A 142,273-nucleotide genomic window follows, 5' to 3' on the forward strand; every position below is an offset into this window, starting at 1 on the left:
TTGTGCATTTTCCGGGCTGTATGGCCATGTTCCAGAAGCATTCTCTCCTGGCGTTTCACCCTCATCTATGGCAGGCATTCTCAGAGGTGAGGTATATTGGAAAGCTAAGCAAGGGATGTTTATATATCTGTGGAAGGTCCAGGGTGGGAGAAAGAACTCCCACTCTGGACCTTTCTTTGGCTGGAAGACCTTTATGGATCAGTGTTTGAACACAACAGATTTGTAAGACAAAATCAAAGATAGGTAATACAATACTTTTATTAGGACCAATACATTGGCACAGTGTTAGTGCAAAAGTGTCAGTGGTGTCCCTTTACATTAAAACTTAGTTTTGTTGCTGTTGGATAGAAAAATGTACAGAATTTTATGCACAAATTTTACTACAGCTTCCTTTCACGTTATGATCATTGGATCTTGAAACAAGATAAACTATGAGGCAAGCTAAGCTCTCATTTTCTTGGTCAGCTATCGCAGAATTAAGAACATAAATATATGAGACATAATGGAGCAGTCAAAAAGCCAACATTCTGTTTGTGCAATTGATTCTACTAATACTGACTCTTTTCTCCTACTTCCCTGACTTCATTTTTCCTTCCCCTCTCTCATTTTCCAACACAAAACCTACCTTGGCAATAGTATATACTTGATTCCTCTTTCAGTATCTCATCCTCTCCCCCCCCCTTTTCTGATATTCACAGCATTGATAAATTGCACACAAAACAAAACAAAAAAGGTCCAAATGTGCAATTTTAAATCTAATATGAAAATGCCCCACTTCGATTATCATCCATTCCTTGGTGCAAATTGTGGCGTTTTCCCTATTTGGAGGAAATGTTTTACAGACTTTGTCCAGAATTCAGGTAACCCACCCCATATTCCCTTGCTGGTTTTCCAAAGAATTCTGAGAAGTGTTCAAGGTGCATTCTCAATTCACATAGATACTTGCTAGGCATCTTGAGCTTTCACATACCCACCACTGAGCAGAGAAAATGGTCTGGAATCTTCCCAACACACCTATGCAGCTTTTCATGGGGTAACACAAAGATTTGCAATTGTCTAACATTACTATGGTACTTCTTATTTGTCCCCCCCCCCCCCTCCAAAAAAAGCAACAATTGAAATCAACCATCTTAATCCTTTTCGGCTAGTTCTTCCTTTTTGCTGCAGTACTTTTCCAAGGAATCTAGTGAGCGCAGCTGCCCCATCCGACACCTGATGGAATGGTCCAGGTTGACTGTGTACCTGAGGAATTGCTCTCCTTCTTCCACTGTGAAAGGAAAGTCATGTGAAAGGAACTTCTCAAAGAGTTCTGGGTCACCGTCCAAAGCCAGGAGTTTCCCAATGTCCTTGTGCTTGGAGAAGAATTCCTTGCAATTCTCTGTGAAGACATTCCACATAGGTTCCTTGCTGTAGTCAAGTTCGTGTTTGCACTGCAGCTTATCCTGCAGGCATTGCAGAATCCAACTCAGGCGGCAGGGCCACTGGTTGGCCAAGACCACCCAACCAGCTACTGAACGAGGACAGATGTTGTGCCGTAGGAGATGTTGTTGGGTCATCAGCCTGAGGGTGATAGGGATGGTGTTGACAATCCTTCTCATCTGGACAATACTGTTTGGGATATATTTGTAAAGGCAGTCATACTCATTGTGGAGGCAGTGGAAAGCTTCATGAATATACTGCACAGCCTGAGCATCAATCTGATGCTGGTCTACCTCTGTGGACACTTCCATATCTGTCAAGGCTGCCATTTCTTTTCCTTTGGTCTTTCGGACCCCCTGCTCCAGATTCCTTGTGATGATCCTGTACATCAGATCTTCCCGAGTCTGGAAGGCCTCATGCAGGAACCGCATTTTGCACCGTGTGCTGATCTCTGGGATGGAGAAAGGCAGTGTCACGGTGCGGTTGAGGTAGAGGTAGCCGTTGTCAGCCATTCCCTTCATCGTACCGGCTTCCTCTAAGCATGAGACAATGACGCAAGGGTCCACCACCAGAAGGAAGATGAAGGGGGCATTGGTGTCTGAAAGGAGCGTGTTGATGACATTCAGGACCCCGACCACCCTTTCCGGGTAGCACATGTCCAAACTGGTGATCTCAAAGACGATCCTCAGCCGCCGCCGTTCAAAGATCTCCATGTAATACACAAAGTGAGTTAGAACTTCAATCTCTTTCTTCACCGCACTCATAAATCCCAAATGGCTCGTGAATTTTCCATCACTGGTCATGCTCTCAATTTTCTTCTTTTGGCTCACAAGAAGGTGCTTGATCACAGGAGCCAAGGCCACTATGGCACCTGAGCCAGAAACGGCAGTGAGGATGCTGCCAAAGATCTTCAAGTAGCTGCCATCTCTGATCCCGGGCACAAGGAACGCGGTGGCAGTCAGGGCCGCACCTGCTAGCAAGATGACACCGAGTCCGCCAGCGCCATAGCAGACCTTCTTTTTGACCCGCCACTCATCTTGACTGAACCCAGAGGCATATCGTGGTGCTTTCCCCACCACTTGATAAAAGCTGAGAGGCAGAGGACCGAAATGGTGGCGGATATGGTCGCACAAGGTGGTAACTAGGCCAGCCCACAGCTTGTCGCTGCCTGCATACTGCCAGGCACTGAATCTTACAAAGATGAATTCGATGTTCTTTCTCCTCAGGTGGACCTCTGTGATGACTGGTTCATAGAAGACCAAGTACCAGAGGAGGGTGAAGTAGTTCCAGCCTTCTGGCTGTCTAGGCCTCTGGTGAGTCTTCCTGAACTCGTTTTCTTCTCTCCGCATGGATTCTTTATGCATACATCCTGCAAAAAGAGAAAAAAGAAGCAACATCAGATGCAAATATGCCAACTTGTCACTGCTCACAAAAGGGAGGATTATGTATGGAAGGAATTTGAAAATATGCTTTAAAATGTGTTGAGAAGTCCCAACAAGAAGACTGGTATGAAGTGAATCTTCACAGTTCAGAACTTATGCCATGCAAAATTTGCACACTGTTATTTTGCATGGAAAACAGCATATTTGGTGCAGAAAATAGTCGTTTTTGAGCAGAAAACAGAGCTGCCCTTTGCATTGAAAGCATTTGGGGGGGGGGGGGGTTGCACAAAAATCATATCCCAACACTGCGAGTGCTTTGCAGCAAGAAGAAAAATACCAGAATGACATTTTGATTCCTTCAAAAACAAAAGTAGTAAAGGATTAACAATATGGAAATAGGATCCTTTGCCTCCGGTCTTCAAGTACAGAGTATTTTGCTCATCACCATTTTCTATTTTGTGTTTGATGATTGTATTCGTGTTTCTCTATTGGAAGGCAATGTACAGTTTGCAAAAATAGTTAACTTTTGAGATAACAAAATGACCAGCAAAAGAAATGGCAGAGAAAAGATCCATTAGATCCTACAAGGTGGATCCTGGTATGAACTGAGAAGCTATACTTTTTATGCACAGCATATGATGGACTTTCTATTGCTGCATCATCATCATCATCATTATTTCCTTTGTTTATATTTAATCTCTTCCCCAGGCCAGAACTCAAGGCAAGTTGCAAAAATTAGAACTGGTGGAGATTTTAAAAAATAGGTAAGTAAAACATATAAACCGTCAGTGGAAGTTCACCACAGAGTCGTGCCAAAGGATCTAGAAATTCCTAGAGAAGTTTTCTTTCAGGTTAAAAAATAGCAGTTTTTATTTGAGTTCTCCCCTTTCTCTGGGTTCTAACCCAATCTTTTTGCTCCAAACTGACCTGCAATCTGATCAAGTAGTGAATGAGCACGGGCTCCACACGGCGAATAGAAGCCCACTGTGACCGGGGTGGAAGTATGGCATAATGTCTTGGAAAGACTGCAGCAGTAAATGTCATCTTCTGTCAAGATATCTGAGGAAAGGAAAACACATTCCATAAACCAAAGCCCAATTTAGTTGCAACCGGAGAAATATTTAATTCAGTGACCTGTTAAAAGTGTCTTCCTAATATGTTGAAATGTAACTCTCATTGTATAGAGGAAAGACAATTACAGTTGTCTAATCAAATGTAAAGCTTTCATTCAAAATATGGTCCGCAGTCTCACAGTTACTACACTGTTGCAATGAGAGCAACTGGTCTCGTGAAACCCTCTTATATTGCTGAGGCAATATGGATGCTGGGAGGGGAGAGGCTGACTACCCACAAAAGGTGCAACAACAAGCCTCCTGACTGCAGCTTCTCTTCCTCATCCCTTGCCCAATGCGGAGACGTTCCATGTGGCACCTGAAAGCAGGGGTGCCTTGGTGTCTTCGTTTTTAGGACTATTCCTGGGGTTATTTGGGGTACTGAATCGGAAAATTGCATTGGATAGACCACATCAGCTTGAGATTATTAAATATGGTTTTCTGTGGGTGAGCAGATGGTGACTACTGGATGACATATGTTCTGTATCAGAAACTAGAGCTGATGTGGTCTATCCAATGCAATTTTCTGAATCGGCACCGACTGACAGCGGTGACGACGTGGGGTGAGACCCTGGTTGCTGTGCAGAGTGGGTTCCAAAATTCATCATTCCAGTCTCACCTCCTTCTCCAGGCTGTCTTCCCAAGTGGAGAATCAGCACTGGTCAACAAACACTCCAGCAGGCGAAGAGTCAGTTGTTTAACTGTTGTTTAACTTTATTTACATAACTATTTACAGTTGCAGTTATTTACAATAAATCCCGGACACATGGCTGTGTCTCCTCGGCTACAGAGCATAGCAATCATAGTCCATCTCCAGAGAATGCTCAAGCCGAACACACACTAACAGACAATACTCCCCTGCATTCCACAGACTAAGAAGGAAGTCCCGGTCAAACAAAACTTGACCCCATTGGTCCTGTGACACATCAATCAAAGCAGGTTCTTATTAACTCCATAACTACTGAAATGCCTTGCCGAAACTAACACAGAAGGCATTTCTAACAACCTATATTGATTTCAACATTTCACACAATTCACAATACCCTGACACCCCAAATAACCAAACCGAATCTAAAGTTGACCAAAACCTGATGCGTAACCCTTTTGGTACTAATGTTGGAGAGTAGTCCCTGGTCAAGTGGTCCCTGGTCAAAGCGGTGGTCAAAAACGGTTGGGAACCACTGCTTTAGAGATACAAAACTACCAAAACTATACAACTCCATAATAGCCACTATTATTAAACTACAGCTAAGCAACTATGAAAAATAACAAAACACACAGAAGCAAACTATAGTTGCAGGATTCCATAACATGTCGCCATGGCAGTTATATCAGAATCATAATGGTATGGTAAAAAGGGGCTCACAGTTCTCAATGAGCTTTGTGAGAGCTGACACTTCTGGAGGAAATAACTGGGCCATGGATTGTAGTTATGAGATGGGAGTGGATATAAACATGCTCTTCATATTTCACATATGACAACTAGGACATGTGGCCAAGCAACATCTGAGTGTGATCAACATGGCAAAAGTTATTCCTAAGGAGAAACAAAATAGGAGAAGATGCAACAGTTTGCTTTTGCTTGAGCCTACTGGGAATCTTACTTATTTTGCCTGAATCTTACTTGGACATTTTGAATTCAGTTTATAGCCATTGAAGTAAAGTAGAAGAAAAAGGTGAAAGGGGGAAAGTGAAACTGGGAAACTTTAAAAGCAGCTGGAAAAGTGGGATGACAGAGGATTAATGGGAATGCTTCTGCCAACTGGGTCAGAGGGTATTCATAGAACAGCAGACAATACTATCAGTCACTCTGTTTATATATTCAAGGGCTGAGGTGAGCTTCAAAGGGAGGGGGAAAGTCCCGGTCTCTGTTTTTCCTTGCAGTAAAACAGCATGAAGAATAACATGATAATTAGGCCGAGAAAAAGATGGGTGGAGTTGAACATTCATCCGAAGCAAACAATGAAAGAATGACTGAGCGTAGGATGTGGGCAGGTGACTTCCAGTTCAAAATCCTGTGGCAATACAGGTTGAGCATCCCTTATCCGGAAATCCTAAACCCTCCCCATGAGTGGCTGACATAGGGACAGCTTTGTTTTCTGATGGTTCAAGGTACACAAACTTCAAGTTTCAAAATTATATTTTAAATAATGGTGTATAAAATTACCTTCTGATTACATGTTTTGATTTAGGTCTCGTCTCCAAGATATCCCCTTCCATACACATATACAAATATCGGTATTCCAAAAAAGTCCTAAATCCAAAACACTTCTGGTCCTAAGCATTTTGCATAAGGGATACTCAACCTGTATGTATTGCAGCTGAGTATAGTGGTAAGAAAGGGCCCCCAGTGGCGCCGCGTGTTAAGGTGCTGAGCTGCTGAACTTGTGGACCAAAAGGTTGCAGATTCGAATCCAGAGAGCGGGCTGAGCACCCGCTGTTAGCCCCAGCTTCTGTCAGCCTAGCAGTTCGAAAACATGCAAATGTGAGTAGATCAACAGGTACTACCCCAGCGGGAAGGTAAAGGCGCTCAATAGAGTCATGCCGGCCCCATGACCTTGGAGGTGTCTACGGATGACGCCAGCTCTTGGGCTTAGAAATGGAGATGAGCACCAACCACCAGTGGACAATGTCAGGGAAAAACCTTTGCCTTTACCTATAGTGGTAAGAATGGACTTCGAATATGCAGAGTCGCATTCTCTTAATGCCATTTGTGTCATTTGTTATCTTAACATATAGTGGTCAGATCATCTGATCTTTCTTAACACAAACCGTTTGTTGAGAGGCCTTTCTCGGCTAATAGCTGAAATATAGGGCAAGATTCTTGTGCTTGCAGATAATAGTTTCTTAGCATTATTGATCAAAAGGCATTGTAGATCTCGTCTATGTGTTGGTTTTCGAAGGTTTTCATGGCCGGAATCACTGGATTGCTGTGAGTTTTTCGGGCTGTATGGCCATATTCCAGAAGCATTCTCTCCTGACATTTCACCCACATCTATGTCAGGAATCCTCTTGAGGTTTATATATCTGTGGAATGTTCAGGGTGGGAGAAAGAACTCTTGTCTGTTTGAGGCAAGTGTGAATGTTGCAACTGGCTACCTTGATTAGCGTTAAATTGCCTTTCAGCTTCAAAGCCTGGCTGCTTCCTGCCTGGGACAATCCTTTGCTGGGAGGTGTTAGCTGGCCTTGATTGTTTCCTGTCTGGAATTCCTGTGTTTTCTGAGTGTTGTTTTTTATTTTCTGTTCTGATTTTAGAGGTTTTTTTTAATACTGATAGCCAGATTTTGTTCATTTTCATGGTTTTCTCCTTTCTGGGCCAGAAATCAGGGCCAGCTAACACCTCCCAACAAAGGATTCTACCAGGGAGGAAGCAGCCAGGCTTTGATGCTGAAAGGCCATTCAATGCTAATCAAGCTGGTCAATTGCAACATTCACACTTGCCTTCAATAGACAAGAGTTCTTTCTCCCACCCTTGTCATTCCATAGATATATAAACCCCACGTGCCTAGTTTCCAACAGGTCTCACAACCTCTGAGGATGCCTGCCTAGATGTGGGTGAAACATCAGGAGAGAATGCTTCTGGAACATAGCCATACAGCCTGGATAATGCACAACAACCCAAAATAACTCCTGTCTTTCAATATCTTTAGAATATTCTGTGACACTGAGTGATCATGATGATGATAATTTCCCTGTTAGATCAAATAATATTTTGGCCAACGTACGAGAAATTGTTTAAAATCCCAAGTAATGAGGTAGTATAAAAGTCATACCCAAGTTCTCCAAAATAAATTCATTTTTTATGACAACACAGTCAGCTAATCAGATCGAGTAATTAATCCTTAAGTTTCTTTCTTAAGTAATATAAACAGTGACATCAGTAATCAAAACAACAATTTAGTCTGTAACTTGATAACAATTACTACGATGTAACTGTTTCCACTGTGATACAGCGAAAATAAATAGTCTTAAGGAACCTGAGAGATGAAACATATTAATGAGGACATGGACTTTAATTATAAGTAGACAGTAGCAAAGGAGATGAAAAAGGCAAAAGCTGTAACACAAAGAACAGATTATTATAGGGTGCTAAGACTTTCAAATGAATAAAGGAGCTATATATTATTTAAACAAGGGTTGGAAGAAGGCAATTAGGTTCCCACTTACAGGCGCTGTTTATGAGATGTAATAAAATTATTATACCTTACAGTTAATGCTCATCACTTTTTATAATGTATGCTTTATTCTTTCTACAGAACTGAAGAAAGTATTTAGGTCACATCCCTTTTTCTTAATCCAGTGAAAACAAGCTCTGATGATTTCCCCATTCATGAGATAGAGAAAATAATATGGAAAACCATTCTTACTTAATGTGTTGTTGAAGTCTTTCATGGCCGGAATCACTGGGTTGCTGTGTGTTTTCCGGGCTGTCTGGCCATGTTTCAGAAGCATTCTCTTCTGACATTTTGCCCACATCTTTGGCAGAGGTTGTGAGGTCTGTTGGAAACTAGGCAAGTGGGGTTTATATATTTATGGAATAATGTCCAGGGTGGGAGAAAGAACTCTTGTCTGTTTGAGGAAAATGTGAATGTTGCAATTGGCCACCATCATTAGCATTGAATGGCCTTACAGCTTCAAAGCCTAGCTGCTTCCTGCCTGGGGAAATCATTTTGTTAACAAACTCTAGAATCAGGACAGCAAATAAGAAACAACACTCAGATAACAAGGGAAATCCAGACAGGAAACAATCAGGGCCAGCTAACACCTCCCAACAAAGGATTCCCCCAGGCAAGAAGCAGCCAGGCTTTGAAGCTGCAAGGCTATTCAAATGTAATAAAGGCGGCCAACTGTAATATTCTCCCACCTTGGACATTATTTTACAGATATATAAACCCCATTTGCCTAGTTTCCAACAGACCACACAACCTCTGCGGATGCCTGTCATAGATGTGGGCAAAACATCAGGAAAAAATGCTTCTGGAACATGGCTAATACAGACTGGAAAACTCACAGTAACCCAGCGATTCCAGACACGAAAGCCTTCAACAACACATTTCATTTTCTTTCTTTCATTTTCCCTTATTCTTTCTTTCTTTCCTGAATATTTAGTATGTTTTGTATTACACAAATTCCAAAAATCAATAAAATTCCTACAGTATCACCCTCTGATCCATGCATTCAATATCCCTGCTTTCATTGACAAATAATTTCCCACCACCCAAAATGTTTGTGGCCCTCTTTGGACTTTCTAGTGCAGTGGTATCCCAACCCATGGATTGCGAAGGGAATGGACATTTTAAGAAGGGAAAACAAAAAAACGTGTCTTGCACTGGATCTGCAGAACTATTCTGACTCAATTCTGATGTGATATGTATAGGTCGTATCCAAATGTCACCATACTTGGCATTTCGGGTTTTACAGCCCTTTGTTTCTGTGAGAGCAGATTTTAAACGCTTCTTCAACTGAAAACCAAAACAAGAAATAATTAAATGTTGAGCTTGACATGAGGTTGGCATTATCGAGAACACAACAACAAAAGCCTTTCTTTTCTCTCTTTTGACCAAATAGCTCTGAAAACGAGTTGCAAACCCATCATAATACAGCTCTAGAGGAGGGCTGAATAGCCACTCTCCCCATTGCACTGCTGTATTTGATGATCTTTCTCATATTTATAATAGCACAAGCTAGTACAAGTCAAGATATCAACTAGCAGGAAATTGGGATTATAGTCTTTTAACTATAGTATGGATGTTGCTCCCTCCTCTGTTTGGCTGGACTTCCCTCCCCTGTGTCTCATGAGCACTCCGATTCCCCCTTTCAGACTCCCTTCCACTAATTGTATTGCATTTTGATATAATCCTGTATATGGTTTTGGCTAAGATTCTTGGTTTAATTGTCTCGATGTCCTGGCAATGCCCTTATTTTAAGGTGTTAAGATTTTAAGGTTTTGAGTTTTCGGGGTTTTGAATTTTTGAAGTTTTATAAAGTTTTATATTTTTTTAAAGTTTTAAAATTTTTAAAAGTTTTTTAGTTTTAAGTTTTAAATTTCCTGACGCTGAGACCTGATATGTTTGTGTGGGACTGTGTCCCTCTTCTTATGAGCTGGTCATTGTCTGTAATAAAGTGAACTTCAACTTGAATCTTACCGTACTGCCACAGATTTACTCCTCCCAGCCTCTTCAATTCTAACCTCTTTAAAAATCCTCTTCCATTATTGCGCTATTGTGTGATTTCGCTGTCTCACAAGAAGACACCATTTCATGTTTTTGGACCCCCGCATTTGCGGAGTTGTGACCTTGGATTTGTGCGGCCAATCTTACCGTTTCTGTTGTGGCATTCCTCGTGTGCGATGTGGTCAAACTCTCTTGAGCATATGCGCCGGGCATCATGGTTTTCCTCGCTGTGATGTAACCGCGTGATCTCCTCATCGGTAGGACTCATCAGCACTGGCGCCAGGCCACCTTCGACCAGAGTTCCCAAGCAGGTGGGACCCTACAAGAGGAGAAAACAAGTAAACAGGGACAGTATTCTCCATTGCTGGTGAAATTTGACAGCTCAACTTCCCGTGACACTGTCCCGGTGTCCTCCACCAAATTTGTATTTCATAGACATCTCAGTATGGCTGTAATTCTCTCCTTCCACCCCACCTCAAACTTCATTTCATGCTGTCAGAGAGTCAAACAAAACAGGTACCTTTTCCCCCGAGTGGTGAAGAAACAGAAGTGACAACCAAACTTCCTCAGCTGAGCCAAGGTAAAAATGAAAACATCCCAAACCTGAGAGGTGTGGCAAATTCAAACGAGTTTGAAATCTGGGTCTGCATACCAACGTGAGTAATATGCAGGACAAATATTTCAACCACTTGAGAAAGATAATGACTCGATGGCGTATCGAATGGGTGTTGGCCTGGATCTTAAAGAGCCGGGAATGCTACAAAGGCAGACTGATTCAGAGAAGCTGAAAGTGTTTCTGCACCTTGAGTATGAGCTAAATTACATTGTCTGATTGATACTCTGCAGTCCCAAGAAGCTTTACAATTGTCCCAGTTTCTCTCTCTTCCTGCCACTCGAATCCGTTGTCCTCAGCATATATCAGTAACTGCAAACAGAGTTCAAAGAGCCAATGCAATTTGGAACTCAGCAAAAGGAGAAGAGGAGAATCTTGCCCTTCTCAGTCAGCTCAAGCAAAAATAAGCAGCTGTAGCCACTTTGGCTTTGTGAACTGTTCATCATTCATTACTGGACCATGTGCTGAGGTACATGTACAGGGTAGAATGAATGCAGTTTGACACCACTTGAACTGCCATGGCTGACTGCTATGGATTCTTAGGATTTGAAGTTTGTGAGGCACTCACACTCTTTGACAGAGAAGGCTAAAGACCTTGCAAAACGTCCATGATTCTGTAGCATTGAGCCATGGCAATTCAAGTGATGTCAAACTGCATTCATTCTACACTGTAGATCAGTGGTTCCCAACCTTTTTTTGACCAGGGACCACCACTTTGACCAGGGACCACTCTCCAACATTAGTACCAAAAGAGTTACGAATCAGTTTTTAGTCAACTTTAGATTTGATTTGATTATCTGGGATGCTGATTCAGAAAATTGCATTGGAGAGACCACGTCAGTTCTAGTTTCTGATACAGAACATATGGCATCCAGTACTCGCCATCTGCTTGTTCACAGAAAACCATATTTAATTATCTAGAACTGTTGTGGTTTCTCCAATGCAATTTTCCGAATCAGCACCTCAAATAACCCCAGGAACAGCCCTAAAAATGCTTCCAGGCATCACATGGAATGGCTCTGCTCAGGGGGAGGGAGGGAAGAGGAGGAGAAGCAGCAGGCAGGAGGCTTGTCACACCTTTCATGGGTCTCTCCCCTCCTGATATCCCTGTTGCCTCAGCACTATAAGAAGGTTTTGCGAGACTAGTCGCTCTTGTTGCAATGATGTATTAATGTTGAGGCCACAGACCATATTTTAGTTTTCGGGGACCACTGGTAGTCCATGAACCACTGATTGGAACCACTGCTATAGATGCACCCCTGGTTTTCACTTGTGAAATATAGAAGGAGTTAAAGATTATATATTGCTTCTCTAGTCTTCTAAGACCTGTGATTCACATTTTAAATAGGCCGTAAGTCCTTCTTGTACCATTAAATGCTTAACGTATGTTTTTCCATGCAATTGATGAATTTCCACATTAATTTATATTCATTTTTAGTAGCACTTCCAGGGGTCAAAATTGTTCCCCAATTTTGCCTAGCTCTGAAATTGTAATTCTTTTTGCAATATACTAAAGCTCTGTTTCCCAACTTTTGGTCCTCTAGATATCCTTGACTTCAGGTCCAATGATTTTTAATTATTGGCTGCACTTCTAGATTTTCTGTGAGTTGGCGTTCAATGCAAGGTTTCTTGCCTTTTGGAGGACCAAAAGGCAAGAAACCACAGCACTTTAACTTTCAAGCGGAAATACCTGTGTAATGCAACTGAAATATTAGGAATATTAAAAAAAAAACATAATTGGAGTATGAAGGAGGCAAATAGCATTTTAATGAAGACAATTTACTATGGTATAGCTTTGCATAGTGGAAATTCCTTGGGGAAGTTTGAGGTAAAATGTTCCAGGCAGGAACTTGGGAGAAGTCAAGGCCTGAATTTGCATTCCTGTAATAACTTATCCAAATCCGCCCAGACGTTAACTGAAAAGCCCAAGGAACAAAGAGGAACTCTGGTACATTCTGAGAAACTGCAACAAAACTATGTCAATGTTATTTTAATAGAAAAACCAGAGCAAAAATGATTTGGAAAAGGAGAGATTTACATATATATAATTAGATGTCTTGGAGATGGGACTGAAGTCTAAACCCATTTGTGTTTCATATACAACTAATACACATAGCCTGAAGGTCATTTTATATTTGTAATGATTTTGTGTCTGAAAAAAAATCTTTGTGGATATTAAACCATCAGAAAGCAAAGATGTCACACTCTCAGCCACCAGATGTTTTGGACTTCAACTTCTAGAAGTCTCAGTTGACCAAGTCAGTTATAAGGCTTTGTTGGAGTTGTCGTCTAAACATCTGGAACACATGACATTCCTAATCTGTTCTCTAGACCAGTGATTTCCAAACTCTAGTCTTTTAAGTTTTGTGGACTTAAAGTCCCAGAAGATTCAGCTGCCTTGGACAATGATCAGGGATTCTGGGAGCTGAAGTCCAAAACACCAGGGAGACATTGCTTTAGAAAATAGCATTTTGATATATAAACCCCACTAGCCTAGTTTCCAACAGACTCCACAACCTCTGAGGATGCCTGCCATAGATATGGGTGAAACATCAGGAGAGAATGCTTCTGGAATATGGCCATACAGCCCAGAAAGCTCACAGCAACCCAGCATTTTGTTTGTTCATGTTGTCTCGAATAGCAACAACCAGTGAAGTACAAACTCCAGCATGAAGATGAACTTACAGTAAGATTCAAAAACAAGTCAGAAACCATGGAATGCTTGAGTGAGAAGACATGATATACCTGAATTTCAGGGAAGGATAGGATAGTATACTGCATATAGTGTGGCAATGTGAGCCCAGGCCTTGCCTACTAATGGCCAACTCTGCAACCTTCTGGAGTTCTGGTCTTCCCCTTTCCCCAGGCTCTTCTTCCTAGGGTTGGCTTCCTTTCCAGGCCTTCGAGTCTTATGGAGTTTTGCGGAGATCTGTTTATTCACAAAGGCACATAGTTCTTTTGAGAAAGACAATGGGGCAGCATATGGAAACAAGCAACGGCTACATTAAAAAACGGTGTCCCTCCATGGCCTTTTTCATGGTAGCCCTCCAAAAGGATGCTGAGATATCACCTTTGCTACCATTCTGGGTGCGCCTGTGCAGTAAAATTCATATAGTTTGACACCACTTTTGCTGCCACAGGTTAATGCTATGGAATAATGGGAATTGTAGTTTGGTGAGCAGCACCAACACTCTTTGGGAAAGAGAGAAGGCAAAAACTCTTATAAAACTACAACTTCCAGGATTCGATAGCACTGAGCCATGGTAGTTCAAGAGTGTCAAACTGCATTAATTTGATATATCTTGGGTTTGATTTATGATTACTGTTTCCTTCTTGTTTCCATCAGTAGTTTCCAACTTGGGAAGGACACATGTTGCTTTGAGTTGATGTATTCAGTTCTTCCCAATCACCAAAGCCCCGAAAGATAAAAGAACTTACCACAAGTCACATAAGTAGCCTTTTGGAACAAGCTGAGCCAACACTTCCTTGTGACACAATTCCTTCTGCATCCCACTCTGGCATCAAATGGTTTGCAAATCATCGCCCAACCTGGTATCTCTGTCCCAAATATTACATTTCCAGTTCTGGGAGGGACCCAACATGCTTTATTTCTCTTAGGATCGCTCCTTTTGCTGTAGCAGGAGGCAGTTGGGGACTATCACTCTCATTGCTGGCTGTGGGATTGTGCAAGTCATATTCCACAGAAAGAACGTTTCCAAACTGTTGCATGCCTGTAATTTGTTGTGGTTCGTTTCCTCCCATAGTGATCTCATTTTAATAGCGATAACGCATACTACCTTTGTTCTATTCTTTAAAATCCCAACAGGACATGCAAAGAACTTTGGTAAGTGGAAAGTTCAGAAAGTTGCTATGAATAAATACAAGCTTTCTCTGTAATTCTAATCTCTCATCTCATCTACTCTCACGATCTCTCTTCCCAGTCTGTGGTCCAACCAGCTCTGTACAGTCGGACCTCCACATTTGTGGGTTTAGCTGTTGTGGATTTGATTATTCATTGATTTGATTAATGTTAATATTTGATTCATATTAATTAAGAATGTCTAGTTCTTTGGTGTGGCTTTATGGCCATAGAATCACACAAGAAGATCTAGAACAGTGGTTCCCAACCTTTTTTTTGACCTGGAACCACTTGACCAGGAACCACTTTGACCAGGGACCACTCTCCAAAATTAATACCAAAAGGGTTACAAATCAGTTTTTGGTCAACTTTAGATTCTGTTTGGTTATTTGGGGTGCTGATTCAAAAAACTGGATTGGATAGACCACATCAGCTCTTGTTTCTGATACAGAACATATGCCATCCATCTGCTCACTCATGGAAAACCATATTTAATAATCTAGAGCTGATGTGGTCTATCCAAAGCAATTTTCTGAATCAGCACCCCAAATAACCCCAGGCACAGGCCTAAAAAGGAAGACACCAAGGCGCCCCGCTTCCAGGCATCACATGGAACAGCTCCGCTCAGGGGGAGGGAGGAGGAGAAGCAGTAGTCAGGAGCCTTGTTGTTGTGCCTTTTGTGGGTAGTCAGCCTCTCCCTTCCCGATATCCCTGTTGCCTCAGCACTATAAGAGGGTTTCGCGAGACCAGTCGCTCTCTTTGCAATGGTGTAGTAACGGCTAGGTCGCAGGCCATATTTTAATTCTTGGGGACCAGTGGTGGTGGTCCACGGACCACAGGTTGGGAACCACTGACCTAGAGAATCTTAGCATTTGTAGATCTTCCAGTATGATTTTGTGATCATCTTCTACCGAAGTTGAACTGGAAGATCTAGAGACTTAGAGTGTTCTTTCAGTTGAAAAAGTTCATATTTCCAAATTCCACAGGGGTTGTGAGCCCTTCCTATTTACAGCTGTATAGCTATGAGAGGTAGACACAACTCCTAGCATTGCCCCCTTAGATAAGAATTCTGTCTTCCCATGATAATGTTTCTAGCATTACAGTCACTTAGAATTTTAGTTGAGCATCTCAAGATGCAGTTTAGGCACACAAAGTAAAGGGACAGGCAAAGTGATAAAAGAAATATTAACACACAGTAAAAAGAAGAGTTCCAAGTGTGAACGATTTTCTATTTCTGACTCTGCAATGCTAGAAACAAGGAGGCTACAGAAAAATCGAATGGGAAATAGAATTCCTAATTGATGGGGCAATGTTCTCATTTAGCCCTTGAAATGACTATATCCCTATGAAGAGACCAATGTGGTGGGAGCATAACCCACCATCATTCCACGAGTTCTTTATTCAGTTGTGCCTGTCCTCTCCAGTTTTATGGCAATTGAAAGAATAGCTTATCACAATGAACATCCCATACAAGGTGTCATTTTGCCACCTGGCGAAGAAGGAGGTCAATCCAAAATGAGAAGATAATATGGAAAGCCATGTACAAAGCCGTCACTTTAACTGTCATGGCAATTGGATTCTGGGATTTGCAGTTTAGGGAGTCTTTGGAATTCTCAGGCGGCGAGTTCTACTGCCCCAGCAAACTACAAATCTCAGGATTCTGTAGGATGTAGCCAAGGAAAGTAAAGTGGGATCCTGTCACTACAAATCTGTAGTGTGAACAGGCCCCTGGCCAGAGCTTGCCAAGACAAGATGGCCAATCAACTAGCTTGCCCAAGACATTTTGGTGCTCAACCTAAGAGTCAAAGACAGTGTGCTAACATCTGCCTGTCGATCTGCCCACCCATCTATCTATCCATTTATTTATCATCAGCCTATCTGTTGGTCTGTCTGTCCATCCATCCATTTATCTGCCTGTGAATAATAAGCACAATAACTGTACAATGATATGCTCTTGAATGGTACTCCGAAGACAGCTACCAAATAGTAACATGCATCCTGTACTAAACCTATGCTTTGGAAAAAGCCACCTGCAGTTCTTCAGAGAGATAACTTGGAAAAAGTTACTTTTTTTGGAAATACAACTCCCCTAATACGTCAGCCGTTGTGACCACTGGCCATTTCTGGATCTTATTTCTGCAACTTTTTTGGACATGTCACAGAATCCTGTAGCCAATGTGGTCACTGGTCATTTGGAATAAGGGTTTTTGTGAGTTCTAGAACCAAAAACTCCTTAGTTTCCAACTTGGGAAGGACACATGTTGCTTTGAGTTGATGTATTCAGTTCTTCCCAATCACCAAAGCCCCGAAAGATAAAAGAACTTACCACAAGTCACATAAGTAGCCTTTTGGAACAAGCTGAGCCAACACTTCCTTGTGACACAATTCCTTCTGCATCCCACTCTGGCATCAAATGGTTTGCAAATCATCGCCCAACCTGGTATCTCTGTCCCAAATATTACATTTCCAGTTCTGGGAGGGACCCAACATGCTTTATTTCTCTTAGGATCGCTCCTTTTGCTGTAGCAGGAGGCAGTTGGGGAACATTCCTGCTTCAGGGCCTCCACCCCTCTTCTATCACTGCTGAGCATTACATGAGCTCCCCTGACCTGTTTTCTTAGACCGGGTTGTGAAAGAGAAGGGGAACGTGGAGGCGGACATTACAGGCACCTCTTTTTTGCAAGTCAGAAAACACGAGGTGCATTTGAATGCCATGATGTCAGAAAGCCAGGCTTTGCTAAACACTGCAGGAGGTGAAGCTATTAGGGTAAAGAATGAACTTTTTATATTGACATATTACATTAATACAACATCTCAGTGGGTTGCTGTGAGTTTCCCAGACTATATGGCCATGTTCCCAAAGCATTCTCTCCTGATTTTTTTTTCGTGTCAGGAGCAACCGGAGTTGCTTGTGGAGAGAGAGAATTGCCTGTCTGCAAAGACGTTGCCCAGGGGATGCCCAGATGTTTTGATGTTTTTACCATCCTTGTGGGAGGCTTCTCTCATGTCCCCGCATGGAGCTGGAGCTGATAAAGGGAGCTCATCCGCGCTCCCCCTGGGTGGGATTCGAACCTGGCAGCCTTCAGGTCAGCAACCCAACCTTCAAGTCACAAAGCTTTTATCCCCTAGGCCATCAGAGGCTCCCCTAAGTTCTCTCCTGATGTTTTGCCCACATCTATGGCAGGCATCCTCAAAGGTTGTGAGGTCTGTTGGAAACTAGACAAGTGGGGTTTGTATGTGTGGAGACTTGTATACACTTCTTCACAGTATGTATATCTGTGGAATGTGCAGGGTGGCAGAAAGAACTCTTGTGTATTTGAGGCAGGTGTGAATGTTACAATTGGCCACCTTGATTAGCATTGAATGGCCTTGCAGCTTTAAAGCCTGGCTCCTTCCTATCAGGGGGAATCCTTTGTTGGGAGGTGTTAGCAGGACCATAGCCAGGAGAAAAAAAATCGGGGTGGGGGTTTGAAACTTTTTATTAGCAAATCATGAAGAGTAGTTCCATAACGCAAAATAATTTAGAAATCAGGCTCTATCGATAAACTTCAGTGGACATTCATAAGGATTTGGTTAACCATTTAAAATTCATAAGTAAATTAGTTTAAGAAAAACCCTGAAAATTTCAGGGGGGGGGTTTGAACCCCTACCCCCCCCCCCTCTGGCTACAGCCCTGGGCGTTAGCTGGCCCTGATTGTTTCCTGTCTGTAATTCCTGTTTTCTGTGTGTTCGTTGTTTACTGTCGTGATTTTAGAGTTTAGTAGCCAGATTTTGTTCATTTTCATGATTTCCTCCTTTCTGTTGAAACTGTCCACATGCTTGTGGATTTCTGTGGCTTCTCTGTGTAGCCTGACATGGTGGTTGTTAGAGTGGTCCAACAGCTTTAGTCACCATGGATTTTAGGGAGAGCTCAGGCTTAATTTGTTCTAAGGCCTATTTGTTGGTCTTTTTAGCAATCTACTGATCTGCAGAACTCTTCTCCAGCACCATAAAATGAATTCATTTCCTTTCTATTTGCTTTTTTCACTGACCAGCTTTCACAACCATATAGGGATGGGAAATACAATGGCACGGACAACTGTAGTGTTAAATGATATATCTTCTTTACATATCGAGAGCTTGTCTGGTTCCTTCATTGGTGTCTTCCCCAGCCCTTGATTGCAGTCATCATTCTAATTAATGGCTGAGTCAAGGAATGGGAAATCTGAACGTCTTAATCACCTACTTTAAAGTTATGTAACCCATTTATTATCATTATTTTTGTTGTCTTAACGTTCCACTGCAAACCTGCGTTTGCACTTCCTTCAATGACTTTCTTCAGTAATTGTCCCACATCTTTGTTATCTTTTGCTAGTAGTATATGGTATCATCTGCATATCCTTAATTCTTGATAATTTGGCCAAGGAAGCAACACCAGGAGTCTGATCAAAATGGCATAAGATATGAATAAAGGAGACCATACAAGCCAGGAGATGCTGTAGAAGTTTGCCTTTGCCTGAACCTACTGAACGGTAAGATTTTTCTCATTCTTCTATGGGACCGCAGTGGTGCAATGGGTTAAACTCTTGTGCTGTTGAACTGCAGACCCAAAGGTTGGCAGTTCGAATCCACAGAGTGGGGTGAGCTCCCACTGTCAGCCCTAGATCCTGCCAACCTAGCAGTTCGAAAACATGCAAATGTGAGTAGATAAATAGGTCTTCAATGGGAAAAGGCAAAAAGATGTTCCAAGTAGTCTTGCTAGCCACACAACCAGGAGGTGTGTATGGACAACCCAGGCTCCTCAGCTTGGAAAAAGAGAAGAGCACCTCCCTCAGAGCCAGAGATGACCACCACCTCCACAGCCAGAAATGAAAGGAGAAGCCTTTGCCTTTGTCTGTATATTTGTGTCTCATTGTATGTCGTTGTAACTAGGCATTGACTGTGCCTGTTTATATCCACTCTGAGTCCCCTCGGGGAGAAAGGGAGAATATGAATAAGGTGTTATTACTATTATATTATTGAGTTAATAGAGTACAACGTAATTTTGCAATTTGAACTCAATTAGCAGCAACTGAAGTAAGCTGAGGATAAAGATAGAAAGTGGAAGGAGGTGAGAGAAGCTGGGACATTTGCAAAACAGTTGAAAAAGTGGGATGGCAGAGGATGAATTAGTTTCCCTGCCAAATCAGGACAATTGGATGGTTTATGTAGTGCTGACCCATCAAAAGAGATTCGTATATATAAAGCAGTTTTGTACACATGTTGCTGCTTTGGCTGCGAATATGAATTCACACCCATATATAGATGTTTACTCAAGCCTGTTTGTAGTTAGTTTGATCTCCCTTCTGATCCAAAGTTGGAGATGTTTATCCCCACCTGGGGCCACCACTTTTCCTCTGTGAATACATTATGGATTACAGCTAGGCTCTGATTATTATTTGTAATGCCTAGAGAGAAGCATTGTAATGCCTGCAAGTATGTAATTTGCACTGAATAAAATTAACATAGATTTGACTTTTTGATGCAGACGTTTTGAACTTGGAAATGTTGTTCTTTCTAAATATTGCCCCCAGAATCATGTTGACTGTAGAATATGAGAGTTGCAGTAAAAACAGTCATATCTCCAAGCTCTGCGCTTAGGTACAAATACATCATACATATATAGATACAGGTGACACAGCCAGTGGTGCTGAACCATGAAAATTTTAGTTTTACATAGAATTATAGAATCATAAAATAATAGATTTGGAAGAGACCTCATGGACCATCTAGTCCAACCCCCTGCCAAGAAGCAGGAAATCACATTCAAAGCACCCCCAGCAGATGGCCATCCAGCCTCTGCTTAAAAGCTTCCAAAGAAGGAGCCTCCAGGGGAAATAAACTCTGAAAGAGAGGATAGGGTGGACCCCAAAAAGCAATAGTTATAGAGCAGTGGTTCCCAACTTTTTTTTTTACCAGGGACCACTTTCCAACATTAGAACCAAAAGGGTTACGAATCTGCCCAGGTTAAATATTCAGAAATGTGAAATACTCCAAAATCCTTAATTGTCTATATGTGTAGCTGGGATAGAAACATGTTTGCTTTCTCACAGTTCTCACTGCACACATGTTGTCCCACACGCAAAATAATTAATTTTTGTATAAATTTGCCTTTAGGAAATGTGTATAATGTCTCTCTGAAACATAAATGAGTTTTCTGGTTAGAGTCAATCCCATTTCCAAGACATCCCATTATGCATGTATAAGCAAACATTTAAGAATTGAGGAAGTGTGTAGGGAGATATGAGGTTGCCTTTCTTCTTCAGGAAATACTTTGGTTACTCTTAGCAGCCTAGTCATATTCTCAGGGTGAATTTCTATGGAAATTATACAACCAGTCTAGCGTTGTGGTTAGAGCAGTCATTCATGGTGTCACCCGAATTGACCTCTTCCCATACCAGACTGGATTATAATATTGTAGCTAAAAGGTAAAAAAATATGCTGGTGGTTCAATAAGTAAGGTGTCCATGGACGACAAGCTTCTCGGTGTGGAAGAATAGAACAATAGCACCTCCCCATGGCCAAGTCGAGCACAGCATCCAGATGCTGGAAATGAACAAAGATGGAAGCCTTGCCTCTGTTTATGTACTGTCTGTCTTGTCAATTGTATAATGGCATTGAAGATTTGCCATATATGTACCTGTAATCCACTCTGAGTCCCCTCAGAAAGATAGAGCAGAATACAAATAATAATAATAATAATAATAATAATAATAATAATAATAATAATAATGGAAAGTTCCTTGACAAAATTGAAGGAAAAGCTGATAAGGAGAAGACCTGCTCTGGCTCACGAATGGGACCCTGAAGAAGGAGACAGAGGGTCTGATCCTTGCAGCCGAGGAGCAAGACATCAGAACAAAGGCAATTAAGACCAAGATCGAAAAATCAGCCGATGACCCAAAATGCAGACTCTGCAAGGAAACCGACGAAACCATTGATCATATACTCAGCTGCTGTAAGAAAATTGCACAGACAGACTACAAACAGAGGCACAACTATGTGGCCCAAATGATTCATTGGAACTTATGCCTCAAGTACCACCTGCCAGCAGCAAAGAACTGGTGGGATCACAAACCTGCAAAAGTATTGGAAAATGAGCACGTAAAGATACTGTGGGACTTCCGAATCCAGACTGAGAAAGTTCTGGAACACAACACACCAGACATCACAGTTGTGGAAAAGAAAAAGGTTTGCATCATTGATGTTGCCATCCCAGGTGACAGTCGCATTGACAAAAAACAACAGGAAAAACTCAGCCGCTATCAGGACCTCAAGATTGAACTTCAAAGACTCTGGCAGAAACCAGTGCAGGTGGTCCCGGTTGTGATCGGCATATTGGGTGCTGTGCCAAAAGATCTCAGCCGGCATTTGGAAACAATAGACATTGACAAAATTACGATCTGTCAACTGCAAAAGGCCACCCTACTGGGATCTGCACGCATCATCCGAAAATACATCACACAGTCCTAGAGACTTGGGAAGTGTTTGACTTGCGATTTTGTGAAACGAAATCCAGCATGTCTATCTTGTTTGCTGTGTCATACAATAAAATAATAATAATAATAATAATAATAATAATAATAATAATAATAATAATAATTTATTTTGAATCAGCACATCAAATATACCCAGAAACAGTGATAACATTTGAGGCACCATAATGTGTGTTGGCCAGTATGAGTTGTCCGACGCTGCCCATCGCTAACCCAAGCTATCCAGAATAAAGCCTAGAAGAAGAGACACATTCCTACCTTGGTGCATTCCTCCAGTTCCGCCGTTCCTTCCATCTCCTCCATCTGATACATGTTGGCCTCTTTGGATGGTCTTATCCTTGCTGCTGCTGTCCACCTCCTGCCTTCATGGATGCTCCTCTTTCCTCAACTTTGCTTCTTCTTCTCCTTCTTCTTTCCTTCTCCTTTGCCTCACTGGCACACGTGCCACATTGAGCTGTCTTCTTTCTTTTAATCTCGCACACACCTCCTGTTATTTCCTTGAGGTTGTGAGGGGTGGCCAGAATGCTGTGACTAACAGCCTAAGCTCTGTGAAAAGTGGAACCTTCTTCAATCAGAATAATTATTACCTGGTGCTGGAGTCAAGTAGAAGTTCAAGCAATTCAACGGATAGAATTAAGCTCTTGGAGAAGGGAAATAAATGCTGTTTCTTCTTTAATCTGTGAGCCTAATAAAAAAGGAAACCCAATAGCGATAAATATTTTTTTTGGGTGTAGGGATGCTTCTTTGTTTCTTTTCAAAGCCCAGGAGAAGATGTCAGAGATGTTGAATGAGATCATGAGCAACCCACTGGAAGTTATGGACAGGTAGTCATCGGCATTATTAGCGGCCATGCTCAAATCCCTTTAGCCTTAATTTACCATGCAGAAAAATATGTGACGGAGAATTCCCAATCCTCTGATTTCCTCCCAGGGGAAAATTTGGTTGCATTTTTGCATGCAAAGCTGTTGTGACAGTCCCAAGAACTAACGATGGCCATGATGATAATGAAAAGAGGAGGCAGAGGAGACAATTGTGGTTCTAGTGATGATAGATGTTCTGGGAACAATTCCAAGCAGCATGATAAAACAACGTAAGACCACAATAGCACAGTTATAAACAGCACCACTTGTTAGAGCACACCACAATATCTGTTGCATATTCCTTATCTGAAATGCTTGGAACCAGAAGTGTTTGGTATTTTGGGAAATACCTATATTTGCATAGGTAAAGGTAAAGGTTTTCCCCTGACATTACGTCTAGTCGTGTCCAACTTTGGGGGTTGGTGGTCAACTCCATTTCCAGGACAAAGAGCCAGCATTGTCCGTAGACACCTCCAAGTTCATGTGGCCGGCATGACTGCATGGAGCGGTACCTATTGATCTACTCACATTTACATTTTTCAAACTGCTAGGTTAGCAGAAGCTGGGGCTAACAGTGGGAGCTCACCCACTCCCTAGATGTGAACCGCTGACCTTTTGGTCAGCAAGTTCAGCAGCTCAGTAGTTTAATCTGCTGCGCCACTGAGGGCTCCACCCATGATATTAAACTGATCACTTAATGTGCTTTAGTTCTGTACATTAATGGGTGGAAAGCTTTCCCCCTGAACTGTGAGTAAGATTCTTAGTATATGCTCTCCTGCTTTGTAAACACAAAATGCATTGATGGACCATGTTCTGTTTAAAAACAGCCATGATGCAAGTTTTGTACTCATCTCCCCTTCCACTTTCTCACTGCCATTTGCTAAAAGCAGTAACATCACCTCTTGGCTTCAGTCAACTCCACAAACTGCTTGTTCAACTGCTGGCTTAACAGGAATCTTTAAAAGGAGGGAAGTTGTAAATGTGACTCACGAGATTACAAAAAGGAACATGCCCTGATGTAGGAGGCGGATGTGGTAGAATGTTTTCCAGCACGCTCCATATGCAGTCTCATTGTGTACCTGCTGCCTTGTTTTAAAGGTGGGGAAGCCTCACCTGCAGTGCTACGATGACTAGGCAGTAAATAGGTTTGTTTACTCAGATGTGACTTTTGTGGGTGCCAGTGAAACAAAGGCTCCATCTACACCGTTATATAATGCAGTTGAAATGCATTGAACTGGATTATATGAGTTCTCGCTGCCAGACAGTGCAGTTAAACCAGGCATGGGCAAACTTAAGCCCTCCAGGTGTTTTGGACTCCAACTCCCACAATTCCTAACAGCCTCAGGCCATTTCCTTTTACCCCTCAGCCGCTTAAACGGCTGATCTAGGAAAGGACAGTTGGAAAATGAACTTTGTGCATTTTCCAGTTCTTCCTTTTTGAGATTTAAGCTTTCTCCTATAGAAAACATACATTATAATCTCTTCTTTCATATAGGTTTTGCATGCATCGTATTCAACAGCATCCCTCCAACTGTTGTGATTTGGCAGGTAATTTGGTAATACTCCCCCATCCCACTTTTCAGCTCCTCTCAGAATGTCTCAGCTTCTTTCTCTTCCTCCCACTTTTCCCCTTTTGTCCTCTGCTGACTTCAATTGCTGCAAACTGAATTCAAGGTGCAAAGTAGTTTGCACACAAGCTGGAACTGCACTGCCATATAAAATCCAGATCATTTGCTTTGAACTTGATTATATGGCTGTGCAGACTCCTATAATCTAGTTCAAATCAGATAATATAGATTATCCTGTGTAGATCCAGCCTCTGTTAATAGGAGTGAGAGAAGAAGAATAGCAGTCACCTGCAGGTTCTGCTCGACCTCACAGCAGCCTTTGATAGTTATTTATTTATTTATTTATTTATTTCTCACATTTGTATCCCGCCCTTCTCACCCAAAGGGACTCAGGACGACTTACAACAGTGGCAACAATTAGATGCCCATACAAACCAATATAAAACAGCACATAAAACAGTTAAAACTATTAAAATACATTATGGATTAAAAATATACATTTCAAACATAAAATCAGATCAGTTCTTCCTCATGCTTTGTCCATAGTTCAGTCCGTGTCATCTTCATTGATTAAAAGCCTGGGCACACAGCCATGTTTTTAGGGCTTTCCTGAAGCCCAACAGGGTTGGAATTTGACACATCTCTCTTGGGAGGGTGTTTCACAGCCAGGGAGCCACCACCGAGAAGGCCCTGTCCCTCGTTCCCACCAGCCACGCCTCCGAGGCAGGTGGGACCGAGAGCAGGGCCTCTCCAGATGATTTCAGGGATCTTGCCGACTCATAGGAGGAGATACGTTCGGACAAGTAGATTGGGCCAGAACCGTTTAGGGCTTTATAGGTCAAACCCAGCACTTTGAATTGGGCTCGGTAGCATATCGGCAGCCAGTGGAGCTGGCTTAACAAGGGGGTGGTACGCTCCCTGTAAGTCGCCCCAGTTATTAATCTGGCTGTACTAATTGGAGCTTCCGGGCCATCTTCAAAGGCAACCCCACGTGAAGGGCGTTGCAGTAGTCCAAATGGGATGTAACCAGAGCATGGACCGCCGTGGCCAAGTCAGACCTCCCAAGGAACTGGCACAGCTGGCGCACAAGTCTTAGTTGTGCAAAGGCTCCCCTGGCCACCGCTGAGACCTGGGGTTCCAGGCTCAGCGATGAGTCTAGGATCACCCCCAGACTGTGCACCTGTGTCTTCAAGGGGAGTGCGACCCCGTCCAACACAGGCTGTAACCCTATTCCCTGTTCATCCTTACGACTGACCAGGAGGACCTCTGTCTTGTCTGGATTCAGTTTCAATTTATTGGCCCTCATCCAGTCCGACGCAGCGGCCAGACACCGGTTCAGGACCTGGACAGCCTCCTTAGTGACAGGTGGGAAGGAGTGACAGAGCTGGACATCATCTGCGTACAGATGACACCTCACCCCGAAACTCCGGATGATCTCTCCCAACGGCTTCATGTAGATGTTGAACAACATGGGGGAGAGTACTGATCCCTGTGGGACCCCACAAGACAATGGTTGTGGGGCCGAGCAGGTGTCCCCCAATGACACCATCTGGGAACGACCCTCCAGGAAGGACGGGAACCACTGCAAAACAGTGCCTCTGAGACCCATCCCAGCAAGGAGTCCCAGAAGGTCAATGGTATCGAAGGCCGCTGAGAGGTCCAGCAGAACCAGCAGGGACACACTCCCCCTGTCCAGTTCCCGGTGTAGATCATCGACTAAGGTGACCAAGGCTATCTCAATACCATGCCCCGGCCTGAAGCCAGACTGTGCCAGATCCAGAAAGTCAGTGTCATCCAAGAATGCCTGGAGTTGTGCGGCCACCACATGTTCCATGACCTTGCCCAAGTAGGGGAGATTGGAAATCGGCCGAAAGTTCTCCAATTGAGTGGGGTCCAGTGATGGCTTCTTCAACAACGGTTTGATCACAGGCAGTTTGAGGCTCGCTGGAAATATGCCTTCCCGAAGGGAGGCATTCACCACCACCTTCACCCACTTGGCCAATCCCCCTCTGTCTTCCTTTATCAGCCAGGATGGGCAGGGGTCTAGGATGCATGTGGTAGCCCTCACCTCTCCAAGCACCTTGTCCACATCCTCGAGTTGAACAGATTGAAAAGAATCCATCAAAATGGGACAAGCAGGTGCTCGTGTTACAAAGAACCGAGCAAATGCTTCACAGCAGGCTGCCGAGTTGTTAGGGATCCCGTCCACAGGGGCGGGATATAACAAACCACTGGGGCGGGATATAATATTGCAAACGCAATATTAGCTGCAAAGAAAACATTCTTTGCAGCATCTATTGCCGCGGCATAAGCCCTGAGATAGGAGCTCAGCTGTGTTCGGTTTGACCCGTTTGGCTCTGAACGCCACACGTCCTCTAGTCCCCTCTTCTTTCACTTCATTGCTGCCAGCTCCTCAGTGGGATCAAACCTAGATGCACTCTCATAGAAACTACCCCATGCTGGCAGCAAGGATGCTGAGGTGTTTCTCAATATTACTGGATAGTCATTATGAAATTAATCTCTTCCCAAATCTGTTTTATTTTCCTAATGCTATTAGGAAGAATGCCATTATGTGCCATTACTGTGCCCATAATCTCTCTTTGTCACCTTCTTCCTCCCACTTCCATACTCTTCCCACCCATTTCGTAGACAACAGGAGCTGGCAAAGGCCCTGTGGCATAGTTGCAAAAGAAGCTTGCGTTCCCACATGACATTGGGAATGAAGCGTGTGCATCCAAAGGGAAACAAAGAATAAGCCACCACCTTGCTCTGGCACGCTTGGCCATTAATGCTTCCAAAAATTAATGATGCCATTGTGAGGTTAATGAGGGCATAGAGTGCCAAACACCTCACATCTGAGTTCATTTGCAACCGTTTGCCAGACTAAACATGACAAGGGGAGCCATGTTTCCTTTAGAAATGATGGCACCAAGCTGTATTTCAGAGGACGGACTGGCAAAGCCACTTCTGAGTATTCCTTGCCTAAGAAAACCCTATGAAAACCCTGTGAAATCCATGAGGTTGCCATAAGTCCATAGGTGATTTGAAGGCACAGAAACACATAAGAACTGACCTTGGTCCCTTTCCCCCAAATGAGGATAGCAGATTGAAGCAAGGCAAACCTATCTATGGAGAAGGATCCAGAGCTTGCCACTAGAACAAGTTCACTGGAAGTAGTGATTCCCAAATTCTAGAGCTCCAGATGTTTTGGACTTCAACTCCCATGAGCCTCAGCTGCCTTGGCCAATGATCAAGGATTCTGGGAGATGGAGTCCCAAACACCAGGAAGATCAGAGTTTGTTGCTTGCTTCAAATGTGAAATGCTAGAAGATATGCCAACACTGCTGTTTTTATGTGGAACCTGGGATGCAAGCCTGACTGTACCATTAAGCCAAGTGAACAACAACAACAACAACACAATAATAATAATAATAATAATAATAATAATAATAATAATAATAATAATAATAATATAGTAATAATATGTATTACACTCTTTCCCCTGCATCTTGAGGAAACAACATCATTATAACGAGATGAAACACTATTAAAACACACAGAGTTAAAATACAAGTTAAAACTCAGATTAAAGTGAAGTGGCTGCCTCCAGCAACACATTCTGGGTCTTCTGAAAGTGCAACAAATTATGTATTTAATTTTGCTACTGTTGCAATTTTACTGACAATGCTTTTTATGAGATATTTTCCCAGTTTACCCAAAATAAATGATTTTTAAAAATTAGGGAGCTTGGCGTGGAAGTATTTCTGTGTTTCTGTATGTGTGTATTAACTAAAAACTACCATCAAGTCAAATTCAATTTAAACTATGCCCATTGATCAGAAACCTCCAAGGCCATATAAAATCCAGCTGCAACTGTCTTTCAGGCTGCTTAGGTCAACAGCGAGCTAGACTATTAATGGTCGGGAGCTCAATCCGACCCAGGCTTCGATCTCATGACCTCTCGGTCAGTAGCGATTTATTTCAGCTGGCTACTAACCAGCTGCGCCACAGCCCAAATGACCTGTAGCAAACTGCTATCTTCAGCAAGCATTGTCCTATGGCTATTGGCTACCATAATTTCTAGCCATCTGGCTGGAAATGATGGTAACTGCCAGCCAACGCATCTGAAGAGTGTGAGACAGAAATTGAACTTTTGTCCCCCCCCCCCCCCCCCAAAACACCATTATGCAGAAATTGTTGAGTTATGCAAAGAATGCTCAGGCTTTTTCTCTCCTCTTCCCTGGCCCAAATAGTGACCAGTGCATGATTGATAGCTGCTTCCCCCCTGAAATGCCCATATTTAGAGAACAGGGTGGTATGCTCAAGCAACGCCATGCCCTCCTGACCAGCATTGGCTTGGAGGGTCATGCGATGACGATGCTAGCTGGTAGAGATAAGATGAACTATAAAGCCATTGTTCTACTGTTGAACATTGTTCCTCCTGCAATAGATAGTAGAAGGCACATCACGCATGTGGTAGTGTCTCAGAGACCCTCGAGTCATGACCCCGTAGCCATTATGGATCAGACCGAAGAAGATATGGGGTTTGTGCCGACTCAGCAAGATTCAGCTCCCTTCCAGATGTCCCCTGTTGACAGTTTTAGTCCACAGTTAATTACAAAGGCCCTTGAGTCAGAGCCTGGTTCTCCAGAGAGCGCTCCTTTTGATCGAAAATTGTTTTGGGAAACTTCTCACTCGGAGAAGGAGAATAGGAGAAAAAGCGCTAGATTAGCGGAGAAAGCAAGCGCTAATTAAGCCAGTTCCCATGAGAGTTTCCCGGGAGGCTTGCATCTGGCAAGTTGTTGACCAGTGTCCAGGCACCTGGTTTGAGGGGAGATTGAAGTCCCATAAAAGTTCTGTGCGCAGGTGGACCTTTGTGGTATCAATGTGTCAGTTGAGGAATTCACATCGACTCTAGTTTCTGCAGCGCGCTACTCTCGAGTAGACCGGGCGTTGCATCTCATCTCCCTGCCAAGTCTGGGCAGCGATTCAGCTCTACCACGACTAACCTTGCCTTGCCTTGTTATCCTAGCCTCGGACCTGAAACCTGGAACTCTTTGACAGACCTTGCTATAATCCCCACTCAAACAGCCTAAAAGTTTGAGTGTGTTTTGGTTATCGGATTTAAAACTTTGAACTCTAATATTGGACATCTACTTTCACATTACTGGACTATATTTGACCTTTTCCGAAAGGACTATTGCTGGACTATATACTCTGCTTATTTTTGTTTGACTCCTTTATTTCTTTAATAAAGATATTAGATTGTTTATTGGCCTCCGTGTCTGGTTCCCAGTGCTCACGCTGCCCTGAGGCGTCACACATGTGTGATTTTTCTGTAGTCCTTGTTTTCTCTAAGCTTTCTGTACTCTTTTTCTCTTCTTGTTCAAGAAGCAGCTGTGGCTATTTGCCTGCTTTTTGAGCCTGCCAAGCCGATTGCCCTAAACCTAGTGGTAACAATGGCACCCAGAATGGGGAAGCTGGATTAGAGCATGGTGGAAGTGCAGCGAGTCCATGAATGCCCACTCAGAAGTGACTATATGTGTGGGATATTTGATGCAGGTGAGTCAAGCTATAAGTTTCTTATCACATGCATCAGTTTATGTAATGAGAGTCATGCCTGCTGCCCATAAATCCTCACAATGAGGAAGTACCAGTGTTTGCCTTGTTGGCGCTCGGCATATAAATACCCTCATTCTAGTCCATGTTATATTATATGTGGCATTTAATGCTGCCATTGTGTAAGACCATTCTGGGTCCCCATGGGGGAGAAGAGCGATTTATAAATTAAATAAATAAATAAATTGTCCACAGGGAAAATTCAGAATTTGTATGTTGTGGCAATCTCTTTATTGGGCTAAAGCCAAAACATAGGAAATGCTATGTGGCATTTTAAAAGCTTCACAGCTGTATTTACTAAAACAGCACACCATAGTAAATCTCTCCGTTGTTTATACCTTTGGAATGTAACTTCCTCTCCAGTTATCCACGCTACTTGAATTCCAATAATGCTTTGCCTTCCGTTTGAATTCCTGAACTACTAGAGTTGTGTGGATTCTAAATTAAAGAGATCCGTCATTGCATCCCAATAAGTTAATGGACCTGATGGGATGAGGACCAAAACAGAGAATTCCTGGATTGTTCATGATTGCTGAACCTATGACCTTCCAGGTATTCTTGACTAGATCAACAGCATGCAGATGGGGTTGGTGGGAGATATAGTCCATCAGCAACTGTAAGGTCATAGGTTTCCACCTCTCCTCCCAAATTAGAATTCTTACACCAATATACACAGACTGATGTAGCATGTACACAGATAACCTAGAATGCATCAACACTGTATAATTAATGCAGCTTGATACCCCTTTGACTGCCATGGCTCAATGCTATGTGTGTATGTGTATGTATGATGTCTATCTACGGTATCTATCTATCTATCTATCTATCTATCTATCTATCTATCTATCTATCTATCTATCTATCATGCTATATGTTTATTATTATTATTATTATTATTATTATTATTATTTAATAATAATAATAATAATAATAATAATAATAAGTATATGAAAAATCAGCTGATAACCCAAAATGAAGACTCTGCAAGGAAGCTGACGAAACCATTGATCACATTCTCAGCTGTTGTAAGAAAATCACACAGACAGACTATGAACAGAGGCACAACTATGTGGCCCAAATGATTCATTGGAACTTATGCCTCAAGTACCACCTCCCAGCAGCAAAGAACTGGTGGGATCACAAACCTGCAGAAGTATTGGAAAATGAACACGCAAAGATACTGTGGGACTTCCGAATCCAGACTGACAAAGTTCTGGAACACAACACACCAGACATCACAGTTGTGGGAAAAAAAGGTTTGGATCATTGATGTTGCCATCCCAGGGGACAGTTGCATTGACGAAAAACAACAGGAAAAACTCAGCTGCTATCAGGACCTCAAGATTGAACTTCAAAGACTCACATAGTTGTGCCAGTGCAGGTGGTCCCGGTGGTGATGGGCACACTGGGTGCCTTGCCAAAAGATCTCAGCCGGCATTTGAAAACAATAGACATTGACAAAATCACGATCTGCCAACTGCAAAAGGCCACCCTACTGGGATCTGTACGTATCATCCGAAAATACATCACGCAGTCCTAGACACTTGGGAAGTGTTCGACTTGTGATTTTGTGATACGAAATCCAGCATATCTATCTTGTTTGCTGTGTCATAAAATGAAATAATAATAATAATATATTTTATTTGTATTCCGTTCTATCTACCTGAGAAGTCTCAAGGTGGAATCCAGCATACACAAACACAAAGGCAAATGTTCAATGCCTAGCACAATGAAACACAGATAAAGGTAAAGGCTTCTTCTTCCGGCTCTGAGGGGTGGTGCTTATCTCCATTCCCAAGCAGAAGAGCCGGCATTGTCCGTAGCTCCATCCTAGGTCATGTGGTCGGCATGACTGCATTGAGCACTGTTTACCTTCCCACCGAGGCGGTACCTATTGATCCTACTCACATTTGCATGTTTTCAAACTGCTAGGTTGGCAGAAGCTGGGGCTAACAGCAGGAGCTCACCCCATCCCACAGATTCGAACCACCAACCTTCAGGTCAGCAAGGTCACAATTAATAGAGTTGTTTCTTCTGAAGGGAAACCAGCTCTCCCCTCTTCATTGCAGCTCTTACATTTTATACTCGGAACATTGTAAAGATTGTGGAATTTTAGTTCCTCTTGTGTTTTTCATCTTTCTCGGCATTTCTCAGAAGACATTAGGGGTAAAACATTGGCCTCCTGGTCTGCTATAGTTGCCACTTAGTTTAACAGAACAGGCAGAAATTCAACAGGTGAGCCTTCTCTTCGATTTCTCTCTCTCTATTTTTATGTTGGCAAAGAGATAGGCTGTGACAGAAGAATAAGCAGCAACTCTTTTTCTGGCAACAGCAGCAGCTGTACTACTGATAACCTTCAGCATAACAACCTTAACAGCATAGTACTCATTTGGATGTGTCGTTTGCTTAAGGTGAGACCAAAGAGCAGCCTCTTTTATGCTACATGTCAAGGAAATGAAACTTAAATCCCTGGACCAATCTGCTTCTGGAAGCCTGTACTTACTTTCACTCTCAGAGCATACACGAACAGGAGGCTCAGGAACTTGGATCTGGCAAGGACAAAGATGGCTCTACAGCAACCGATTTGGAACCCGGTGAGTGTGCAGAGGGGGAAAAAAAGAAAAGAAAACCTTTTATGGCGGTGTTGGACAGACTGTACGTTTAAACTCAAAGAAATGATATTTGTACGGATTGGCCTGGCATAGCGGTCTGAGTATTTGGCAGGATTCCAGGAGATCAGGGTTCAGATCAGTGCTCAGACATGGAAGCCTATTGGGCAGCCTCTCTCGGGCTTATAGGAAAGTATTGGAAAACTCTACTGAACAGCTTGCGAAAAGGGTTCCTGTAAGTCAGGGTTGACTTGAAGGCACATGAGAACAATGACAAGATTATAATATTGCTCAATGCTGTTGAATCCTTGGAGGTGTAGTTCGGTGAGGCACCCGCACTCTGGCAAAGAAGCCTTAGGGCCGTGTGAAACTCCAATTTCCACAGTGCTATCAGTGCTGTGGCTGTTAAAGTGGTGTCAATCTTCACTAATTCTACAGTATTGATGCACCCTCAGTATTGGGAAGTGAGAGGAAGAGATAAAATCCTGCCTTTCCCATTTATTTATTTATCTATCGTATCAGAAGCAAATTGAGAATACAGTTATAATGTATAGAAAAACAAAGTTAAAAACATGGCATGATACTAAATTTCCTTTGACCAGAAGCTGGCCACTTGGAGTGACTCTGGCATCGCTGTGAGAAGGTCCTCCATTGTGCACATGGCAGGGCTCAGACTGCATTGTGAGTCAGTGGTCTGTGGTTTGCTGTTCTCGGCACTCGCATGGCGTGGACTCCACTTTGCAGCCCCATTTCTTAAGGTTGGCTTTGCATCTCGTGGTGCCAGAGTGCAGTCTGTTCAGTGTCTTCCAAGTTACCCAATCTTCTGGGCGGGGGGGGGGGGGGGGGGTTCTCATGTGTTATCAGCCACTGATTGAAGTTCTGGGTTTTAACCTGTCACTTTTGGACTCTTGCATGCTGAGATGTTCCTGCGAGTGTCTCTGTAGATACTAGGAAGCTATTTCTTGATTTGACTTGCAGCATGCAACCTTTCTCATTAGAATCAGGCAAGAGCAAGCTGTTGAAGCCTCTCCCAGCTTATCTGTTCTTCCTCATTCATAGTTTTTTCTATCTTGACCAACCTTCATTTTGCTTAGTCCTATGTGCCCTGCTTGAAATCTGTGGGATATGTGTGCAAGACACATTTTGCCTTTTCTAGTGGGTCATAAGGATGGCACTTATTGTGTCCCCCATTGCGTACAGTTGTTTCTTTCTTTCCTGGAAAGTCTTCAGGGAGCAGCACATGGTTTGGCATTGCTCCAGCATGGAGAGTAGAGATTTGCTGGAAAGATCATGCAAACATTTACCAGAAAGCACACAACAAAAGGCAGCAGAGAGCTTTTCTTTTAAAGATGTACACACAGTTGGAAAAGCTTGTCTCCTTTATTTATCAGGCTGTTTACTCAAAAGTACAGGTTTTCTAAAAGCAAGGCAAACATGGATATCCTAATGACTGCCTTTCAGTTATGATTACATAAGGGCTGATAGTTTCTCTGTGTTTACTCATTGTGTCTTCACCTTCCTAATCTAGTCTGCCAAATTTCAAATGCTGGTGGTCAGAGACAGAAAGACTTGCTGCTAAATTCAGCACCTTCTTACAGTTAGCTAACGTATGTTTGATGTCCGAGTACTGGCTCGAGCAGGTTGACCATGTCTTCTGTTTCTTCACAGACCCTTCCTTTTACTGGCCCCATTTTGGGGGGTTTGAGCGAAGGGAAGATGGTTATCATCCAAGGCCAGGTCCGGTATCCTGTGAAAAGGTTTGTCCATTTTCCACCTAATGATATCTTTCTTTCATCACTATGACGTGACCCTTCCAGATTCCAAGGACTGTATCAACCTGTTCAGTGACAAATTGTACATCACTGATTATTATTTTCCCATGAAAGCCTGCCTATTCCCCTTACTGTATATTAGCTTCCCATAGCAGTCTATTTCAGTTCTACAATATCTTCCCGTAGCAGTCTGCCTATTGTAAGTTACTGCATATTACCTTAGTTACTTTATAATATCTCCCAATAGCCTATTGTACATTACTGTATAGTATCTTGTCATGTATACTATACAGTAAGATATTATTGTATAATATCTTGCCATAGTATATTGTATATGCTGTATATTGCCCCAGTTCCTTATAATATCTTCCAATAGCCTATTGTACATTACTGTATAATATCTTGCCATAGTAGTCTGCCTATTGTAAATTGCTGTATATTGCCCAAGTTACTTTATAATATCTCCCAATAGCCTATTGTAGATTATTGTATAATATCTTGCCATCGTAGTCTGCCTATTGTAAGTTGCTGTATATTGCCCCAGTTACTTTATATCTTCCAATAGCCTATTGTACATAACTGTATAATATATTACTTTAGTAGACTACCTATTGTACGTTACTGTATAATATCTTGTCATAGTTGTATGCCTATTGCAAGTTGCAGTATATTGCCCCAGTTACTTTAGTATAATACTAGTATCTCCCCAAGCACTTTCCTTCCATAACAGTCTGCTTATTGTACTTTACTGTATATGATTTAGTCATAGTCGCTTGCTTCTTGCACCTCCTTTATAATATCACCCCACTGCAGTCTGCCTATGTTATATTACTGTACAATATCTTTCCTCCAGATTTTGGGTACTGTAATTCCTATCAGTCCTAGACAATATAGCTGATGCCATGGAATGCTGGATGTTGTAGACAAAACCACACAATTATCGCTCTTGTTTTATCGTACTTTTCACATTCCACAGCTAGAGTGATATGATTCTACTTTTAGTTGCTGTGGCAACACCCTGTGGCACTTGGTTTAGTTTAGGAAGGGGCAATCCTATGTTCTGAGCCAGAGAGTTCTAGTGTCTCACTAAACTACAGGACTCTATAAGCTTGCTGCAATACAATTTAAATGGAATTATAATGCGGTAATGGCATAGTGTGAATGGAACCTATGTATTTTCATGGCTCCTGTTCTCCTCAGATCTCCTTGCTCCTCTGCACTTGATCTCCCTCTTTATTATTCTCTTTCTCTTTTCAACAAATCTTCACCAATACATTCCAATCAGATGGGGTTACCTACTGTCCATTATCTTCCTCAAATATCACCTCATAGTGAATCTAGCATGTCAGTCTCAAGCATCACCCTGCATTTTAGTTTTGTAGTGAATCTGGTGTGCCAGAACGGCGACATTGCCTTTCACTTCAACCCACGGTTCTCTGAAGGCCACGTGGTCGTGTGTAACACGCAGCAAAATGGGCGCTGGGGACCTGAGCAGCGGGTCTGCAACATCCCCTTCCAGCCTGGAGTCTATTTTGAGATTATTCTCAACGTCAAGAGCCACTGCTATCAGGTGAGATCTTGTCCTTTCAGCTGAAATTCTGTTATATTCAAATGTAGAGGCTGTAATGATATTTGGCAATGTTGTCAAAAAATTGACCCCACTCCCAAAAGATAAAACTCAGTACAAGTTTCAAAACCAAAATATGAATTTTATTATGTACTAGCTTGGGTACCTGGCGTTGCTCGGGTTATTTGGAAAAGTCAGATTTTTAATTGTACAAAATGTATAAGGTGTGGGAAAACTACAACTCACATCATGCCAGGTTAACCCCGAGAAACTCCATCAGTACTTAAAGTGTGTTATGTTGGGCAAGTTTGCTCTGGATGCATCATGGGTGCAGTTCACTGTGCTCTCTGGCTATAGGGTAAACTACAACTCCCACTATGGTGAGTCAGTCTCATCAAACCCCTCCAGTAAGTTGAGTTAGTCATGGGGGTTCTGTGTGCCAAATTTGGTCTAGGCCCATCATCGGTGGAAGTCACAGTTCCTCTGGTTGTGGGTGAACTCCAACTCCCAGAAAGGAGTTGGTTACTCATCTAGTAATCAAATTTCGGCATCTCAGGTATGTGTGCTTAGTTTGGTCCAGATAAATTGGTGTTTGGGTTCACCGTGCTCTCTGGATGTAGGTGAACTACAGCTCCCCAAATTAAGGTGAATTTTCCTCAAAGACCTCCAGTATTTTTTTGCTGGTCATGGGGTTCTGTGTGCCAAGTTTGGTTCAATGTCATCTTTGGTTGAGTTCAGAGTGCTCATTTATTGCAGGCAAACTATAAATCCCAGTACCTACAACTCCAAAATGCCCAGGCCAATTTCATTCAAACCACACCAGTATTCAAATTTGAGCATGTTGGGTATGCATGCCAAGTTTGGTCTAGATCCATCATTGTTTGGGTGCTCTGGATGTAGGTGAACTACAACTCCTATAAATCCCTCCAAAGACCTCCAGTATTTTTGTTAGTCATGGGGGTTCTGTGTGCCAAGTTAGTTCCAGGTCCATCATTGGTGGAGTTCAGAGTGCTCTTAGATTGCAGGTGAACTATACGTCCCAGTACCTACAACTCCTATAAATCATAGTGAATTCTCCCCAAATGTTGCACCCCAAGGCAGCATGAGCACTCGAAAACCGACAAGAGCCAATATAACACACTATCTTTATTAAAGCAATTATATATCCAGGAAATTAGGTATAGAGTCTGAGTAAGGAATAGTTCTTTTTAGAAAGTCAATGATGGTTCCAAATGGGTAAAGGGAAAGGTCCGATATTATAATCCACAATGAGAACTCGATAGCTCTCCAAAGAAATCAAAGTCCATGAGTTAGGGAAACAAGGCTGGCAGGAAACAGAGTTCAATCCACTGGAAATACTTCGTAGCACTCAAGGCAGCAAGGTTGTCAAAGCTGAGGCAAACTTGAAATAGGAACAAGGAATAACAACTGAAGTAAAGTCAAGGTCTACTCGAGAGACAGCCTGACGAACTGGAATACTTGGCTTGGAAACAGGAGCTGGAGATGGAGAAACCTCTCTCCAAGAAAGCAACGTTGACACCGCAAGAAAATCTACTGAGCAAAACACTTTTAACAGATTCCAGACTGTTCAGAATTTAGGGAGTAAAAACTCCCAAAACTTTCCCATGATAACACTAACCATTATCCCATCTATTTGCCAGTCTCTGGCTCCGGCGAACCCCTTGTTTTGTACTTCTGTCCCTGGTTACAAAATCTCTATGATTAAAAACCCCATTCCCAGGCTTCTCAGCAACATCTGGCTCTATCTGCGAGGGAGGAATTGAAGAATCTTCCCCAATTAGTAAGTCTCCAGAGCCAATATCTTCGGGCACCTGCAGCTGCAAAGGCCCCTCTGTGGAGGGTGAAATGTCAGCATAATCCTCAGCATTATCTGTGTCAAAGTGCAAGTCCTGAAACACTGCAGGCCTTGGTGCCCTGGCTGGCTGGGATCTAACACCAAACCTCTCTAGTATATTTAGTTGCGGATCAATTCCTTTGTTTGCTGTGTGCCATAGAAAAGAATAGGAAAGAGTTAAGGGAGAGGCAGTGGGCGACATTATGCAAATTTCACACCAATGGAAAGAGTCAGAAACACTGGGATGTCTGTGGTAGAGGAAACATAGAAAATCTAGATGAAATTGTCCCTGTATGAAAGCCTTCACTTAGGTGGTGGACAGTATGATGTTTGTGGTGGACATTGGCCAAGCTCTTGGACATGTTCATGGCGCTCACTATAACCTGCAATGCCATTGGAAAGAGGGCCATTGCTGTCTCCTGAGTAGTGGGAGCTCTAGCTATTTGTGGAAGTGGGCGCTTGTCCATGTAAGTGGACACTTCAGCCACACACATACATTCATATTTTCACTTTAATTGTATGCATAGATTTGTTTACATTATATCAAATTTCGTAATGTGGAAGCACCACCATCTCTATGATCCACAATACACTTCATTTTCAACAGTCCAGCCAGAAATTACACATTTTGGAAGGGATTCGTTAAACGTGACAGTTGTTTGTTTTTTAAAGAGGTGGCTGGCCACTTTTAGATTAAGAGAACAGTGATTCTGAAGTCTTTATTTTAGTCTCAGCTGAATGAACTATTCAAGGGGCTGAATCCGATCCTCCAAAATAGATTCAACACCTTGGATAGCACCTCCGAGTTTTGAACTCAAACCACATTGATACTGGAGCTATGGTTGAGTTGGGAGGTATGCTAGCAAAGAAGAATTAGTTAGAGATTGAATTAGTTAATGGTGTGATGGAAGCTAAGTTCCATTTAATGTTGGCATGTAGAGATATGTCACATAGATAATAGCAGGGAATTTGGGGTATCTATGTTGATTTTGAGCCCCGCATGGTGCAGTGGGTAAATCCGCTGAGCTGCTGAATGTGCTGACCGAAAGGTTGGTGGTTTGAATGCGGGGAGCAGAGTGAGCTCCCACTATTAGCCCCAGCTTCTGCCAACGTAGCAGTTTGAAAACAAGCAAATGTGAGTAGATCAATAGGTACCGCTTCTGTGGGAAGGTAATGGCGCTCCATGCAGTCATGCCAGCCACATGACCTTGGAGGTGTCTATGGACAATGCCAGCTCTTCAGCTTAGAAATGGAGATGAGCACCAACCCCCACAGCTGGACACAACTAGACTTAATGTCAGGGGAAAGCCTTTACCTTTACCTATGTTGATTTTGCGATGATAGGATTGCCTCCAACTTAGTACAAGTTAAGTATTCTTTACTCAGAAATCCAAAATACTGCAAAAACTCTCTATCTGGGCAGCTGTCCAATACCTCTCTTTCTTATGGTTCATTATACACCAAATTTGTGTCATGCAATGCATTATTTAAAACTGAACCATAGCATTGAACCATGAGATTTAAAATGATATCTGCATTCATTCTACAGTTTAGATCAGGCATGGGCAAACTTTGGCCCTCCAGGTGTTTTGGACTTCATGAAGTAGAATGACGGGAGTTGTAGTCCAGCAACATCTGGAGAACTTCAGATTTTCCATCCTGTTCATGAGTCTTTTTTTCTTGAAAGCTGCCACCTGGTGGTTGGAATCCAAGCCAACAAAGCTTACACACTCTCTTCTGGCCTTTCTTAACCACCTTCACCCCCTCCTTCTCCAGGTATCTGTTAATGGCAGCCACTTCCTGGAATACAGTCACCGCCTCCCATTCCACCTGGTCCAGAAATTGTTTGTCAATGGGGATATCACTGTGAACTGCATCAACTTTGCTGGTAGTGTAAGTTGCATGACTTCCACTTCTTGTACTTCTCTTACCTGGTGGCGCAATGGCTTAAACTCTTGTGCCGGCCAAAAGGTCGGCGGTTCGAATACAGGGAGTGGGTGAGCTCCCATCTGTCAGCTCCAGCTTCCCATGCGGGGACATGAGAGAAGCCTCCCACAGGATGGTAAAACATCCAGGCATCCCCTAGGCAATGTCCAGAGAAGGCGAAAAGAACTTGTAAAACTGCACCTCTTAGCCATGGCTGTTAAAGTGATGTCAAGCTGTATTAATTCTACAGTTTAGATCAGGCATTGGCTAACCTCGGCATTCCAGGTGTTTTGGACTTCAACTCTCACAATTCCAATCAGTTGATTCTAAAACACCTGGAGGGCCAAAGTTTGCCCATGCCTGGTTTAGATGCACCCCTGGCTGATGGGACCTGAAGACTAATACTGGCTGTTTGAAAAAGAACTATCTGTAGGGCTGCATCTGTTGGGAGTTGGTCATCTGATTTGGAGGCATCTGTCCTTCATATCCCATTTAGAAAGATATTTATCCTGACCCTTTTTGCCAGAGTCAGGGCCCGAAAAAGCTCCTATGAGAAAAATGGACAGCTATCCCATTGGCATCACTCACCTAAATCTGAATCCAACCCTAGGATTGTCCTTCTCTTTCAGGCTCCACCGCCTTATGCTCCTCCAGCTTACAATGTTGTCACAGCCACCAATGTAAGTAGAAAGCTTCCATTTCTTTATGATGTCTCCTTTTGCTTTATAATGCCTCTTTTATTTGCAAAACCAGCCAGTGTTGAAGCTGATTGTGGTTATTTGCTAAGAGTTGTCCAAAGTAGCATGTGCCCAGAGCTTTAGCATATTCATCTTCACAACACTCTGTAAAGCGGTTTCCCCCCCAAATTCTGGTCTTCCAGGTGTTTTGATCTTTAGCTCCCAGAATCCCTGATCATTGGCTGAGGCTCCTGAGCAACTTTGCTGCTTTTTAAAATGAAACTGTTCCAATCTGTATTGATATTTCATAAAAGATGCATTAGCTTTTGTTTTGCATATGGTGTTGTAGTACAGCCTGAGGCTGATAGGTTCACTGATAGAGAAACTTGTGAGATTTCCTGTGAGATTTCCTGGGGCACAAAGTAAGGAAGATTCAATTCAGAGAAATGATGGTTCTCTCTGGGAAGAGCCTGACTCAGAAAATGCAGGGCTTCAAGGTCAGTTAGAGAAACTAGGAACTGCAACAGATGCAGAAGGCTCCTAGGGAAAAACACATGGAGTTACGGAGGTCAACAAAAGTCTCCGTTTACAGATTAGAGTAGAAAATAGACAGCTCGGGCCAGAGCGCTTACATGGGAAAGTTGAGATTTCATGGAAAAAGAAATGACTTCATGGGTGTCTATTAACTGGCAAGTTGTTTACCTAAAGGTTAGTTCAGGCAACATAGCATTCAAGGGAAAAGCTAGGCCTGAGTTCCCTTGTTCTTGTTTCAAGTCCAGCCATCGTTTTGGGATTCAGGTATCCTGGAAGTTTTCTATGTTCTTGTTTTTATATTCTTGCTCAAGTTTTACCAAGTATACCTTTGCTTGTGAAATTATTCTGTGCTTGTGACTTTCTGGCTATTTCTTGGGTTTGCATGAGACATTGGGATTACTACCTTACTATCATCTATTGATAACCCTTTTTTAGATTATACAACTTCTTTCCTTATTCCTGTTTTTCATATGTTTTTATGTGTCTTTACACTAAACTGTTTGCTCATACTTTGGTGCTGTGGTCATAGAGGTTTCCAGGCCTGGGATGCAACATATGGGTCATGTTCCATTGAGATCCATTGTCATATAAACTGATACCAAACCTGTTATATCTCATCCTCCTAGAAAATGCGGTGATGACCACCAACTTTGGCCACTTTATGAGGATAGGAGAACATTCACAAATAATGAGGCCATTTATATTACTATATATTGATATGGAAGGCCATATCAAACAGTGTTTGTGTTGTGACTGCGCCTTCGGGGATTATGGTTGATGGGGATGGAATTCGAAGAGGAAGAAAAAACCCTCGTGATGAGGGTTCACTGGAGGAGTTGCGCAGGAAGCGACTTAGAGAGCTATATGGGGGATCTTCTGAGGAAGATTCAGATGGGGAGATGGATGCTGAGGAACAGGTGGTGGCTGGGGAAGCGGGCACTGAATGGGCACAGCCACCGGAGATGTCTGGGGATTTGGGGTCTATGGATACTTCTGAGCCTGGGGTTTCTGCAGGAGCTGATCCCAATTGGGATGCTTGGAGAAGGGAGGATGGTTCTTTAAGTGTTCATGGGGCTAAGTGTGGGCAGGATGATTGGGACTCCGACGAATTGCTAGGTACTCCAGATCCACGAGCTCTAGCTGTGTGGAGCTCAGACTCTGAGTAGATTTGGGACACCTGGTGTTTGGGTGTGAGTGTTTGGTCACCCAGGAGGAAGGGGAATAAAATGGGAATGTTTGGCCACTGCACTTTGCGTGTGGCAAGGTGTTGCTGAGGTGCCATTGGGATCTCTGTGTTTCCATGAAGACTGGACTTGGACTATGATTTGAATCTGCTGTTATCACCTAGCTTGGCTCTCGCTGTGTCTTATCGTGGACCTGTTTTGGATGACTGCACCCTCTTCAGACCTTGGATCGGAATTTGACCTAGCTACTGCCTTCGCCCTGTGATTGATGACTACTATCGGCTTTTGACTCCTGGCTTGCTCTTTGGACACCGCTGTTATCTCCTGACCTGACCTTGGAATCCCGGACGACGTCTTTTCACCATCCTTTTGGAGCCTTCGGCTTTATCCACATTGTGGAAGCAGTCTACTGCATTCTTAGTTTGTTTGTTTGTTTCCTGACCAATTTGGTGTTTTCTTTTGGGAACTGTTCCTTTGAAAACTACAGAGCCGGCTGGCAGGGCTTGGACTCAGAAAGTGCAGTTTGCACTAAGTTTGTTTAGCTTTGTTTTTACCTGCTTGTGCTGCTGAATTATATTTTTGTTTGAACTGCTCTTGAAGCACTGATAGTGAAGTGTTTCAAGGTTTTTTTCTGTGTTAACATTACTTTTTGGCTTATCTGCTGAATAAACTCTATTTTTGTTCGCTAATTGGCGTCTGACTCTTGACAGTTTGTCTGCTAGGGAACATGAACCTTCATGTCCTCCTAACAGATTTCTGCTTGTGGATGTCATTGTGGTTCCCAGTTTCCCACCTAATTGTCATTATAGGAAAATAATTCTGGCCAAGACAGTCCTTTGGTTGGATCTAACATGGGTCTTCTTCTCTCCTATAGCTGTCCAGTAGGATCCTTTTTTTTTAATTTAAGAAATGCATAACTGAGTTTTTTCCACTCCAGAAACATTCCAAGACTGTCAAGAATAAAAACATTTAAATGTGATTCTACTGTTGCAATGCCCAGTATCCTCTGGATGATCAATCTATCTGCCATTGCAGGTCGGTGGTATGTTTGCCCAGCCACACTTTGTACAAACATCAATTTCAGTAAGTATTTATTTCGTTTGGTGGAAATTTTACAGCATTTGCAAGATACTGGGTCTAAAGGAGAGAAAACCTATATAGTTCACAAGCTGCCTGCATTTTACAAATAGTTATCTTGATCTGTCTTCCAATTCAAGATTAAGTGGGAAGTTCACAGCTCAGTTGAAATTTATAGAGAAGTAGCAGAGTTAGTTCTGTGACGGAGCCGCCGGTGGCGCAGTGGGTTAAACCCTTGTGCCGGCAGGACTGATAACTTGAAGGTTGGGTTGCTGACCTGAAGGTTTCTGGTTTGAATCCAACCTGGGGAGAGCGCAGATGAGCTCCCTCTATCAGCTGCAGCTCCATGTGGGGACATGAGAGAAGCCTCCCACAAGGATGGTAAAAACATCAAAACATGCGGGCGTCCCCTGGGCAATGTCCTTGCAGATGGCCAATTCTCTCACTCCAGAAGTGACTTGCAGTTTCTCAAGTCACTCCTGACACACACACACACACAAAACTTCTGTGAAGTATTAAAAGGAAGAAAAGATAGGAGAGATTATTTTCGTTAAATGACTTATTTGCCTACTGCTTCTCCGTGACAAGCAAATTTATTCTATGTTATTCATGAATGACCAGCAATTAAAAAACAAACAAAACAAGAACAACTTGTAGTGCTTTGCATATTAAATTATTGCTTCTCTTTTCCTTCTTTGCAGAGGAAGCAGAAGAGCAAGAATGCCCAGGTTTGTGGGTTAATATCTTGGGAAGTCATAATAATATAACAGATAAAATAGGGCCTTAGAACTTTAGTACCTAGATTGTCTTTGTTGCCTTTCAGTTCTGTGATCTCCTCTTTGCTTTTCCCATCTCTTCTCAGGGCTTCAGTGGAGTGACTTTGGCCAATCCTGTGAGTATCTTTACTACCCAGTTTTTATGTTTCTTAGTCCTCAACCACTGAAAATGTAGAAACATTGGGCAGCCTTTTTAAAGTATCTATACTGTACAGTTAATGGTTTAACACTACTTTAACTGCAACGCCTTCATGCTATGGAATTGAGATTTGCAGTTTAGTGAGGCACTAAGCACTCTTTGGCAGAGAAGACTTGTAAAACTGAACTCTATAGGTCCATAGTGCTGAGCTATGGCAGTTAAAGTGCAGTCAAACTGCATTATTTCTGCAATGCAGAGGTACCTGTTGTAAATTGGTGACCTGTAGAAGATTCATGACAGTCAGTCTTTAGGGTCTTGAATATGTCCTGCAAAAAGGGTTCTCAGGTTGGATTTACACTGCTATATAATCCAGTTTCTGAATCGACTTTACCAGCTTTGAATTGAATTATATGATTCTACACTACCAAGTAATCCAAAGCAGATAATCTGGATTCAGAAACTGGATTATATGGCAGTGTAGATGGGGCCTCAGTCTTTGGCTCTCCAGGCATCTTAGGCTTCAACCCTAGAATCCTTTTCCATTGACCATAATGAAGATTATAATTTCAGGATTGGGAAAATTGCTGCCGTGATCAATGAGTTTGGTTATGAGGAATCCATTTGTAACACCCATTCCTGATGCAGTTGACTTTGGCCAAGCTTGGAGACAACGTGGACCCCATCCCTATCGCTACACTCTTCACTTCCCAGTTTGTTTTGGAAGTTGACAACTTCTGTGCTATTCTCAGTGCTTCCAGGCTGGAAGTTGGTTTAGCTGAAAAGACTGGCTCTTTCTCTCCAAGAAGTCATGAGTTACTATTTAGGTCTGGCTCCATGGACAATCACATGTCCAGAATCATCTGCCTCGCTTTTCTGAATGACAAGGCAATCAAAAGACCTGCATCAACATGCATATTTTCCAATTCCTAGAACAAATTCAGCTTCTAGAGATCTGTATTTTAATTGTGCAGTATTTATTGTTATTATTAATAATAATACTATTAAGTTCTTCTCTACCTCACTTGGTACTTTTGTTTGTCTACATCTCTTATTTCTATCTCCAGACTGTCCCATTCTGTGCAGCTATCCCAGGAAACTTCACTGAGTTCCGGAAGATTGCAATTGTGGGGAACGTGCCATTTTTAGCCAACAGGTGCCTTTGTAAAGACAAGATATACCATTATTTTACACTATTACTACAAAATTTAAGCCAGTTAGGAAATGTCTTGTCATTCACATGTCTGTAGGTTTGGGTGGGAAGCTTTGACAGATCCAGTAAATGATTTTCTGCCAGTGGATCATAGAATAATGGAATTGTAAGAGACCTCATGGGCCATCAAGTCTACCCCTGCCAAGAAGCAGGAAAATCACAATCAAAGCACTCCCAACAGATGGCCATCCAGCTTTTGCTTAGAAGCCTCCAAAGAAGGAGCCAGATCAAAAAATGATCAACTGTGCTATTTCATAGACAGATGAGATAGTTTCCTTTCTATCCCTCCAGATTCCCTTTCTTTTCCTCCAGATTCCATGTGAACCTGAAAAACAGCATGACCGGCAACATTGCTCTGCACATCAATCCCCGGTTCAAAGAGAGAGTCCTTGTCCGGAATTCCTTCATCAATGGTGCATGGGGTTCGGAGGAACGGCACGGTCATGCCATGCCTTTCACACCTAGCCAAGCCTTCCATGTAAGACTTTTCAAAGGAGTGTGAAAATCAAGGCATTGGTTAGGAAACATTTACCAACATTATGCAACTTAGGTTGTGCTATTGCCCATATACAAAAATGACAACATAAAATTATGCATTTTCTCCCCTCACTAGATGGAGATCACCAACCTGAAGAATAACTACAGGGTGATTGTGAACGGGCAAGTGGTATTTGATTATACCCATCGAATTCCTTCAAGACAGGTGGACCAACTTGAAATAGCTGGAGATGTGACCCTTTCTTGTGTACAGTACTGATTAGTCTCTTTTCCATGCACACTACTTCGGTGCACACCTAGTGTTGAAGTAAACAGCAAAGCCATGCATTTGGAGTGGTGTTTTCTCCATCTATCATTAAAAAAAAATCTACTATACACTTTTTGCCTGTCAATCTAAAACCAATATGCCTATTATAGCTTTCTAAATAGAGTAAGGCAGAAATCATTTCCAGCAAACTGAAGTACCCTTATAGAATAACTGTGGGTGATCGGGAAACCAGAATTGCTGTATTTGTTTCAATCTGATTTAAATCCTATAGTGTAAGGCTTACCAAGTGTGGCATAAAGGTGACAAGAGGAAAGTCTTGATCATACAAACTTGTAATTATTATTTTCTTAAACAGCATTTGTTTGTCCCTTCTTTCCTCTTGTGTAGTTTTACTTTCCTTTTTTTTTTTTTTACTTTTTTTTCGTGTCAAGAGCAACTTGAGTTGCTTCTGGAGTGAGAGAATTGGCCGTCTGCAAGGATGTTGCCCAGGGGATGCCTGGATGTTTTGATGTTTTTACCATCCTTGTGGGAGGCTTCTCTCATGTCCCCGCATGGAGCTGGAGCTGATAGAGGGAGCTCATCCGCACTCTCCCCGGGTGGGATTCGAACCTGGCAGCTTTCAGGTCAGCAACCCAACCTTCAAGTCATGAGGCTTTAGTCCACTATGCCATCGGGGGCTCCTATTTTACAATTATGCTCTACTATCCACCCTCTCCAGATAATAATGTATATTCCAATAAAATAAACATGGAATTGTCATTAGAACTACACTCTTCAGTGATGCTGTATATTTTCAGTCTCAATGTATCCTATAATCTGTCATAAAATAAAGAAAATGTTTACATAAAGCAATACTCTTAATGCAAAGTACTGCACACCTTTCTTCCCTTAAAATTCAGAAGATACAGCCCTCCATGTTCAGATGATTCTGTATTAAGATAGATACAATACAATTCAGTTCTCTTCCATCCACATTTAATCATAACTACAGTAGAGTCTCACTTATCCAAGCTAAACGGGCCAGCAGAAGCTTGGATAAGCGAATATCTTGGATAATAAGGAGGGATTAAGGAAAAGCCTATTAAACATCAAATTAGGTTATGATTTTACAAATGAAGCACCAAAACATCATGTTATACAACAAATTTGACAGAAAAGGTAGTTCAATACACAGTACTGTTATGTTGTAATTACTGTATTTATGAATTTAGCACCAAAATATCATGATATATTGAAAACATTGACTACAAAAATGGCTTGGATAATCCAGAGGCTTGGATAAGCGAAGCTTGGATAAGTGAGGCTCTACTGTATATGTTTGGTCACTTTCAAGAGATGACTGCAATTTTTCTTTCTCTGGATAATGAATTAACAACAGGTTTTGCAGATTAGAGTTTCCTGTCTATTCGTGGCTAATGTCTGTTACCCAAATGCTTCAGTCACCTATATCCATGTAAACTGTATAGGTAAAGGTTTTCCCCTGACATTAAGTCTAGTCGTGTCTGACTCTGGAGGATGGAGCTCATCTCCCTTTCTAAACCAAAGAACTGGCATTGTCCACAGACACCTCCAAGGTCATGTAGGTGGCATGACTGCATGGAGTGCTGTTACTTTCCCGCTGGAGCGGTATCCGCATTTGCATGTTTTCGAACTGCTAGGTTGACAGAAGCTGGGGCTAACAGTGGGAGCTCACCTCACTCCCCGGATTCAAACCACCGACCTTTCGGTCAGCAGGTTCAGCAGCTCAGCGGTTTAACCCACTGCACCACAGAGGGCTGTATACAAAGTAATAAACATCAGTTCAGAAAATGAAACATTTTTTGAAGTGTGATAGTATATATACAGGATCATTTTATTTTGTTTTGTTACTAGAGGAGTCATTGTCATTGCATATGCTGTGATTTAAACACCAGGCAACAGTTTTGCTTTGTGACAGTTTGTGTTTCTTTGTGACAGTTTTGCTTTAAGCTGCACCTTAGAGCCAAGGTGTCATCTTAACATTGCTTCACTTCTTAGACAATCTGAAACCAGATTAGGTTTGTGCTGGAGGCAGCTGTATTTGGATATCTGGCAGCAGGTTGCAGCTGGTGATGATGTCTACCTTGTCAGCCACAGCTTTCAGGTCCTCCAGGACAAGCCGGATGTTGTGTGAGGCATTGATGATGCCGTTTTGTGAGTTACTGAGCTGCCCCGTAATGGCTCCGATCTCCTTGATGGCCGTCTGGTACACCTGCTTGACAGTGCTATTGACGTCGTAGTACAAACGAGCATTACTCTCAATCAGCTTCTGCTGCAGGAGGGTGCTGTAGCGGCCCCGGTGTCGGGAGCGAAGAGCAGGCTTCTCTTCAACGGCAGTGGGAGAGGTCGCATCCTCATTCCTGTAAACCACCAGCGGTGGCAAGTCTGGGCTGATCAAGTGTGCCTCCCTTTTGGACTGGTCAGAACTTCCATCTTCCTCATCTGTTTCAGAGGCTTCCCCAGCAACCTTCACTCCAGAAAGGCTGGGCAACGAACCCTGGGGCACAGAAGACAGGTACACTTCTTCATCTGAATCCGTCTCCGATGCTTCTCCTTGAATTACAGTTTTGTATTTTGAAGTGGTCATTTTTGCACTGACTTCTACAGAAAGAAAATAAAAAAAACTATGCTTGAGAATTTGACAGGGAAGAAGAGATAACCAAGATTACGCTAAATAAGAAACATTTCCATTCTGTAGAAAGAGATTAAAAATTGGAGGGGTGTGTGTGTGTGTGTGTGTGTGTGTGTGTGTGTGTATATATATATATATATATATATATATAGGGTTATGGATGGGAATAGAAACATATTAAAAGCTACTCTGGTTAGGCGACAGATGCAGATATGGCAGTGTCTTCCTATCCTAAAAAAGGTAAAGGGTTAGAGTCCAGCCATGTCTGACTGAGGGTTGGTGCTCATCTCCATTTTTAAGCCGAAGAGCCGGCATTGTCCGTAGACACCTCCAAGGTCATATGGCTGGCATGACTGCATGGAGCACCGTTACCTTCCCGCCAGAGCGGTACCTATTGATCTACTCACATTTGCATGTTTTCGAACTGCTAGGTTGGCAGGAGCTTGAGCTAACAGCGGGCGCTCATAGAATCATAGAATAGTAGAGTTGGAAGAGACCTCATGGGCCATCTTGTCCAACCCCCTGCCAAGAAGCAGCTCCCGGGATTTGAACCTGGGACCTTTCGACCTGCAAGTTCAGCAGCTCAGCGCTTTAACGTACTTCGCCACTGGGGCTCCTGTCCTACATCTTCTATATATAAAAGTTAATGCATGTCTGTTTGTTCATGTTTGTTTGTACCACAAATGCTGCTGCTGGGTGAAGTGGCCCTCTGATGTCACTTGATTGGCTGTTCCTAGGTGAAGTGGCCCTATTTGATGTCATTGGAAAATAAAGGTGACGTATATGAAAGGATGGAATCATAGAATCCTAGAGTTGGAAGAGACCTCATGGGCCATCCAGTCCAACCCCCTGCCAAGAAGCAGGAAACCGCATTCAAAGCACCCCCGACAGATGGCCATCCAGCCTCTGCTTAAAAGCCTCCAAAGGAGCCTCCACCACACTCCGGAGCAGAACTCCACTGCCGAACAGCCCTCACAGTGAGGAAGTTCTTCCTGATGTTCAGGTGGAATCTCCTTTCCTGTAGTTTGAAGCCGTTGTTCCGCGTTCTAGTCTGCAGGGCAGCAGAAAACAAGCTCCCTCCCTCCTCCCTATGACTTCCCCTCACATATTTATACATGACTATCATGTCTCCTCTTAGCCTTCTCTTCTGCAGGCTAAACATGCCCAGTTCTTTAAGCTGCTCCTCATAGGGCTTGTTCTCCAGACCCTTGATCATTTTAGTTGCCCTCCTCTGAACGCTTTCCAGCTTGTCAACATCTCCCTTCAACTGCGGTGCCCAAAATTGGACACAGTATTCCAGGTGTGGTCTGACCAAGGCAGAATAGAGGGGGAGCAGGACTTCACTGGATCTAGACCAATGACCTTTTGCACTTGGTGTGTCAAAATTCACCAAAAAACCTAGCATGACTTGGGTGGTGTGTCATTTCGAGAAAAAACCATAATTTTGCAATATGTATAGTTTAAATAACAAAAATATATAATTGTAATATATAACTGTATTCAATAAATCAAAAACTATTTACTACCATTATTTCCATGTACAACAATCTATGGTACCTCTTGCAGTTTCCATGCTGATGTCTCTCTATTCTAGTTTCACTGTAGTCATGAATAATGAATAATATAATAATAATATAATAGTAATAATATGATAATATACTACAATAATAGAATAATAATAGAACATATATGTGTTTGTGTGTGTAATGTGCATAATTCCCATGGAGTAAACAACAAAACCACTGGACCAAATCACATCAAATTTGGCCACAAAAGACATAGTCATCCAATCAATCTGCATGCGGCAGCGTGTCAGCAAAAATGGCTAGGCGTGTCAGTGCTGACACGCTTGTCATAGGTTGGCCATCACTGATCTAGACGCTATGCCCCTATTTATGCAGGCCAAAAAGGAAGGAAAGAGCCACAAAGAGAGCCAAGGAGGCAGCCAGGCTCTGATGCTGCAAGGCTAGTCAATGCTAATTAAGGTGGCCAATTGCAACATTCACACTTGCCTCCAACAGACAAGAGTTTTTTCTCCCACCCTGGACATTATTCCACAGATATATAAACCCCACTTGCCTAGTTTCCAACAGACCTCACAACCTCTGAGGATGCCTGCCATAGATGTGGGTGAAACGTCAGGAGAGAATGCTTCTGGAACATGATAATACAGCCCGGAAAACTCACAGCAACCTAGTGATACAATGATAATAACAACAATACTGCAATAAGAGTCATCTGCAAATTATGAGCAACCAACTCACCAGTATTTAGCGTAACACTGGCCAGGAAGCAATACTTCCGCCTTTTCTGGTCATGTGACTAACAAATGCTCATGCGGTGAACGACGCATGCTCCATTTGAACGACCTTTGTGTTTCAATAGCGCTTGCGTGTTAAGAACAGAGCTTTGGCTGTGGCTGCGGTGACGCATGCGTGGTGCGGGCAGAGCTATGCCTGTGAAGACTGGATTTACGTAGGATTGTACTAACATCCACTTAGTGTAATATAGCTGTCGTCTGCCACCTAGTGTTCAGAACATGCATTTGCACTACAGTTGGCCACCCACATTCATTGATTCTGCATCCACATATCCAACCATCCATGACTTGGAAATTCATGCATCTTTTTGGTAGATCTTCAGTATTGATGGAATGGTTATTCCTTGTGCCCCTGACTGTTATTTGTGAAACTAAGGTTGGATCTACACTTATGCATTAAACTGTAATATATGTTCAGTATAGACCCATATAATGCAGTTCAGTGCAGTTTTATTTATTTATTTATTTATTTCAATTATTTATACCCCGCCCTTCTCACCCGAGGGGACTCAGGGCGGCTTACAAGTGGCAATTGATGCCGTTACACTGATATAAAATAAACTAAAATGATTAAAACAGTTAAAACAATCATAAAATAGTCATAAAATAGTCATAAAATACAATATACAAAGTTTAAAACAATGCAAAGTGCTTATGCCATTCATCCACCAGACGTTATACAAGAGCCGTAATTCAGACCGAGTCGAAGCCAACACATGCTTATTCTTCAAATGCCTGCGTACATAGCCAGGTCTTCAGTTTTTTTCTGAACCCCAAAAGGGATGGGGCCTGCCGAATGTCACTGGGGAGGGAGTTCCACAGCCGGGGAGCCACCACCGAGAAGGCCCTGTTAATCAGTTAATCTGCATTTTGTGGTCCTAATCTACACTGAGCATACACAATGCAGCTTCAAACTGCATTATATGACAGTGTAGCTCAACCACAGTTCAACGTCTACAGTGCCCAAATAATGCAGATCAAACTGCATTATTTGGTAGTGCAGAGCCACCCAAAGTTGTTTGCACTTAACTTGCAGGGAGGAGGAGAGATCTTTCCTGGGAAGCTCCATAAAGCAAAGCCCTCTTAGTTGGAGATCCACGAGGGTTGGATATAATATGAGGTCTGGGAATATCTCTTGCTTCCTTTTAAGAAGTGATTAGAGCAAGGGTTCTCAAACGTTTTTAGCCACGGAGCTCTTTTTGAAGCAAAAGTATCTTGCGAAGCCTCAAGAAATGTTCCCAAGATCCGTGTCCCTCCTGGCTGGTGAAGAGGTGCCTGGAAGGTCTACTCGATCCATTGAGTAATATCATCAATGGCTCTCTTGAACAGGAGGTCTTCCCGGACAACCTAAAAGAGGCAAGGGTTCGTCCCTTGCTAAAGAAGCCTAGCTTGGATCCCATGACCCTTGCCAACTATCGTCCTGTCTCCAACCTCCCATTCTTGGGTAAGATGATAGAGCGGGCTGTGCTGGGACAATTGCAACAATTTCTGGATGATACAGCTGGCCTGGACCCTTTCCAGTCAGGCTTCCGCCCTGGCCATGGGACGGAGACAGTCCTGGTTGCCATCACAGATGAACTTCGTCGCCAGTCTGATAGCGGCGGATCAGCACTACTGGTACTTCTCGACCTTACTGCAGCGTTTGACACCGTTGATTACGATCTAATGATTCACCGTCTCGCCATGTCTGGAGTTCGCGGTCAGGCCCTCAATTGGTTCAACTCATTTCTGCGAAACCGGAGCCAATGCGTGGAGTATATGGATCAAGTCTCCGACAGATCTCCCCTGCTATGTGGGGTACCCCAAGGTGCAATTCTCTCCCCTCTTTTCTCCAACATCTACGTTAGACCCCTTGCTAGTTTGGTTCGGAGTTTCGGCCTAGACTGCTATCAATATGCGGACGACACCCAACTCCTTCTGCGCTTGGAGCCTGGAGCAACATCAATACCAGACAATTTCACCTTATGTCTGGAGGCTCTGTCGAACTGGCTACGTGCTAGTAGACTGAAGGTGAACCCGGCGAAGACTGAGATTCTCTGGCATGGCCGCTCGACTGGTCTGACCCATTTGCTACCCACCTTCGATGGTGCTGCCCTATCTCCTTCGCCTACCATTAAGAGCCTGTGCTGCAGCATCTGCATTGGCTTCCAACTGATTACCGTGGTCTATATAAGATGCTAGTTCTGACCTTTAAAATTCTTTACGGCCAGGGCCCATCGTACCTTAGGGACCGTCTCTCCTTCTCCCATCATTGGAGGTCGCAATGACCATCCCAACGCGACTTACTTTATATACCGGGTCCTAGAGAAGTGCACTTGGAGAGGACCAGACGCAGAGCTTTTTCTATTTCTGCCCCTGCCTTATGGAATGCCTTGCCGCCCTATATGAGAGCCATGCGTGAGTTAGGGCCTTTTACCCTAGCACTCAAGACCTGGCTCTTTACTAGAGCTTTTAATCTATGTTAATTTTATCAATATTTGTATGTATGTATTTTTATCCTTTACAATTTTATCTTGTAAATCGCCTAGAGCATCGTGGATGGAGGGCGATTAATAAGTAATTAAATGATGATGATGATGATGATGATGATATATAATGGGAATTGCAACCCAGGAGCACTTCTGGTACTGAGGTTGGGAAAAGCTTAAAGGGACGTAATGTTTTAGAATCCATATGCTTTGTATCTAAATTCAGACCCCTCTCTTCTGACTAAACAGAACAAACTACAACTTTCCAGATGCTACTGTATCACAACTCACATTAGCTCAAGTAATGATGTCTAATGAGTAGGAGTACAGGTGTTGTAGTCCAGTATCTAGAGAGCCACATAAAATGAGACAAAAGGCCGGATTTGGCCTACGGATCTTGAGCTTGTTGCATGTGCTCTGGAGATAGTAGAAATATAGATTGAAAGGGGGCTGAACTATAGTTTGAAAAAAACATGAACCAATTTTTACTATATATATCTTATTTGTAGTGCAAAAACCCCATGAAAGAACAATACAATATTTAAAATATATAACAATTTCAAAGAACATAAACTTACCAGTATTTCAGTGAGAAGGTGGGCCTGCTTTGATTGATGAGATAGTTGGGTTAATTGAGATTGTTGTTGTGTGCTTTCAAAAATAAAGAGCTCTTTAAATCTTTAAATATGTTGAAACTTGGAACCTTCTTCCCATGACAACCATCACTATGATCCCTTGTTGAGTTTGCTCCGGAAGGAGTGTCCAGAAAGGTAGGTTGCCTTTGTACAGGTGAGTCCTACTTGGGCGTCACAGCTGATATTTATGTCTCGTCTTAAAACACTATTTATATTGCAGTTTATTTTTATTTTTTTTATTTACAGTATTTATATTCCGCCCTTCTCACCCCAAGGGGACTCAAGGCAGATCACACTGCACAGGGACATTCAATGCCATAACATAGAACAGAGACAGAAACAAACACAGGCTGGCCTCGAACTCATGACCTTTTGGTCAGAGTGATTCGTTGCAGCTGGCTGTTAACTAGCCTGCGCCACAGCCGGGCCAGTTGAAAAGTAAGCTCCCAGGGCTGTTATAGAAAACAAGATTCAACACAAATTAAGGATAAACCTTGTTAAACTCTCCTCCCTGAAGGTATCTAATCCCCCTTTTTTAAAACTAATGGCCATGACTACTTATTTTGGCAATGAATACTACTAGGTAATTCTGCCCTGGGTAAAGAAAGGCAATCTCAAAACCTCCTGCCAATCAGTTTTCTTGGACAATTGATCCAGAAATGTTTGCGAAACAAGGGTGATGAAAACACCTCTGCCTTATTTGGCCTCACCTTTCGAGTGGAAACTTTCCAAGGCTCATGAGTCAACATTTTTGCTCTTGCAATCTGGCTCCATCCCATTCTGTCAAGCTGCCAGGCAACCGGTTATAATCTAATTTGTTTTAGCCTATCCTCCGACATTTCAGAAATGGAAACTGGGACGATCCATATGTGGATCAATATAGGTAATATTATTAATGTGGAAAAACATACTAGTAGCTACCGTGTTTCCCCAAAAATAAGACAGTGTCTTATATTAATTTTAGCTCCCAAAGATGTGCTAGGTCTTATTTTCAGGGGATGTCTTATTTTTCTATGAAGAAGAATTCACATTTATTGTTGAACAAAAATGAACATTTATTATCACAAACCAACATAACCAGACAAACTGTGAATCCTATCAAGAATTTCTTGTTACTACCATTATTTCCATGTACAACTGGTATGTACATTTACCAATTCTGCATGCTCTGGTGTTCTGTTTGGCAGGTGCTGGGCATGCTTCCAAACAAAAATTTTGCTAGGGCTTACTTTTGGGGGAGGCCTTATATTTAGCAATTCAGCAAAACTTCTACTAGGTCTTATTTTTTGGGGATGTCTTATTTTCGGGGAAACAGGGTAGGAGAGGTTGCTTTTGCCTGAGCCTGTTGGGAAAGGGAAGATAGCAATTGCTCCTCTTCTGCTGAGTTAAGGGAGTGCAAATTCTTTTTGACATTTGAACTCAGTTTGCTGCAATTGAAGTGAGCTGGGGACAAAGAGGAAGAGTGAGAGGAGGAGAGAGAAAAAGAGCTGGAACAACAAATAATGTCCTTCGCAAATCGGGAAAGTTAGAGGGTGCGTTTTTGTCTTGTTTGACCAGACATGGAAGGATGTTGTCGAGACCGCGATTTAGCAGGGATCTGCCCTGTGAGGGAGATCCGACCGCTCCTTCTATGAGAGAACGAACCTTGGCGAGCCGTTAGGGAAGGAGAAAATAACCCGGAATATAAATTTACCTGAGACCGAAAGGAAAAGCTCTGCCAAGTTGAAAGAAAAACTGCCAAAGTGTTTATTAAAGCGATTCAGCTGAAAAGGACATCATGCAGTGATAGATCGACATGCAAGATGTAACGATACATTGAAAATAAAGCCATTTTATACATTTCTAAGTTTGAAGTCTGCTTGAATCTCCCGCCCTGTCCCTCTGCCCAATCTGGCTTCTGATAGGTCGAGGGCGCCGCACTAGGCGGGAGCTTGGTTCTCTGCCCCGTGCCTCGGCCAATGAGGAACAACCTTCGCCTCTGCCAGGGCCAATCAGGTTGGGGAAGGCGAGAGTCAGCTAGACAATGGGTTCTGGTGAATGAATCATTTGGAGTTATCTTATGCAAAGTGATTACCCGAGGCTAGCGCCTTCCAAGATAATCTTAAGATTATTGCTGTTTTTGAATAGGGTCATTTGGGATGTCCGGGGTCCTTTACGCACGTACACAGTTCATGAACACCTTAAGGTGTGGCGGAGATGTCAGTTAATATTGACACTATGGGATTATGGTGGCAGGACCAGCGGGAAGTCTTCCTTTGGCTCCCCAGGGGTCCAGGATGGGATTGTGATCAACATTACCATATGAGACTTTATCACCCCGGACTGCTCCGATCTAGGGGGGTCAATCTCTGGCTATGGGCCATGCAGATGCAACATAGATTAAATCTTTATGGTGACAGTTTACCTTCTTATATGTGTGAAGCCCAGAATCTAGGGTGAGGGAAGGCAGGAATTTCCGGGGTTAGCTAGAGTTCAGACTATGCCTTCATTAATTAAAACATACTAGGGAATATAGAGAATCATATCTTATCAATTTCCACCCAAAATTACCAAAAAAGGTACTAAATATTAACATTTATAGCTTATTTTCTATTCCTGCGCTATTAGCGCAAAACGGGAGGCTATTTAGGCAAGGAACGCAGTTTGACAATCAGCTGATGATCAGAGAAAGAATAGTCAAAAATGATCTCTGTTGGTTGTATTTTAAAGATTAGGCGATTTTAGTTATAAATATGAATTGGGGTGATTCTTGGTGCAAAATTGAGTGAGTTATGAATGGAAATGCATGCTGGGGGTGGGCGATTCAGCAATTCAGCCATATCGCGGTTTTTCTGAGAACAGGGAGGAAATTCAGATTCCCTCCGGTTTAAAAAACCCAGGTTTTTCTGTAATATAATATATATATAAGGGAAATATATGAGTTTGGGGGTCTTCCAGGGAACCCACAGACCAAGTTACATCTGGCTAAACAGTTAATAAAGAATTGATTCCAATATTTCATAAACATATAAGCATACAATTCATGAAAAGTCCATAAGCAGCTCAGGTTGATTTCTGTCCTTGGGAGTGAGGAATCCTGTCCATTCATAAAAATGAATGAATGAACCGAAGAAGTCCGTCCAGGAGTCCTTGCCATTATGGGGATCGCAGCTGGTCCTTGAAGAAACTACATTTCTCTCCCAGGTAATGGCAGCCCCCTACCAGTAGCCCTGGGAGAAACTTGTGTCCCCGAAAAGGCATCCTGCCAGCCGCAGGAGCCGAGAAGCGGCGCGGGGCTGCAAAGAGCAATTGGAACCGGCTTTTTTGACAGTCAGCTGTTTAGAAGTTTTAGAAAGGACCAATCCAGGCGCTGTTGGTTGTCCCGGGACCAGGAGTCTTTAAAAGTGTTAAATATAAAAGATAGGCACGCTTGGAATATTTTTGAGAAAGTTATGGGTCAAATTGTTCCGTCCCCTATGTTACTCAATGGCAGGGAGAGCGTGGAAGGCTTCCCGCCAGGGTTGGAACGGCGGCTGGGTTAGTGGAAGAAAGGAGAGAAGTTTTCCATGCAGGAGTCAGAGAAAGGGATACAAAGTAACCACTGGAGAGAGTTTCAAGATAAAAGGAGATACTTTTATTGGGGGATTAGTTACAATGTTAGGGTTTGGGGGGGGGGGGAAGTGATAAAAGAAATCAATAATAATTCGTTGTGGTCCGCGCACTGTCCCGCTCCGTTGGTGATCCGGATTTGTGGAACTCCCCGCAGCAGGTCAGATGAATTTAAAAGCGGGGTCTCTGCTATCAAGGAGACTATCAATTAAGGCAGCCAGAGGGGAGCGAAGAAGCTGTGAGTTTTCCAGGCTGTATGGCTATGTTTCAGAAGCATTCTCTCCTGAATTTTCACCCACATCTATGGTAAGCACCACAGAGGTTGTGAGGTCTAGGCCAGTGGAGTTTATATATCTGTCAAATGTCCAGGGTGGGAAAAACCTCTTGTCTGTTTGAGGCAAGTGTGAATATTGCAGTTCGCCACTTTGATTAGCATTGAATGGCCTTTCAGCTTCAAAGCCTGGCTGCTTCATGCCTGGGGAAATCATTTGTTGGGAGGTGTTAGCTGGCCCTGATTGTTTCATGCTTGGAATTCCCCTGTTTTCTGAGCTAACACCTAACAAAGGATTCCCCCAGGCAGGAAGCAGCCAGGCTTATAGAATCATAGAATAGTAGAGTTGGAAGAGACCTCATGGGCCCTTTGGGGAGATGGGGCGGGGTATAAAAATAAGATGATGATGATGATGATGATGATTAGCTATCCTTCATAATATTACATAAGGAGGAGGGGATTCATATTTATTCTGGAATCCAGGAGTCATTTGTCTTTAAACAAAGTGTGGAAATCTGTTTCCTAAGTGATGTTGGTTGATTCTTCCCCAAGTGTATTGGAAATTGCAATTTATGTCAATAAGTGATATTTGCTTTGGCAGGATGAGCAAACAGAGAAACGGTTACTTTAAAGCCTGTGGTTGTAATGGCAAATAAAGTGCAGAACAAGAGAGTCAAAACTAGCCAGCTTATGTAAGCGGAGAAAAAAATCCCCCTGATTTCCACATTTCGCAATTCAAGGAGGAAGAACAACATGCCCAGCCGTTTGTTTTTCTGAATTCCTCCAGCAGGAACTGGGCTTCTTCTTGGATCCGTTCCGCAAGAGGTCTTTTCCCCATCCCGAAATTCCTCAAGGTGCGGCTTCCAACATTCCCCATTAGCGAATGCAATCCCTGAAAAGGCAACACCCCAAACTCATAGTTAAGGGGGAGGAAGAAGAAGAAAAGGCAGAAGAACAAGGCCATAATCTTACAAATTCCATCCTTCCAGACTGGTCCATGGAAAATACTTTAGGGTGCTTTAGGGTCACCATAAGTCACACAACAACCACACCAACAGCAAACCATTATGCCTAAATCCTATTGTCAGTCCTAACTAGAAGGGAGCCATTAAATTAATTGGATTTACTTATGTATCAACACGTTGTTCAACAGTAGAGTCAATGGATTACCTTGAGTTGGGGCAAACCAATAGGATTCCAGTTGTGCCATTGCACATGCTTGCATGGCATATACCTATTTTTCAGTACCTTCCATTAACCATTTTATTGACTGGGGTTGCAAAGACAGCCCTTATACAATATAACAAGACCCCTGTAACTACGGGGGATACATTCCCAAACTTATCCATGGTTCTCTGAACTCTGGATATGACCAAACACCAATAAATTAATGTCCAGTCCCAGCCATGCCATGAAGTTGTGCTAGAGAATGCAGAGACTCCTAAAGATGAAACCTCTCCAGAAATTTGCTTGGTCCTCCAGTGTGACTTTACAGTAACTTCTGGGGGAAGCATGCGAGATCCTACTAGACCATAGAATCGTAGAGTTGGAAGAGACCTCACGGGCCATCCAGTCTAACCCCTTGCAAGAAGCAGAAAAATCTCATTCAGAGCACCCCTGGCAGGTGGCCATCCAGCCTCTGCTTAAAAGCCTCCAAAGAAGGAGCCTCCACCACAGTCCGAGACAGAGAGTTCCACTGCCGAACAGTCCTCACAGTGAGGAAGTTCTTCCTGATGTTCATCTCCTTTCCTGTAGTTTGAAGCCATTGTTCCGCAAACAAGCTTGCTCCCTCCTCCCTATGACTTCCCCTCACATATTTGTACATGGCTATCATGTCTCCTCTCAGACTTCTCTTCTGCAGGCTAAACATGCCCAGTTCTTTAAGCCGCTCCTCATAGGGGTTGTTCTCCAGACTCTTGATCATTTTAGTTGTCCTCCTCTGGACGCTTTCCAGCTTGTCAACATCTCCCTTCAATTGCGGTGCCCAGAATTGGACGCAGTATTCCAGGTGTGGTCTGACCAAGGCAGAATAGAGGGGGAACATGACTTTCCTGGATCTAGATGCTATACCCCTATTGATGCAGGCCAGAATCCCATTGGCTTTCTTAGCAGCCGCATCACATTGTAGGCTCATGTTTAACTTGTTGTCCACAAGGATTCCAAGGTCTTTTTCACACATACTGCTGTCGAGCCAGGCATCATCCCCCATTCTGTATCTTTGATTTCCATTTTTTCTGCCAAAGTGAAGTATCTTGCATTTGTCCCTGTTGAAATTCATTTTGTTAGTTTCGGCCCATCTCTCTAGTCTGTTAAGATCGTTTTGAATTCTGCTCCTGTCTTCTGGAGTGTTAGTTATCCCTCCCAGTTTGGTGTTGATGAAGGTGTATTGGGAAAATATAATACTTGTATTGGAAATCATATATTGAATGTAATCATGTTAAAGAAATAGATATAGAGAAATGTAATCACCAGCAGATGTGTGCTAGCCTTAGGAATACTCTGTTCAGCAAAATAACTGTATAACCATAGCAAGACCAAAGTTCACTGAGACATCTGTTAAGTGTCAACAAGAACAGATAAAGCTCCATGCTAATGGACAAAAGACAAATTAAGGCTTTTTGGGATGTCAAGACCTGGCGCCATGAGGGGAGTGCTAATAGGTCACTAACAGCTGAGACAATTGGAATTCTCCTTAATTAATGAGCACCCCAAATGGATGAGATGAGAATTCCAATGCTAATAGGTCTTTGACAGCTGAGATAAGGGGATTCTCCTTAATTAATTAATGGATAAGGCGAAGATTCCAAAGATAACGCCCTAATGGAGGGGTAGAGGTCTTGAAAGTAGTTTATATTTTAGAAAAATGCCAAAATAAGCTTTTTAGTTAAGTGCCCAGTAAGACTTTTTTGACATTAATTGGTGATTGATAATACCAGTGTGACGCAGAAGATGGAGGAAAAAGGGTATATAAGAACTTGTGATCCTCAGTTATGGTACCTTCGCTTTTCTGATTACAGGAGAAGGTCTTTTTCTTTATTGCTGTATTCTCACTGGCCATTGAGAATAAAGATGTCATTTTTTCTACAGCCACCAGGAACTCTCTTTGTCTCATTGCCTCAAACCTTTGTCTGCCATTTCAGTGTCATCTGCAAACTTGATGATCGTGCCTTCTAACCCTTCATCTAAGTCGTTAATAAAGATGTTGAACAGAACCGGGCCCAGGACAGAGTCCTGGCATGTTTTCGAACTGCTAGGTTGGCAGAAGTTGGAGCTAACAGCGGCCGCTCACACCACTCCCGGGGTTTGAACCTGGGACCTTTCGGCCTGCAAGTGCTTTAACACAGTGCTTTAGCTCAGTGCTTTAACACACTTCGCCACCGGGGCTCCTTTTAAACTCTGACAACAGGGCAATTTTGGATTCTTTGGAACTCACCTAATCCATGAACGAAATCATCCACGGTGGCCAGAAGCCCTCCCCCATGAACACCTCAGCATGGTCCACCAGAGCTTCTTTGATGGCCTTGTAGCCATAGAGGACCACCATGTGCCGTGGGCCCAAATGGATTGTGATGACAGGCCCATATTGGTCTCTCAGCTTTAAAAGAAAACAGCCACAAAGTGAAGATCCTCTTCTGAGCTAGCGCCTTGCTACAAGGTTACCATGCACTACTGCTCCATCTGGCCAATACTATCTGCTTGATGGTCTGTTGCTCTCCAAACTTTTAAGACAGGGAATGGGGAAGGCATGGTTTTCCAGATATTGGATAGGCCTATAACCATTTCACAAGCTAGCATGGTGTTGTGGGTTTGAACACTTGATAGTGACTCTAGAAGGTTCAGTTTTTCACTTGGCCATGGGAACCAACTGAGTGACCTTGGGTGAGTCTAACATTCTCAGCCCCAGAAAAACTCATAGTAGTGTTGCTTTAGGGTCACCATGTCAGAAACCATATGAAGGCACACAACGACCACACCAATAGCAAACCATTACGCCTAAATCCTATTGTTAGTCCTAACTAGAAGGGAGCCATTACATTAATTGGATTTACCTATGTATCAACACATTGTTCAACAGCAGAGTCAATGGATCACCTCAAGTTGGGGTTCCAGTTGTGCCACTGCACATCCTTACATGGCATATACCTGTCCTTCAGTACCTTCCATGGACCATTTTGTTGACTGGGGTTGCAAAGACAGCTCTTATGCATTTGCTTTTGCACCATGAAACCATAAATTATCCTTCTGGCACAATGATCATTAGTGTCCCAATGTAGCATTCAGCAAATGGATGGCATAGTACAATAATCTCAGTTTGGTTCAAAAAGCAATGTCACACTTAACCCGACATCCTGTTATTGACACATGTAGATGAAAGTGGCACTGAGCAGTGGAGTGTGAAATCGTCTTATTCAACGGATGGAGGTATATGCGGAATTTACTATTGCACACATGGTAGCACTTTGCCTCAATGCATTTTCTCCATACATTGCACTATAGATTGTAAATCACACATATTGCCCATTGATCCACATATGTTGGTATTCAGAATTCCCCCAGCAGATATTTACATTTTGCCCACTTCAGAGCACCAAGAGTCATCTTTGTCCTCTCACACCAAGATTTATATCTATTTGCCCCAGAAAGAGCTATGTTCAACTTGCTAACTTGGCATGACTGCAAATTCTCAGAGAGGCAACTTGAGACTTTTGTGAATTGCTGCACCTTCTTGGGAACAGCTGCGCCCAGGTAATTCAATATGTGTTTTGTGGCACGCATTCCATGGGCATGTGATCATCATCTTCTGGTAGTCGGAGAAGGTTGTTTCATCTGATTTGAAAAAAATGCACATTTTGTTTTGGTTTGAATTATTTTCAACTTATTGTAACTTAGCCTTTCCTTCCCCCATATTTTAAATATTTGATGGTGCAAAAGATACAAATGAATGATGAGAAATGCTGAAAAGCAGTGAAATGTAAATGGGGAAGAGTTAAGAACCACCTCACTGCTTAAAAATATATGCTGCAAACAGTAAAAACTTACAAATGAATTCATGGCTGACTTAAATGTGGCAATCAAAATGGTGGAAAAATTGACACCGGATATTAGTCTAGCGATGGGCAATGTGTGATCCTCACATTGTTATTGTGCTTGACCTCCATTTGTCCATCACTGCATCAGATAAATAAAAGTTCGTGGCTAGATAGAGTATTAAGAAAGAGCAGAGATTTTGGAAAGATACTGTATACATATTTAAATAAACCAAATATTTAAATAGAAGCAGTTGCTTAAATAGACTATAGGGGTTAGTGCAGGCATGGGCAAACTTGGGCCCTCCAGGTGTTTTGGACTTCAACTCCCACAATTCCTAACAGCTGGTAGGAATTGTAGGCTGTTAGGAATTTTGGGAGTTTAGTCCAAAACACCGAAAGGGCCAAAGTTTGCTCATGCCTGGGTTAGTGGTTTGAGGGTTGAACTACGATTCTTGGCCATGAAAACTGATGGTGTGACCCTTAGGTGACACTCAGTCACACTCAGGATGGAGTGACCCTTGAGTGACAGTCACAGAGGAAGGCAATGGAAAATTCTGAATAAACCTACAATGAAAATCCTATGATAGGGTTGTCTTAGAATCACTGAACATTAAAAATGATTAGAAGGCAAATGACAATAAATATTCTACTTTAACATTTTATTTAGAAGTACAGTAGACCTACATACCTTGGGACCAGTATCCATAGTTTCATTTCCACCCACTTCAACCAGCAATCTCTGTAACATTCAAAAGCAGGATCCTTGTCTCAACTCCTCCTCATTCTGGAGATCATTAATAAGAAGGAGTTTAGAAACATCTCCTTGCCTCAATTGCCAGGAGAACAGACCGCTGTCGCAGTGGCTGCAGGATTGGGGAACCTTTACAACCTGAGCAAAAGCGGCACAAGCATGAGTACATAGGTTTTGGGAATATGAATCTGTAACTGTAGGTCAGGGGTCCCCAAACTTTTTAAACAGGGGGCCAGTTCACGATCCTTCGGACAGTTGGAGGGCCGGACTATAGTTGGCCACCGAGCAATAATAATAATAACAACAACAACAATAAAAAGAGGGTTGGAAGAGACCCTTTGGGCCATTGAGTCCAATCCCCTTCTGCCTTTGTGCACTGAAAGCACAAGCAAAGCACGCCTGACAGATGGCCACCCAGCCTCAATGTTAATAATAACAACAACAACAACAATAATAATACAGGATTTTGGAACACAATACTCCTGACCTCACAATCGTGTTAAAAAACAAAGTATGGATTGTCGATGTTGCAACCCCATGTGACGGCAGGATTGAAGAGAAACAACTGGAAAAGCTGGCACGATATGAGGATTTAAAGATCGAATTACAAAGACTCTGGTACAAGCCAGTCAAGGTGGTCCCAGCGGTGATCGGCACACTGGGTGCAGTGGCTAAAGACCTTGGCCTGCACTTAAACACAATCGGCGCTGACAAAATTACCATCTGCCAGCTGCAGAAGGCCACCTTACTAGGACCTGCACGCATTATTCGCCGATACATCACACAGTCCTAGACACTTGGGAAGTGTCCGGCATGTGAACCAGTACAACAACCAGCAGAGTGTCTGCTGTGGACTCATCTTGTTGTGTTTCAAATAATAATAATAAGGGTTGTAAGAGAAGAAGAGACCCCTTGGGTCATTTAGCCCAACCCCCTTCTGCCCTTGTGCCATGGGGGCCGGATAAATGGCTTTGATGGGCCACATCTGGCCCCCGGGCCTTAGTTTGGGGACCCCTGCTCTAGGTTATGAGTCCATAAATGTAATTCTAAACGCCAGGCAGAATTGCGAAATGCAATTCTGACCCATATCTTCACCCATTCCTCATAGGAATTTGGAAGGTTCTACAAGACAGCAGCTAATTGGAATGGATTATTCCCTGGTGAACAGCTGCCAGTCAAGGCAATAAATAGTCCAACCTTGCCAGAGGTAGGTTCCCATGGGGGGGGGGGGGGGGAGAGAGAGAGAGAGAGAGAAATGAAAGAACCCTCTTACCTTTTTGAATGAATTCAATATCTCATTGGCTTTCAGGTCTAACAGGTTGCCCAGAACACGGAGGGGAGTGGGGCCTGGCTGTAGGTATCTTCTTTGGGCTATTTGGCTCCATGCTGACAGGAGGATTAAGGTGGAACAAAAAACCACCAACAAGAGCGAAATCACTTCTCCCACGTCCACTGTGTCAAAGAGGGCTGAGGTGAGCTCGGCTCTGGATTTTAAGAAGAAAAAGAGCTACAACCACCCTGGCAAGGCCCTGGTGTAATAAAAACATAAAGCAAAACAAAAGGGATGGGTGTGTCACACCCTTTCTAGCAAACTTATCTCCCTGGCAAGATAAAGGTGCACATGGGCAGGTGCCCTTAGCTGCCAGTGCCCAGATAGTAAACTTGCTGTGCCGTGTGAGATTGACATTCTGTGCAGCAATGTAAATGTCTCTGGAGAAGAAGAGGATGGGTCAAATGCAGGGCATCTGAAGGACTATGTTCTCCCATTTGACTTTTCCCAGCATTGGAGATCTACATGGGAAGCGTCTCACCGTCCCAACAATGTCATTGACACATCTAGTGGGAACAGAGGAGGGGAGCTTTTTGGGGCTATACTCAAACCCTGAAATTCTTTTGCTAGAGAGGCAAGAGTGCCATGTCCTTCAGTATCATTCTGTAAGCAGATGAAGACTTCTGGTTTTTTTGGAAGGTTAGGGGGACCTGATTGATTATGTGGGGAAGGATGTTTCTGTTGTTTACATCTGTTGTTTTGATTCTTAATAGTCTTAACTTGAAGTGATGTGAAATAATTGCTGGGATTTCTGGTCTTAGTTATGAATGCATAGCCTAGAAATACCCATTCATAACTATTTTATATATTTACATACTGTATATACTTGAAGATAAGCCAAGTTTTCTGCCCTTTTTTGAGCTGAAAAACTTCCCTCAGCTTGCAATATATGATACATTTCTCTCTCCTCGTTCCCTCTCTGATCAGCGTGTTTTCTTTTCCAAAGCCTCCCTCACTCTTAATGTTTTGAAAAGGGAAAGGAGAGAGAAACCCTTGATTGTCAGGAAGAAGAAGAAAAATATCTAGAGATTTTCATGTACCTGTATATCTGTATCTATATACATTATTTTTATATACAAATTTTCCCCTCACATGTTTGCAAGTCTCTGCAAATCCTATATAGATATAATTATCTTTATATAGAGATGTCTAGATAGATAGATATGAATATAGATATATAGGGCTTGCAAATTTTACAGGGGGAAAATGCACATACAAATATATATAGACATGTCGAGATAGATATGAATATAGATATATAGGGCTTGCCAATATTCCAGGGTAAATGCACACACACACACACACACACACAGATGTCTAGATAGCTACAAACATAGATATATAGGGTTTGCAAATATTGCAGGAGAGAAATGCACATAGAATCATAGAATAGTAGAGTTGGAAGAGACTTCATGGGCCATCCAGTCCAAGCCCCCGCTAAGCAGCAGGAAATCACATTCAAAGCACCCCCGACAGATGGCCATCCAGCCTCTGCTTAAAAGCCTCCAAAGAAGGAGCCTCCACCACAGCCCGGGGGAGAGAGTTCCACTGTCAAACAGCTCTCACAGTGAGGAAGTTCTTCCTCACGTTCAGGTGGAATCTCCTTTCCTGTAGTTTGAAACCATTGTTCCGTGTCCTAGTCTGCAGGGCAGCAGAAAACAAGCTTGCTCCCTCCTCCCTATGACTTCCCTTCACGTATTTGTACATGGCTATCATGTCTCCTCTTAGCCTTCTCTTCTGCAGGCTAAACATGCCCAGCTCTTTAAGCAGCTCCTCATACGGCTTGTTCTCCAGACCCTTAATCATTTTAGTTTCCCTCCTCTGGACGCTTTCCAGCTTGTCAACATCTCCCTTCAACTGTGGTGCCCAAAATTGGACACAGTCTTCCAGGTGTGGTCTGACCAAGGCAGAGTAGAGGGGGAGCAGGACTTCCCTGGATCTAGATGCTATTCCCCTATTGATGCAGGCCAGAATCCCGTTGGCTTTCTTTAGCTGCTGCATCACATTGTATATAGAGAGACAGGGCCGGCCCCACTATTGAGGCACCTGACGCTGCCGCCTCGGGCGCAGGCCCGGGGGGGCGCCGTCAGGCTGGGCGGGAGGCGGGGCACCGCCCTGACGGTGCCCCGCCTCCCGCCCAGTGCGCCCTGGCCCGTCTGGCCTTTTCTAGCTGGCCAGACTGCAGCGGAGGTCCCTGCAGGCCGCAATCGCAGCCTGCAGGGACCTCCGCTGCAGTCTGGCCAGCTAGAAAAGGCCAGACGGGCGAGCGGGAGTAGCGTGGGAGGCGGGGCCAACTCTGGCCCCGCCCCCCCGCCCAGCGTGCCCTGGCCCCGCCTCCCACGCTGCGTGGGAGGCGGGGCCAGGGCACGCTGGGCGGGGGGCGGGGCCAACTCTGGCCCTGCCCCCTCACTAATCGCCCTGGCCCCGCCTCCCACGCAGCGTGGGAGGCGGGGCCAGGGCACGCTGGGCGGGGCCAGGGCGCGGGAGGCGGGGCCGGTGGCGGGGGCGCTTTTCAGCACCCCCGCTTCCCATTAAAAAATATCTCCGGCCGGCCCTGTATAGAGAGGATTTACCAATGTTTCAGGGGGAAATACATATGTGAAATCAGTATATATAATTATGAATCTAGCTCTGCATTGTTTATATAGGCATTGAATGTTTGCCTGTTACTATGTTGGAAGCCGGTTTGAGTCCCCATGGGGATATTATTATTATTATTATTATTATTATTATTATTATTATATTGTTGATACCATATTATTTTTGTTGAACCCCCTTTTCTACTTACAGAGCCAGTTTAATGTTTTTTTCTTTGAAGTAAGGTAAATATTCAAAAACATTTAACCTCCTGCTACCTCATTTAATGTAATTTTACCCTGTTTCCCCTAAAATAAGACATCCCCAGAAAATAAGACCTAGTAGACGTTTTGCTGAATTGCTAAATATAAGGCCTCCCCTGAAAGTAAGACCTAGCAAAGTTTTTGGTTGGAAGCATGCCCACTGAACAGAACACCAGAACATGCAGGATCTGTAAATGTACGTACCATAGAGTGTTGTACATGAAAATAATGGTAGTAACAAGAAATTCTTGATAGGATTCACAGTTTGTCTGGTTATGCTGATTTGTGATGACAACTACTGTACAGTATATAATAAATGTTCATTTTTATGTTCAACAATAAATGTGAATTCCCTGAAAATAAGACCTAGAGCATCTTTGGGAGCAAAAATTAATATAAGACACTGTCTTATTTTCGGGGAAACACGGTATCTTTATTTTGAAATTTACCAGTAGCTGCACCATTTCCCACCCTAGGCTTATACTCGAGTTTTCCCAGTTTTTGTGGTAAAATTAGGTGCCTTGGCTTATATTTGGGTTGGCTTATACTCAAGTATATGCCATAATAGGAATTATAAAAGCTTACATTGCAGAATTGGGACTGACATTTCTATCACTAGCCCTTGCAAACAATCTCTAGTGCGAGGAGGAATTACGAAATGGTTTTTGCTTTTGATTGCTGTGTCTCAACTGATAGAAAAGCAGACCTCAATTGCTCACAGCACCTTCTGCCTGGTAACTAAGGACTAAGTCTGGGTAAGCTAGAGGACACTACTCAGCTATAAAACTATGTTGATTGTGTGATTAAAACTTTATCACACCAGCTTGAGATCTCATAAAACAATTACATTGTTTAAGCAATTAGATACATCCTGGATTCAAAATGAACATTTTCACACATTTGCTGCCATCATGCAATCTTTGTTGATTCTAGAACACATGATTCTGCACAGCCAAGTTGGTGCCTCCTTCCTTTCATCTGCAGTGGTGATGAACATTATTCGGGAATAAAAAAGGGATGGGAGGAAGATCACGTAGTAATTCCAAAACTGCTGTGGAAGAAAAATATTGCACCAGAAATAGTGCTGCAATGATAATGACATTGGAGACATTAACAGATTTCTACTGTTAATGAAATGACATGATCCAAGAATGAGTTGGATGCAATGCGACTAAGAGTAAGACACAATGTTATGTGGTAATCGCCAATGGTCTGGTGTGATGGTCTGGTTTGGCGCTTTAAGGAGTCTGTGTTGCAACATACACTATTAATTGTTCATTTTAACAGCCTCGTGTGATAATGTCCTGAATTAAGTAGGATTTCCACTTTCATCTGTATCCCTTTTACCAGTGTTAGTCTAAATGTGTTGGCCTGAAAGGGAAGGCTGCAGGATCTGCCAATTTAAGTCAAATTCCCTTGTACTTTGGAAATTCACAAATGTTCTTCTTGATGTGAGCAATTCTGTATACACAGCAAGGCTGTTTGCGGAGAGATCTCCAGCCGCCAAGAAATTTCTTACTTTGCCCCCTGCACATCAAGCTTTCTTTCTCCAATTTGCCCACAAAACCTCTGCAGAAAACTACTGGGCTGGCATCTTCTTCAGTATTTATGGAATCATAAGCTAGATTTATAGCCTTAATTTTGCTCTTCACATTTATGATTGTTGCACCATTGCCACAATCACAAATGCTCCCTAAAACTCATCTTAAAAAGCCAGACAATCACACCAACTGAAGGAGTTCTGCAATGTTCGCAGATGGAGCATTAAAGGTATTTGACCTTAAATACCAATTTTTATTTATTGTGTCAGAAGCAAATTGAGAATACAGTTATATAAAAAACCTACTATACCTACTAGGATTGACAAACACGAAACTAGACATAAATGAGGAAAAGATATTAAACTACTTAATCAAAGGAGCCAGAATTGTATTTGCTAGGGTATGGAGATCAAACCAGATACCAACCACCGCCCAATGGTTATCAAAGATATGGGATATAAAGAATATGGACAAACTGACGTTTTTGATGAGAAAGCACCAAGGCACACCAATGAAAGAAACGGATTGGTCACATTTTGAGGAATACACAAGATTAAGAATGACCCAAGAGGGGAAGGTGACCTAAGAAAGAGGAAACCCCAAAAAAAAGATAATAAAACCGCAAAAAGAATATCCAAAGAAGAGAGGACTTCCCTCCTCTGAGAAAATCAAAGATCTCCCACAACAAACAACTAACTACAGGGATTATCAAGAGACGATACTTCACCACAAAATCAATCATTTCACTAATCCTCCCATAGGCACATCCATCCCCATCTCTCCTGCATGATATCCTTCTCCCCCACCCAAAGCTACCCTATTTTTACCTCTACTATTCCCTTACAACAAATTGATTTTCATCGATCACTATCATGCACCAAAAGATATTAATAAAAATTATTAAATAATAATAATATATAAAAAACCACAAACAAAATTAAAAACTTGGCATTATGCTAAATTTCCTTTGACCAGAAGCTGGCCACTTCAAATGCCTCTGGTGTTGCTGTAAGAAGGTCCTCCATTGTGCCTCAGACTGCATTGTAGTAAGTGGTCTGTGGTTTGCTCTCCTCCATACTCATAGATTGTGGACTCCACTTTGTTAAGATTGGCTCTGCATCTCGTGGTGCCAGAGCACAGTCTGTTCAGCTCCTTCCAAGTTACCCAGTCTTCTGTATGCCCAGGAGGGAATTTCTCATCTGGTCTCAGCCACTGATTGAGGTTCTGGGTTTTTATCTGCCACATTTGGATTCCCACTTGCTGAAGTGTTCCTGTGAGTATCTCTGTAGATCTTAGAAAACTGTTTCTTGATTTAAGTCATTGGCATGCTGTCTGATATCCAAACAGATGATGGGCCGGAGATGTCACTGCCTTGGTCCTTTCATTACTGGCTGCTACTTCCTGGCGGATATCAGGTGTTGCAATGCTGGCTAAATAGTATAATTTTTCCAGTGGTGTTGGGAGTGGACATCCTGTGATAATGTGGCATGTCTCATTAAGAGCCACATCCACTGTTTTAACATGGTGAGATGTATTCCACACTGGGCATGCGTATTCAGCAGCAGTGTAGCAAAGTGCAAGGGCAGATGTCTTCACTATGTCTGGCTGTGATCCCCAGGTTGTGTCAGTCAGCTGCTGTATGATATTATTTCTAGCACCCACTTTTTACTTGATAGTCAAGCAGTGCTTCTTGTAAGTCAGAGCATGGTCCAGAGTGACTCCCAGGTATTTTGGTGTGCTGCAATGCTCCAGTGGGACATTTCATAGGAGATTATTTCCTAACAAATGTAGTAAGTAAATTACCTGTTTTACATTTCTTCTTCCTGCCTTGCCATGCTTTGCCAATATTGCAGTTGCAGAAGGAAGATCTTGAAATCTAGCCACTTTTTTTGTGCTTGGTTTTTGCTTGGGGCTGGTGCCAGCTTGATAACTGATATAATCATCAAAATGAGAACTGGCTTGAGAACATAAAACCAGAGCCAGGTTTCTCTTTCATAGCCAGAAAAAAAAACAAAGAAAAGAAAGGTGGCAATGCAAACAAACCAACTCTGTTTTTTGGCATACTAAGTGAGGCTCTTTTGTTGACAGAGTTCAGCTGTGGAGTAACAGCAACCAATAGGCAATACTTTCTCCTAGGCAGCTTGCTTTCTGCTCTCAGTTTGAAGTAATTCAGATGTCACTTGATAGCATACTTCATAACTGATTTACCTAACAAGGGCTTATGCAATACAGCTACTGATTATGAAAGGAATAAAGATGAGTGGAAAAAGGAAAATGGCCAAGCCAAAGATCACAAAGTGACAGCCAAACTTTGAACTAATAAACGTCAAGGCAGCAGGGTTAATTTGGGAATTGGGAATTCCAGAAAGGAAATAATCAGGGCCAGCTAACACCTCCCAAGAAACCATTCTTCCAGAAAGGAAACTCAGAAGGGAGAGAAGCAGTGTGTACTACCAAAGTCATTACTATTATTATTATTATTATTATTATTATTATTATTATTATTATTATTATTGTGTTCCTGTGAACCGTAAAATTGAACACAATCTGGCTCCAAGTATTCAAAAACACTAAAATCAGAATATATAAAAATTACTGTGGTATAATAAAACAGAACAATACAATCTCTAAAATCAGAACACTAAATAAAGAACAACAGTGAAAACGGCAATTCCAGACAGGAAACAGAGCCAGCTAACACCCCCCAACAAAGTATTCCCATCACCAAAGTCTGGCAAATCCTCTGTTTCCTGAGGGCCACCCCCCCCTTTTTTTTTGGGAATATGCGCTCAAGCACTGCATATGGGTGCTTCTTCATCTACACAGACAGTACAGGCACATAAAATATCACAAAAAACAACACTCTGAAAACACGGGAATTCCAGACAGGAAACAATCAGGGCCAGCATAATACCTCCCAACAAAAAAATTCCCTCAGGGAGGAAACAGCCAGGCTTTAAAGCTGCAAGGCCATCACATGCTAATCATTTTGGCTAATTGCAGCATTTATACTTGCCTCCAACAGAAAAAAAAGAACAATCAGAAATATTGTATATTCACAAGCTTTTGGAAGTAATATCCCCTGATGGCGCAGTGTGTTAAACAGCTGAGCTGATGAACTTGTGAACCGAAAGGTCACAGGTTTGAATTGGGGCAGTGGAGTGAGCCCCCACTGTTAGCCCCAGCTTCTGCCAACCCAGAAGTTCAAAAACGTTATAGAACCATGGAATCATAGAGTTCGAGGAGACCACAAGAGCTATGCATCAGTCCAACTCTTTGCCATACAAGGATAATTACATTAGATTCAATTTCCAGAGACTGAGATTTAACATGTTTGCTCTGTATAGTTATGTAACACAGAAGGCGGTGCCCAACAGATCCGAATAAAAGGCTACAGAGCACCAGCCAGGTGCCCGTACTCTGACAAAAGAAAACTTTCACCATGGAATGGTCTGGGGCAGTCACTGCCCTCCTTGTTGTCTATGTTTCATGTCTTCTGCTCATATCAGCAAAGAGGAAACTTTCTCAGAAGGGGAGACTTCCTCCAGGACCTACTCCCCTGCCCCTGATTGGGAATTTCCTACAAATCAAGTCAACCAAAACCTTACAATCTCTTCTCAAGGTATGGACACTTATGGACCTTTGGTGGGTTTGACACAACTATAATTGTCATAGTTCAGTGCTATGGAATCACAGCAGTTGTAGTTGTATGAGGTCTTTCGCCTCCCTTGCTGAGAGCTGGTGTCTCACTAAACTACAAATACCAGAGTCCAATAGCATTGAGCCATGGTAGTTAAAGTGATATCAAACTGCATTAAATCTATACAGTAGATGTATCGTTTATGATTTCCTATCTGGAATTCCCTGTGAAGTTCATTGCAGTCTAAGGTGAAGGCAGCAACACATGAAGGATGTAAATATTTGACTATTTTGACTTCACCTGTGAGGTTAAGCGATTTTGTACCATTTTCTCTTCATTGAGGAAGAAAGAAACTAGATGAAATTCTTACCAGTACAGTAGAGTCTCACTTATCCAACATAAACGGGCCGGCAGAATGTTGGATAAGCGAATATGTTTGATAATAAGGAGGGATTAAGGAAAAGCCTATTAAACATCAAATTCAGTTATGATTTTACAAATTAAGCACCAAAACATCATGTTAGACAACAAATTTGACAGAAAAAGTAGTTCAATATGCAGTAATGCTATGTAGTAATTGCTGTATTTACAAATTTACCACCAAAATATCACGATATATTGAAAACATTGACTACAAAAATGCGTTGGATAATACAGAACATTGGATAAGTGAATGTTGGATAAATGGGACTCTACTGTATTTATGGATTCTGTAATGTTTTGGGACTATTGTGTGCAGAAACGTGTGTGAATTTTAAAAATTCAAATATTTGAGGTTTGCACCAAATTTTCAACAATTTTGTAAGAAATGCCTAGATAGAATTTCCATCTTTGGGGAAAAATGTGAACAATATACACTGTGTTCAGAAACCTATGCAGATTTTTTGGAGTATGTTGCAAAAAGCACTTATTTTGCACACAAAACTGTGGGTTTTGAAACAGGATTATTTTTGGGAAGGAAGGCAAAGTATTTTCCATACAAAAATTAGAATTTTCATCCAAAAAAAAACCAACATTGTTTCCAGATGTCAAAGTGGAGAGGGCTGTACAGATTTGCTTTTATTGTGAAAATACTGGCTAATTTTGCATTCAAACTTGTCTGTGTATTTGTAAACAATTTTTTAAGATAAAAAATGTGACATAAACTTTTACAAACAGTATGACATTTACTAGGGTCATGCTGCTTCTTGCACCAGAGCTTGATAGTGGGAAGACATTGGATGCTCACCAGCACCACAGAAGTCCTTGACATAAAAGCTGCTTGGCTTTTAAGGTGGGTTTGGTGAGCATTTGTGGCCACGACAATCAGGGCTGTAGCCAGAAAAAAAATATTCGGGGGCAGTTTGAAACTTTATTTTAGCGAATTATGAAGAGTAGTTCCATAACACAAAATAATTTAGAAATCAGGCTTTTTTGCTTTTTATTATTCTGTTAAAACTAAGAAAGATTATTTTATTAAAAAAAGAAAAAGAAATCAGGCTCCATGGATAAATTTCAGTGGACACTCAAGTCAGATAAACTTCAATGGACACTCATGGGGATTTGGTTAACCAATTAAAACTCATCAATAAACCAGGGTGTTTTTTTTAAATGGGGGGGTTGAACCCCCCAATCCCCTCTCTCCTTGGCTACAATCCTGATAATGATATCATGATCATGGTGTAGTGGAAATAATTACGAGGTAATAAATTGAGATTTCAACATTATAACTGCCTGAGAAAATACCTGGAACCCCTTTTAATCTCTCTAGCCCATTTGGGTTTTGTATGCAGATTTCTTGAACTTGTGCACAGATAAGGTTCATTTCCAAGCCAATACCTTGGGTAAGCCATTTTAGAAATGACTGAGAAGACTGAAAATTATCAAAACCTTCTAAAGATGGGCTATACTCCACGAAAGTTTAAGTCACATTAAACACGTTTGTCTTTAAGGTGACGCAAGAATGTTGTTTTTGTTGCATCAGATTATCATAGCTACCCCATAGGAAAATTTCCTTTTCTAGAGAAGCTAACATTTGATGCACCAAAATGTGTATTGGCCAGTGTATTATTTGGGCTGCTTTCTCACTGAAATAAGAGAAGCTTTGGACATGTATGAATTTGGATGAGGAAATTGATGTGTGAAAATTGGAGAAGCAACTCACTCCCAATGCTCCACCATTAAGCCTCTGGGCCCATCCAGACTGGCCCTTTATCCCAGGATCTGATCCCAGGTTTTCTGCTTTAAACTGGATTGTATGAATCTGCACTACCAGATAATCTGGGATAAACAGAAAACCTGGGATCAGATCCTGGGAAGGGCCCTCAGTATCCTGTGAAATGTGCTCCTTGACCCTAAATCCATCTACTTCAAAATGTCTGCCTGAACAAGAAGATTGTGCCAGATATGAGAGGTTTATTTCTCCCACAGCTGCGTGATGAATATGGCTCTGTTTTCACTGTCTATTTTGGAACACGTCCAATTCTGGTCTTATGTGGGCATCAAGCTGTGAAGGAGGCCCTGATAGACAAGGCAGAAGAGTTCAGTGGAAGGTCTACTCTACCTACGCTCGAGCGGAACTTCCAGGGACATGGTGAGGCATCCCAATGGTCTTTGAAATCAAGTTTCCCATTCTTTCTTCTGCTTGTCCCATGATTTCTTTTCTGGGTCTCTCAGGTGTGGTCTTTGCCAATGGAGAACGGTGGAAGCAAATGCGCCGGTTCTCCCTCACTGTCTTGAGAAATTTTGGAATGGGGAAAAAATCAATTGAAGAGAGAATCAAAGAGGAAGCCCAGTTCCTGCTGGAGGAATTTCGGAAGATGAAGGGTAAGTGAGGTGCCAAAGATAGGTTTAACTCATTCTGATCTGTGAAAATACTACATTCTCTAATGCCAAGGAGGATTACAGCTCCTTCTGCCCAAAATTTAGAGGACACAATGTGCATTGGTTCCTCCTCTAAGCACCCTTGACAACTACTGTGGACTGATGGTTCATTCATTCTCTTTAGTTTTCCCTAAGAGATTCGTACTTACTCCCAGGTTGGAGTAAGCTCCCGACCGTTTAGTAGTCTAGCTTGCTGTTGACTTATGCAGCCGAAAGACAGTTGCATCTGTCAAGTAGAAATTTAGATAGCGCTTATGTGGGAAGACTAATTTAACTAATTTACAATGCCATAAAATCTCCAGCAGCCTGTGGAAGAATGAGAAAGTACTCCATCAAGGACTCAGTGTCACAAGTGGACAATGAAGCGGTAGCTCCCCCTGTGGCCAGAATCGAGCATACCCTCATGAAGCCAGAAGATGGAATGTTAAATTGCCTCTGTGTGTGTCGATATATGTCGTATGTCTAATGGCACTGAATGTTTGCCATGTATATGTGCATTGTGATCTGCCCTGAGTCCCCTTCGGGGTGAGCAGGGCAGAATATAAATATGGTAAATAAATAAATAAATAAATAATAAATACGTACGTTTTTAACATGACTGATATTTTATACTGCCTTTTTACCTGTTATATTTTGCAAGCTCTGTTTTATCCTCCTTGCAACCTGCTTTTAACTGTTGAATTTTACAGTGGTTTGTATATATGCCTGTTAGATGTTGTTAGTTAAGTTTTTTAAATGACTGATCTTTAATATGGGCTTCTTACCGGTAAATGTGCAGTTCCTAGCACTTGTTGCATTTGTGTCGCTGCACCTCACAATGTGTATTTTGTACACTCTGCTTTATCCTGCTTGCATCTTACTTTTTAACTGTTGGATTTTACAGTGTTTTGTATAGACGTTTGCTTGATGTTGTTTCTGTAAATGCATATGACCATTGGTTGGGGCATTAATACATTGATTGATTGATCGATTCTCTTTGGTGTTCTGCCTCAGAAAAGCCTTTTGAGCCCACCTACTTCTTAAGCCGTGCAGTCTCCAACATCATTTGCTCCATTGTTTTTGGAGACCGCTTTGACTATGAGGACAAAGAATTCCAGGCTCTCATGGAGATGATGAACAACAGCTTCCGGGAGATGAGCACAGGCTGGGCCCAGGTAACCCATACCTCTTCTTCTGCCTATTAAATAAATGAATCTTGGTGCTACCTGTTAGTAGGAACCTTCTATCTGGCGGAAATGCTTCCACCTCAGAAATGTTCACTACCGGGAGCTGAACACAGCCCGGTCCCAGATATTCCAGAAAATCTTTGTCCTTCTCACCTCATTTCCCTTCATTATCCCCGAACCTATGTACTTTTTGATTCAGAGAATTTTTGTCCTCTTTTCCTCATGTTCTCACTTCCTGGCATAGCTATCTTTCTACAGAACACTGTCTTCAACTGTGCTGATGCAGTTTTCCAGGCTCCCACATTCAACTTGTTTTCACTGCCAAAATTCTGACCCCCTGAGGTCAGTTTCCTCTTTCCTGGTTAGAGAAGTCTCCCACCTAGTGACTGAGAATAATATTGCAGGCAACAGGTACTTAAAATAATTATAATTTAAAATATAAATATCTACTTTCCTTATTGATATATTTGAGCAAAACCTTTACCCAAAGGTCCACAATATCATTCAAAGTCTTCTGGGAAGAGATGTTTCTGAGAACAGTGCGGGCATAACTAGGAACCATCTGTTTGACTTTGGTGATGGAAAAGTGAACTAAGGTTAGCTGTAAATCTGAAGAAAAACAATCCTTTCTAACAGGAAAGAAGGTATGTTCAACTGGGACATCATGCTGTTGTTGCAGTTATATGAGGGTTGAATGAAAAGTAATGCCTCCACCTTTGTGACTCCTCAATAGATGGCAGTACTGGTATGTGGCAGGTACTGGCTTGTTCAGTAGAACTCTACAGTTCCGTTTGGTGGGAAGCCTTAGCACTGAACAGTTGTGTTGTTAAAATGCGAAGAATGGAACCCTGTGCAGACGGTCAGTCAATGCGACTTAAGCAACGTGCAGTCATTGAATTCTTGACAGCAGAAGGTGTCACCCCAAAGGAGAAAGGCGTCACCTTGATTCTCGTAACATGAGAGGAGTTCCTGGCAAATTTCAAGTCTGTGCGCTTTCATTTCAGGCATCAGCATCCTGGGTACCCATCGTGCACAGATCTTTCGATAGCCACGCAAAGCAATAATGTGACCCACACGTTCTTGTGAAATGCCGATTATGCTTGAAATTTCTCGCTGCGTCATACAACGATCGTCCTGAATCAATCTGTCCACCTTTTGCTTGTGAAACTCGGTGGTTGCTGTCACAGGACGTCCAATTCTTTGTTTTTCATGCAAGTGAGATGTTCCCACCTCAACATCTTTAAACGTACTTGCCCAATGGCGCACAGTACTCACATCAACACAATCACCATAAAAACAGCTTGCATTCTCTGATGAATCTCCTTTGGGGTGACAACTTCTGCTGTTAAGAATTCAATGACTGCATGTTGCTTAAGTCACATTGACTGACCGTCTGTGCAGGGTTCCATACTTCGCACTTTAACAACACAACTGTTCAATGCTAAGGTTTCCCGCCAAATGGAACTGTAGAGGAGAGTCTTCTGAACAAGCCAGTACCTGCCGCATACCAGGATTGCCATTTGTTGAGGAGTTACGAAGGTGGAGGCATTATTTTTCATTCATCCCTTGTACTAATGTTAACTGTGATGTGTTGCATTTTAATATAAAAACCCTGGCACTAGAAACCATGGTTTCCATGCCTTCCTTCTTATTGTCACCTTGACGTGGTGAGGGGGCTTGCGTGTTCCAATGAACCTGTGGGCACAACCAGGAGTGGCCACAGGAGAGGATCCAGACCAAGAACAATCCCAAGACCCAAAGACCTCAACGGCGGAGCAGGCGGAGGATAACATGGTACAGGTTACAATGGCTGTGAAGGCGGAAGAAGGCTGCAACAGACTGAGAAGCCACTCTCGTGTTAATCACACCACTGCTGGGACCTCACTCTGTGAAGACTGTGTGTTGACCGGCCATGCACCGACCTCCACACATTAAAAAAAATCACGCACAGGAGTCTTCCAAGAAATGGAGGACCATCATCCTCGAACTATGAGGGATCGCCTAAGTAAGTCTTATTTTTGGACTTCTGCTTTCTTATCACAGGATCTTTGCTCCCCAGCTGTTTCTCTCCTCCTGTCTGCATGCCTTCCTTACGCTCAGTCCATATCTTCTCTACCAACAAACTCCTGCTGTCATTGGGCAACTTATGAAGCTTTCAGATGGCCACATTAAGTTGCGTCTGTAGATGATTATCCCCTGAAATCATTGAATGTTTGCAAATTCAATTTTGAGTTTACACAACCAAGCCACTACAACCGGGAGGCTCACATATTTTGGGGGAATATTGAGATGTAACTACTACTAAGAACAAAGCTGACTTTTGCATGCCACCTTTGCTCAAAGAGGTATAACAAGTTTCTCTACGCTGTATTTAATTGTACTCAGACTTTCCCAGACATCCTTCCAAAGTGAAGTAAAAAGCTCTTGATTTTAGGGAGGAATATGACAGATAACCCACTAGGCATGGTTTCTCTCCTCATGCAGTTCTATGACATATATGTAGACTTCCTGAAGTACTTCCCAGGGCCTCATACCAAGATCTACAATATCTTAGAAGACATGAGAGTCTTTATTGCCAAGAGAGTGAAGAAAAATCAGGAGACCTTTGACCCCAACTTCCCACGCGACTTTATCGATTGCTTCCTCATCCAGATGGAAAAGGTACATTGTTGGCACGTGAAGGCAGTGAGGGTCTGCAGCAACTGTGCAGAATTCCAGATATTTTGAACTGTGAATGTTGCTGATTGGGGTTCAAGTAGATGATGTTTCTCACCTTCCTGCTAGCAAGCAAGGCCATGACAAGGCATTAGATGCTTCTGATGGTGGCACACTTCCTTATGGAATGAGTCTGGCACAAATGTCATTCTCCTGAACCCCAGTAACCAACAAAACAGACCTCTATCTCTTGAAGGTCTGTTCCATCTCTGTGAAAATAGTTTGGTTGGGGGCGGGGGACATAACAATTATGGCAATATTTTCAAGATCATGACTACGCAGTGTTATTGAATATTGAGCAGTTGCAAATCCAAAACTCTAGGAATCTGTAACTGCAATGCAGAATGACAGGAAATACACACTTTGCATCTGAAGCACAAATGGGCAACTAGGTTTTAGTGGAGTGGACAGGGGGTAAATGGTTTGCCCAGTTTCATTCCAGAATGTCCTTTACCATTCAACTTGCAAGTAGTTCTTCTTGAAATCATCTTATGGGATAACGTTCTTTCCCGCTTTCAGGAAAAAGGCAATCCGACCACTGAGTTTAATGTCAAGAACCTGGAGCTCAACACACTTAATCTGTTCTTTGCTGGAACAGAGACGGTCAGCTCCACCTTGAGATATGGCTTCCTGCTTTTGATGAAATATCCTGAGGTGCAAGGTATTGTTGTTATTATTGTTATTCTTATCATTAACAATTGGCCCACATTGGCAGGTGTAACCTTTATAGATTTTATTATATGGTATCTCTAAAATCTTTAGGTTCTGTAAGGTGACACTATGGTCACCCTCCACCTTAAGTAGCTCATGGAGTCCCAGTGAAATACCTAGAGATTTGTAGAGATAACACTTATCTAGGAAATTCTAGGTTCTACAAGACAATTCTGTAATCAACCTGGTCACCATTATGGTCAAAGTTTATACTACTTCTCCACATACATTTGAATCCAGTCTGCCCTTGATATCTACAGTTTTTGCATCCACAGACTCAACCAACCACGTCTTGGAAATATTCATTTAAAAAATCTAAAAGGAAACCAAATTGCTACACTAATTTGGCAATCCATTTTGTAGACTTCTCTCATTGCACAGATCCTCTGATTTTTTTCCCCCAGCACTCATCTGATTTGTTCACCATTTTCTATAACGGACTCCATTTTACTACACCATTGTCTGTTACATTTGAGCATTACGGTGAAATAAGGGTCTTTGGACTATAATAAAATGTTGTTGATGTTGAAAAAGCATTCAAGAATTTGGGTATTCATGGGTGTTTTGGAACCAAACCCTGGCATAAGCTAAGGGTCCGATGTACTTCAAAATGTTTGAGGACCCATGGTGTGGATTAGCCATTTCTGAAATAACTGCACAGTTAAAAGATTATTGAGGAAATACATGGTAGTTTATGACTCTCCTCTCCAACAGGGCAACCATAATCCGGCCATGCAAGTGGTTGCTTTGGGAAGGGGTGTTGCACTTCATATTGAAACATTTTATGCCTTATTTAGAATCATAGAGTTGGAAGGGATCCCAACGGCCATCCAGTCCAGTCCCCTGTAATGCAGGAAAATACAACCAAAGGACTTTCAGCAGATAGCCATTCGGCCTCTGTTTACCTATGCTGGAGGTAGAATCTTACCCAAGGGATTAATTATATGCATACATTTAACAGCAAAAATGCATGAGGAAATTGATCGAGTGATTGGCCATAATCGTGTCCCAAACATTGAAGACCGAAGCCAAATGCCATATACGGATGCTGTCATCCATGAAGTACAGAGATTCAGTGACCTCCTCCCTATGGATCTGGCCCACAGGGTTATTCGTGACACTGAATTCAGAGGATACCTCCTCCCTAAGGTACAGTAGTGGGGGAACCGGGAAATATAGGGGGAACCCAGGCATGAGTAAGATGAAATGCAGGTAATGTAAAATGTTCCGTCATCTTCTTATGGACTACTTAACCTAGACTCATGAGCCACCTGGGATTGCCAAGACCCACATTCTTTAGGACAGATAGCCTGCTTGCTCATCTATTCTTGTTAAAAAATAAAGGTCCAGCCTTGAATCCCAAAACAAGTTAATGAAATTCAGAACCAAGCACAGATAAGTCCAACTACTCTTCTAACTTTCAATAAAACACCTACTGTAAATGGAGTTCATAGACCATGGATAGCTGGGAGAATATAGGCATGCCCGTATGAAATGTGGTGTTTCATCTTTGCAGTTCTGTCCTCACAACTCTTTCTTTTTCCTTTCCCAGGGGATGGAGGTCTACCCGCTGCTTACCACTGTCTTGCATGACCCCACAATGTTTAAAAGCCCCAACACGTTCAACCCAGAAAATTTCTTGGATGAGGATGGACGCTTCAAGAAGAATGATGCCTTTGTGCCCTTTTCCTCAGGTACAACTCTTTTACAAATACAGTTCTTGTTTGCTAGTGTTTTTGAAAATACATACTTGCTTTTAAAATGTTCTTAGTCTCTCGTAGCAAACAGCCAACTCTTCTCATGAACTGAGTGTTGCATTTTATGCTTTTATAGCATTAGTTGCTTGTTTCTTGGACAACCTCTACTCTTTGGGCAATCTCACATAGATTACAATAGGCCAGCATATTACATGAGGGATTAATTCCAGGACCTTCATGTCATCCAATTTTGTGAATAATTTAGACCCCGTTTTTAGTAGATGAAATGAACACTTTCTTAAACAAGGCATGATGGATGCTGGCCGGAAGTACACCTGTGTCGTGGGATGGGCTCCATTATACATCGTTTCCTTTGTGTATGTTGGAGCTCAGCAGCAAAGATGTTGGGGATTTCTCAGAGGATGGGAGCGGGGGGGGGGGGGGGATTGGTTTCCCACTGAGGAGTCTGTGTGTGATCATAATGAATTCTCATATAAGAAGCCTTAGATCAGAGAGAAGTGCTGGCAGCTGCAGATGAGACAGAGGATGTTTGGGATTCCAATGTTCCTTAGCAACCTTCTGCCTTCAGCAGAAGATGTGGAGTTTTCTCGCAATATCAGATTAGGCCTCCACACTGAGGAAGTATAAATGAATAAGGCATTTTTAAAGACTCTATGAGAAGTCCTTGAAACCCAGGTGTCAAAGGCATGACCTCATGGCTTCTTGGTCGGGTTTGAGCTTAAATTAAATGATGTTTTCTTGGTGTCTCCAGAACAGACACCTTTGCCGTAGTTTCATGTTCCTGTTTTGGCTCTCATGCGTATGATTCAAGTCTCCTGTATTTGCCTATGTTCCTGTAAGAGCTTTGCCTTGGAAAAGTTCTTGTTTTCATGTTTATGGATTTATGCCTATAATCTTGACTTCTTGGATTCATGTACTTTGCTATTTTGGACTACTTTGGACTATTTTGATCTTTGTATATATGGACTACTGCTATTTTATAGCACGTTTTCTACTGCTTTTTGGGAAATGCGATTTTTCCTTTTGTACATGCCTTTGTAAATAAACTGCTGTAGTTAGATACTACTGGACTCTGGTGTGGTGCTGAGTGAAAGGATGTCCAAAAGCTAGAGTGCAACACTATTACAAGTGTAATAGAAATGGAGGGGGGCTTGTGTGGGATAACTTCCCTAGAGAGAACACTTCCCTATGCATATTAGGTATTCCTGTCTATTTCTATAATATTCAGGTTCTTGGCATGTAAGAGAAATCACATTCAATAAGCTCATATAAGAAGCAAGCCTACTATATTTGCAGAAATTTACAGGAGATAAGAGTTGAGAATAGCACTTTTTAAAAGCTGAGAATGGACATAAAATTTAAAAATCTTTGAAAGCTGGAAATTAGAAAAATGTGATTCAAACTCTGGTTAGGAGAATCCGAGAAGAAATTTTGCAGTTTAGGACCTATTCTTTACATAATTATGCACATAATTTCTTTTGTTGCACACCACAAAGCATTTTCTGCTAAGCAACCAGGATTTTCTGCACATAAATATTTTAGAGCATAAAATAAGCCAGTGAGATGGCTGGTAGGAAGGGAAAGTCCACAAATGCTATGAATGAGGTAAGATAACTTGTGCAGAAAGGAAAAGGACATTTTTAGTTGCATCTCAGGAGGCATCTGTCCAAAAAGCTGCCTGTCTCTGTCCTTGTCTCCTGATAGTTTTTCAACTTTTTCTTTCAGGGAAACGGATGTGTCTGGGTGAAGCATTGGCCCGCATGGAGCTTTTCCTCTTCTTCACTACCACCCTGCAGAGTTTCCAGCTGAAGTCCCTTGTTCTTCCAGAAGATATTGACCTCACTCCTCAGGAAAGTGGCTTTGCCAACATCCCACCCTTCTACCAGCTCTCCATCATCCCACGCTGACCCCGAAGTCCGTTTCTGTCCCAGTCTTGGAGAAAGCTTAATTCCCAGACGTCAAAGGGAAAAACTATGCTGCTTATTCAATGTTTTGGCTCTTACACACAGGGTTGAGTTTTTCTGTAAGAAAATTGCTTCCATTTTCCACTCCTGGGTTAGTGTGTATTGTGCTGGAGTGCTGTTGAAGCCCCAGCTGAATTATAAGGATATTGTTGACCCATTTTAGCATTCCCTATCTTCTGGAGAATCCCAGAAATATGATGCCTTTCCCATTTTATGTAGAGCAGTGGTTCCCAACCTTTTTTTGACCAGGGCCCACTTGACCAGGACCACTTTGATCAGGGTCCACTTTGACCAAGGACCACGTTGGATAGGGACCACTCTCCAACATTAGTACCAAAAGGGTTATGAAATAGTTTTTGGTCAACTTTAGATTTGGTTTGGTTATTTGGGGTGTTAATTCAGAAAATTGAATTTGATAGACCACATCAGTTCTAGTTTCTGATACAGAACATATGGCATCCAGTAGTCACCATCTGCTCGCCCACAGAAAATGATATTTAATAATCTAGAGCTAATGCAATGGTCAGCTCTGCAGAAAGGAGTGGAAATTAATAAAATAAAATAAATAAAGAGGAAGGTGGTTCGCGGACCGGATTTTTGTTCTCACGGCCCACTGCTGGACCATGGCCCACAAATTGAGACTCATATACGTTTTATATGTTTTCAATGTATTCTGTTGTATTCTATTGGGTGTCTTGGGCTTGACCCCATGTGAACTGTCCCAAGTCCCTTTGGAAAGATGGGGCAGGATACAAGAATAAAGTTATTAACCACTACTCTAGAGCTAAGTGTCTGTAAAGTACTCATTGCCTTGAAATTATTTCATTTAGGATCTGTGGTTGGAATTCCCTAAGACTGTTATGCATGCATTCTTTAGCTATGTTAACTGTATATTCATTGATTAAACCATTCATATGTTAAAGATATCCACGACCCTGAAAAAAGAAAAGAAATCTTCATTGACATTTGATACAAGGGATATCATACTACACCACTGTGTATAACATGACTTGAACATCCATGAATTTTGATATCCACACAAGGGAAGCTTGAGCAGATACCTAGGGCCCGCTGTATCTCTGAGCCCTTTGTCCCAAATCTCCATTTATGGTGGATGAGCATGAGCAATTTCCAGTGTGATGGCCAGAGGTGGCATTCTTATTGTAATTCTTATTGTAATTCTTATTCTTATTGTAATTCTCCATTGCACTGGAAATTACCTGTGGATGTAGGAACCTCAGCTACTTCTCGATTCAGGGAGGAACAGACCCTTGTTGATCACAGTGGATGCTGCCGAGTAAGTGAGTATCGGAATAGGGAACACATATCCTGAATATGAGTAATCAATGCATAACTCTAGATCATGGGTGTCAAACTCATTTTCATCAAGGACCACATCAGCTTTATGACTGCTTTCAAAGGGTTCTTGTATCCACAGTCAAAGAATCTATGGATACAGAGGGCCAATAGTACATGTATATATTTTTATATAGTGATTGAAGCTTTTTACCCAGTTTAGGTCCTCAGATGTTATTGGATGACAACTCACATAACTTTTGATTATTTATTTACAGTATTTATATTCCGCCCTTCTCACCCTGAAGGGGACTCAGGGCGGATCACATTACACATATAAGGCAAACATTCAATGCCTTAACATAGAACAAAGACAAAGACAAACGCAGGCTCCGAACTGGCCTTGAACTCATGATCTCTTGGTCAGAGTGATTTGTTGCAGCTGGCTGCTCAGCCTGTGCCACAGCCCAGGCCTATGATTATCTGCCATATGGATAATCATTATCTGCCATATGGACTGGAAATAATGAGACCTGCAATCCAACAGCACTTGTGTCTTTGGGGTTGAGGAAAGGTCAAAGGAACATTTTGAATTCAGACATTAAAAAGCCTTATATCTAAATTCAAACTGCACTAATCAGACTTAACAACTGCAGTCTTCCAGAAATTACTTTATCACACCTCCCATCAGCTGTACTAATGATGTCTAATAATGAGGCATCTGGAGGAACAAGTAAAATGACATGGTGGTCCAGGTTCGGCCTGCTTTGACACATATGATCTAGGTTAACTTCTCCAGTGAATTTTGACTGGTGTATTTACCTTTTGCTTTGGACTTTGTTTCCATATTAAACCATCAGATTCCTTTGTTCTAAGAGCCACTGCGAAACTAAAATGAAAACAGGCCTCTAGGCCAGTATCCTTAGATAAACAAATCATTGTTACATATTCCAAAAGGGTCATGTCATGGTATTGCAGACCTCCAACTTCTTCCAGCTTCATCTTTAGTAGTGAGATACAATACGTGAACAGTTCCAAAGGCAGCATGAGTTTTCTCTTCACTCTGAACATTCTCAAAGGAATTGTATACTCATCCACTGTTAAGGTGGCCTCAGATGCACTGCTCACTACCAGTCTCAACTTGGCCAGCATTCCTACATTATAAATCTGATTTGTTTTAGGTACCATAATATATAAGATACCATCCCCATGCTTGGGTCTAATTGCTGTGTTAAAAATTACTTTGGTTGGGAAATGTTTTCCTTGGATATAGATCTGGGAAGCCAGCTTAGATCTGTTCCATGAAAAGGTGGCATATACGATAAGAGTAAATGCACAAATAAATAAATGTTGCAGCACATTGCCATTCTTTTGAAAAGGTGCAAAGATATTCCCTTTTCAGTCTTCAGACGGACAGTATTTCACCTTTCATGTTACTCATTTGCAGGCATTGTTACTTTACTATTTGGATTTCTGGCTGTTGCTGATTATTGATAATTTTAACTGAAAACTGATCCTTGTTTGTTACGTCCCGTATTCATTGTTTGACTGCATAGCAGAATTTATAGGCTGTGGGGAGAAAAACCCAGAACAATCAGGTTGTGTTACATGCCTTAGATACAGGAAAATGCCGTATAATAACAAATTTGCAGAAGACTGAAAATATCCTTGAATTATGTACCATGGGTTTTAAGACCTACTGGGTTTAATTAAAGTTTATGTGAAGTTAACAGACATTGATAAAACATTTTGAAGTAAAACTGAAGAAATTTGAACTTATTTATTAGAACACCATACCAGTCAAGAGTTTCAAAAGTGTATTGACAATTTAGAATGGGATTTGAATACTTTCCCAGTTGAATGCAGTTATGTCTCCAACACAATGCAATCCAGAACATCTACACTGAGTTCGAATAGTGGTTACGACAGAATATAAATCTGTACTAGCAGAGTTGCATTGTAGTCTAAGGTTACTTATGGCTTTCAATCTTCATTCCTAAGATCCAAGAAAACAAATCCTTTTATCTGCAGAAACAATAAACTGCAAATCCATATCTCCCCTGGACCAAAGAATCACAGCACTGGTTAACCAAGGAAGAGCTGAGCAAATTTGACTTCTATCTTAGAGGTAAATCATTCTGCATATTGGTTTTCATGCCATTGTATCCTACTAGAGAAATCCACACTTGATAAAATACAAAGAACTGAAATAGAGTGTATAGTGGTGGTGGAGGCTCCTTCTTTGGAAGCTTTTAAACAGAGGATGGATGGCCATCTGTCGGGGGTGCTTTGAATGTGATTTCCTACTTCTTGGCAGGGGGTTGGACTTGATGGCCCATGAGGTCTCTTCCAACTCTACTATTCTATGATTCTATGTATACGTGACCCAGGGCCAGCCTGAGAAAATTTTAGATGTTAAGCGAGGGGGAAAAATTGCGCCCCCCCGCGTTGCGGGAGGCGTGGCCATGTGCCACAGGAGGCAGGGCATGGCCAGACCTGGCCCCGCCTCCCACACCCTGGCCCTGCCTCCCGCGCAGCATGGGAGGCGGGGCCAGGGCGCATGGGGCGGGGCTCCGCCCAGACGGGGCCCCGCCTCCCGCCCTGCACGCCCTGGCCTAGGCCAGCCGGCCTGGAAGTGGCAGGAAAGTCTCTCCAGGCCACGATGACCGTGGCCTGGAGGGGCTCCTGCTGCAGCCTGGCCGGCTGGGCAAGACCAGCTGGGCAAGCAGTGTGGGAGGCGGGGCCAACGCTGGCCCTGCTTCCCGTGCTGCTCGCCCTGACCCTGCCTCTCGCACAGCATGGGAGGCAGGGCCAGGGCACGCGGGGAGGGAGGCGGGGCTCCGCCCAGACAGGGCCCTGCCTCCCGCCCTGCGTGCCCTGGCCCAGGCCAACCGGCCAGGAAGCGGCAGGAAAGTCTCTCCAGGCCACGGTGACTGTGGCCTGGAGGGACTCCTGCTGTAGCCTGGCCAGCTGGGCAAGGCCAGCTGGGCGAGTAGTGTGGGAGGCGAGGCCAACGCTGGTTCCACCTCCCGTGCTGCTCGCCCTGACCCCGCCTCTCGCACAGCGTGGGAGGCAGGGCCAGGGCACATGGCGCGGGAGGCGGGGCAATGCCCAGATGGGGCCCCGCCTCCCGCTCCCGCGCGACCTGGCCTAGCTGGCCTCCACGGCGCCCCCGGGGACCGTGCGCCCGAAGCGGGCGCTTCAGTGGCCTCCGCGTTGGGCCAGCCCTGACGTGATCACAAAACCTATACTATAGGGTTGGCTGATGCAGCTGCCTTCTTTCTTGTCATCTACCTTTTCTATCTTGTTATCATGTCAGCTATGATGAAATTATCACACAAGGGGAGTGGATAAGTGATGCAGTTACCTTCTTTTTTGTCATCTACCTTTTCTCTCTTGGCATTCCCCCAGCTGTGATGAAACTTTCACACACAGTCCTTCTTAGGGACTGACTCCCTTGCCCCCGATACGAAATTTCCTATAGATCAAATCGTTAGAAATCTTAAACTCTCTTCACATGGTGAGTGATTGTCTATTGGTAACATAATCTGGGCATTTCCGAAATGAATCTAAGCAGACTACTAAAATCCCTTTCTTCATCCTCATTCCTTTTCTTGCACAGACCATGTTGGATTCATTCTTTCTCTTGGAATGATCTCAACTAAGCATGAGACATTTTACTCATATTCCACCAACTCAAATAAATGTTTCTTCTTGTTGATCACACTTCAAACATAAATTATTACAAATTTTGCACATTTTAGGTAATTTAGATGGGGTTGATGGCATGTCCATACATTCTATCAGGTTTTACAGAACTAACATTACATCATCGACAAATGTTTTCAATCGTTCAATTACTTCTATGTCCTTCATATTATTTTCGTCTTGGATTTCCCAAGTTTAGACATTGTTTCTCGGTGTCATGGACTAAGATGCAACATTTTTGCTCTGTGCAGTTACGTAACCCAGAAGGCCCCTATAAAAGTCCATGGAGCCCCAGCCAGAAGGGACTAGTTCTACACTCTGCCGAAAGAGAAGGACAGCGAACAATTTGCACAATGGAATGGGCTTATGTAGTCACCCTCCTCCTTGTTATCTGTGTTTCTTGCCATTTGCTCATCTCTTCTAAGAGAAAACGATTGCACAAGGGAAAGCTTCCTCCGGGACCCACTCCCCTGCCCCTGATCGGGACTTTACTGCAGATCAAGTCAGGAGAAACCTTAAAGTCTCTTCTAAAGGTATGGACACTTTTTTGGACTCTTATTTTTTTATGGCCAAAAAAGACCTGCTAACTTTTTTGTTTAATGGTCAGAAAGGACTGTTTGTAAAAAAAAAGTAAAGTCATGAAAGAATATACCCACACACGTACATACATACATTCACCTGCTGAAAGGAAGATTGGAAGCTATCTTTTTCTTTTTTATCATTTTCTTTACTTTCTTTACCTTTTTTCATTTTTTACTTTTATTTTTTATAAAAAAAGGTAAGGTAAGTAGTTCCCTGGAAATCAATTTGGGCATTTTGGATTTAATAGAAAAAATAAGAAAAAGATTCACTTAGGCAAGATATTGAGTTGTCTCATTAGTTTCTTTCCATCCTCATCCTTTTTTTTTTTGCATTGGCCATAGATTTTAATCTTTGCAATTTCCCCCAACTTCACTTGTATCCATATCGTCCCCAAATGTGGTAGATATTCCTGCATGTCAAGCTGCATGATTATTATAATGTAGATACACTCTTAGTTTCAAAAAACACTTCAACAAGGAGTTTGTTTTGTTCTATGCAAACTTCTGTTGCTCAAATGCAATTACTGTCACACACCAGAGGCAGCGGAGCACCAAGAACCAAACACGGAGGCCAATAAAACTATCTAATATCTTTATTAAGGAAATATATAAGAAGGATAAAAGCAAGTAGAGAATATAGTCCAGAAACAGACCTTTCAAATGAGGCCTAAAATAGTCCAGGAATAGTTTGTCCAATAAATGATATTAGAGTTCAAAGGTAAAATCCAATAACCGAAACACACACTATTGCCAGGCAATAGTGTGGGGAATTGTCCAAAGTCTTTCAAGGCACAAGGTAAATCCACAAGAAGGCTGGGAATAAGGCTTGGATCTAGGAAACAAGGTCCGTGGTTCAAAACAAGGCAAGGTAGTCCAAAAACTTGATTCTAAGAACAAAATCCGTGGCTGAGAATAAAGCAAGGCAATTCTTGGATACTTGAACAGGCGAGGCAAGGAAACTGGATTGTGGACTTAGCAAAGTCCACACTAGGCTGGAAACATGGAATTCACTCCCGAAGCTGAGCTGTTGTCTCCGCAAAGAATCAACAGAGCCCGATACTTTTATCTGGGTCTCGTTTCCCGCCAAGCGGGCGTCCAGCGTTCTCTTTCCCTAGAGAATAGGGAACGAAACCCAAACTGCAGGTGTGAGACTCTCTGGATTTTCCCAGGGGAAACATGGCTAATCAGTGTCTTGCTTGGCAGCAATTCGGGCACTCCTGCGAATTCTCTCTTTCACTCCCCTATCTGCCGAGAAGGATTGCTTTCTAGCGAAGGGAGGTGAGCGTTGGTCAAGGTCAGTTTTAATTGGTTCTTGGACAAGAACATCAGGCATCTGGAAAGACTCTGGCTGTTGATCCGGAGAAAACCCCATGTTTTCATCCTCATCTACCACAGTGACACTAGGCACAGGACTACAAGGCCCATGAGGCATCACAATTACTTTCATTCTTCTTTTAGATTTTGCCTGAATAAATAAATAAATATTCCCTAACAAGTTGTTTGTATAAAAGCAGTCTTCCTCACACCTGTAGCAAAACAAAACCAGAAAGGATTGCCATTTTGGTCTGTATTCTGACATACACACACACACATCCATATATATATTTGATAACATGGATACACCCTTAGTCCTTCATCAAATTATCGTTCCCAGTATTACATGTGATGGAGTTATTGAACTGTGATGAAGAGGTAATATAGTATGGATACATTGTACATAGGTGTACTTGGCAAAACAGAAAGGACTGCCATTTTGTTCTGTAGTCTGACTGGTTTCAACAGTTTCCCCTGCCTTACCAGAGATCTCTCATTAAAAAGGGAGAGATATTGTCGCACCTCAGGCTAAGTTCACCTTGCTAGGATACCCAGTCAATACACAAATAGTCTTTTAAAGTCTTTATTAAGGCAAAGCAGAATATAGATGAAGCAAGCAATCAAAAGATAATTCAATGTTATAAAGAAAGGGTCCAAAGGTAGAAGGAAGCAATAATGCATAAATGTCCATCAGTTCAAAAGGCAAGGTCCATTGGTTCAAAAGGCAAAGTAATAGCAATAATCCATAAGACACAGAGTTAGTCCATAGAATCCAAAGCATGAAGTTCAGAGCACAAAGTCTTAGTCCACAGGATCCAAAACACAAGGTCCAAAAATATAAGTAATCCACCAAACCAGGTATTAGTCCGTAGGAAGCAAGAAACAGGGTCCAAGAATGCAAAGTAATCCCAGAGGCAAAGTGTAGTCCTTAGAAAGCACGAAACAAGGCCCTAGACTCCAAGACGCTGGCAAGGGAAGCATGCACAAGGATGAAGCGATGAATTGCTCTGACCAAAGGGCATGGTCTGCACAGGCTTCTTTTAATAGCAACCCAAGAAGGCGTTTCTTTTGCCACAGCATGATTCTTTCGAAAGCTGTCTTTTGCGCGCCAAACGATCACTTCTGCGAAGCTCAGAGCCCCGCCAAGACAAACGGTCTTGCCTGGATAGCTCAGGGTCACTGTTATCTCGCACCTGGTCTTCAGTTGCCCCGGCTCCTTCATTATTTGTTAGTTCTCCAGTTACCTCCTCATTATTTCTCACAACTGTCGAATCCTCCTCAAAAATTCCCAAAGGAAGAATGTCAGCTTGACCGTTATCTGACTTCTGGGGCCAGCAGGTCATCTTGCTCAAAGTGAAACTGCATGTTTCTAACAGGAGGCTCAGACTGCTGTAAAATCCCCAGAATCCTCTTCTGTTCCATCTTGGAAACCAAAGTCCCCTTCAGTGTCATCATCTTGAACGTGGCCGTGGCCAGCCTGTGGCTGGGATACAACAGATATGATCTTCAGCGTAAAGTACCTTCAATGTTGAAATGGTTGTAAGACCGTGTCGTCGAAGGCTTTCATGGCCGGGATCACAGGGTTGTTGTATGTCTTTCGGGCTGTGTGGCCATGTTCCAGAAGCATTCTCTCCTGACGTTTCGCCCACATCTATGGCAGGCATCCTCAGAGGTTGTGAGGTATGGAGAAAAAAGACCAGGTATTTTCTCCATACCTTCCAACCTCTGAGGATGCCTGCCATAGATGTGGGCGAAACGTCAGGAGAGAATGCTTCTGGAACATGGCCACACAGCCCGAAAGACATACAACAACCCGGTTGTAAGACCCATTGCAATGCAATGTGAAATGAAATGTGTTTGTTCCCAAATTCATCCACTTCAAACGACAACATTCCAAAATGTCTGCCTAAACACAAAGATAGTGCCAGAAGTGAAATGCTCATTTCTCCTACAGCTGCATGAAAAATATGGCCCTGTTTTCACCGTCTATTTGGGAACATGTCCTGTTGTGGTCTTGTGTGGACACCAAGCTGTAAAGGAAGCTCTAATAGACAAGGCAGAAGAGTTCAGTGGAAGGACTACCAAGCCTACATTGGAGAGGGCTGTTGAAGGATATGGTGAGGCACTCCAGTTGTCTTTGGGGAATGGTTAAAACTCTTTCTTCTGCTTGTCCTAGGATTTCTTTCCTCTTTCCTGCAGGGGTGGCCTTTTCCAATGGAGAACGTTGGAAGCAACTGCGCCGATTCTCCATCACTGCCTTGAAGAGTTTGGGGATGGGGAAAAAGTCTATTGAAGAACAAATCCAAGAGGAGGCCCAATTCCTGCTGGAGGATTTTCGGAAGATGAAGGGTAAGCGAGTTGCCAGGCATGTTGAATTCATTCTGTTGCGTGGAAGTAGCTTAATCCTGAAAGGGGGAGCATTTAATGGATGTAGTGTGCATCTTGGAACCAAAAGTACCTTCTGAAGATTGTTACTTCTTTTTGTTTTGCTGTTGTTTTGCAGGGAAACCTTTAGAGCCCACCCACCTTCTCGGCTGTGCAGTCTCCAATATCATTTCCTCCATTGTGTTTGGGGAGTGCTTTGACTATGAGAATGAGGAATTCCAGGCCCTTATGAGGATAATATACAATTTTTTCTGGGAGATGAGCACAACCTGGTCCCAGGTACCCGAATGTTACTCACTTTGTGATAATGTTTTGCTGCTTAGAAAACTATTGGTCTTTGATAGTAATATCCTGATGTCCTTCACTTCTCATCTACTGTATGTTCATATCCAGCCCTGAAACTGGGCTCATCAGAACAAAACTGAGATCTTGGAAGCCACCTTTGTTTCTAGCCCCAGAAGCAAACTAAAGGACTGCAACTATGGTGGAATTAGGCAGGAAACCCACTCAACATTGTTTCTCTCCTCGTGCAGCTCTATGACATGTTTCCCACACTTCTGAAGTACTTCCCAGGGCCCCACACCAGGCTCCATAACATTATGTCAGATGCCTTGCACTTCATTGCCAAGAGAGTGAAAAAGAACCAAGAGATCCTTGACTCTAACTTCCCTCGTGACTTTATTGATTGCTTCCTCATCCAGATGGAAAAGGTATCTTCTTGGTGGGTGAAGGTGGTGGGGCTCTGCCAGTGGTTCACCTTGGAATCATTACATGATTTCTTCATCTTTCCTACTTTCAGGAAAAACACAATCCACTTAGTGAATTTAGTATTAAGAATTTGGAGCTCACCATCTTTGCTCTGTTCTTTGCTGGAACAGAGACGGTCAGTCACAACCCTGAGATATGGCTTTCTGTTTTTGATGAAATATCCTGAAGTGCAAGGTATTGTTGTTATCATTGTTATCTCATTTGGCCAACATTGGCAGGATTAACTTTTGTGGACTTGATAATTGGTTATCTCTATGAATCTTTAGTTTCTCCAGGGCAACTCCATGATTCAACTCAAATCATAGATATTTGACCACAGTCAGCCCTTTGTCCCCATGTGTTCTGTATCTATGAATTTAGCCAATAATAGCTTTGAAGTATTTGTGGGGGCGGGGGGGAGGAGTAAATTTTGGTTTGGCCACCTATGGAGTACTATGAGGATGTATGAGCAAACAGTGCTATAGCTCCCATGACCTCACAGATCACACACTCTCCTCAATATTTGTTTGTCCATTGAGATTGGCCACGCCATTTCACTACATCATTATCTATAGAGAAACTTCAGCATCTTCAAATTTTGATATTTTGGAAACAAACTACAAAAGATACGGAGGGCCCACTAGATGTGAAAATGTTTAGTGATCACTAGGAGGCATGCAAATAGCATGTTTGATCATTTCAGAAATAACTGGAAAGTTCAAAATGATAGTAAGAGGTACAAGGAATGAGGAATGAGGAAAATGAGTTCATATTCCCTTCTCCACCACATGTGGTGTTGGTCTTCCTACAATGAATGCACAGAGATTTCATGCCTCTCTTTAGTCATGTTCATAGTAAAATCCCATTTCCCTGTGGGAATCAGAAACCCAGGAGTTAATTCTCTGAATATACTCAACAGCAAAAGTGCATGAGGAAATAGATCGAGTGATTGGCCATAATCGCATCCCAAACAGTGAAGACCGGATACAGATGCCATATACAGATGCTGTCATCCATGAAATACAGAGAGTCACGGATCTTGTACCTATGAGTGTGGCCCATATGGTTACTTGTGACACTGAATTCAGAGGATACTTCATCCCTAAGGTAAGGTAGTGGAACAACCAGGAAAGATAAAAGGAGACCAATTAATTTGAAACCTAGAGCTATAGTCAACATAACACCTTCTAATGTTGTATGGGAGGAAAGTGGGATACATGCAGCCCAAACAACATCAGTGTGGTCAAGATGGCCAAAGATGATTTTCGTTTGCAGCAATTGAAGTAAGCTGAGTGGGAGGACAATAGTGAAAATGTGTAGCTCACAGTGCCTTTGCAAAAAAAAAGAAAAAATAAGAGGGATGTATAGCACAGGTGCAGCAAGACTTGTCCATGAGTGAAACATATGTTAGCATATGGATGAGGACTTGTTTTTGTTCCTGACCATCTGAAAGTTAACTGTTACCAGGAGGAGCAAGATTTGAAATTGGGTTCTGGAACTCAGAAACATCCAACTGTCCAGTATATCTTTCAGAAACAGGATGTGGCTGTTCATTGAGTATCTTACAGCTTTGCAAAATACTGCCGGCTTTCCCGGTCACCCGAATCCTCTGAAAACGGTATTGCAAAACAGTATTGTGCACACCCCAACAGTACATACCAGTCTAGAACATTAATATCTACTTGCAATGGTGGGAATTCTGTTCCATAGCAGTTATAGTAGTCTCAAATTGCATTGATTCTATACTGCAGATGCACCCATTATGGGATCATGAGTGTTAGTGAAGTTAGCCTAGGCCTTGTTATAATGCTGTTGAATCCAACAAACAGATGAAGAGGCAGTCAAATCAAGGTAGTCTGAACTGTTCTGTCATTTTCTCACGGGTTCCCTGAATGCTCCTTGAGCATGCAGAGGTTACCATGAACACAGTTTAAGGTTCTTCTGTTCTTTGAATGTAGTTTTTTTGTAAGACGTTTACTTATTTATTCCTTAAAAAAAAAACCAGCCTCAACCTCTGATTGAAGACAGATAAGCCCAATTGTTTTATAGTCTTTACACAGAACAATTAAATGGCTCTTGTGGAATATGAGTGGATGGAAACATGCAGTTTAAGATGCTCTATTCTGGGACTGAATTTTTGCCATTCTAAGTTCATAAATCCTTTCCCCCCTTTCTCAGGGAATGGAGGTTTCCCCCCTGCTCAGCACTGTTTTGCATGATCCCACAATGTTTAAAAGCCCCAGTGTTTTCAACCCAGAGAACTTCTTGGATGAGAATGGATGCTTCAAGAAGAATGATGCCTTTGTGCCTTTCTCCTCAGGTAGAACTTTCTTAAACACACGAATGAGGACAAGGATTCTATTCTTGCTTGTTAGATGGTTTGTTTAATATATGTATAAAGGTTAGGGTCTTTCTCATGTACTCTATGGGTTGCATTTCAAGATTTTAAAGTATTAGTTGCCTGTTTCACCTGCCTCCTTGGGCAATGCTTAATCTCTGTTCTGAGTATTTTATAGAAATACATTTTAATATGTATCTTTTATTCAAAATACCTTTTAATATGTGTATCTATAGAAACTTTACAATGTGTACGTCTTTTAGTTATGCTGTAATTCCACCTTGAGTCATGGGAAGAGGAGGCTAAAAATTAAATTAAATTGGTCATCATCATCATCATCATCTCAACTTGAGCAATCCACACTGTTTACAATAGGACCATGTATTATGCGAGTTCCATTCCAGGATCTTCATGTAATGTGCTTTTTTGAGTATAATATGGAAGCCTGGTTGTCTTACATGAAATGAATAATGTCCTGGATGAAGCACATTATGACTTCTGGACGTCTTGATGCCTGGGTAGGGAAAAGGTCATGGTGACTAGGGCTGGCTGGCCTCCTGGGAAACATTAGTGCTTTCCCTCGTTATACAGAATGACTCTTGACTTATGCAGGCGTCATATAAAAATTCATATTTTGGGCCTCCAAACTTGACATTGACTTATAAAAGAGGTCAACTAGTACATGAGTGTATATGGTAGATATGACACAATGAGATGAAAGGAAAGTCCTTAAAAAGCCAAAGACATTATGAACAAGGTGAGGGGACATGGAACGAGTTGCAGCTGAGGAGTCATCTGATCAGAGAAGCTGGATGTGTATCTCCTCGCCTGCAGACAAATTTTTCTTTCTCTTTTAGGGAAACGGATTTGTCTGGGCGAATCACTGGCCCGCATGGAGCTTTTCCTCTTCTTCACCACCATCCTGCAGAGTTTCCAGTTGAAGCCCCTTGTGTCCCCAGAAGATCTTGACCCAACCCCGCTGGAGAATGGCTTTCTCAATGTCCCACCCATTTATCACCTCTCTGTCATCCCACGCTGACCCCCAGGTGCCTTTTTTCTTCAGCTTGGGGCTGTTGTATAATCTACATTCTCAAACTCCACGGGGAGATGGAAGGGCAATTATTCTGGTCATTGACTTTGCCACACATAGGAGAGTTACAATTAATGATGACAACATCAACAACCACCACCTATGGTTCAATATTTCAGTCCCATATTAAGTCTTGTTGTTCTTGGGTACTACTGAAATCCCAGCTGTGTAACACGGATATTTTTGACCCATTTTTTTTTGGAATAATGTTTATTACACAAAAGAGAGAAAAAATATATTTACAAGAGAGAAAAGGCTCACATGAGCTCATTAGGTGGGAGAAAAAAGAAAAAAAAGGAAAAGGAGGTAAAGATGTAAATGGGAGATTTTCTTGTCTTCCATTCTCTTTTCTTTACATATTTTGCTCCATCTCTTTGTATTGATTCAAAAAGTTTTTTCTTTCCTCTTAATATTGTATTTTATATTCATTTTTTCTTGCTTTAAATCGTTTTTGAATAAAGTGCAATCGATTATTCTGTTTATTTTGCCTTGGTATTTCTTCAAATGTTGTGTTAAATTGTCCATGCTCATTATGTCTACCATTTTCAATAACCATCCTACTTCCGTTGGGATTTCTTTGTTCTTCCATTTTCTTGCATATGTTATTCTTGTAGTTGTAGCTAAGTAGTTAAATACAATTTCTTGATTTTTGTCTAAATTCATATCTGTCAATTCCAGTAAAAAAATTCAATATTTTCTGTGTTTTCATGAATTTTTCTCCAAAAATTGTTTGCTATTTTGCAACTCCGCCACATGTAGTAAAACATACCAGTTTGTATTTCACACTTTCACCTTTTTACTAAATATTTTTCTATAACATTTTGATATTTTGTTAGGTGTGATATACCACGGGTACATCATTTTGTACCAGTTTTCTTTAAGATAATATGAATATGTAAATTTTAATTTGTTATTCCAAATCTTTACTCATTCTTCCATTTTTATTGCATGTTTGAAGTTTTCTGCCCATTTTACCATGAAGTCTTTTTCTTGTTCTGTCTGTTGATCATCACAAAAGGATTTTATATATTTTAGTAATTTCCTTATTCTCAACTGATAGTAAGTTATCCTGAATATAATCTTTTTCTGAAAAACTTATCACTTTATCTTTAGTATAATATTATTTTATTTGTCTATACTGAAACCAAGAGACATTCTTATATAAAATCTTAATTTCTTCTTGTGATTTTAAGAATTTTTGTTTTGTTTGTTTGTTTTTTAAGATTTTTTGTTTATGCAATATTTCTATGTAGGTTGGCCATTTTCCTCATCCTAATTCTCTTCTTTGTATGACTTCTAATGGTGATATCCATTGTGGTGTTATCTGATAAAATATGCCTTTGTATTTTCCCCAGGTATTTTCCCAGGTTTAGAGTTGATCTAAAAAAAATGGAACACGTCAGAATTTTGCGTCATCCTTGCGCAGGAGCCATGCTAATCTTCTCTGTATCATTCCAATTTTAGTACATATGCTGCAAAACTGAACACCCATTCCAGCATTTTCTATCTCCTGAAAAATCCTAAGAGAATGATTATGAAGTACTGAGGACGTCTTGAAATTATCTTGTATCCTTTCTCTCGGAATGACTCTAACTAAGCATTAGACATTTTTGCATACATTCCTTAAACTCAAATATCTGATCCTTCTTGTTGTTTAGACTTCAAAAATTAATTATTAGACTCTTTTGGATATTTTAGCCAATTTTGATGGAGTCAATAGTACTTCCACACATTTTTGCAGATTTTCCACAACCAACATTTCATCGTCTGCATATGCTTTCTGTTTGTATATCCAATCCAATCCCCCTGCTGTGAAGAAATAAACAATAATGTTATCCCTAGTTCCAGGGATTATTGGTAAATATGTTTGGTTCCTGCCTGCTCTTACTGTTGGCTTGTGCTCCAGGTCTGTTTAGTTATGAAACATAGAAAGTAGTGCACAACCAACCCCAATAAGAGTCCATAAAGCCCCAGCCGAATGGGGCCGGTGTCCACACACTGTCAACAGAACAGGACAATTGACGAGCATAAACATGGCTATTTGCATAGCAGGACTTGGAGGCTACAGGGAGAAAAACTCAGAACAAACAGGTTGTGTGACATGCCTCACATACAGGAGATTGCTGTATAATAACACATGTACAGGATTGAAAATAGCCTTGAATCATGTGCCATGGGTTAACTTTTTAAGACCTACTGGGATTAATCAAAGCTCATTAGAAATTAACAGACATGTTGATAAAACATTCTGATATAAAACTAAAGAAAGTTGATCTCTGTAGAGTGCCATGCCATTTGAAGAGTGTATTGACAATTTAGAATACTTCCCCAATTGAATGTGGCTCCAAGACAATGCAATCCAGAACGTCTATACTGAGATTCAATAGAGACTCTGACAGTATATCTGCATTAGCAGTGTTGCATTGTAGTCTAAGGTTACTTTATGGCCTTGGATCTTCAGTCCTAAGATCCAAGAAAACAAATACTTTATCTGCAAAAACAATAAATTGCAAATTCATATCTCCTCTGGAGCAAAGAATCATGGCACTGATTAACTAAGGAAGAGCTGAGCAAATTTGACATCTATCTCAGTGGAAAACATTCCACATATCTACTCTTACACTTGCTAAAAACACGGAAGTGAATTAGAGTGGATACATGACCATAAAACCTTTACTACAGAATTGTTTGATGCAATTGCTTTCTTTCTTGTCATCTACCTTTTCTAACTTGTTATTAACGTCAGCGATGATGAAAGTATCACACAAGGACAATCCTCCTTAGGGATCCACTGCCCTGACTTTACAGATCAGATCATCAGAATTCTTAAACGCTATTCTCAAGGTGGGTGATTGTCTATTGGAAACATGGTCTGGGCATTCCAGAGATAAATTGAAGGAGACTACCAAAATTCCTTTCTTCAACCTCATTCCTTTTCTTTCACAGACCATGTTGGATTCATTCTTTCTCTTGAATTTATCTCAACCAAACATTAGACAGTTTACTCACACTTACAACATAAATTATCACAGTCTTTGCACATTTTAGGTAACTTAGATGGGGTTAATGGCATGTTATAACACACAGGAACAAGGAAGGAGAGGACACGGACTGCTTTAACTAGGGCAGGGCAGACCTTTCCCCAAGCCTAGAAGATCCCAGCCCTGTGCCTCCAATATGATAGCATGACGATGATGGTTATGTGTTAGAGTGAAGTGAACACTGTTTGTCTTTAAACTTTCTTTTGAATTAAAGCTGCCACCAACCTAAGATGTTTTTTAGGATTTTCTTGTTTTAAAAGTATTGGAGGTAATCTGCTCCCACTTTTGCCAACACTGCTTTTACCCCTGGCTCCTAAACAGCTGTTTATTAAGAGGCTTTTTTGGTAGTAATAGAATGTTAAAAATGTTGGAACTATCACAGAGGCTTGATGTTGGAATGATGTACTGTAGAGACTTTTTGAAAGTTAAATAGAATAAGATTTATTTATTTTTAAACAGACAACTAACTACTTCTGAGAGGTACAAAAAGCATGATGGGTTACAAAAGTACTTCAGCTTGAATTGGTTGCTTGTTCAGTTCACTTTGTTATAGACAGATCTAACCAAACCTATCTGGTAACAAAACCCTTGCTCTATTTCAGAGAATAGTAACGAGTTTGACTAACCTATCTAGGTAGCCCCCTGGGTTATTAACTAACTCTACCCTAGAGTTCTTCCTGTTAACTAGCCCAGCCTGGAGATTCAATCTTTAGTGCTAACTCTCACAAGAGATCAAAACTGCTGTCGGACCTTTTCCTGTCAGCTCACAGCACCCAGCTCTCTCACACACACCCTCACTCTCTTCTCACACCCTCTCTCCTTCTTCTCAAGACTTGGCTCCTCCCCACTCCTCTGGCCAATCCTAGGAGCCTCCAAACTCCTCCCCTTTTCCAACCTTCCACACTCAAGATGGCTGACTCCCTAGCATTCCCTCCCAAAATGGAGGCCTGCCATACTGTTATCCAGGCTCCCTTTCTGGCCCACTCGGTAAGATTCACTACACATGTCCGTACATTCTGTCAGGTTTTACACAACCAATATCACATCATCTACAAATACTATCAATTTGCACATTTACATTTAGGTCTGTCATATGAGTTTCATCTTAGATTTTCCATGATTAGGTCTGTACATCGGGCCTTTTGTGTCTACCATGATTTTGCTCAGCCCCCCACCCACCCCCCAACTCCATAAAAACCAAATTCCTTAGATGATCAAATCCTGTTATCTACAATGATGAAGTAAATTGGTGCCTATTATATAAAGTGGTTATCTGTATTTCTTGCGTTAAGGGGCCCATTCAGACAGCCACTTTAATATGGGACTTCCTGGAAAAAGGGGGGTTCCCAAATAACATTTTCGCAAAACATGAATTTATTTGCCACAAACCAGGGAAACTATGGTTTGGGGCAAATTAATTTGTTAATGGGTGTATTCCGTTCATTCCAGGAAGGTGCAGGATAAGCCCAATACTTTCACTGTATGGACTGCAGTCCAGACAGCAGTTCCGTGGTTTTCTAGGCTAAAGTAGCCTGGAAAAGTACGAGGACACCTAGCCCATCCCCAAACCACTTTAAAAAGTTTTAAAAACCTTACTGAGCTTCTATTACAGTCTTTCTGTAGCTTTCCCTTCCTGTAGTGCCAGGAGAGCTACATCCCCCCCTCCCCCCCGTTCTCCTGGCGCATCATTGCTATGTGCCACGAAGAGCTGCAGGAAGACTGTAATGGAGGCCCAGTAAAAAGTTTTCTCTTCAAAGTGATTTGGGAGGTTTTTGGGGAGGTGTTGACAATGGAACTATCCCGGAAAGTTCCGGGATTACACCTGGACACCCCCTCCCGCCCAGAAAGCATGGGCTTTTTGGAGGGGGGGGGGGGGTGTGGACAGGCTTTTTTGAATACAAATGTTCCTCCTATAAATTGCCTGTCTGGAAACACCTTAAGATATCTTAGAATATCTGTAGGAAAATATTCACAGGACAAATTCTTCCGGAAAGAAACTTTATAGAATCATAGTCAGAAGACATCACAGGAATCATGCATCTAACCTGAATAAACAGTATTGTTTCCCAGTATCATGGACTAAGATGCAACATTTTTGCTCTGTGCAGTTACGTAACCCAGAAGGCAGTGTCCAACCAGTTCCTATAATAGTCCATGAAGCCCCAGCCAGAAGGGACTAGTTCTACACTCTGCCGAAAGAGAAGGACAGCGAACAATCTGCACCATGGAATGGGCTGGTGCAGTCATCCTCCTCCTTGTTTTCTTTTTTTCTTGCCCTTTGCTCATGTCTTCTAAGAGGAAACGGTTGCACAAAGGGAAACCTCCTCCGGGACCCACTCCCCTGCCCCTGATCGGGAATTTCCTGCAGATGAAGTCATCTGAAATCTTAAAATCTCTTCTCAAGGTATGACTCTTTTTCAGACTCTTTCAGACATTTTATGGGGGAAAGGAGAGCTGCTAACTGTTGAGTGGAACAATGACAAAGGATTGGTTATGGGGGTTTTTTTTCGTGTCAGGAGCAACTTGAGTTGCTTCTGGAGTGAGAGAACTGGCTGTCTGCAAGGATGACGCTTGGATGTTTTGATGTTTTACCATCCTTGTGGGAGGTTTCTCTCATGTCCCCGCATGGAGCTGGAGCTGATAGAGGGAGCTCATCCGCACTCCCCCCGGGTGGGATTCGAACCTGGCAGCTTTCAGGTCAGCAACCCAACCTTCAAGTCACTTAGTCCACTACGCCATCTGGGGGCTCCATTGGTTATGGTACTTCTTGTATGTATGTCTAACTGCTGAAATGAACACTGGAAATCATCTTTTTTTCTTTGTCTGCTTACTTTTTTTACTTTCTTCTTTCTTTGTATCTTTTATTGCATGTAATGAAGAAAATTGACAAAAATGTCTTATCAAAGACAACCTAAATATTATCTTCCATACCCCCTGTCTCTCTGTCTGTTGATGATGGGACTTACATGCACCCTAAAGGACACCAGGCAGCCAAAATGCTATTCTTGTCAGGATTAGTTTCTAGGATTTGTAGTTTGATATTCTATTAATTGATATAGCTCCACCCTCTGCAAATCTGGAATTGGTGAGTGGTTTGGATTTCTTTGCTAGAGTGCTCTAATGATCACAAATGCATCTACACTGTAGAATTAATGCTGTTTGGTACCACTTGGCTCAATGCTACAGTACGGAATTCTGGGTACTGTCTTTTTACAAGGCTTTTAGCCCTTGCCCAGGGGTGATATTTCTCACTAATGCCCATTATTATCTCTAAAAAATTTAAATGTAGATATTGGAGGAGTGTTGCAGAAAGCTCTCCTCTTATAAAATACACTGTGCTCAGACATTGTTTTTTGTAGAACAAAAATACTCATTTTTGTGCGAAGAGAACTAAATTTTTTGGGGGGTGGAGTGGATAAAATGTTTTTCATACAAAAAGCCAGAAAAATAACATTCATGCAATAAGCACGTTTTCCAAATATCTTTTTTTAAAATAATTTTTATTGAGACTTTGCTGATACATAAAAGTGAACCAGGGGTAGAAAGCTAAGGGAAAGGATCGTGAGGAAAAGTTTAGGGAAGGGGAAGTGGGATAGTACAAAGGTACAGGTAGGTGGGGAGGGGGGCAGGGCCGTAGCCAGAAATTTTTTTCGGGGGGGGTGTTAAAAATTTGGGGGGGGTGTTTAACCCCTTGCACACACCCCTCCCCGCTACAAACCTGTCAATATCTGCTTGAGATAGTGCCTGGAGGGACTCTTAATGTTTTGTGTCTCATAGACTTAGCATGGGGATTTGGTTAACCAGTTAAAATTCATGAGTAAACCAGGTTTTTTTACAACCTGAAAAATTTCAGGGGGGGGTGTTGAACCCCTAAAACCGCCCCCTCGCTACAGGCCTGGAGGGGGGGGGGTTAGGGGAGAAAAAGTAGAGATGAATTGGAGAAGGAAGGATAGAAGGGCCAAGGGGGGAGGGGAAGTTGCCTATATTTTGGGGGGGGGGGGGATCGGTGTTCCGTTCTTCTCTTCCAATATGAATTCTTCTGTCTTCAATCATTTTCTTTTTTAAGGTAATCCTCAAAATCTTCCCAAATTGTTTTTTTCATGGCCTTGCCGGAGTTACTCTTCATCCAAAAAGTTAAATTGTCCATATCTCTTATATCTAAGATTTTATTTATCCATTGATCTTTAGTGGGGGTTATTTTAGATTTCCAATTTTTCGCCAAAAGTATCCTGGCTGCTGTTATAAAATAAGTAAAAAGTTTATCTTTATTTGTCTCCATTTTAACTTCAGAGTCATACAACCCAGGAGAAGTTCTGGTTTAAAGATCATATTTAGTTTGAGGATCTTATTACATTCTAAATGTATTATTTTCCAAAACTTTTCAATTTTTCCAATATTTACATTGGTTGTTGGTAGTTGTGCAAAAATAGTACCCTATTAGTTTGATTCTAAGACATCCTTGACTGTAAGATGCACACTAATTTTTCTACTACCAACAGAAAAAAAAGCTCTTTTAGAAATGACTGAGAACATCAGAAAGTATAATTGCAAAACTCTGCGTACTCTGAAACGTACTCTTGTTCACAAATGAGGAATACTAGTCCATTTTAAAGGACACCGTTATAAAAGGTTGGCCTAAACTAGAGGAGTGTGTAGACATACAGGTTGGTTTCCCCTACAGCTAAATGAAAAATATGGTCCTGTTTTCACCGTCTATTTTGGATCACGTCCGGTTCTGGTTTTATGTGGACACCAAGCTGTGAAGGAGGCCCTGATAGACAAGGCAGAAAAGTTCAGTGGAAGAGTCTGCATGCCTTCAATGGTGCCTACCTTCCAAGGATATGGTAAGGCATCCCAGTTATGTTTACAACATTGGTTCTGCTCTTGTTTCTGCTTGCCATGTCATTTTTCTCCTGCTTCCTTCAGGAGTGGGCTTTGCCAATGGAGAACGCTGGAAGGAACTGCGCCGGTTCTCCCTCGCCGTCTTGAGGAGTTTTGGAATGGGGAAGAAGTCTATTGAACAGCGAATCCAAGAGGAGGCCCAATTCCTGCTTGAGGAATTTCGGAAAACAAAGGGTAAGAGAGGTGCCAAAGACAGGTTGAATTTTGTTCAGTGAAGGTACTGAGAGCAAGAGGGACCACAGCTTCCTTTGCCCAACATTTAGTGGACACTGTGTGCACTGGGTCCTATTCTTGGCACCAGAAGGACTATCTGTGGACTGATTCTTCATTCATTCTCTTTCCTGTGCTGCAGAAAAGCCTTTTGAGCCTACCACCCTCCTCAGCCATATGTTCACCAACATCATTTGCTCCATTGTTTTTGGAAACAGATTTGACTATGAGGACAAGGAATTTCAGGCCCTCTTGGTGATGGTAAATGAATTCTTCTGGGAAATGAGCACTTCCTGGGCCCAGGTACACCTTTTGCAATAATGATCAGTTTAAATGATTATAAAAACCATTTGTCATAATCTCTCCCCTGATTTTTCACCGTTCTTCATTTCTCACCTACTTAGATATTGATTTCACATATTCAGTCCTGAATCCCTGAATCCCTGAATCCCACCTCCAATCCAGTTTCTGTTCCTCTTCCTTTGTTATCCATAAAGATGATCTTTCTACATGACTGTTACTTCTCTTTCCCCCACTTTCTCCCACTTCCCTGCAATATTTTTCTTTCTCTGTTGTCTTCATATCTCTCCAGCTTCTATCTCTGTCTGTACCAGCTCTTGACAGGTTCAAAGCCTGTATACAAGAAATCTGCTGTTAGTTGATTATTTTGTCATCCTTTCCCACATTCAAAGAAACATCTCATTCCTGTGTTGAATTCCACTTTGCTAATGCCTTGAGCTCCCCTTTTAAACTTTGTGAAGCGCTCATGTTTCTTGTTGTGGGAAAGTGAGTCACTCTCCATGTGTTTTTACTGCAAGGATTCTGACCCGCTGGGAATGGGTTTCCAGGCATGGTGTGGGTTTGCTTGCAGAGGATTAGATTACAGTTACATGCAAACATAAAAAAATTGAAGGAATCTTGCCTTTTTCAAAAATGATATGTTAATCATATACTAGGATATATGGACACCACAGTTCAAGAAGGATATTGACAATCTAGAATGGCCACCAAAATGATCAAAGGTTTGGAAGTGAAGCCCTATGAGGAGCAGCTTATATGTTTAGTTTTGAGAAAGGGGGTGATTGGCAATATGACAGCCACACTTAAATATTTTAAAGGATAAAATATTGAGGAGGGGGCAAGCTTGTTTTATGATGCTATAGACACTAGGACACAATTAAACAGGTCTCTCAGTAACAATGCCTTATGGATCTCCAATTTAGGAACAGGAGTCCAAAAAGCTGAAAAAGAAAGCAGGAAGATAGTGAGAGAGAAGGGGGGGAACGGATTACCCATCTGTCGATCATCCTGTTCAGCATCACTTTTGTCTCAGCCAATCTTGTTGAAATCCCTTGTCTCTCCACGGGTGGGGCAGGTAGGCCACTATTCAGCTCCCAAACGACTCCTCCATGGCCTCTTGAGAAACGATTCCTCCATGGGCCTTCTTTCGCGATCTGCAGTAATCCTTTTTACTCTGGTCCTGCTGCAATGGTTAACTTATTTTATTCTTTGTCACATTGTCTCCGTGCTATATCCTCCTTTTGGCTTAAAAAGCAAGGTTGTTAGATGGCATATGAAAAAGTCCCTCATTGTCTCTCAAATCCGGCAAAAATCCGAATTATTTGCAATGTCCCGTTACAAAAGGTCCTAACCAGGAGAGTTGGGTCAAAATAGAAAATTGTATGTTGTTGAGTTGGTCAGCCCTTACAGCCTCCAGCCTGATGCCACACTCCATCACAGCCTTAGCACTCAGCAACACCTATAGGCCCTCCCAGGCCTCTCAATAAACATGTCTCATAGACTTCTGGGTTTATCCCATACAGGAGTTCAGGACCTGTAGCAAAAAACAATGAGAGGGAAAAGAAGGGAAGGGAAATACTCATCCTTCCAGGCTGTATGGCTCTTGAAGCACTCTCTCTAGTCGTTTCGCTCACATCCACGGCAGGCCTCCTCAGAGGTTGTGCCTTCGACAACACACTCATCTGTCTTGAAATCCAACAAAATCTTTCTTCTCCGCATCTTTTTTCTTTTCTTTTCCGCAAACGATTTAACAATCGTCTATCCACTTGCTGCAATGCAATCTTCCACTCCAGTCCTGCTGCAGTGTTAAACTTACTCAACTCCCCTTTTATACTGACTCGTTGCTTATTCTTCAGCTTTAACAGATCAAAATTTGTCAGTAACACACGTTGAAAAGCCTCCTGCCGCTTCTCAAATCTGGCAAAATCCAGGCTGGGGGCAATGGAAAAAATGCCCCTATTTGCATGATCTAATGTCCCGTTTACAAAAGTCCTAGTCCTCCCTTTCCGTAACCTTTAGAAAGAGCTGGGCCAAAATCACAAAGTCCAGAATCCAAATCTCACAAAATTATTATGAAGCAACATGAGACGTAGCCAATTATATCATGCCTTTGGTTCTCAAAAGGATAACTTTTTATCACTTGGGCACTAGCTCCCTTTTTGAATAAAATGTCAATCAAAAATTTAAAAATCAATGTCAGTTCTTAATCCTTCTGTGTCAGGAATATGGGATCAATTTTTTTCCAAAAATAAATATATTTTTTTTTGCACTGCCACCTTGTGACAGTTTTCCATACAAAGTCTCCACAACTAATAACTCCTCTCCTTGTCCTCTCTTTTCAGTATCATCTCCTTTCCAAAACATTCATTCACATTCCTTCTCCTTGACTTACCAAGATTACTTGTATTCCAAAGTGCTGCAAAAAAGAACTTTTAACATTTCCCTATAACCTGTAAGGGGTTTAAACAGTCTGTAGAACAGAAAAAGGGGGGAGTAGCCCACAGAGGCTTGAGTTTTCAAAAGTACACTTGTTCAGGCTCATTTTTTTTTTTTTTTGAGATTCAATTTCTGGGCAAATGTCCAGCTCTTATCTGTTGTATCACCATGTTCTCCAAAAAACACTGAAGCATTGTTCTTTCAAAACAAGGATTTTTTTTTCAAGCCTAAGACCATTTTTTTTCCAAAGGTCAGAATGCACAGCACACAGAAACCAGGATTTTTTCTCAGTTCAGGAAATAGCAGATATTTACACACAGAATGATTTAACCAAAATCACTCTACATCTCTTATTTAGAATCACATCACTCAATTGTCATCTTTTTTCATTAAATTCACATGTCCAACATACATTTTAAAATCTACTAACATTGTTTATAACTCTTTATGCATTTTGAATTCAACACGTACATCTCATTCACACAAGGTCAACAGGAATTCTGATTAGTGGTTAGTTGTTTAGATAAAGTCACACACTCTCTCTCAGCTCATGAAACATTCTCACCCAGTTGTCCCAAAACAAGTCCAAAGCAAGGATTTAAGATCCAGGTGAAAGCAGAACCCCAATAATATATATATATTATATACATATATATATATATATATATATATATATATATATATATATATATATATTTACATCATCACTCATTTATCATCATTTTTCTTTCTTTTTTTCCCTCATATTAAATTCACATTACATTTTTGAAACTCCACTAGTTCACAGCGGCTTTCGTTGACCTTGGCTGTCCACTGGAATTCCATTATCTTTCTCTGGGCATTTCGCCTGAGTTTAACAAGAATGACAGGGAAGAAACATTCTAATAAACTTGGATCAGTTTTTTTTTTTAAGACACAGTTAACAAGTTCATAACTTATCGTTTTTACCTTGGACTGTCTGCCAAGATTTTCCCACTATCTTTTTTGGCATGAGGCCCAGATGCAAAGAAAACTTTTTAAGAAAACAGCCTTTGTTTCTCAGAAATAACAAGGAAAACTCTTTTGAAACACAATTTCTGAACCTCAACACAACTTTAACACCCTCCCTTCCTTTTTCTGGCCTCTCTGCAGCTTGTCAGCAAAAGCAAACTAACACAGACAGACCCTCTTCGAATCAGATTTTTTCAACCGTAATAAAACATTTCTAGATATTTGTGCTCAACATTTTTTGTATAAATCTATAGACTCTTTTTTTTTCACTTCAATATTACCACGAAACATGCAGAACTTGAAACTCATTATTCCCCACACATGACAAAGAAATCAAACAGTTTTTTTCCTTTTTGTTTTCAAAAGGGTATGTCACCTTCCCCTTTTTTTTTCATTTTTTTTTCCTTTCCCCGGGAGTTGCGACTCAGTCTTGGATTTTCATCCTCATGCACGACTTGGTCTTGGGGCACCCTCACAAGTCTTGTTCTCTGGGGAATTCCTTCTACGGCTCTACTTGCAACTGAGCCGAAATTGTCTAACATACACTGTAATGAGGTGGTGGATTTGAACCCACTGCCTCCCATCCTGCCTAATAGAGGAGACTGCCTTGGCCTGGGCACCCGGACACTCAACGGTATGCGTCAGGAATCACAAGACAGAACCCCTTTATACCTCCCTGGGAACCTTTGTGTGTCCCTCCCGGCGCTGGTAACTGTGTTCCCTTAGTGTCTCATTTAACCACTATACTTGCCAGATTGCTGTAGACGTCGGACCAACCTTCGCCCCTGGACTTTTCCCTGGATCCTTTTCCTCCTGGCTGGTTTCTTTGGAACCTCGCTGTCGTTGCGGCTCCCACCGTCGGCCGGCGTTGGCATCAGAGGCAAGTACCGCAGCCGGTCTTGCAATATTCAGGGGCCCCTTCTCGTCTCACGGTAGTTGCCTCTGGCCCCCACCGCTGAGTTGGGACCGTCCCGCCAACGGGATCCGTCTCCGATCTCCTGGCTCGTCTTATTGTGGAATCACGTCGGGGTCACCAGAAAATGTAGCGGAAGCCAGACTTCCCCTCTTCTCGGCTTCTCGTGTGTCTGTGCGGACGCAGTGGAAGTAGGAGACAGACAACTGGAGTTTTTTCCCAAAGAAAGCAGTTTACTAAAGTTCATGCAGCTGCAGAGGTTCATCCCACGCACAACTAGATGCTGAAAAGGGAGAACCCCGCCGACAGGGTCAAGTGTCTATTTATACAATTCAATGGGTTCGGTTTACGAACGCCCACATATCAAACCATTGGTGCATATTTGTGGTGCAGTATTACATTTCATTACTTTCGTTTCTCTCAAAACACATGATTTCGGGGAAATCATGTGATAACCCATCGGCTGTGTTCCTGGCCTGCTCGTACCTCCTTATATGGCCATTTCCTCCTACCCCTTCATTCCTGCCTTAAGACCATAGGTCTTTCACATGCAAGGCAAACAAACAAATACATGAAAGCCAGATTATTAAAAACACGGCATTAAAACCCTATATAGATCGTTAAAACATTAAAATGCTATATATATCAATGTCAAGATACGTCCTTAAAATACTACATATTTCATGATTTAGCACCTACATAATTAAAAACAAGATAAAACCAAGTAAGTACAGCATTATTAAAACAAGCAGGGAACACCTTGGATATAAATAACCACTATTAGTTAAAAGCATCCCCAGTACAGTCGACTGCAATATCAGAGATTAGTCTTGCCCGGATCTTCTGTGCTGCCAGGGCAAAAAGAGCCACTTTATGAGTAACCACAGGGTTAGTGTCAGACAAAAGGTAGAAAATCCTTTCCGACACAGTATTTGTCTGAAGAAGATAAAGAATAGGCCCCAGAATCGCTTCTCGGCTTATGGCTAAGATCAAGTGTAGTATATTCCATCTAAACATTAGGAAGATTTTTTCTGATGGTAAGACAGTGGTTCCCAACCTAGGATCCCCAGATGTTTTTGGCCTACAACTGCCAGAAATTCCAGCCAGTTTACCAGCTGTTAGGATTTCTGGGAGTTGAAGGCCAAAATTGTCGGGAGACCCCAGAACCACTGTGGTAAGAACTGTTTGTCAGAGGAATACACTGCCTTCGAGTCTGGTGGAGTCTCCTTCTCTCGGGGTTTTAAGTCTTGATGGCCATCTGTCAAGGGTTCTTTGATTTGTGTTCCAACATGGCAGGAGGTTGGACTGGGTGGCCCTTGGAGTTTCTCCCAACTCCATCATGCCTTTGCTGCTATTAGATCTGTACTATGTTGTAAGATAAAAATCCAAAATTGTAGAAGTCATGGCATCCAAGCCTTTCTTCATATGTTTTGATCTTCTGCTTTCCTATCCCAGGTTCCTTGCTCCCTTGTTTTTGTTTTTCCATGTCTAGGTCTCTTCAATGCTTCCACCAGCAATAGTTGACTGCTTACAAATGATCTTTGAAGTCACAATGACCCAGTCATTAAACCCGGGTGGTTCACATATTTTGGGAGATGATTAGGATGTCTTTGGTTCATCCCACTCTGAACAAAACAGAGGCCTTGGATGTTCCCTTTGTTATTAGCACCGGAAATCCTTTCAAGACAAAGTAAGGGATTACTGTTGATGCTTTGGCGGAAAATGGCAGCTAATCCATTTAGCATGGTTTCTCTCTTTATGCAGTTCTATGACGTCTATGCCAACTACCTGAACTATATTCCAGGGATCTACAGTAAGCTCTATGATTCCAAGGATTTGAGGCTCTTCGTTGCCAAGAGAATCAAGAAGAACCAAGAAACCTTTGACCCTAACTTCCCACGTGACTATATTGATTGCTTCCTTATCCAGATGGAAAAGGTACCTTGTTCGTACATGAAGGTGCATGAAGTGTCCTGAACTGAAGAGATTATTCCTTGTCACTTACGGAAATGAAATAAGAAATCCTTAATCTATCTCACTTTGTTCCAATTGAAGTGTGGATGCAGAGCAGAATAGAAGATGAGAATTGATACCACAAAGTAGAGTGTACATGGAGTCCAAGGAGAGCCTTTGCAAGCTGTAGTAGCATGATTGTTGAGAAGAAGCCCTTCTCAGTAGCTACTCCCAAGCTTGGAAACTTCCTTCATAGGGAGCAAAGGTGGCTCTTCGAATATTTTAATTGCATACATTGTTTGCTTTAAAAAACTGTCACATTGACGGAGAGCTGATGATCAGGGCCTTTGGATGACATGTCCTTGGAACAGGAGTCTTCTTTCAGATCATTACAACTTCTTTTGCAGAAGGGACCTGGCAGAAATGTCATTCTGAGCTGCAGTCAAATTCAGAACAGACCTCCATTCCTTGGAGTGTCTTCTGCTTAGTAAAGTAGAGGAAGGGGGGCAGTGTGAATATGGAGTCATTATGGATCCAGAACTCTTGGCTAGGAATCTATAACTGGAGCACAGAATGCCAGTCTATATTTTCCATACTTTGCATCTGAAGCACAGATGGGCAACCAGGCTCTAATTGAGCAGGGTTATATGACTTGTCTAGCTTCAGTCTAGGGCAGAATGTGCTTTCCCATTTAACCTACCAGTGGTTCTTATTCAGATTGTCTCATAGTGTGTTGTTCTTTCCTACTTTCAGGAAAAAGACAATTCAGACAGTGAATATAATATCAAGAACTTGCAGCTAAGCATTCTTAATCTGATTCTTGGTGGATCAGAGACAGGGAGTTGCACCCTGAAATATGGCTTCTTGTTTCTGACGAAATATCCTGAAGTGCAAGGTATTGTTGTTGTTGTTGTTGCTGCTCCTGCATTGAAAGTTAGCCCGAATTGGCAGGTTGAACTTTACTATGATCAGTATTTGCCCAAAGTAGACCACAGGGTAATCCCAGAAGATTTAGAGATCCCTAGAGATCATACTTCTCTTGGAGTCTCTAGATCCTCCAGCAGAAATTTATGGTGAGCTCCTGGTCAATTCTATGGTCAGGTTCCACCCTATTTTCCTCTTTTCCACACTCATTCGAGGATAGTCAGCCTGCTATAACCATGGGTTCTGCATCTAAGGGGTTTAGCCAATAATGGCTTAAAATATTTAAGGAAAAGGAATTCTTGATTTGGTGGATGCTAAGTTCTCACCATTTCACAGGTCCTCATTCTCTTTCCAGCACTTGTTTGAATTGTTTGCTGTTTTATATACGGGATATAATTTTCCTACGCCATTATCAATCGTGGAAACTCAGCATCTAAGTAACCTGGGGAAAAAACTTTGGTGAATACTAAGGGCCCACAAAACTAAAAATATTTGACATAAACTTTTCTTTTTTTACTGACCTGAAGAATGTACTCATAGAAGAAACAAAAAAACCACATCAGTTAATCATATATATATATATCTCTTTAACAGCAAAAGTGCATGAAGAAATTGATCGAGTGATTGGTCATGATCGTGTCCCAAACACTGAAGACCGGAGGCAGATGCCCTATACAGATGCCGTTATCCACGAAGTGCAGAGATGCAGTGATGTTCTTCCTATGAGTTTGGCCCATATGGTTACTTGTGACACTGAACTCCGAGGATATCTAATCCCTAAGGTACAAGAGGGTGTTTAAAAAAAAAAAGAAAAAAAAGAAAAGAAAGAAAGTTCAACCAAGAAAAGTTATTTAAGTGCAGAGCCAAGCTCAGGTAAACCCAACTGTCCCACTATCTTTAGATAGAACATTGAAATGGAGCTCATGGACCAGGAGTGGATAGAGGAATGCCATGCAAGTTGCATTTTGCAATTCTGAACTCATAACTTTTCTCCTTCCCAGGGGATGACAGTCTACCCAATACTCAGCACTGTCTTGCATGATCCCACAATGTTTAAAAGCCCCAATGCTTTCAGCCCAGAAAACTTCTTGGATGAGAATGGATGCTTCAAGAAGAATGATGCCTTTGTGCCTTTCTCCTCAGGTAGTATTATCCTAAATACAACACGAGGAAAAGGATCACATGCTTGTTTGTTAGTTTGCTTGTTTTTCAAACGTGTGACTTTTTGTGTTTTTAGCCTCCTTATTCTCCCACAAGAAACATGCAAAATTATGTAAGGGTTAAGAGCCTCCTCATATACTCTGTGGATTGAATTTCATGATTTTATAATATTAGTTGTACATTTCTCTCCCCCCCCCCCTGCTTGGGCAAGCTCTATTTTTACACTGCTTACAATAGGCCAGTAGAGATCCCTTCCAGGAATTTCATGTAATGTGATTTTTTTTAATTTTTTTATTATTTTAGAAATTATAACAGACATTCATGAAAGTGAAAAACAAGAAGTAAAATAAAATACACACATATAAAAAAGAAAAAAAATACAGAAAGATATAGAGATTTGCACTGTAGTGTACAGCCAGCGCTTGTTACTCTAATGGATATTCACAGAGTGGCTGTACCGTTGTTATACCTTAACTTATCCTTGTCCCCCAAGCCCCTCACCCATGAACCCAACCCCCTAGACCTCCGATACCCCTCAGTAAGTATCACTAACCATCAACTACCCATGTATCTTCTTTCGCTAAATCCCCTTTATGGCAGTCATCAAATCTACCTTTGTCTTCTTTTCCAGATACCCAAGTGCCAGCCTCCGTTTGTTTACAAAATCCTCATTATTTCCTCCTCTGTTACTATTTTTCTGCTTGGCCATTTGGATATATTCCCCCAGTTTATCTCTCCAGTCTTTAATACCTAGCTTTTCTTCCCCCTTCCATGTTTTAGCTATTATTAGTCTTGCTGCAACAAAACAATATTGGCAAATTTCTTCATCTCCTGCACTAATATGCCTTCTAAATAAACCTAATAAGTACATTTCCGGGTTTTTCTTGACCTTTTTGGTAATCATATTGTTTGTTTCTTTGACCACTTTTATTCAGAATTCTTGAACTGTATTACAGGTCCACCATACGTGGAAAAAGGTTCCTTTCGCTTTCTTGCATCTCCAACAGGCCCCTCTTTCTGTTTTCTCTATTTTCGCCAGAAGCTCTGGAGTTATGTATGTTCTATAAAACATTTTAAACATATTTTCTCTAATTGAGCCAGCCAGAGAGAATTTAAACCCCTTTCTCCAAAGATGTTCCCACTCTTCCAGATCTACGTTTCTACCAAAGTCTTTGGCCAAAGAAATCCTAACAGTTTTTATTTGTTTGTCTGCTAAGTTGTAGTCTAAAATAAATTTATAGAGCCTTGAGAGTAAACCTTTGTTACCTCTGTCAAAGATACATTCTAACTCAGATTTTTTGGATGCAAATCCTACCGCCGCATCCTTTCTAAATCTATCTTGCAGTTGGTAGAAACTGAACCAATCTTTTATCCCTAATTCTTCTCTACCCTTAAGTGTCCATTGCCCTCTTTCTTTAACTAAATATTCCTCATATGTTCCAACTTCAGTGCATGTAGCTGATTTTTGTGTATAATCTGAAAACGTGTTGTTTTTTTATTTTAAAAAGTAGTCTCCATAAACTGTATTTGGATTTAGAGATATGTGTGTAGGATTCCCCTAATGAACAATGAAACCATCCACAAACCCATAGCAAGGTGGAGGCGAGGGAAATCTTTTAGAAGTAAATATAAGACAATGAGATGGCTGCTTGTTGAAAAGGAGACCATAAAAAGACAAATGCTTTTTCTACACTGTCATATAAAATCCAGATTATCTGCTTTGATAATTTAGATTATATGGCAATGTAGGCTCATATAATCCAGTTCAAAGCAGGTAATGTGATTTCATAATCTGGATTATATGGCAGTGTAGAAGGGCCCTTAGTGCTGAGACAAAGCTGGATGTTTTTCTCCTTGCCTGCAGACAAATTCTGTTTTTTCTTCTTCTTCAGGGAAACGGAACTGCTTGGGTGAAGTCTTGGCCCGCATGGAGCTTTTCCTTTTCTTCACCACCATCCTGCAGAGTTTCCAATTGAAGTCCCTTGTGCCTCCTGAAGATATTGACCTCACTCCTCAAGAAAGTGGCTTTGCCAACATCCCACCCTTTTGCCATCTCTCAGTCATCCCACGCTGACCCCAAGGTCTCTTTCTCCCTCAGAAGCTGCATTGACGGACACCACAAATAGAATCATAGAATTGTAGAGTTGGAAGAGACCTAACAGGCCATCCAGTCCAACCCCCTGCAAGAAGTAGGAAAAAGTAGAAGGAAGGGAATTTTCTCTGTTTTCTGTCTCTCATAAAGAGGACTGATTTTTTTTAAAGATATACGGCTTCTGAATTTCACCCCCTTATTAGGACTTGTTGTCCTGAGGTATTCCCAGCATGGTAATAAGGATGCTTTTGACCCATTCTAGCACTTGAATCCCACCCATGGGAGAAAAGCGGGATAGAAGTGAAATAATAATTATTAATAATAATTTATCCTATTTCCTGAAGTATCGGAAGAGGGTGATGCCTCTTAAATTTTAGTTATGTCTCTATATCAATTGCTTATAAAGTATTGAAGTTGCCTTGAAATTATCTAATTTGGAATTTGTGAGAAAAGTTATGAGTGCATAACCGTTTGATTCTGGAATTAGGTAGTACCGTTGGCCCTCTCTAGCCACAAATTCCACCATCGACAACTTGAAAATATTCAAAAATAAAGACATTCCAAAAAGTAAATCTGGATTTGGTGGTTTTATGTAACAGACATCATTTTTTTACACCATTTTATATAATGTGGCTTGAGCATCCATGGAGTTTGATATCCACAAGAGGGTCCAGTAACCAAATCCCACCAGAGAGCATCTTCCCGGTACTTCAGGTCCCCATTTCTGTGACAGAGGCACACTAATAATTCCACTTTTTCCCATCACTGCCTAGCGTTACACCTACACGCAAGCTTCCTGTCACTGTTCATCCTCATAGCAGAGATCATTTTTGTTAGTGGGGCTGTGGAAGCCTCAGCTACTTCTCGATCAAGAGAGGAACACACCCTTGGCCATCACAATGGAATCTGCGAGCAAATAGGATCCTGAATATGAACTAGTAGTCATGAATGCATAGCTCTAGGTTAACTTCCTTAGTGAATTCTGGCTAATGTATTTTTCTTTGGGCTATGGTTTCATTATAAATAATCAGTCTCGTTGATCTAAGAACCACTAGAACATGAACAATTTTTCAGGCCAGCAGTGCCAGAAGGTTAGGTTAGGTCTCATTGTATATGAATGTGATCTACCTATTGTGTTATGCCAAGTCCTGGTTAAACAAACAAAGATTTCCCAAGAGTCAAAGAAAGTCCCAATATATTAACAAAACAGCCTCATGAGCTAGATTGTTTTTAGGCTAGTAGCTTTAGCATACACACAGGCACGTGAACATGCACCATTGAGAGCAAGATAAAGCCGAAATCCCGTGTTCAAGTTGCGCAGTACCCACCACACTGATTAAACAGGGAGACAGCTGAGCAAACTGGACTTCTATCTCACAGGCACAGCAGTCAAATTTTTGCTTCTGCATCATTCTTCTTTCTTGTTCCTTTCCTATCTTGTACCTTTCTTATCTTGTCACCCCCTCCCCTTCTCTTGCCTGGTACCTTCTCCAGAAGATTCCAAGGCCAAATGCTAGCTTGAGATCAACAAATGAGATCATAGACATCACTTGTGCCAAAGAGGTGTGGAGGTGAAGAAGACCCTCAATAACTGGTCAGTTATAGATAAGACGACATATATATCCTTTGTTTCTGACGCCACGCTTCGTGGCAGCCATTGCGAGTACAAACCTTTTGGGGTGTACGGCTGTTCCGCCTTCTCATAGCTATGTGAAAATAAACTTTGCTTTTGCACTCTCTCGAGACTGGATTTTTGTCTCATCGCCTCCTGTGCCAGAACCCCCTTTTGAGATAAATTGTCTTACAATATTATCTGCTTAGAACTGGATTATATGAGGCCCCTTCTACACAGCTGTATAAAATGCACACTGAAGTGGATTATATGCCAATGTGGAGTCAAAACAATCCAGTGCAAAGCAGATAATATAAGATTATGACTGGGTTATATAGCTGTGTGAAAGGGCCTTGAGTCTACACTGCCATATAATCCAGTGCAAATTAGATAATCTGTGGAAAAGGCCTAAGTGAGGCCTAACACTGTCCCCTGGGCTAAGTGGATTGCTGGGAGACCAAGTGGGTGGAGCTTAGCCTTCTAACTGTCAGCAATTGGATAAAAACAATTATTCTTCTCCCTTTAATTAGGACTTTATTTTTCTTTTTTTTTTGTTGTATGAACGTAGAGGCGTGGATGAGAGGTTGTGCTGTCAATTTTCGAGGTTGTGAGGTATTTAGTTTTATTGTTTTGTCCTAGGCTGAAATTTCATTACCATATATATATATATATATTACACCTTTGTTGCTGAAGTTTGTCGTTGTTTATTGATCTTGGAAGCCATCTTAGATCTTTATCCAGGAAAAGATGGAATATGAAATAAGTAAATAAATAAATATTATATCACATTGTCTTTTTTTCATGGAAAAGTGGCAGGATTTCACGTTCCTTTTTCAGTGTCCAGAAATTCAACTTACATGTTAATCATCTGGAGGTGTTGTTACTTTACTAGTTTGATTTTGACAATCATTGACAACTTATATTTTTCACTAATAACTGATCCTTGTTTGTCATGAATCCTGTATTCATTAGTTGTCTGCATATCAGGATTTAGAAGTTGCACGGAGAAAAACCCAGAACCATCAGGTTGTGTTGCATACCTCAGACATAGGAAACTGCTGCATAACAACATATTTGCAGAAGACTGAAAACACCCTTCAGTTATGCCCCAAGTGTTAAGTGTATCAACAATTTAGAATGGGGCCTGGATACTTTCCCATGTGAATGCTGCTGTATCTCAACACAATGCAGTGCAACATGTCTATACTGAGATCCAATAAAGGCTCTGACAGAGTATAAATCTGGATGAGCAGAGTTGTAATATAGTCTAGGATTACATTGTGATTGATGTTGGAGCTTCATTCCTAAGAGCCATAAAAGTTAATTCTTTTATCTGCAGAAGCCGATCTACTTGTCCGAATGTATCTCCTCCTATGAACCAGTACGATCACTAAGATCATCTGGAGAGGCCCTGCTCTCGGTCCCACCTGCCTCACAGGCGTGGCTGGTGGGAACGAGGGACAGGGCCTTCTCGGTGGTGGCTCCCCGGCTGTGGAACGCCCTCCCTGGAGATATCCGACAGGCTCCTACCCTGCTGGGATTCAGAAGGGCCGTGAAAACATGGTTATGTGCCCAAGCTTTTTTTAAAAATTATTTTATTTGTGATTTTAACATGTACATAAAAATTTGAAAGGAAAGGGAAAAAAGGGAGGAAAAAAAGGAGCATATGTGTAAAGTAGTAAAGCAAGAAAACAAGATCAAGAACCAAAACAAACCTCTCTGTCCACTTCCAGCTCCTCTGCATTGCTTTGTAAAACGTCCTTACAACGTTGGATATGTTCGGCAAGTCATCATATATAACCTAGAGTCTAAAAGCTCCTATAGACAATAATCACAAAAGTTCTATATTGCTTCTTAGCAGATATTGTCTTAGTTTATTCCAATCGGTCCATTGTCTTGGCGAGATGCTCTGTGATACTTTTTGTGTTAGTAAATCCATGTTTTTGATGTCAATTAGCTTCGCCATCCATGTTTCGAATGTGGGAGTCTCTTGTGTTTTCCATAGTTTGGCGATACATATCCTGGCCGCTGTTACCATATATGTAAACAGTTTTTCCATATTGAAGTCCATTTGAAAATCAACCATACCTAATAAAAAGTATTCTGGTTTTGTATTAAATTTGATTTGCAATATTGCCTCCATTTCTCTTTTAATTTCTTGCCAGAACTTTTTTATTCTTCTACAACCCCACCACATGTGCATGAAATCACCATTGTGTTTCTAGCATTTCCAACATTTCCCGTCTCCTTTATCTTTACTGAACTTAGCAAGTCTTTCCGGAGTAAGGTACCATCTGTAAAAGACCTTGAACCAGTTCTCCCTTAATTCTGTTGCATATATAAGCTTTTGATTCTTTTTCCATATATTTTCCCATTCTGATAGCATGATCGTGTGGCCTATTTCTCTTGCCCATTTGGTCATAACCGTTTTAACCTGGACTTCTTCTGTATCCCAGACCAACAATTGTTGGTATATTATTTTTATTGTTTTTATTTCTACTTTTAGTATTCTGTCCCAACATGTTTCCTTTAATTCGAAGCCTGTTTTGCTGTCCTCTTGGAAGATTCCCCTTATTTGCCAATAATTTAGCCATGTCATTTTGGGGTCCATTCTTTTTATCTCGTCATATGATTTGAGGCTGACCTCTTGGTTTCCCACTCTTAGCAATTGTCTATAGGTCAACCATGTTTCTCTGGGTAATTCTCTCATATGCTCTGCTTCAAGAGGCGACCACCACATGGGTATCTTTTTATGGAATCTTTTTTTATATTTCTCCCAGGTTCCTATGAGTGCTGCTCTCAGAAAATGATTTCTAAAATTTCTTTCTTTGCTAGATTTCTCTCTGCACAAATAGCTATGCCACCCTTTCCTTAGGTCCTGACCTTCTAAGGCTAATGTTTTCCTTTTAGTTAGGGTGGTCCAGTCCTTAACCCAGCTCAGGGCTGCAGCTGGAAATCAGGCAGTCCCATTTGTGCCCAAGCTTTTGATGAGTAAATGACAAAGTTGACATGGCCTGATTTAAGGATGAAGCATGAGGATCTCGGATGAATGGAATTCATTATATATACGTTTTAAGGTTTTTATAATGTGTTTTAACAATGTTATTGATAGATCTGTTTATATTGTTTTGTTTTTATGATTGCATTTTGGGCATTAAATTTTGCCAATTTTTGTAAGCTGCCCTGAGTCCCCTCGCGTGAGAAGGGTGGGGTATAAATATTTTAAATAAATAAATAAGCCATGAACTGCGAATTGATATGTCCTCTGGACTCAACAGCCACAGTACTGGGCAACCAAGGAAGAAGAGAGCAAATTTGACTTCCATCTCATAGGCAGAGCATTCAACATACAGTAGAGTCTCACTTATCCAACATAAATGGGCCGGCAGAACGTTGGATAAGTAAATATGTTGGATAATAAGGAGGGATTAAGGAAAAGCCTATTGCACATCAAATTTGGTTATGATTTTACAAATTAAGCACCAAAACATCATGTTATACAACAAATTTGACAGAAAAAGTAGTTCAATACGCAGTAATGCTATGTAGTAATTACTGTATTAATGAATTTAGCACCAAAATATCACGATGTATTGAAAACATTGACTACAAAAATGTGTTGGATAATCCAGAATGTTGGATAAGCGAGTGTTGGATAAGTGAGACTCTACTGTATTTGCTTCTGTCGCATTACAGCCTACCAAAGAAACCCGCAGTTGATAAAATAAATGAAACTGAATTAGAGCAAATACGTGACCACAAAGCCCACATCTTGGAGTTGGCTAATGCAATTACCTCCTTTTCTGTCATCTATCTTGTCAGTCCATCAGCTCTGAGTAAATAATCCCCAAAGGGGACACTCCAGGTCTGAGCAATTATCAAACACAGAATTAATTGCCCAACCAACCTCAATAAAAGACCATAAAGCCCCAGCTAGATGAGGCTGGTATCTACACTCTGCCAAAACAGAAGGACAGTTGACAACCTGCACCATGGAATGGGCTGGGACACATCCTCCTCCTTGCTGTCTTTATTTTTTGCCATCTGCTCACATCATCTAAGCGGAAACAATTGCACAAGGGAAGACTTCCTCCAGGACCCACTCCCCTGCCCCTGATTGGGAATCTCCTACAGATCAAGCTAAGCGAACCATTAAAATCTCTTCTCAAGGTATGGACTCTTTTTGGACTCTTTCAGAACTTTTATGGAGAAAAGGACTTTTATTTTTAATGATCAGAAAAGAATGGTTATGGAAAGAAGTGTGCCTGGAACGTCGGAAGCTATCTTTTTCTTCTTTATCTTTTTCTTTACTTCCTTTGTTTTTCTTCTTTCCTTCTATCTTCTATTGCATAGTCATCATCTGTAGCAAAGAAGAACTGGGAATGTCTTTCCAAGGTGAACCCTAAACCTTTCTAGATATTTTAGCATATATATCTCAGGACAAAATATTATTTTCCCTCCATGCTCCATGCAGTGTGTCTGTTGATGGTGAGACTCACATCTATGCTAAGGAACATCAGACAGTGCACATGCTGTTCTTTGTCTGGATTCATTTCTGGGATTTGTAGTGTGATACTCTAATTGCTATGGCTCCACTCTACTGAAACCTCGAATTTATAGTTTGGTGAGGGACTTAGAATCTTTGCTAGAGTTCTCTATTGGTCATGATTTAGTTGACATGGCAGAATGCTATGGGCTTTAGTTTTCCAAGATCTTTAGCCTCCTCTGCCCATGAGTGCCAAACTACAACTTCCATGACTCCATAGCATTGAGCTATGTCAGTTAAAGTGGTGCCAAACTGGATCAATTCTACAGTGTAGTGGACTGTAGAATACTGGAGAAGTATTAGGCCCCTTGTACACTGTCATATAATCCAGATCAGGGGTCCCCAAACTTTTTAAACCGAGGGCCAGTTCACTGTCCCTCAGACCGTTGGAGGGCCGGACTATAGTTTTTTTTAAAAAAAAAACATAAATTCCTATGCACACTGCACATATCTTATGACACTGCTTTTGGCTAATAAGATGCTCAATGTCTGGTTCCATATTTGTTCCCTCAGGCAGGAAGCATCCAGGCCTTGAAGCTGCAAGGCTTTTCAATATTAATCAATGTGATTAATTGCAACATTCTCACTGGCCTCTAACAGAGAAGAGTTATTTCTCCCACCCTGGACCTTTCACAGATATATAAACCTCCCTTGCCTAGTTTCCAACAGTCCTCACAGCCTTTGAGGATGCCTGGCATAGATGTGGGCGAACGTCAGGAGAGAATGCTTCTGGAACATGTCCATGCAGCCTGGAAAACTCACAGCAACCCAGTGATTCTGGCCATGAAAGCCTTCCACAACTCAGAAGAGAAATGTTTGCGTTGTACACAAGGGATTCCTAGCCTAAGGAACCCTATGAAATATATAGGGCTGCCATAAGTCCATGCATGCAGATCTTTTTCCTCAATGCTGCAGATTAGAACTGCTCAAAAAGGTGCACAGCTGGTTGGGGGATTCTGGGAATGGCAGTCCAAAAAGTCCCTTCCCCAATCAATCCCCAAAGGTCTGCCAAGGAATCCCAGGCACCAGAGGCTTTCACTTGCCTAGTTTCCAACAGACCTCACAGCCTCTGAGGATGCCTGGCACAGATGTGGGTGAAATGTCAGGAGAGAATGCTTCTGGAGCACAGCCATACAGCCCGGAAAACTCACAGCAACCCAGTGATTCCAGGCATGAAAGCCTCCAAAAACAATGTCTTTATTACAGAAGCAGCGTGGAGGGAGGGACTTTAGGACCCAGCTCGCCCTTTTCCTCTCCTTCCTTCCTCTTCTACCAAAGCATGGGCGGGGGAGAGAAATTAGGAGCCCGATCACCGGTCTCCTGTTTTTCCTCTCCTGCCTTCTCTTCCAAATTGGCAAAAGAGACAGTGCGTCGTCTTCTTCCTCATCCAAAGCCATGGTGAAAGCACTGCTTTGGAAGAAAAGAAGGAAGGAGAGGAAAGTATGCCGCCCAGCCTGCAGCCATGCTACCGCCGCCACCACTTTGGAAGAGAGGGAAGGAGAGGAAGAGGAGAAGGACGACACGCAGGCTCCTAACGTCCTTGCCATGCCTGCTACGTCGGAAAAGAGGAAGGAAGGAAAGGAAAAAGAGAAGAACACGTGGGGGCTCCTGAAGTCCCTCCCCCCCCTGCCCGCCTGCTCGCTGCCAACAGCCTTCAGAAGCAGCAGCAGCAGCCTTCCTCCTCTTGGCTGCCCGTCCCCCATCCGGGGCCGGATAAATGGCTTCAGCGGGCCGCATGTGGCCCGCGGGCCTTAGTTTGGGGACCCCTGATCCAGATGATCACAGTAGATAATCTACATTATCTTCTTTGAACAGTATTATGTGAGTTCACGCTGCCATGTAATCCATTTCAAATCAAATAATGTGGATAATGTGATAGAGTAGAAAGGGCCTTAGAGTGCATCTATACTGCAGAACTCATGCACCACCTCAACTGGGATGGCTCAAGGACGTGGAACCAAATTTTCATGCCATTGGATCACTCTTCTGAACAAGTGCTTGTTCTAACTAAAGTTGAAACTCTGCATTAAGATTCAGCATACTTTGAAAGGTGCTAGTTTGATGCAAAGATTGTGCTAGATGTAAAAGGTTGATTTCCCCTACAGTTACGTGAAAATTATGGCCCTGTTTTCACCATCCATTTTGGGACACGTCCAGTTCTGATTTTATGTGGACACCAAGCTGTGAAGGAAGCCCTGATAGACAAGGCAGAAGAGTTCAGTGGAAGGACTACCATGCCTTCAATGGAGCCTTCCTTCCAAGGATATGGTGAGGCATTCCTTTTATGTTTATCATAATGGTGCCACTGTTTTTTCTACTTGCCATGTCATTTCTCTCCTGTTTCGTTCAGGAATGGGCTTTTCCAATGGACAACGCTGGAAGGAAATGCGTCGGTTCTCTCTCACTGTCTTGAGAAATTTTGGAATGGGGAAAAAATCTATAGAAGAGAGAATCCAAGAGGAAGCCCAATTCTTGCTGGAGGAATTTCGGAATACGAAGGGTAAGAGAGGTGCCAAAGACAGGTTGAACTCATTCTGTTTAATGAAAGTACTGTAATCACTAAAGCTCCCTTTGCCCCACAATTAGTGGATGCAGTGTGCATTGGGGGCCTATTCCTGGCACCATAAAGACCTTCTGTCGACTGATTCTTCATTCATTCATTTTTCTGTGCTGCAGGAAAGCCTTGTGATCCCACCTTCCTCCTCAGCCGTGCATTCGCCAACATCATTTGCTCTATTGCTTTTGGGAACCGTTTTGACTATGAGGACAAGGAATTCCAGGCCCTCATGGTGATGGCAAACAAGTTCTTCTGGGAGATGAGCACCTCCTGGGCCCAGGTACTCTTCCTTTTTCACGTACCTAGATGTTCATCTCACATATCCAGCCATAAATTCTCATGCTCTTGCGATCCCATCTCCTATCTGGGTGCTCTTTCTTTTCTTTTGCTTTCAACTTGTTTTCACTATCAGGATTCTGACCCTTTGAGAAAATAAAGTCAGACTTGATTCCAGCTTCTACTTTCCTGGTTAGAGACACTTTCTACCTGTGGACTGAAGTCCTTTCTACACTGCCATATATACTCCAGATTATCAGATTTGTACTGGATTATATGGAAATACAGACTCATATAATCCAGTTCAAAGCAGATAATGCGGATTATCTTCTTTGATAATCTAGATTATATGGTAGTGTAGAAGAGCCCTAAGGATGATACTGTAGCCAACAGAGAGATTTAAAATGCCGTAATTATAATTTAAAATATAATACATGTGGTTTCCTTTGCTCATGTGTATCATATTTACGATCTTGAAGTAACATTTGTTTTATACTCACAGTGATAGAACGTTTTTTTCACTTTCTATTTTGGTCTCAGGACTTCATCACATTGAGCTGGAGACAACAAAAGACAGTGTTATTTATTTATTGTATTTATACCCCACCCTTCACACCCCGAAGGAGTCTTGAGGCGGCTTTACATATGGGCAACAATTTAATGCCATAAAAGTAACAAACTATTAAAATAGACACTTAAATTAAAGCCGCAAATTAAAACATTTAAACATTACATCACCTGTTAAAACCACGCCATGCACAATCGTAACCTGGGTCGTTCCAGTAGTCACTGCACATATTCTGTTACCGTTTATTGCACTACAATTATCCGAAGGCTTGGTCGCACATTTAATTTTTTTTGCTGAAGGTCAGGAGAGAGAGAGCTGATCTGATTTCATTGGGGAAGGAGTTCGACAGAACAGGGACCACCACTGAGAAGACCAGTCCTCACCAGTTGCGTTTGTAAGGATGATGGGACCGAGAGCAGGGCCTCCCCAGAGAATCTTAACTTCTGAGGTGGCCCTTGCTGGGAGGCAGTTCACCCACAAAGTCCATAGCTACGCATTCCCAGGGCCTTGTGGGTTCTACTACGTTCTGCAGAAGACCCTGTGGTTTCCCTGGTGGTGTTTTACATTCTGCACACACTTCACATCAATTAATATACAATTTTACATCCTTCCTCATCCCCAGCCACCAACACTGCCTTGTCAAAAGCTTTACCGTTTTGGTTGGTCCCAGATGTCCTGCTCCCTTGCTATCGTGACACCGTTTCAGCATTTCTGGCTGCAGCTTCTCAGGAATGTACACTTTTTTATTTACGAACACCAATTCCCCACTCATTTCCCCCTGTTCTTTATGAGATTGCAACCATCCATCTCCCTCGTACGCTTGTTTTATCTCTTCCTCCCACACCTTCCCTATGGTGACTGCTACCAGATTTCCCCCCTTCTTTGTCTGTGCCCGGGTCAGTGCTGCTAGGCCCCATTGCTTATCTGAGAAGATGCTTCCCTCGGATTCTTTGGTGTTTACACCATGCTGAGGCATTCGGGACAGGGCGTCGGCCAACACATTACGCTTTCCCTGTAAGAATTTCAGCCTGAAGTTGAATCGGCTGAAATACTGTGCCCATCTTATCTGTTTGGCAGAGAGTTTTCGGGGGGATCTAATATATTGTAAATTCTTATGATCAGTCCAGACCTCAAAGGGAATTTCACTGCCCTCCAGAAAATACCTCCAATTCTCTAATGCTTTTAATATCGCTAACGCTTCCCTTTCCCAAATTGGCCAACGTCTCTCCACTTCGCTGAACTTTTTGGACAAATAACCACACGGTCTAAGGTTCCCCTCCTCGTCCTCCTGCAATAAAACTGCTCCATATGCACAATCTGATGCATCACAATGCACCACAAACGTTTTGGAAGTGTCCGGATGCTGCAGAATGGGTTCCTCGGTGAACTTCCTTTTTAATGCCTCAAACGCTTGCTGGCACTCCACTGTCCAATTCAGTTTAGCCCCTGGGGATTTCACCTTAGCCGTCTCCCCTCTCTCTTTGGTTTTCAACAGGTCCGTTAGAGGCAGTGTTAGTTGTGCGAAGTCTTTGATAAAAGCCCTGTAAAAGTTCGCAAACCCCAGGAACGATTGCAACTGCTTCCTAGTCTTGGGTGCTTCCCACCCCTTTACGTCCTCCACTTTAGCTGGGTCCATTGCTATCCCTTGAGTGGAAATTCTGTATCCCAAAAAGTCTATTCACATTTAGACAGTTTTGCATACAACTTCGCTTCCCTCAACCTCTGGAGCACCTCCCTGACCAATTCCACATGTTGGGCCTTTGTTTTATTCAAAATAAGGATGTCATCAAGGAAGACATAAACGCCCCTGTACAGTAACGGATGAAACACCTCATTGATCAGCTGCATGAAAGCCCCTCCCCACTGCTTAGACCAAACAGGAGGACACGATAATTGTATAGTCCATAAGGACACGAAAATGCAGTTTTCCACCTGTCCTCCGGCTTTATGCAAATTTTATGATAAGCTTCTGCAAGATCTAACTTTGTAAATATTTTCCCTTCCGACAGCTGTGCAATCTGGTCTTTCATTAAAGGCAGAGGCTACTTATTCACTGTGTTGATAGCGTTCAGACCTCTATAGTCAATGCACAGTCTCAGGGAAATATCCTTTTTCCTCCAAAATAGCACAGGTGCTCCCAAAGGGGAATTTGATCTCTCTATAAAACCCCTTTCTAAGTTCTTGTCAATGTATTTTTTTAACTCCTCCTTCTCCTGGGCCGACATGGGGTAAATCTTCGCCTTCAGAAGCTCTGCCCCCGGTACCAATTGAATTTCAGCTTCCACCCTCCTCTTTGGTGGAAACTTATCTGCCTCCTTCTCATCAAATACATCAACATAGTCTCGGTATTCTGGAGGCAATGTTTCTGCCAACTTTGCTATCCTTTCATCCTCGTCCTCCCCTCGGCTCCCCATCTCTATTCTACTTCCTTGGTCTCCTGCCCTTATTCCTTGGAAGTATAGGCTCCTCGTCTTCCAGTTAATTTGTGGGTTAGCCCGCTCCAGCCACGGCATCCCCAAAATTACATTGTATGTTGCCACTTGGGATACTACAAATGACATCTCCCCTTCCCACGGTCCTATCTTGCATCTTACGTTCTCGATGCCATGTTTGGCTATAGAGCCTGAGGCTATTGAGCCGTCTAGCTGAGAGAATGCTACTGGAGATTCTAGTTGGGATATTTCCCACCCTAATCCATCGGCTAGCCCTGGTGAAATAATGTTCCTGGAGCACCCACAGTCTATGAATTCTTTGCAAGTGGCCCATTTCCTGATGCCTTCCAGTCTGACCATTACCACTAATGCCCCTTGCTGCTGGCTCTTCTTCAGCACGCTTCCCTGCTGCTGCCTGCTGTTTGGGCTGATTGCCCCCTCCTCCTTACCTCTGCCAGCACTCTATGTCCCACACGTCCGCACACGAAGCACTCCCTCCTCGCTCCTCCGCCGCTTCCCTTCGTCTCGGCCTGTCTCCTGGTTGGGGGTTGCTCCTGTTTCCTGCCCTCTTCCTTCAGCCTCAGATGTTGCTGCTGACCCCCTCGATGCCTCTTTACTTGGGCCAATGTGGCCTCGACACGGCCTGCCAACTGGATCCAGCCTCGTAATGTCCCTGGGTTATCCCGATGCGCTGCCCAAATAAGGACCTCGCATCGTAGCCCTTCTTTGAATATTTCCAGCTTGGTGACCTCCGACCATTCTGGGATCCTCTCGGCTAGGCACTGGAATTCCTCAGCGTACTGGGAGACCAACCTCTGCCCCTGGCGGATGGTTTTCAGTTTCTCCCTCACCTGAATCCGCTCAAGCGGGTCTCGGAAGCGTTCCTCCAGTGCCGCTAAGAAGCGCCTCACCGACCCCAGACATGGGTCGTGTCTGGCATGCAGTTGGACATACCAGCCGGCCACTCCCCTCCTCAGGACCACCCCGATGGCCCGGACCCTGCTGGACTCCGTCCGGAAAGTGTGGCCGTTGTCCTCCATGTAGCCTCTCACCGTAGTTAGGAAAAAGTCCAGCTCAGAGGATTCTCCTCCGTACTCTATCCTCAGTTCCTCTCGTCTCTGCTGGGGTCCCTGTGGCGGCAATCCCCAATGTTCCACCCGTCGTAAGCCCCCTCGAGGCCCCGGAGGCCCTGCTGTTGCCTCCCGTTGCCCTGTACCACGCCCGGCATTCGCCAGGGGCACCAGGGGTTCAGGTTGGAATGTAGCTGGGATTCCTGGAGGCCTTTCCTCTTCGTCATCGCTCTCCTCCACCTGTGTTAAGCCTGCTAGCATCTTGGATTGGGCCCCAGGCTCTCTTCGCATTCCCCTCCCCTTTGGTGCTGGGAGGTCTGCGAAGCTCTGGCTACTTCCCATGCTCAAGTCCCCCATTGAGCCAGTCCGAAGTTCCCTTCCTTTCCCTGGCTCCGCCAAAGGTGCTAGGCGTTCCATTGCCCTTGACATTATTGCCAGGGTGGTCTCCATCGCCATCATCCTCTCCTCCAGGAACACCATCCTTTGTGGGGATGGGAAGTGTAGCTCGCCCTCTCCTTCGGTGCTGTCTCTCTGCACTGTTACACGCCTCTAGGTTACTCCGTTCGGCTGGGCATAAGCAGTGGATGACGCTAGGGCTGCCAGCCGGTGGAAATCAGCATCTGTCTCGTCTGGGGTATCTCGTCCCGACGGACCCCCTCCTGCGCCCAGGAGCTCGTCCTCCTCCATCTGCATATTACACCTCACCGCTGCAGCGGGATGGTGCCTGAAATCTCGGCTTTTAATGTCAGCTCACTCCAGCCGCCTCTGAATGAACACAAGAGACTCTGTTATCACCGAAAACTTTACTGAAGAATACTTGACACACATATAAAGCCGAGATTGCTGGTCGACCTAGAAAGGTCCCCTTATATACATTACCCCCACATTCAAAGTAACAATTCCCACCCAGAGAAAACCCCGCGCAATTCTTCCCGCTCGCACATAGCCATTTCCCTTCAGGGTCGAGAGCTGCAGGTGCCTTATCAGTCTTTGATGTCAGCGTCCTTGATTACTGGTGCCAGAGTGCAGGCCCAGAAATTATGGTCCTGACACAGAGCAGTGAGTTCAAAAGACAGGAAAAGAGATTCCAGGGTCTTCCAAACCTTTCTTCATATTTTTTGAACTTCTGCTTTCCTATCCCAGGTTCTTTGCTCCCCAGCTTTTGCTTTCTAGGTCTCTTCATTACTTCACTCCACACTTCCTCTACCAACAAAATTCCCGCAGTCATTCCACAATTTATGGCCCTTCCACACAGCAATATAACCCAGAATATCAAGGCAGATAATCCAGAATATCTGATTTGACTGGATTACCTTGGTCCACACTGCCATATCAGTTCAATTTGGATTTTATATAGCTGTGTCTGCTTAAATTGCATTCATTCTTGATGCTTATCACCAGCAATATTGCATATTTGCAAATAATCTTTGAAGTCTCAATAACCCAGCCACTAAACCTGGGAGGCTCACATATTTTTGAGGATGAGTGGGGTGTATCTGCCTCATCCTACACTGAACAAAATGGAGGTCTTGGATGCTCCCCTTGTTACTAGTAGCACCAGAAATCCTTCAAAAACAAAATAAGGAATTGCTGTTGATGCTTGGATGGAATGCAACAACTATTCATTCAACATGGTTTCTCTCTTTGTGCAGTTCTATGACATGTATGCCAACTACCTGAATTACATTCCAGGAATCCACAATAAGCTCTATGATTGCATGGACATGAAGCTCTTCATTGCCAAGAGAATCAAGAAGAACCAAGAGACCTTTGATCCTAATTTCCCACGGGACTATATTGATTGCTTCCTCATCCAGATGGAAAAGGTACATTGTTGGCGCATGAAAGTAGTAGGGCTCTGCATTAACTTTCCACTAATCCTTCTCACTTCGGGAAATGCGATAAGAAAACTTTAATCTATCCTACCTTCTTTCAATCAGAGTTGGAATTGTCTCATGATGTCTTGTTTTTTCCTCCTTTCAGGAAAAAGACAATCCACACAGTGAATTTATTATGAAGAATTTGGAGGTCAACATTCTTAATCTGATTCTTGGAGGAACAGAGACAGGCAGTTCTACCATGAGATATGGCTTCCTGCTTCTGATGAAATATCCTGAAGTGCAAGGTATTGTTTTTAATATCATTTACAATTAGCACAAATTGGCATGTTGAACCTTTACAGATTTGATTAACATGTTCTCTCTAGGAATGTTTAGTTTTTCCCGAGGAATTCTATAGTCAACTTCTGGCCAATTTCTATGGTCAATTTCCACCTTATTCCACTACCCCATAATCATTTGAGAACAGTCAGCCCTCTGTATCTATGGCTTCTGCACATATAGTTTTGGCCAATCATGGCTTGAAAATATTTAGGAAGAAGCAACCTTGATTTGACTGCATACCAAGTCTTACATGGATGTAATAACTGCTACAGTCGACTTCTGCCATTTCACAGATACTCAGGTTCTCTGCAGCATTTGTTTGCATTGTTTGGCTTTTTATATATGAGATGCCATTTTACTACATCCCTGTCTATAGTAGGACATCAGCATCCAAGTGTCCTGGATAAAAACTTAAGCAAATACTGAGTGCCCATTGGACTTAAAAATGTTTGGAGACTTCAAAGAGACCTGCCAATAGTTGGTGATTTCATAAATACAGTAGAGTCTCACTTATCCAAGCTAAACGGGCCGGCAGAAGCTTGGATAAGCGAATAACTTGGATGATAAGGAGGGATTAAGGAAAAGTCTATTAAACATCAAATTAGGTTATGATTTTACAAATTAAGCACCAAAACTTCATGTTATACAACAAATTTGACAGAAAAAGTAGTTCAATTCACAGTAATGTTATGTTGTAATTACTGTATTTACGAATTTAGCACCAAAATATCACGATATATTGAAATCATTGACTACAAAAATGGCTTGGATTATCCAGAGGCTTGGATAAGTGAGGCTTGGATTAGTGAGACTCTACTGTAACTGGAAAGGAGAGAAGTGATTGAAGAGGTGCAAGGTATGAGGAAAACTAGTTCATGGTACTCTCTCTACAAGAGGAAGCAACAATCAGGCCATGCAGTTTTCTAGGTAAAAAGTAAAGGTTTTCCCTTGACATTAAGTCTAGTCGTGTCCAACTCTGGGGGTTGGTGTTCATTTCCATTTCTAAGCCAAAGAGCCGTTATTGTCTGTAGACACCTCCAAGGTCATGACTGCAATGAGCGTCATTACAGGTTGTTGCTAGGGATGAAATGTCAGTCTTCCTGCAACAAATAGTAAGGAATTTCATGTTCCCCTTTTGTCTCATTGGAAGTAGAATCTCAGTTCCCTTTGAAAGTCAGAAACCTAAGGAATTAATTATCCTCATATCTTTAACAGCAAAGGTGCAAGAGGAAATTGATAGAGTGATTGGCCCCAATCGTGTCCCAAATGCTGAAGATCGGCGGCAGATGCCGTATACAGATGCTGTTATCCACGAAGTGCAGAGATGCAGTGATGTTCTTCCTATGGATTTGGTCCACATGGTCATTCATGACACTGAATTCAGAGGATATCACATCCCTAAGGTACAGTAGTGGGGCAACAAGGATACGAGTAATTGAAGGTATTCATTGGACATTTCACTGTGATTCAATCCTTCCTACAGTTACCAGACTGTATGATGCCTCTTTTATCTACTTTTTAAAATATTGGAAAGGTGAAAATTGTGCTATAATGGTGCAACAAGATCCCCCCGCCCCCCAATACCTATTTCTATGCTTGGAAGGGAACAGAAGGAAAGCATTCAGCTCTTATCTGGATGTACTTTATATGAGTCTACACTGCCATACAATTGAATTGAAAGCAGATAATGTATTTTATATGGTGGTGTAGATGGGGCCTGGAAACAATTGAAGAAGGCAATCAAATGCAGGCAATAAAAATGTTCTCCATTCATCTCATGGCCTCCCTAGATGAATCTCATGAGCCACCAGGGGTTGCCACAATCACAGTTTAGTGCCTTGCAGATGCTCAACTTGAATCTTTGCAGTTCTGATCTTATCTCTTTTTTGGTAGAACTTGCTTGTTCAATGGGCACTCAGTTTGTTTCTCTCTCAAAAGAAGATTGTACCCTGAACCATCAAACAAGTTGAAGTGTAATACAGTGTTCCCTCACTTATCGTGGGGGTTATGTTCCAGGACCACCTGCGAAAAGCGAAAATCCATGAACTAGGGACACTATATTTGTGTTGTTTACAATCTCGCTGGCAAGTAGCGTCTCTGTCCCCTCCTCGCCTTTCAAGCACGCACATGCACGCTTCAGCCTCCTTTTCTCTCCCTTTGGCCCTTCCTTCCTTCCTTCCTTCCTTCCTTCCTTCCTTCCTTCCTTCCTTCCTTCCTTCAGCTTCTCCTTAGGAAGGAAGAAGAAAGAGGTATTTATAATATTATTTTATGATTTATACTATTATTTTAGTGTTTATTTAAAAACTGTGAAACAGCGAGGGCGCGAAAAGCGAACCGCGAAGTAGTGAGGGAACACTGTAATATTATAATAATAATGCTTTATTTTTCTATCCCACCTCCATCCCCCCTCAGGGACTTGGGGCAGCTAACACGGGCCAAGCCCAAAGAACAAATAATAAAATAAAATGCATGTAAACAACATCTTCAGGCAGATAAGAACACATTAAAACCACAGTCATGCAATATAATACAATAGAAAAACAGTAAAATAATAAAATGATAAAATGCAAAGACCACCATTTAATAGCAAAGTGAATAAAAGGGGAGGGCGGTCTAGACAAAGTGCAAAGCCTCATTCCAATAACCCCAACTGTTCCACAGTCTTTACATTGAAAGAATGTTGTGCAAGATAGTTGTTCTGGAACTGCATTCTGCCATTTTGTACTCATAACTCTTTCCGTTCCCAGGGGATGACGGTCTACCCATTACTCAGCACTGTTTTGCATGATCCCACAATGTTTAAAAGCCCCAATGCTTTCAACCCAGAGAACTTCTTGGATGAGAATGGATGCTTCAAGAAGAATGATGCCTTTGTGCCTTTCTCCTCAGGTAGACCTTTCCTAAAAACACCAATGAAAAGAAGGATCGCATTCACATGTTGTTAGTTAATTAGCTTGGTATCCCATGTTTGCTTTTAGAGCTTGCTACTGTGGTGTCCTTATTCCCCCATAGCAAACATGCAAAATTATGTAGGGGTTAAGAACTTTGCCATGCACTCTCTGGATTTCATGTACTGTATAGCCTGTGTTACCCACTTCCTCCTCCTCCATGGGTTTCCATCCTTGAATGGAATATTAAAGGGTCTATTATCTGAATATATCTTTCAAAATGTCAATTTCTGTTGTTTCAGCTATCCATTCTTTCATTTTTGATGTTTCTTCTAATCTCCACATCTGCGCATACACAATTCTTGCTGCAGTTGTCATGAAAATGAAGTCTATCATATGTCTTCAAAACTGATCTATCTGTTATGCCTAGTAAGAATGCCTCTGGATGCGTGGGTATTTGTAGTTTAAAGACTTTTTCTATAGTTTTATGGATCTTGATCTTTTGACTTCTTGCACGACCACCACCTATGAAAAAATGATCCCTTTTGCTTGTTTACATTTCCAGCAGGTATTTTTCTATTGTGGCTGCATTTTGGCTATTTTTACGGGTGATGTGTAATGTTGATAGAACATTTTGAAAAAGTTTTCCAACAGTGAATAATTTCTGAATATTTTTATTTTTACTTTTCAGAGGCATTCTCACTTATCTAGAGCAGTAGTTCCCAAACTTATTTGGCCTACTCCCCCCTTTCCAGAACAAATATGACTCAGCGCCTCCTGGAAAGGGGGGCGTGGCTTAGAGGGGTGGGCGTCGCTCCTGCTCAAGAGGGCGGGGCTGAGCCTCTCCCAAGTCCAAGATGCAGAGCTGGGAGGACAAGGGGGAGGTGGGCGGGGCCACAAATGGGCAGCCAGGGCTGGGATGGGCGGAGTTATGAGCTCTGACGCAGGGCTGAGCTTCTATCCCTGTCCTGTGGTGCCTTCCAGGACACAGGAGGCGGGGCTAGAGGAAGGGGGCGGGGCCTCTTCCCAAGTACCTTACGGGGTTGAACCTCTATACCCCACCCCTGTGTTCCAACAAGCACCTCAGGGGAGGTAAACAGAGGCTCAGCCCTGTCTTGTGCTCTTGGGAAGAGCCCCGCCCCCACCCCTAGCCCCGCCCTTTAGTCCTAAAAGGCCTCTCAGGAGAGTTATTGAGGCTCAGCCCTGTCTCGGACTCTTGGAAGGAAGCCCCGCCCCCTTTGTATCCCAACAAGCACCTCAGAAGAGGTATAGATTCTCAGCCCTGTCTCGGGCTCTTGGGAAGAAGCCATGCCCACTCCTCTAGCTCCGCCCCATGTATCCTAACAGGTGCCTCAGGGGCTCAGCCCTGTCTCCGGCACTTAAAAAGAGGCCCCGCCCCTCCCCTGGCCCCGCCCCCATGTCCTAATAGGTGCCATCACCGCCCCCCTGGATCACTGCAGCACCACTTTGGGAATCACTGGCCTAGAGTAATTGTATGGTTAATATTTTTGGCCCAGTTAGCATACATTATTTGATATTTTCATCTTCAATTTACCAGCAGCGTGTAAATTTTAGATAGTAATATATTTTTTACTTGTAATTTTTTTTTGAAATCTGTCTTTTCTTCCGCAAATTCTATTTGTATATCTTGTTTATATTTATAAAGCATTTGTGTACACTCAAACCAGTTCAGGTTGTAGCCTTGTTGATTTGTTTCTGTCCTTGTTTTTAGTTGGAGATTGCCTTGTGCCTTCTTGAATAAATCCACATAGGTTAAACATTTTCTGTTACCCATGCGATTTCCGCTTTGCTTGAAGGCTTCCTATGTTGCACCCCAAGACAGCGCGAGCATCCGAAAACCAGGCAGGAGCCAATATAACACACAAGCTGTTCATTGAAGCAGAGTACAGTAGAGTCTCGCTAATCCAATGTAAACGGTCCAGCAGAACGTTGGATAAGCGAATATGTTGGATAATAAGGAGAGATTAAGGAAAAGCCTATTAAACATCAAATTAGGTTATGATTTTACAAATTAAGCACCAAAACATCATGTTATACAACAAATTTGACAGAAAAAGTAGTTCAATACGCAGTAATGCTATGTAGTAATTACTGTATTTATGAATTTAGCACCAAAATATCACGATGTATTGAAAACATTGACTACAAAAATGTGTTGGATAATCCAGAACGTTGGATAAGTGAAACTCTACTGTGTGTGTGTATATATATATATATATATATATATATATATATATATATATAGGTGCATTTAAGGTGGAAAGTCAGAGTAAGAAATAGTCCATAATATGTAGTCTATTGCAATTCAGAAAGAGTTTATCAATGTCCAATTTGTAATCACAAGTGAAGCTCGATAGCTTCCTTTAAGAAATCAAAGTTTGTCCATGAAGCAATAGCAGAATCACAGCACTGCAAATCCACTTGAAAAGTCCCATAGCAAAATCAAGGAAGCAAGGTAAACAAAGCAGAGTCAATCTCGATTCAGGAACAAGGAAGTCGCGTAACAAGGCAAGGTCTACTTGGAAGTCTCGGCTCGACGTGGCTCACCTGGAACTGGGAACTTGGCACGGATTCAGGAGACCTGGCAAGGAGCTGGAAACTGGAACCTCTTCCGAGGAACCGCAATGAGAATAGAGTGAGGAGTACTTTTAACAGAATCCCAAGTCTGCAAGAATTAGGGAGTATAGGACCCATAAAGTTCTCATGGGAAAATTAATCATTATCCAATTTGAGAGCAAGTCTCTGACTTCTTCTCATCCCGTTTCCTGCTCCTATCTTTTGTAACCAAATCTCTCCGATTAAAAGTTCCATTCTCCCCCAAGTCTGTACCATCTGGTATGGGTAACACTGGAGAGATTTCGGAATGTTTGTCAATTAGCGGATCCTTGATGCCACTATCCGGCAGCTGCAAGGCCATGGGGCCTGGAACTGAAGCAGGAATGCCCTCGAATTCCATCGCCTCATCTGTTTCTAACTCTAACTCTCGATGAAACCGGGTCCATAATGGCTGAGCCACAACAACCTAAGTCGAATTCCATTGTGGTATTTTTGTTTAAAAATTTCATTTGTGCTTATTCCAAGTTTTCATCAGAATTTTCCTTATTGCATGTTTTTTTAAACTTTGGGTCCTCTGACACATTTCCATAAATTAAGTATGCAGGCAAGCCAAATTTTAAATCTGCACTTTCAAGAAGCTTTCATTATCAAGATGGATACATACTCTTAACCAATTTAGTATACTCACTAGGCATGTGCAATCCATCAAACAGTGGTTCTAAACTGTGTTCAAAAGTAGGAGTGCTAGCACTTAATTTCCAAGTTCTTTCTGAATTTTTGAGGAAAAATTTCGAAACTTAACTAAACTTATGAATCTTTGTAAGTATATTGTATTGTTTTAAATCTATTTATTGTACTTTGTTAAATTATCTAATTGTTTTAATTGCTTATGTTTTATCTTCTTGCATTGTATATTGGCATTGAATTTTGCCAGACTTTGAGCCGCCCTGAGTCCCTTTGGGTGAGAAGGATGGGATAGAAATAATGGAAATAAATAAATAAATATTGGAGGTCGCGATTGCTCACTAGGAAAAACATCACTGGCAGTGGGGAAGCTTCAGTGGGTTTTCCAACATTAGGGTAATTTCATCCGCAAATAACTTTATTTTGTATTTTTGATTTTTCACTTTTATTCCTTTTAGATATCTATGTTGGCATAATTTGCTAAAATTCCTTAAAAGCTTCCAAAAACTCTGTGGGAGCTATCTTCCTTTTTTTGTTTTTTATTCATGTCTATTTTCTGTTTATATTTTGTTCTGCTACTGCATTGAAGTCTCCCAATATGATCAATTTGTCTTACTTTATGTCTTCTATTTCTTTGTGTTTTTGGTAAAGAAGGCAGACTGTGCATTATTAGGGGCATGTATATTGGCCAGCAATTTTTTGTTGTATAGATTGATTGTACTCAACTGAAAGTGCCCTTCCTGATCTGCATTTAATTTAGTAGGCAATAGATTTTCTTTTATATATGTTGCTATCTCCCTTTTCATAATGATGTCCAATGCAATGTGGATTTGATTTAATTCTTAAATGTAATTGAATACATAGATTTGTTTTTTTGATGTGGGTTTTGTGAATAGCAATTAAGTCAGACTCTGTTGATCTTAGGTGTTAAAATATCTTTTTCCTTTTGTTTGCTGAGACCAAGACAATCAATGAGAGTATTTTTAGGGTCATCATTGTGGAAATTCTAATGTGCAGGCATCCATATCAGATTCTTCCTTCAGTTCTTCATTTTCCTCTTCTTTGTCTAGTTGTTCTGTTGCATATAAAATTAAAAAAAGTTTTTCTTAAAATAAACTGCAGAGTTTGGGGAGTATAGCTTGTAGACAGAAGAAAATTGCTAAAAATAACTAAATGCATCCTTCAAATCCAATATGATTGAAGCATTACATCCCTACTTACAAATAGCTCTAGAGATCCAAATCTGTAACATCAATACCGACAAATTTAGAAATGATCTTAGCTGCCTTTGGATTTTCCAACTAGATAGTTCATTGGAAGGGAAACATCATACAAAGCCAGAGATGCTATAGACAAGGCAAGGGGATATGAGGTGAAATAACTCTTTTAGTTGCATCTCAGGAGGCATCTAATTATAGATAGCTGGATGTGTCTGTCCTTACCTCCTAATAAATTATCATATTTTTCTTTCAGGGAAACGGATCTGCCCGGGTGAATCCTTGGCCCGCATGGAACTTTTCCTCTTCTTCACCACCATCCTGCAGAATTTCCAATTGAAGTCCCTTGTGCCCCCTGAAGATATTGATCTCACTCCTCAGATGAGTGGCTTTTACAACATCCCACCCTTTTACCAGCTTTGCGCCATCCCACGCTGACCCTGAGGTTGCTTTCCCCCACACATGGAATATGATTGTTCCCAAAGGAACGGGGGTGTCACCTATTTTGGGGTGGCATGGGATGTCCTGCCCAGCACCAGACTCAAATCACCAGTAATTCTACATTACAAATTGCAATTTTTTTGGGTACCTTTCCAACAATGTATAAGTTACTGTCCTATGCTTTGGAGTAATTTCTTATTTGAGTGACTGCAACCTTACTTTTGCCAGATAATCCTGTCTTTGGATTCTGACCTTGGAAGCCAACTTAGGTCTTGCTCCAGGAAAAGGTGACATATAAATAAGTAAATATGGCAGTAAGCACATACATAAATAAATAAATAAATAAATAAATAAATAAATAAATAAATAAATAAACATTTTGCCACATTGTCACTTTTGTATAAAATGCAGGATAAAATTATCCTTTGCACAACTTTGATAATTTGTGCTTGCTTTAGAAGTTTATACTTTTATTTCTCCTAAACTATCAAGTATTTTTATGTAATTTCTAAAGAAATATGATTATATGTATGGGTCATTGATCTTGATTTTTACATATTCCAATTTAAAGTGAATATATAAATATAAATGATATTTCAAAATTCTGTATCTTTTATTCTAATCAACGTTTTTGTGAAATTTGAATACAATTATAGATTTTATTATGTAGTTTCCTTTTTTTACCCATGTAATTGTCTTTAATAGTTTTTGAAATACAGTAGAGTCTCATTTATCCAACATTCGCTTATACAATGTTCTGGATTATCCAACGCATTTTTGTAGTCAATGTTTTCAATACATCATGATATTTTGGTGCTAAATTCATAAATACAGTAATTACTACGTAGCATTACTGCATATTGAACTACTTTTTCTGTCAAATTTGTTGTATAACATGATGTTTTGGTGCTTAATTTGTAAAATCATAACCTAATTTGATGTTTAATAGGCTTCTCCTTAATCTCTCCTTATTATCCAACATATTCGCTTATCCAACGTTCTGCCGGCCCATTTATGTTGGATAAGTGAGACTCTACTGTATTATTAAAAAACACATTAATGTAATGCTGGGTTGTGCATTCCTGAAAATAAGAACAATCTAAACTCTATGTGTCATAAGTACTTTCTTAAACATTAGAAAAGTTCTTTTATCCCACTTTCTGTGAGACAGGTTGCATTAGACACTTTCAGAGAAAGAAGTAAACACAGACTCCAGTACTGGGTTTTATAATAACTATATTGGTTACATAGACAAAAGGGGACATTGCATCAACATTTACACATACCGTGTTTCCCCGAAAATAAGACAGTGTCTTATATTAATGTTTGCTCCCAAAGAGGCACTAGGTCTTATTTTCAGGGGATGTCTTATTTTTCCATGAAGAAGAATTCACATTTATTGTTGAACAAAAAATGAACATTATGTACTGTACAGCAGTTGTCGTCACAAATCAGCATAACCAGACAAACCATGAATCCTATCAAGATTTTCTTGTTATTACCATTATTTCCATGTACAACAATCAATGGTACATATATTTACCGATCCTGCATGCTCTGGTGTTCTGTTCGGTGGGCATGCTTCCAAACAAAAACTTTGCTAGGTCTTACTTTCAGGGGAGGCCTTATATTTAGCAATTCAGCAAAATCTCCTCTAGGTCTTATTTTCCGGGGATGTCTTATTTTCGGGGAAACAGGGTATACGCTAACTTCATCCTTCATCCATTCCTCAAGCATTCTTATCATTCTTCCTGTTGAAGTTAGTTTCTTGAGAGGAGCCGGCTGTTCATAATGGTGTTCAGAAATGGTGTTCAGCTGGTCTGACACACTTTTCCTGAGAGAGAAGAGTCCTTTTTATGAAGTATTTTCTGTTGATGTTTTTAAATAAAAGTAAAGGTTTCCCCTGACATTAAGTCCAGTCTTGTCCGACTCTGGGGGTTGGTGCTCATCTCCATTTCTAATCCGAAGAGCCGGCGTTGTATGTAGATACCTCCAAAGTCATGTGGCCGGCACATGAGTCCCCTGATGGGTGAGAAGGGCGGGGTAGAACTGATGTAATAATAAATAAATGACTGCATGGAATGCTGTTTTTTAATTCCTTTTTCAGTCTCCAAATCATCAGTACGGTAATTCAACTTACATTTTAATCATTTAGTGGCATTGTTACCACAGCCGGCTCTACATAATTTTCAAGAGTAGGCAAACAGAATTTTGCCCCCCCCCCCCAAATTTTGGTGCTGCCCCTCCCCACACACACCAATTGCTCCCATATAAAATTATCAAAGCAGATAATCCACATTATCTGCTTTGAACTGGATTATCTGAGTCCACACTGCCATATAATCCAGTTCAAAGCAGATGATCTGGATTTTATATGGCAGTGCAGAAGGGGCCATTATCAAGCCTAAAACAGCAGTGTAGTGGTTTGAGCATTGAACGATGGCTCTTGAG

The 142,273-nt window shown here is 42.1% G+C and overlaps 6 protein-coding genes, 1 long non-coding RNA gene, 1 other non-coding gene and 1 pseudogene across 16 annotated transcripts; 5 read left to right on the forward strand and 4 right to left on the reverse strand.

The window, feature by feature from the left end:
* Positions 1-240: 240 nt before the first annotated feature.
* nkpd1 (NTPase KAP family P-loop domain containing 1) lies at positions 241-32,739 on the reverse strand. 4 transcript variants are annotated; one of them, XM_008113847.3, is made up of 5 exons: positions 32,623-32,739; positions 22,331-22,757; positions 10,234-10,405; positions 3,729-3,860; positions 241-2,788 (listed from the first exon to the last, which is right to left on the reverse strand). In XM_008113847.3, exons 2-5 carry the CDS (start codon positions 22,382-22,384, stop codon positions 1,131-1,133), a joined length of 2,016 nt encoding a protein of 671 aa, XP_008112054.1. In that variant the 5' UTR covers positions 22,385-22,757; positions 32,623-32,739; the 3' UTR covers positions 241-1,130. The 4 variants fall into 4 exon arrangements, with proteins under 4 accessions (XP_008112054.1, XP_016850301.1, XP_008112055.1 ...); XM_016994812.2 differs by lacking the exons at positions 22,331-22,757; positions 32,623-32,739 and adding exons at positions 13,445-13,628; positions 14,138-18,191; XM_008113848.3 differs by lacking the exons at positions 22,331-22,757; positions 32,623-32,739 and adding an exon at positions 10,690-13,431.
* LOC100557959 (galectin-4) lies at positions 32,574-47,059 on the forward strand. Of its 2 annotated transcripts, none has more exons than XM_008113846.3 (11): positions 32,574-32,713; positions 34,397-34,485; positions 35,875-36,070; positions 39,699-39,815; positions 40,478-40,528; positions 43,279-43,326; positions 44,022-44,048; positions 44,183-44,212; positions 45,300-45,388; positions 45,737-45,923; positions 46,059-47,059. In XM_008113846.3, exons 1-11 carry the CDS (start codon positions 32,684-32,686, stop codon positions 46,200-46,202), a joined length of 1,008 nt encoding a protein of 335 aa, XP_008112053.1. In that variant the 5' UTR covers positions 32,574-32,683; the 3' UTR covers positions 46,203-47,059. The 2 variants fall into 2 exon arrangements, with proteins under 2 accessions (XP_008112053.1, XP_003222895.1); XM_003222847.4 differs by having other exon boundaries at positions 45,758-45,923.
* Positions 47,060-48,042: 983 nt separating this feature from the next.
* Positions 48,043-51,274, reverse strand: bloc1s3 (biogenesis of lysosomal organelles complex 1 subunit 3). 2 transcript variants are annotated; one of them, XM_003222846.4, is made up of 2 exons: positions 51,126-51,274; positions 48,043-48,830 (listed from the first exon to the last, which is right to left on the reverse strand). In XM_003222846.4, the coding sequence occupies exon 2, from the start codon at positions 48,814-48,816 to the stop codon at positions 48,244-48,246; it is 573 nt and encodes a 190-aa protein (XP_003222894.1). In that variant the 5' UTR covers positions 48,817-48,830; positions 51,126-51,274; the 3' UTR covers positions 48,043-48,243. The 2 variants fall into 2 exon arrangements, with proteins under 2 accessions (XP_003222894.1, XP_062818190.1); XM_062962120.1 differs by lacking the exon at positions 51,126-51,274 and adding an exon at positions 50,941-51,080.
* Positions 51,275-62,560: 11,286 nt separating this feature from the next.
* LOC134293721 (uncharacterized) lies at positions 62,561-64,177 on the reverse strand. Its single transcript, XR_010000682.1, has 2 exons — positions 63,862-64,177; positions 62,561-62,970 (listed from the first exon to the last, which is right to left on the reverse strand). It is a non-coding gene; the product is annotated as an uncharacterized LOC134293721 (long non-coding RNA).
* Positions 64,178-73,048: 8,871 nt separating this feature from the next.
* Positions 73,049-85,192, forward strand: LOC100557568 (cytochrome P450 2G1). Of its 2 annotated transcripts, XM_003222845.4 has the most exons (9): positions 73,049-73,257; positions 75,685-75,847; positions 75,931-76,080; positions 77,131-77,291; positions 79,788-79,964; positions 80,538-80,679; positions 81,691-81,878; positions 82,282-82,423; positions 84,173-85,192. In XM_003222845.4, the coding sequence occupies exons 1-9, from the start codon at positions 73,078-73,080 to the stop codon at positions 84,352-84,354; spliced, it is 1,485 nt and encodes a 494-aa protein (XP_003222893.2). In that variant the 5' UTR covers positions 73,049-73,077; the 3' UTR covers positions 84,355-85,192. The 2 variants fall into 2 exon arrangements, with proteins under 2 accessions (XP_003222893.2, XP_008112050.2); XM_008113843.3 differs by lacking the exon at positions 82,282-82,423.
* Positions 85,193-93,156: 7,964 nt separating this feature from the next.
* Positions 93,157-97,947, forward strand: LOC100552533 (cytochrome P450 2G1-like; annotated as a pseudogene).
* A 1,306-nt stretch (positions 97,948-99,253) lies between these two features.
* LOC134293885 (U6 spliceosomal RNA) lies at positions 99,254-99,358 on the reverse strand. The gene has a single exon (XR_010000859.1). It is a non-coding gene; the product is annotated as a U6 spliceosomal RNA (small nuclear RNA).
* A 3,597-nt stretch (positions 99,359-102,955) lies between these two features.
* On the forward strand, positions 102,956-118,529 carry LOC100557236 (cytochrome P450 2G1). Of its 2 annotated transcripts, none has more exons than XM_003222843.4 (9): positions 102,956-103,315; positions 105,593-105,755; positions 105,838-105,987; positions 106,166-106,326; positions 112,427-112,600; positions 113,369-113,510; positions 114,134-114,321; positions 114,541-114,682; positions 116,593-118,529. In XM_003222843.4, exons 1-9 carry the CDS (start codon positions 103,136-103,138, stop codon positions 116,772-116,774), a joined length of 1,482 nt encoding a protein of 493 aa, XP_003222891.1. In that variant the 5' UTR covers positions 102,956-103,135; the 3' UTR covers positions 116,775-118,529. The 2 variants fall into 2 exon arrangements, with proteins under 2 accessions (XP_003222891.1, XP_062818186.1); XM_062962116.1 differs by lacking the exon at positions 102,956-103,315 and adding an exon at positions 103,362-103,608.
* Positions 118,530-124,211: 5,682 nt separating this feature from the next.
* Positions 124,212-140,484, forward strand: LOC100557035 (cytochrome P450 2G1). 2 transcript variants are annotated; one of them, XM_062962119.1, is made up of 9 exons: positions 124,212-124,771; positions 125,056-125,218; positions 125,301-125,450; positions 125,627-125,787; positions 131,506-131,679; positions 131,837-131,978; positions 133,231-133,418; positions 134,763-134,904; positions 139,638-140,484. In XM_062962119.1, exons 2-9 carry the CDS (start codon positions 125,185-125,187, stop codon positions 139,817-139,819), a joined length of 1,173 nt encoding a protein of 390 aa, XP_062818189.1. In that variant the 5' UTR covers positions 124,212-124,771; positions 125,056-125,184; the 3' UTR covers positions 139,820-140,484. The 2 variants fall into 2 exon arrangements, with proteins under 2 accessions (XP_062818189.1, XP_062818188.1); XM_062962118.1 differs by having other exon boundaries at positions 124,212-125,218.
* Positions 140,485-142,273: the final 1,789 nt, after the last annotated feature.

The sequence above is a fragment of the Anolis carolinensis genome, unplaced genomic scaffold (assembly GCF_035594765.1).
Source record: "Anolis carolinensis isolate JA03-04 unplaced genomic scaffold, rAnoCar3.1.pri scaffold_10, whole genome shotgun sequence".
NCBI classification, from domain to species: Eukaryota; Metazoa; Chordata; class Lepidosauria; order Squamata; family Dactyloidae; genus Anolis; species Anolis carolinensis.

What these genes read in the sequence shown, in the direction of transcription:
- LOC100557959 (XM_008113846.3), top strand. Translation starts at nt 32,684, where the DNA reads ATGGCTCTACAGCAACCGATTTGGAACCCG. An exon ending in AGAAGAGCAAGAATGCCCAG is followed by an intron (nt 44,049 to 44,182) that starts GTTTGTGGGTTA and finishes ATCTCTTCTCAG; the next exon opens with GGCTTCAGTGGAGTGACTTT. An exon ending in GAGTGACTTTGGCCAATCCT is followed by an intron (nt 44,213 to 45,299) that starts GTGAGTATCTTT and finishes TTCTATCTCCAG; the next exon opens with ACTGTCCCATTCTGTGCAGC.
- LOC100557035 (XM_062962118.1), top strand. Translation starts at nt 125,185, where the DNA reads ATGCCTTCAATGGAGCCTTCCTTCCAAGGATATG. An exon ending in GCCTTCCTTCCAAGGATATG is followed by an intron (nt 125,219 to 125,300) that starts GTGAGGCATTCC and finishes TGTTTCGTTCAG; the next exon opens with GAATGGGCTTTTCCAATGGA. An exon ending in GGAATTTCGGAATACGAAGG is followed by an intron (nt 125,451 to 125,626) that starts GTAAGAGAGGTG and finishes TCTGTGCTGCAG; the next exon opens with GAAAGCCTTGTGATCCCACC.
- LOC100557568 (XM_003222845.4), top strand. Translation starts at nt 73,078, where the DNA reads ATGGAATGGTCTGGGGCAGTCACTGCCCTCCTTGTTGTCTATGTTTCA. An exon ending in GCGGAACTTCCAGGGACATG is followed by an intron (nt 75,848 to 75,930) that starts GTGAGGCATCCC and finishes TGGGTCTCTCAG; the next exon opens with GTGTGGTCTTTGCCAATGGA. An exon ending in CTTTGTGCCCTTTTCCTCAG is followed by an intron (nt 82,424 to 84,172) that starts GTACAACTCTTT and finishes TTTTTCTTTCAG; the next exon opens with GGAAACGGATGTGTCTGGGT.
- nkpd1 (XM_008113847.3), bottom strand. Translation starts at nt 22,384, where the DNA reads ATGTATCAGATGGAGGAGATGGAAGGAACGGCGGAACTGGAGGAATGC. An exon ending in AACTGGAGGAATGCACCAAG is followed by an intron (nt 10,406 to 22,330) that starts GTAGGAATGTGT and finishes CTCCTCTTGTAG; the next exon opens with GGTCCCACCTGCTTGGGAAC. An exon ending in GGAATGCCACAACAGAAACG is followed by an intron (nt 3,861 to 10,233) that starts GTAAGATTGGCC and finishes TCCTTTCCTCAG; the next exon opens with ATATCTTGACAGAAGATGAC.
- LOC100557236 (XM_003222843.4), top strand. Translation starts at nt 103,136, where the DNA reads ATGGAATGGGCTGGTGCAGTCATCCTCCTCCTTGTTTTCTTTTTTTCT. An exon ending in TCTTAAAATCTCTTCTCAAG is followed by an intron (nt 103,316 to 105,592) that starts GTATGACTCTTT and finishes TTTCCCCTACAG; the next exon opens with CTAAATGAAAAATATGGTCC. An exon ending in GAGGATATCTAATCCCTAAG is followed by an intron (nt 114,322 to 114,540) that starts GTACAAGAGGGT and finishes TCTCCTTCCCAG; the next exon opens with GGGATGACAGTCTACCCAAT.
- bloc1s3 (XM_062962120.1), bottom strand. Translation starts at nt 50,983, where the DNA reads ATGGCAGGCATCCTCAGAGGTTGTGAGGTCTGTTGGAAACTAG. An exon ending in TGAGGTCTGTTGGAAACTAG is followed by an intron (nt 48,831 to 50,940) that starts GCAAGTGGGGTT and finishes TTCTTTCTGTAG; the next exon opens with AAGTCAGTGCAAAAATGACC.